A 115,133-nucleotide genomic window follows, 5' to 3' on the forward strand; every position below is an offset into this window, starting at 1 on the left:
AATGCACTGCATAGTACTTTCCTGTATTGCACTTGGCTGCATGCACCGCCTTAAGGTGAATACGGTGTTGCTATCATGGGGCACTGCGTGCCACCTGCCATAGTTAAGGCTGCACAACAGTTTCCATTCTAACCCCTAATTAATCCTAACTACTCCTGTACAGTAGATGTCTTCAGTGAGGGCCCCACAGGTGTCAAGGGGCATTAACTTATATGCTTATAAAGGGAGCAGCAAGTGACGCCCGTTCCTCCTAGCAGAAGGGAGCAGAGAAAGATAGAACATGATCCACTATCTGGAAGCTGAAGCTAGATAAATTCAGATTGCAATTAAGGAATTTATTTTAAAGTGGGAGTAATTAGCCACTGGAACAATTTGCTAAGGGTCGGGGTGGATTCTCCATCACTGACAATTTGTAAATGAAAATTGGATGTTTGTCTAAAATATCTGCTCTAGGGATTATTTTGGGGGAAGATCTGTGTTATATGGGAGGTCAGCATAGCGGGGTGGGATAAGGCAGGCTGCCTGCCTGTCCTAGCACCATGCTGTGCGCGCCCTGGAAGCAGCCAGCAGGTTCGGTTCCTAAGCGGGGGGGTCAGGAGGCTCCACGTGCTGCTCTTGCCCACAGGCACCCTAACCCTACACAATGTGAGAACTAGTCTGTGATCCTGGAAATACAGACCATGCTCTAATGTGGCAGATGCATGGGTGGAGGGGTGGTCAGAGTTAAGGTTACACACTCAACCTTAATGTTGGCATAGCTTTGCCATGTAATGCAGTTTTCTGTACTGGATCCTGTATTACAGGACACTGTCTTGTAGATCAGTGCGTTTGATGGTATATATGGGAAAACATATACACCCTCTGCCCTGGATTAGAACACTAGAATGTGGTGCAATAGAACACATTACTGTGCAACGTATCTTTTCAATGCATTGGCTTGCACTATGCTGCAGTGTATTGCGATGCTTTTGATCATAATCCATTATAATGCAGTACACTAGGCGGTGTTAATGTGTATTGTGGCAGGCTGTAGTGCACTGCATTGTACTGAAATTCTGCTTGCTTCCCCAGCTAGTAAAGGCTGGAAAGGAATGAGATTAGGTTGCTACATCAGGACTGGAAGGATTTTAAACAGCATAGCTACAAGCAGAGGGCTGAGGCTGCACTGGCATATTTCTTACAGCCTCCGCAAGTATCAGGTCAACTGCTGGCTTTTTTACTGCCATGTCCTTCAACCCTTCTTGGGGCAGATAGACACCATGGGGTTAAAGCACTGAGGGATGGGGGAGGGGGAATGGAGCTCACACCTGGCAGAGCAGCAGTGATAGGAGGTTAAGGGTATAATGCCAATCCAGGCTCAGCCTGTGTGAAAGCATAAAAGGGATGTTGCTTTTTCTTAGCTTGGCCTGTAGATGGCAGGAACGGCCGAGGGAATTTCTGACTTTCATGCTTCTTCGGAGAGGCCTTGATCCTAATCCCTTTGAAGTTGATTGGATAGACTCCCATTGAGTTCAATGGGCTTTAGATCAGCCCCTAAATTGCTAACTCCAGGAATGTGCAGTGACATCACCTAGGAGCTGGGGAGGAGGGGACCCCTCCAGGGCAGGGTTAGTTCTGTAGAGTCATGGTAGAGCCAGAGCAATGACAACCAGGGGGTTAACCCTTTGAAGTGCTGAGTGCCCTCAATTCCCACGGAGAGATGGAAGGGCTCAGCAGCCCATGCACCTTACTAGTTTGGACCCTGGAGGTGCTAAGATGATCCATCTGCTGATCAACATGAGAGTCTGGGTCTTCTTATTGTCCATAGTCAGGCGCAGAATCGACCAAGCTTCTGCATGGCACAGCACAGCTATTACACACACTGGCCGGCGGGCGACAGTGAAAGGGGAAACCGCATCCTGTGACGGTTACACAATGACTGGGGAGAGAGGGGGGGCTTTGTGTGTCTATGTGGAGGGAGATAGAGACAAGGTAAAAACTAGCAGTGCAAATTTCATCGTCTCCTAAATTTTCAGTGCATCGCTGGTAAAGGTGACTCTGCTCTCTGATGGCCTATGTAATACCGCACCTATGCTTTGCATTTAATAAAGGGAAAGGTTAGAAATGGATCTGTGTGTTGGCAACGAGTCCTTGTTTGTTGAATTGGGACCCTCTTCTGGTTCCTTGCCATTTAACACTCATTTTGGTATTTCATTTCCGTGGGGTCGGGGGGATGGAATTTGAGGAAAAAGAAAACCATGGTTAAATGCTTGGGAACACGAAGAAGTGGGCTGTAGCCCACGAAAGCTTATGCTCAAATAAATTTGTTAGTCTCTAAGGTGCCACAAGTACTCCTGTTGTTTTTGCAGATACAGACTAACACAGCTGCTACTCTGAAACCAATCAATTTAGTTACAGTCCACCATGAACAAAATCCTTTTGTCCTTAACCATGGTATCCTTAACTCAGGCAACCTTTGCTGTGCACATCCTAGGCCAGATCTCTGGTGATGGCTGAGCTATGCACAGCACTATTGGGTGGAGGGATGAAAAAAGGTGGCTCTAAGCTATCTTTCCGCTCCAGTGATCCTGGGACCAGTTGCTGGTTGTGGGGGGTTGTTTAAGCCCCTTGTGTAGCTTGGAGCAGCATAAGAGCTGCTCTAAATGACACTAGTAAGCAGGGCTGTCCCTATGGGGCTGCGGGGCCCAGGACATAGGTGCCGAGTTTCTATCTGCCGGGGGGGTGCTCCACCTGGCTCCGCCCAGGCCTTGCCCCCACTCCATCCCTTCCCCCAAGTCCCCACCCCCACCCTGCCTCTTCCCCACCCAGTTCCATCCCCTCCCTCGAGTGCACTGTGCCCCTGCTCATCCCCCACCCCCAGCACCTCCATATGCCACAAAACAGCTGATTGGTGGTAGGCGCTGGGAGGGAGGGGGAGGTGCTGATTGATGGGGCCCGCAGGTGGGCAGGAGGCACTAGGGGGAAGGGGAGGCTGGTAGTGAGGCTCCTCCTCACTTCCCCAACTCACCTGCCTGTCTCCCACCTCACCTCTCTGCCTGCCTCCTTACAAAGCATGGGCCCCCACAAAGCACGGGGCCCAGGGCTGTCGCCCTGATTTGCCATACCCTAGGGATGGCTCTGCCAGTAAAAACGGTCCTCTACATGAATCCCTAGCTCCTCCTTTAAGGCAGGTTTCTGGCTTCTTCGCCTTGTCTGAGCAACACAAAGGGCCAGGGATCTGGCTCATAGCATTCCAAACTGCTTTGGATAATGGTGCCACCATAAATCAAAAATCTCCAGTAGGAGTAGTGAGATTATTTCACCTCTGTAGTTGGTACTGTGCAACTGTTGCTGGAATAATGGGTCCAGTTCTGGTGCCCACAATTCAAGATAGATATTGATAAATTGGAGAAGGTGCAGAGACAAGCCACAAGGATCATTAAAAAATTAGAAAACCTGTTTTATAGTGATTGAGCTCGTTGAGTCAATGTATTTAGCTTAACAAAGAGTTAAGGAGTGACTTGATTACAGACTACAAGTATCTACATGGGGAACTAATATTTAATAATGGCCTCTTCAGTCTAGCAGATAAAAGTATAACATGATCCAATGGCTGGAAGCTGAAGCTGAATACATTCAGACTGGAAATAAGATATACATTTTTAACAATTAGAAATTAACCACTGGAACAATTTAGCAAGGGCTGTGGTGGCTTCTCCATCGCTGACAATTTTTAAATCAAAGTGGCATGTTTTTCTAACAGATCTGCTCTAGAAATCATTTTGGGGAACTTCTATAGCCTGTGTTATTCAGGAGGTCAGACTAGATTATCACAATGGTCTTTCCTGGCCTTGGAATCTATGAAAAAGAAAAAGTCCCAAGCAGCTCATCTTTACATTCTCGGAATTTTAAAGCTGCTGATTTCCTTCCAGATTGGATTGTTTTCCTTTCTCCAGTGAGATCTCTAAAGCAAGCCAAGTTTGAAGCTAGAATAAGTCATTTTTTATTTTTCTAGTAGGAACATCTGGGGAAAGTGAATTCCTCCCTTCCTCCCCATCCAGTAATTTAATGACAGCACATTTTTCCAATAGCCTCAAAGAAAATGCCGGCCCCAAGGAAATCAGAGTGTGAATGTTTACAAGCAACTCACTGCTTCCTCTGGGGCAGGGGGCAGAGGGGAGGGGGAATCCAGCCCTGCCCAGCTTCATTTGCATCAATGATATCAGCTTACTTATAATTTCACCTGCTGAATGTTGTTGTTTTTGTTGGAATTTGTCTATGTTTTGATGTGTAAATGTGATAATAGATTACTATCAGTATTGTGCTCTTACCTTCTCCCTGCTTGTTGGCATCTCTTGCAGGCTGCAGGCTCCTGCCCCGGAGCTGTCTCCTCACACAGCTTCTTCCCAGCCAGCTGCTGAGGAGCCTCTTCAAGTCCACTTCCAGCCTCTCCCGCAGCTCGGCTGCACTTCATGCAGTTATGAGCTCTCTCCTTAGATCAAAGTCCCTCCAACCCTCCTGCTAGAGCTGGATTCTCACTGAGGCCAGATGCAGGCCCTCAGCCAGCTTCTCCTCCAGCTGGCCCTTTCGTCAGCCCTTTCCCCTTCAGGCTTGTGAGGTCCAGCACACCACCCATCTCCTGCCAGTGTCTCCCCTGCTGTATAAGGGAAGAGGCAGCATACATGTTGGTCCCCTTCCCAAAGCTCATTCCAATTGGCTGGGAGAGAGGGATGCTATGCCCCGCCCACTCTGAAAGGTCCTGGACCCTTAAAGAAATAGTAACAGGATTTCCTGCTAAAAGGGGTGCCACCTGGCCAGTTTTTGACCAGCTTGGATTTTTTTTCTACTGCCTTAATGGTTTCTGGTTGTGACAGAATGTATCCCTGTGTCCACACCCTACACACTATTGTAACAATATTTGTACAAAGTATGCCTTATGAGGTATCATTTGAAAACTCACAATTTGCTGATCATTATTGTCCTCATAAAATGTGTGGGGCAATATTGTACATGAAGTTATAGTATTCCACTCGATGATGCTCTTAACACATGTTCCAAACTGAGATTGGCAAACAAGCCTGTCTCAAACAGTGTGCTCTGCTTAATTTGTATTTAAGCAGTAAACAGAATAATCAAGCAGGAAGGGAAACAAGACGCTACAACAGGTGAGGAAAAGCAGCAGGGAACATCCTTCCCTATAGACTCTTTGTCTCCTGAAGCTCAGCTGGAAATGTTTTTTAAAGCAGGACAGACACTATAAAAAGGAGGGACAAACACCCCAAGACATCCCTTATCTCTCTTCCTGCCCATTGCATTCATGGCACCAGAAGTGACAAAGAAAGCAGCCATTGAACTGGGGAAGGAGTCCTGAGAAGTTCCTAAGAAGTTTGGTCAGTAAGATGGCTGAGACCATGTGGTAAGAAAACTTTACTTTGAGTTGAACATAATATGTTGCTTTAAGCACTAGTTGTGTTTCATCTTTATTTTTCATGTAACCATTTCTGATTTTGATGCCTCATTACTTGTATTCACTTAAAATCTCTCTTTGTAGTTAATAAACTTGTTTTATTGTTTTATCTACTCCAGTGTGTTTAAATTGAAGTGTTTGGGAAATTCTATTTGCTGTAACAAGATGTAAACTTATATAAACTTGTATTGTCCAGGAGAGGGTTGGGCAGTGCAGGACATATAACTGGGGGGAAATTTAAGACCGGGAATGAGTTGGGGGTCGCCCTGCAGTATAACCCAGGCTGGTAGGAGCCACGGTGTGACTGGCTGGCTTCAGCACACACACAGCCATAGCTGGAGTGACTTGCATGAGGGAGGCTGTTTGTGAGCAGTCCAAGATGGAGGCTACCGCAGCAAAGCATTGTAAAGGGCACTCCAGGCTAGAGGGTAGGGGTAACACCGCAACTTATTAGTCTGGATTGTATCCTGGTATGTCACACTGGTCAAAAGATCTAATGCGCTGGTTTTCTTGCTGAGTGCGTGTGGGCGTGTACTCAGTGGTCTTAACCATTGGCTATGCATGTCATGGTTGGGGGCATGCCCTGGCCCAGCCAGCACCTGGATCTCATTCTGCATGTGTCAGGGCCGCCCAAAGTGTGTGTGGGGGGAAGTGGGGCAATTTGCCCCAGGCCCCACAGGGGCCCCCACGAGAATATAGTATTCTATAGTATTGCCACTTTTTTTTTATGGACGGGGCCCCTGAAATTGCTTTACCCCAGGCCCCCTGAATCCTCTGGGCGGCCCATGTGTGCAGCATGCCAGGCCTCTCGGCATTGGGGATCGGTTGGGAAATGGGACCCAGAGGGCAAGGCTCTCCCTGCTGGTGGAGAGTGTTGTAGAACACAGGGGCTCCTGATAAGGGCTGGTAGGGGGGTTCTCTCAAGGACTGAGGCTCTTGGGAGGGGATGGGTGTAGGGGTTCATGGGCAAGAATGGTCAGACTGCTGGGGGGCAGAGCCTGAGAGGTCAGGCTGGGGAAGTGGGGCAGAGCCAGTGGCCAGTTTTTCTGTGCCTCAGAGGCAACAACCCTGCCTTCCAAACACTACTTTCTCTCTATCACTAGCTCTTAGGTCCTTGTCTACCTTAAACCTCCCAAAATCTTAAAGGGCCACTCTCTATCATGGGGGTGGAGCAACCCCTAGACCCCATTACCCATATCACAAGATGTTTGTCAGCCTTTTTGAGTTTTATTTTTTTAAACTGGCTGACTGTACACTGGAAATGCCGTTTCAACACAAAAAGAGTGAAACGAAACATTTCAACTCATTCAAAAAGAAATTTCCCCAGTCGAAACTCTTAGTTGAATTTGAAGAATAGTTTTGGACCCTGAAAAATGCATGTTTTTGCAGAAAAAAAACCTGTAAAAAACCCCACATCCAATTCTAATTGTGTGGCGCATTGTTGCACACACATTGCTGTACTTCATTCTGAATAGGAGAGATTTAGATCCTGCCCACACATCAGCTGAACATACTCAACCGGTGGACAGCCCCTTTGGCTGACATTCAGCACAAGTCCTACAAGCGAGAGATGTACTGTACGATATCAGTCTAGCCCCATGTGGACACTCCCCTGGAGCCTGGGCTTTCTCTGCTAGGTGACTTGATGTGCAGTTCTGTTGTGAAGCGATGATGTAAAAACGGCACATTCATATTGATGAGATCTACGCCCCATGTGGCAAGATAGCCCATGTTTGTTAAAGCCCCTTTCTCTGGGTCCCCACGTCACATCATTTATACCTGAGGTGAAGTCTCTTCTTACATTTATTTTGCAGAGACTCAACATTGAGAGGAAGGGAGATGGGAGTGAGCTCTGCAAACTGGGTTTGCATCTTGCTTGCAAACTTTCCCCGTTCTAGCAGATCTCTAAAGCTGCATGTCTTGTAGCCTGGATATTGCCTGTGAAGGGATCATTCTTCCCTGAGGATGCTAAAGCAGCAGATCAAATCAGAGAGCTTAGGAAAGGACTTGAACATTTGGCCTCTTTCTCTCTCTCTCTCCAGGGAGAGTTGGCTATACACCCAGGAGGAGTTCAACCGCTGTAGCTCAAACCACTGGGGAGAAATTAACAAGGCCGAGCTGCAATTACCTGAGTTGGCATCTGGCCACCTCTAAGTAAGAGCCGGCAGCTGTTCCCAAGTGGATATCCCTACAATGAGTATAATGATGAGCAGGACTATTTAATCCTTAACTTTGATAAGCCAAGATCTCCCTCTGGCAGAGACAGCATGGCCAACTCCAAGTGTTCAGCACATCATGAGGCAGGCTCCAAAAATAATCACAAGATTGGCTTAAAATCATGAGATCTAAAAAGAAAATATATTAAATGTTGGCTTCTTTTTCTTTGCCTTCTGCTTTCTGAGCCTGTGGGATTCCTCTAAGGTTTTCCCCACACTGATGAGGGCCAGAGACCTACTTTTATTTGTAAAGAAAAGCTGAGACTGTCCCCAAAATCACATGAGACCAGGAGCTTGGAGGAAAACCCACATATTGTGAGACTGAGGCTGAAGTCCTGAGAGCTGGTGACACTAGTGGGACCACCCATGCCTCCATTAGCAGAGAGAAGCTGTGGGATCTGGTGTTTATTCTAAGCTCAGTATTAACCGATGCACTTCAGAATGACCTCGTTGGTATCAGTCACTGCTGGATTTACTGTCAGGCAGGGGGTGATAAGGGAATTGCTTCTTGGGTGAGCTAAAGGGCCTCTTTTAGGATAACAGTCCCTCCTTTTTGTTACTCCCTACAGGCTATTTTTACAGAACAAGCCCTGTTCCCAATGGGAAGTGGATTTAGCCTGGAGTGATTGGATGGCAAACAAGAGCATCTTCCCTGAGGCAGAGCTTACCCGGTCCCAGTCCTCCTCAGACATGGCGCAGCTCAGGAATGAAGGTTACATTCTGCGACCTGGTGTAATGATCTAACAGCCCAATGGAAAGGTGACACAGGCCCAGGGGGCTGACCCAGAGTGCATCTGGGAGGAGCTCCAGGGTCTGGTGCATGGTGAGGCCCCTGGGGTATCACAGGCTGACAGGCAGCCTGGCTACAAATTAGGCTTCTCTCTTTCACAAACACACTAAGGGCCAGATCTTCCACTGGTGGCAATTAACACTGCCCATGTGGGGATCTGGCCCCATGGATTCCAATGGAGAGACCCCGGTTTACACCAGCTGGGATCTGGCCTGGAATTTTACTCTGACCCCCACAGCCACCATTCTTAAAAGCTTAAATAAAGAGATTCTCCTTCCAGCCCCTCTAGTCAAAGCCTTTTAATCTCACAATGGTGCCACCGCACGGGAGAGCGAGGGAACAGCCCTATGCGGCAGTCACATGCTGCTCCACTATTTACATAGTGCTTGTGCTCCCAGATCCTGGAAATACATTCATTATTGCCATCCTTCCATGCAGCTCTCCTCTCCCCCCACCCCACCCCGCCCCCGCTCCAGGACTGAAGGGGAAGGTTCCAATTCAGGGTTCTAGGTCCACGTTGTAGGGAATTGTTAGCTAAATAAAATGCCCCCTGAGCAAACCACAGGAGCAGTGTCCCAGGGGGCTGGAGGAACAAGCATAGGGCTAGGAGCTGCAACTGACTCGGTGGGTGACCTTGATCAAGTCATTTCATCTAGCCGTGCCTCAATTTCCCCCCGTGTAGAATGGAGATCGGAATCCTCAGCCACCTGGCAGGGCAGTGGGGAGGATCAATGAGTGACTGTGGGGAAACTTTACAGTTCCGGCCGCTCGGGGTTCCCCAGTGAAAGCATTCCAGAGCCTCTCATTCTCACTCTTACAGCTGCTCAGAAGTCTCCTGTCAGCATGTTTCTTTTGGTGCAAAAAGGGCTTTACCCCAGCAGAGGCCAGTTCTGTTGAAAGGTTTTGGGGTTTCGTGGGGGGAAAGATAATGATTCTGTTCAATGAAACCCCAGGAGGATCTCAGGGAAAAATGTCAATGAAATATTTTTTTTCCCCGTTTTCACCTACACTTTCCAAGGGAAAAAAAATCCCTGAAAGCCTTAGCCCTCCATAGAAGGTTGGAGCCAGCCTCTTCTCTCCAGTGACAGCTTTGGAGGTGGGTACAGCATGGGCAGCAGCTGTGGATCTGCTGGCACTGCGAGCAGCCCCTTGCTTGGGGGAGAGGGAAGAACCATCCTCCATGGCCTCATCCATCACCCACAGTTCTTCAGATCTCAGGATCTCAACGCCGTTCCATTAATGCAGACTTGCACGGGGCACCATGATCCTCATCTCCAACAGGGAAACTGAGGGACAGGGGAGGTGACTTGGCCGCACTCCAATAGCGAGGTAGCAGCAAGGCTGGGGATGCAACCCAGCCCTCCTGAGTGTCAGGCACTGCCTCAACCACAGGCTGACCTTCCCCTCAAAGCCAGGGGCTTGGATCTCATAGGCAGCTTGGCCTGTGATGTACAGACCCTCCCCCAACAGGAGAGAGCCATTGCTGGAACCCAGCTATGGAACATCCCCTCCTAGCTGCTTCTGCCCAGTGGGGATGAAGCCAGAGGCCTGGGGGAGGAGCTACCCCCTGTGCATTGAATCTGAGCACCCCAGTTCCTGTCTGCAGGCTAATCACTGGGGACTGGTTATTGCCATGGGGAATCTACATACCGAGGATTGAACCCAGCCCCCTAAGTCACTGTTGGAAAGGAAGCCAAGCAGTCTGGCTGCTCCCCTAGGACTTCTGACCTCCAGCTTACCATCCCTAGGGCTCCAGCTAGGTCTCTGTGCTGCTCCCATCACCATGTGTCCAAGCACCTTTCCCAGCTGGGAATAGAGCCCATGGCCCCGGCAGCCATCCTGGAGAGCTTGGCCTGTGTCCTGAGCACTGAGGATGGAGTCCCGGACACACCCCAAACACCAGGGGTTCACTTATGGGCCTGAGTGGTCAGGGCTAGCTGGGCATTAGCGGAGAACGTGGGCTGGGAAGGGGATGTTCTTGGGAAAGTCTCAGTGGATTTCTCAGGGTCAGAGCTGTAAGTTGGTAGAGGAGTGCAGCCCCTTCCAGAGCCAGAGGGTCTGCACTGGGAAATACTGGTCAGTCCAGGGCTGGTTCTGGGACCTGCTGACAAACCTTCCTCCCATGCTTGACCTTGTGCTAATCAAACACATTCAGGGCAGGGACGTGAGGGGTCAGGTATCACCCACTGATTTGCTGTCACTGCGTTGAAGGCAGGAGGGAGGGCTGGAGGCACAGACTTGCAGTGACGACCCTGCCCTAGTACGCCAGGCCTTGGACATCATCGTAATCGCTGCCCTCCGAGTCGTCTCTCCCAGGCTCACAGCTCCCCAACGGCTGAGAGAGAGCCGGCCACTCTGAAATAACGGATCCCATCAACTCCTGTAGTTCATCCCTGCCTCCTTCCATTCCCACGGCCACCTCTCATCCCTGTCTCCCGCCATCCCACAGCCACCTCTCATCCCTCCAGGGCCGGTGCAAGGATGTTTCGCGCCCTAGGCGCAACTTCCACCTTGCGCCCTCCTCTCCCCCGCACTCCCACCCTGAGGCACCCCCCCCACCGCAGCAGCTCCCGCCCTCCGCCCTGAGGCACCCCTCCCCCCTCCCCAGTTCACCTCTGCTCTGTGCACGAGCACCCCAAGCATGCTGTGGCCGCTTCACTTCTCCTGCATCCCAGGCTTGTGGCGCCTAAGCTGACTGGCGCCGCAAGCCTGGGAGGCGGGAGAAGTGAAGCAGCCACGATGTGCTTGGGGAGGAGGCGGGACGGGGTGAGCTGAGGCGGGGAGTTCCCCTGCTTGCCGCCCCCCCCACCTTACTTGCTGCAGGTGGCCCTCCCCATGCTCCTCTGCCCCAGCTCCCTCCGCCTAAATGCCGGCGACGACCAGGGCGGCTGAAGATCCGGCTGCCGCGGTCGCTGCTGAAGAAAATGGCGCCCCCCAAATGCCAGTGCCCTAGGCAACCACCTAGGTTGCCTAAATGGTGGCACCGGCGGGCGGCCCTGCATCCCTCCCTGCCTCTCTCCCTCCCTCCCTACAGCCACCTCTCATTCCTCCCTCCTTCCATCCCCACAGCCACCTCTCATCCCTCCCTCCCTCCACCCCACAGTCACCTCTCATCCCTCCCTGCCTCCCTCCCTCCCCACAGCCACCTCTCATTCCTCCCTCCCTCCATCCCCACAGCCACCTCTCATCCTTCCCTTCCTCCATCCCCACAGCTACCTCTCATCTCTTCCACCCCCACAGACACCTCTCACCCATCCCTCCCTCCACCCTCACAGCCACCTCACATCCCTCCCTTCCTCCATCCCCACAGCCACCTCTCATCCTTCCCTCCCTGCATCCCCACAGCCACCTCTCATCCTTCCCTCCCTGCATCCCCACAGCCACCTCTCATCCTTCCCTCCCTGCATCCCCACAACCACCTCACATCCCTCCCTCCTTCCATCCCCACAGCAACCTCTCAGCCTTCCCTGCCTCCCTACAGCCACCTCTCAGCCTTCCCTGCCTCCCTACAGCCACCTCTCATCCCTCCCTCCACCCCCACAGCCACCTCTCATCCCTCCCTTCCTCCATCCCCACAGCCACCTCTCATCCCTCCCTCCCTCCATCCCCACAGCCACCTCTCATCCCTCCCTTCCTCCATCCCCACAGCCACCTCTCATCCCTCCCTTCCTCCATCCCCACAGCCACCTCTCATCCCTCCCTCCTTCCATCCCCACAACCACCTCTTATCCCTGCCCTCCTCCATCCCCACAGCCTCCTCTCAACTCTCCCTCCCTCCTTCGCTCTCCACAGCTACCTCTCATCCCTCCATCCCTGCATCCCCAGAGCCACCTCTCATCCCTCCCTCCCTCCATCCCTACAGCCTCCTCTCAACCCACCCTCCCTCCTCTCTCCCCACAGCCACCTCTCATCCCTGCCCCTCCATCCCCACAGCCATCTCTCACCCCTTTCTCCCTCCCTCCACTCCCAGTCACTTCTCATCCCTTCTTCCCTCCATCTCCACAGCCACCTCTCATCCCTGCCTCCCTCCCTGCCCACAGCCACCTCTCATCCCTCCCTCCCTCTATCTCCACAGCCACCTCTCAGCCCTGCCTCCCTCCCTGCCCACAGCCACCTCTTATCCCTCCCTCCCTCTATCCCCACAGTTACCTCTGATCCCTCCCTCTCCTCAGCCACCTCTCATCCCTGCCTCCCTCCCTCCATCCCCACAGCCACCTCTCATCACTACCTCCTTCCTGCCCTCCCCACAGCCACCTCTGATCCCTCCCTTCCTTCCTCCCTCCCCACAGCCACCTCTCATCCCTTCCTCCCTCCTCACAGCCACCACTCATCCCTGCCCCCTCCATCCCCACAGCCTCCTCTCATCCCTGCCCCCTCCATCCCCACAGCCATCTCTCATCCCTCCCTCCATCCCCAGTCATCCATCTCTCCCTCCCTTGGTTACTCACTCTCTCTCTTTCTCCATCCCCCACCCCCCATTGATCTCTAGCCATTCCCTTTCCTATTCCCCTTTTGCAGTCTCTTTCTCTGTCTTTCTGAGTGGACTGTAACCTGCTCTGAATCAGGTTATCTCCCATGAGCCCCCATAATTAGGCTCAGCACTGTTGGGAACACAGGGCCACTGCCTGCTCCCCAAGCAGTAGGTCTGCAGCTCCCTCCCCATGCTTCCTCCATTCTCTCCTCTCCTCACCCGGCATGTTCCCCGGCTGGTCTCCCTGGTGCGCTGTGCTGTGGAAGTTTTCATACCATTCTCCAGATGAGGTGCTGGAGCTGTCGGCTCCATCGGGCCCTGCTGGAGACAACCCCGGACATGCTCACCCTTCTGGTGCAGAGGGTGAGGAGCATTTCCAGGCTCCTGTTAGGGGAGATGCAGTGACTATCCATACTGGGAATCCAGCAGGAAGGGGACAGAGGTTGCCTCCCATAAGCATCTCAGTCCAGACCAGTCATCAGCCCTGATATCCCCAGAGATGAGGTTCCCCGCCCGCAGGTCAGGGCGTTGTCAGAGACTTAACGGCCCATGGATGACCTTTCCCTGTCCCACCAATGCACAGAGAAAGGCCTGGAGGGTTCGTGGAGGCCTTTCTCTGTGGAGATTGTGAGGGATGGCCAGGGCCCAGTGCACTTGGAGGCCCTGCTGGGCAGGTTGGGGCAGAATCATTGCTCCTGGGATGATTTTCCCTTCCATAAACACAAGGGGTTGGATTTTCCAGCCTTGGATCTTGGGCCCAGCCCAGACTTCCCTCCCCTTCCCTCTCCTGGGGCAGGAGAGGACGTGCTGGGAGGTTGCTCCTCAATGGCCAATGCTCAGAGATGGTCCCACCGGCCGTCAGAGCCAGCGGGTGCTGGCCCATCTTGCTAACCTTGGAAGGAGAGCTGGGAGCCACTGTTGCCATGGGCAGGAGGTGCTGGCATTAAGAAGCAGCTGGTGGGAGGAGGGGCTGGGTTGCCCCACTGTTGCTGCCTGGTGTTGCCGTTATTGTAGTAGTTGTCCTCTGAGGATGAGCTGGACTCAGCGGGGGGCTCTGCAAGAGAAGTGGCCTCTCCATCAGCGCAGCCTTCTACCGGCCAGTGCTGGCAATGCCCGAGCCTGCCCCACCCACGGGGGCTACAAATCTACAGAGAACCCCTTGGAGCTAGATGGAGGGTTTGCAGCACTGCCTGATCTAGCCCCAGTGCCGGGGGTGTGGGGAGAACTGGGAAATGGCCCACCCTTGCTCTGCCCCAGCGAGGGCCCATCAGCACAAACTCTGCTCCACCCCATGTGCTGGAATAGACAGACGGATGGGGACTGAGGACAGACAGACAGATAGGCGAACACCAGGGGAGCTGGGGCTTTGGGCCCCCGTTCCTGGGACTATGCTTCCCATCTCTGTCACTCGCCCAGTCAGCAGCACCAGCTCTCACCCTCGTAGGGCCTTTGCTCTGGCTGGCCCCAGGGCTCTGGGCCCTCATTCAGCACCTCCTGGCCAGGTGCTGGGGGGAAGCTGTCCGCGGGGAGCGTCTCGTCCGCTGCTCGGTGCCGAAGTGAATCTGCAACCAGAGGCAAAGGGTTCCAGCAAACCTCGCCTGGCCCAGCATCACAGCAGGGTGAGCTGGCAGATCACCACTAACAGTACTCGCTGACATGACCTCCCCCAGTTCCCCTTGACCCCAGCCAACCCCATACCCCCTGATCCCTGGATCCCCTCTGAGCCCAATCAACCCCTGTACCCATTGACCCCGCAATCCTCCTGACTCCAACCAACCCATGTGACCCCCCTACCCACCCACCCCCGGATCCCTCTGACCCCTACCCCCATACATCCCTGTCCCCAATCCCTGTTGGTCAGGATTGAGGGTCTCTGGGGGAGCTGTGGCATGGGGAGCCCAGGGCTGGGACCACAGTGGCTGTGGATCGGGATGGAGGGGCACTGGCAGAGCTGTGGGGTGGGAAGCCCAGGGCTGGGACAGAAGGGCTGTGGGTCAGGATGAAGGGGGCACTGGCAGAGCTGTGGGGTGGGGAGCCCAGGGCTGGGACAGAAGGGCTGCGGGTCAGGATGGAGGGGGCACTGGCAGAGCTGTGGGGTGGGGAGCCCAGGGCTGGGACAGAAGGGGCTGCAGGTCAGGATGGGGAAGCATTGGCAGATCTGGGGGGTGGGGGGGATCCCAGGGCTGGAGCAGCGGTGCCCGCGGGTTGGGATGGGGGGCATTGGCAGAGCTATGTGTGCGGGGGCAGCCCAGTCTGGCGCTGGGCAGTGTGAGGGAAGGCAGGGCCCCGTGGGGAGGCAGAAGCCCCAGGCTGTGAAGAGCCCGCATGGTGCAGGTGGGGGGGTCGCTCACTGTAGAAGGTGGAGAGTGCCACAGGCGGCTTGCTGCTGAAATCATAGTGTTCATAGTCGGAATCGGAGTCCTCGGAGCCAGGAGCGGGCACGGCCAGCGGCTCTGCTAGGGGGGCATGAAGGGAATGGTTACCAGGGGACCTGTCTGGACCAGGGCTTGCCAAGTGTGGGGCAGTGCCTGCCTGCCCTCCCAGAACACCCCCCCCCTGGGGCCACATAGCCATGGCTCCCAGCCCAGAGCCTCAGTGTTTTCGGGTGAAATGGAGCAACTGGGAACAGTGCTGGGGTGGGGCCGGTGCCATGTAAACAGTCGGCTCTCCTAGCCCACCAGCAAGCGCCCCATGGACCAAGGACCGGGAGCCTCTGGGTCGGATACTCAGCCAGGATGGGAGACGGTGGCCAGGAAATAGGGTGACCAGATGTCTGGTTTTCAACCAGGTGACCTTGGTGGCTCTGGTCAGCACTGCTAACTGGGCAGTTAAAAGCCCGGTTGGCGGTGCTAAGGCAGACTAGTCCCTACCTGTTCTGGGGCACTCTGCTGTGTCCCGGAAGCAGCCAGCAAGTCCGGCTCCTAAGCGGGGGGGCTATGGGGCTCCACGCACTGCCCGAGCACCGGCTCCGCACTCCCATTGGCTGGGAACCAGCCAACGGAAGCTGGAGTGGCGGTGCCTGTGGTTGAGAGCAGCGCAAGCCGTGGAGCCTCCTGCTCCGCCCGCCTAGGACCTGGATCTGCTGGTTCCTTCCAGGGCACAATGCAGTGCCCCAAGACAGGTAGGGACTAGCCTGCCTTAGCCCTGCTGTGCCGCTGACCAGGAGCTGCCTGAGGAAAGCCCATGCCGCAATCCTGAGTCCCTCCCAAACCCGGAGTCCCCTCCTGCACCCGAGAGGCTGCACCTCCAGCTCAAAGCCCTCATCCACCCCCGCACCCCAACCCTCTGCCCCAGCCCAGAGCCCCCCCTCACCCTGAACCCCTCATCCCTGGCCCCACCACATAGCCCTCACCCCCTCCTGCACTCCAAACCCCTGCCTCAACCCGCAGCCCCCTCCCACACTCCAAATCCCTTGGCCCCACCCTCCCAGCCTGGAGCCCCCTCCTGCAACCAAACCCCTCATCCTCTGCCTAACCCCAGAGCCAGCACCCCCAGCCCAGAGCCCTCACCCTCCCACACCCCAACTCCCTGCCCCATCCTGGAGCCCCATCCCAGACCCTGAACCCCTCATTTCTGGCTCCACCCCAGGGCCTGCACCCCCATTTATAGCCCTCACCCCCTCCTTCACCCCAACCCCCTGCCCCAGCCCAGTGAAAGTGAGTGACGGTGGGGGAAGCCACCAAGGGAGGGGGAAATGTAATGTGTGGGGGCGGGGCCTCGGGGAAGGGGTGGGGCTAGGGTTAAGGGGACCATTTTTTTCAAATTTAAAACCAGGACACGCCGAGTATTGCCAAGATCCAAGGATGAGAACCGGCGTGTAAAATAAAACTAAAACTAGGATAAATTAATCACATTGATTTAGGCTGGTTTATCAAGGATTGATTTGATGTACTCAATCTTTTGATAAATTAATAATTTTTGATGTTGTAGTCCTAAACTGTACTGGTTACATCTCACGACTAACCAGACCAATGTCCAAAAAACCAGTACTGTACTGGTAAAACCAGTACGTATGGTCACTTTAGCTAGGGTGTTCAGTTTTGTGCAATTAGAAAGTTGACAACCCTACCAGGAAGGGCTGAGAGGCAGGAAGCAGAGAGAGGTGTGGTGTAGGGGAGGGGCAGAGAAAGTCAGGTTGTGGGGGAGAGTCAGGATGTGTGGTAGGCAGGGAGGGGTGTTGGGGGGAGGAGCAGGGAGTGTGGGAGGGGAAGGGGAGGCAGGCAGAGAAGCAGAGGGAGAGGGGCAGAGTGTATGGGAGGGGCTGTGAGGAGAGGGGAAGGTGGGATGGGGGCAGAGAGGTAGGGTATGGGGGAGGTGGGGGCAAAGAGGTTGGGTGTGGGGGAGGGGCAGTGGGAGCAGGCCAAGCAACAGCTGATACCTTCTGCTTTGGGGGGGGCTTTCCTGTAGTCATTAGCACCCCCTGCGGGCGTCTCCGGGCCCTGTGCGCTATGATTCACCAGGACCGGGGTGGCTAATGAGGAAGAGGACACGGCGTGGGCTGCAAACAGAGAGGGAGAGAAAGGAGATGGGTTGCTCCGTGAGGCCGTACAGGGCCTGGCACAGCCAGGCCAGGGCCCACCCCAGGCTGGGAGGGGATCTGCACTAGTCCTGCATGCCCCGCGGGTCCCATTTAGCCCTGTGCTCTGGTGCTGGGCTTTCATGCTGCAGGCTGCCATTGCTCTGGGGAACTGTTCAGCAGAGCATGCGCGGCACCCCGCGAGCTGCCTGTGCATTCAGGGACAGGACAGCAACTACGGCGAAGCAATCCTGAGCCCCTGAGCGGGTAACCGGGGCCAGATCCTGGTGTAGATCAGAGCAGCTCCACTGATTCCAATGGAGCTACAGCCAATTGACACCAGTGCATGGACACCAATGGAGTTACGACCGATTGACACCAACAGGGGATCTGGCCCCGTTTCACGTCACCCCATTGCTAGGTGCTGCCAATGGCCCCACCCTGGACCCGTGCTTTGGCCCACTGCAGCCCCCGTGATGTCACTCCCCCATGCAGAAGGGACTGTCTGACGGCTCTTCACACCAGGCCATGGCTCTGCCTGGCCCCGCAAGTGCCCAATCTCACTCTGGCAAAGCCCTAAGCAGCAAAGCTACCGTGTTTCCTCCTCATCCTCAGAAGGGCGGCGGTGAAGGCCAGCACGGTGACCAAGAGGAGAAGGCCCAGGACGACACAGAGGAGGAGGAGAGTCCAGTTCGAGAGGGCCTTGGCTTCCCAGCACAGTGGCTCAGCTGTGCCTGGCAATGGAGCGGGGGGAGAGGGGGAGGGACAGACAGATGGACAGACAGCAAGTCAGAGAGGCACACGACACAGGGGAACTGTCACTAGGGCCTGGCATAGGGCCCCATCCCTGCTGATGTCAGGGGTGTTCCCAGCACCGTGCAGGCCCCTAGCTCGGAAGCTCTCTGGAGTAGGCCATGGGCTGACTCATGAGCCCCTTCCTGGCCCCCCAAACTTGGCATGGGGGAGGTCACAGGAGGGTGGCAGGGCCAGCTCCCTGAAGCTCTCCCTGCAGCCCTGACCTTGCTGGCTGTGCTGTGGCGGGGGGAGGCCTCAGAGTGCACACCATGTAGGGCTCTGCCCAGGATGGGGGCATTGGGTGGGGCAGAACGCCTAGCGCCCTGACAGCAGGAACACAGGAGGAGCTCAAAGCCAAGTCCCTGGCTCTTGGGGGGGATCCTGTTGAGGGGGGGGGCCTCTTTGGCTGCCCCCTCTGGGGAATGGATGCTGCCAGAGGAGAGCTGCCCATGGTGCAGTGATCCTGGAGAGGTTTGCCCTACAGCAGGGCTGGCAAACATCCCCTCCTGCTCCAGTGGGGGAGGGCTCGTCTCGGATCCAGAGAGAGGCACTGCAAGAGGGCCGGGAGGGTCTGCCCCCCAGACACTCACTTCTCCTGGAGTCTGGAGTCGTCATAGCTGTGGGGAGCACGTCAGACATGTTCAGCAAGCCCAGCGAGCCTGGGGGTGCCACAGACAGAGGGAGAAGAACAGTCAGTGGGGCTGAAGGGACAGACCCATTCTGGGGTGGAGACCCTCCCCTCTCTCACGGTCCCCTGGATCGCCTCCCACGTTCGCCTCCTTCCCTCCCCTCTCCTGCCACCCTGCCCAGGTCCCCAGGATCACCCCCCACATCCGCCTCTTTTGCCCCGTCCTACTGCCCCATCCATCCCCTCTATCACCCCTTATGTCTGCCTTCTTCTCCCTACCCCCAGCTGCGTTGCTGGCATATGTATGGACATGTCTTCTTCTTGGTCTCAAAGATTACAATATGATGTTACTGCCTTGCCCCTAGCTCAAGCCTTAGCAGCGTGTGTTTTTTCTCCTGAGAGTTGCAGGTTTGATCCCTACTTGGGTCTGTCTGGGTGGGGGTTCAGTGTGTGATGAGGCAGCGTTACCGTTGCAGATCACGCCAGCAGCCTGGGACTGGTGGCACAGGTAAAAGTTGTTGTAGTGCCATCGGCACCAGGACAGTGAGGGCTCGGTCCCTGAGCACTGGTAGTTCATCCTGCCCTCTTGTGTGTGGTTGAAGCTCAGCTTCTGGCCAGAGGGGCTGCACCCCAGCCACCGGCACAGCACGCCTATCTCCTCCTTGTACCAGGTCCCGTCGCACACCATGTTCCACACGCCCCGGTAATAAACTTCTACGCGGCCGGCGCAGGCGTCCTTGCCCCCCGACAGGCGCCACTTCTGGTGCTCTGTGCGGGAATGGAGGGGGCAGCAGGTCAGCAAAGAGGGAACAGCCTGGGGTCCCCACTCTGATGCAACACAGACATGAAGGAACTGCTCACGATGGAAGTTTAGACCCTGCTGCACCTGGAGCCTGCTGGAGGCAGGAGGGATTTACCCCTTCCCCAAGCTGCCAGAGTCTAATTTCACTGCCCATCCCAGACAGACAGAGACAGGAACAATCCACCAGACAGATGGACATACAGGAGTGCTCTAGTGGACAGACAGACAGGAGCTCTCCAATGGACACACTGACAGACAGACAGGAGCATTCTACCATACAGACAGACAGACAAGAGCTCGCCAATGGATTGATAGACAGACAGGAGCACTCCTTCAGATGGACATGTGGACAGACCGATGCTCTCCATCAGACAGACAGGAATTCTCCACTGGACAGAGATGGACAGTAACGTTCCACCAGACAGACAGAAGGACAAGTGCACTCTTCCGGATAGAGGAACAGACCTGAGCACACCACACCGGCATCTTCCTTGTGGCCGCAGTCATGGCTCCTCTCAGCTGGACAGTCCCACAGTTGGGATTCGTTCCCAGCACAGCTCACCTCATCCAGGTGGATGGGGCCGGTCCCTTTGTGGAAGGAGGAGGCCACTGGAGCCTGGATAGCCCAGCCGCATTTCAGCTGCTGACATACCACCCCAGCGTCATCCAGGTCCCAGGCGTCGTCACACACTGTGCCCCAGACACCGTCCACCTCGACCTCCACACGGCCCTCACAGCAACTGCCCCCGCCAACCAGGCGCACAGAATGGGAACCTGGCAGAGAGGGCAAAGGGGGAGTGAGCACAGCTCAGAGAGGGGCTCTGGGAATGGCAGCGAGAGAGATAGGCACAGGGAGGGAGAAAGAGAAAGGAGGGATGGATGGATGAAGAGGTGTGTATAGGGGATGGATCTGCTCTCAGTGGATGATAGGTTATGTATGCGGATGGATGGAGGGAGCTGGTGTCAATGAATGGGTGGATGGATCTGGTCTCAGCTCCATCAGCCATGTAATTATTTATCAGGAGTGTAGCATTCAGGGGCACTCACCTGGGATGCTGCGATGGAGCTCACAGGCGGAAGGACCTGCTGGCCCCCTCAATTTTCTAACCTGCAAGGTGTGGAGGGGCAAGACTCCCTCATGGGCCAGAAACAGGCAGCTGGGAGGGCTGGGGTTTGGCCAATGGGCAGGGGCAGAGCCGGACTGGCCTCACTATGGAGTATGGATGGCTGATGGGGATAGAGCAGCAGCAGCGAGAGGAGAGCAGCCAGCATGCATGGATGGTTTCCCATTGGAAGCTGCTGATGGCTAACCGGGGCTCTGCAAGACGCGGGATGGATCTGTTTCTTACCTGCACAGGTGACGCTGGCCAGCTTCCCTTTACAGCACAGCTCTGACACATTGCACTGCTTCCAAGTGCTCTCCAGACCCACACAATGGATGTGCAGGGAAGGGCAGAGGTTCTGAAAGGACGGGGTGGCTTCCTTTGTGGGTGTTGACCTGGGCGGGCACACAGGGCTGGGGGTGGGTTCAGCTGCTGTCTCCTTTGCCTCCCCACAGTGCAGCTGTCTGCAGACCACGTGGGAGGCCTCCTTGTCCCACATTTCCTGGCAGACTGGCATCCACCGCCCATGATGATGGACCTCCACGGCACCACTGCAGCGGCTGCTGCCATTCACCAAACGGACGGATCCCTCTCCTGAGAGGCCTGCAGGGCAGCACACGTTATTTCAGAGATAATCCATGGGATGGGCAAGATGGGTCAGAGCCATATGGGATCCTGCGTGGCGGGGTGGCTGCCTATAAGGTGGCTGGGGGGACAGAGGGCTGGCTGCCCATAAAGGCATGGGGCAGCGCTCGGGAGGGCATAAAGGCTGGGTGTGGGGCAGCGCGGGGGGGATGGGGGGAGCCCATAAGGGCTGGGCATGGGGCCCATAAGGGCCTGGTGTGGGGCAGTGCTGTGGAAGCTGGTGCAGAAATCCCCAGCTCGGGAAGAGGGCGTTGGCTGGGCTAAGCCACGTGACTAACCCCGCGCCCTTTACGAGCGATGCTGAATTCTTTACAGGTGGGATAGGTGCACCACACGCTACCACCCACGCTGCTTCCTTCCTCTTCAACCCAAATGTCACAGATGAGTGTGTGAGCGCCCCACGGTGACCTCAAAAAAACAACTCTGAGCTACGCCTACAGGCCAGCTGGTCTCAGCAGTGAGGAGACCCACCGAGGCACAAGGAGTGCTGGGCGGCTGTCATGCATAACCTGGGCACCCTCACCTCCCCGCTTTCCCTTAATATCAGGGGGTCACTGTGCTACTGCATGTCCTAACCTGTGCACCCCCATCTCCCAGTGCTGCTGGAGCCCCTCACCCATCACAGCTTTTGCTCCATCTCCTTGCTATGATGGAGTCAGCAATCCCTCCCTTGGCAGACCCAGCCTGGGTGCTAGAGATCCAGACTACAGAGTTTTTGTGTCTATCACCTTGAGTAAGGACCCCCCCCTTGTTGTCTGCTGCCCCAAGTCCTGTCCTTTCCATATGGAGAGGGACACACTGAACAAAACGGGGCTTCCCCCAGCCTGCCTGCTGTGTCTTCACCTGGCTCTGCAGATGTGTTCCCGTGTCCGCCATGTGTGATGTTCCAGGGGACGGCAGGAGACGTTGTATTTGCCTGGACTGGAACAAACATGGAACTGTTAGACTGGGCTGGACAGACAGAATCAAGTGCAATAGAGTAGATTGCTGCAAATGTGGAGCCAATCTGAGGGTATACACCACCATAGTGCTTTAGTGTAAACACTCACTACGCCAGTGGGAGGGTTCTCCCGTCACTGTAGTTAATCCAGCTACCGGAGAGGTGGTAGCTGCGTCGATGGAAGAATTCTTCCGTCAATCTAATGCTGTCTAACACTGTCTTAGCTATGTTGATGTATGTTTTCAGAGGCTGGTCGTTTCTTTCTTGTTTGGTGGGAAGGTCCCACGCAACCAAACACATCAAGATCCAATAATACTGTGGGGGAACCCATCAGTCTGATGAGCCCCCGTTAGCTGAAGGTCTTGGAGGACATCTGAAGCCGTCAGATGATCATGGGGATCAGATCACCTGAGGAGCTCCTAAACTCCATAGAACTACGGATAAGCTCCCAAGCTCCACCAGAGCAGAGCTCTCTGAAGCTAATGAAGTCAGCCCTGGGCTATCCTTGAGCTTGGTAATGGGAGTTAGCTTGGTTAGGGCTCACCTCTGTGCATGTGTTGTAGGGAGTTGGTGAAAAAGACAACAAAGCCCAACTGGGGCTCTGAGCTGCTGGGAAAGTCACGGCAGTCGAATGGCACAGGCCGGGGTACAGGGGTAGTGATATGGCAACCAGCTCCCGGAAAAGACTCAGCCACTAAATGTCTGTCGATGTGGCTTCCCTGAGAAATGCTACAGCGAGCCCTGTGCTGACACAGCCCACACATCTACACCTCTGCCTTTGCGCTTCAACGGCACCACACCGGTGTAACTTCACTAGAGCAGTCATGATTCACATTAGGCGAGGACTTGGCATGGCATCCCTTTCCCCTTGTAGCTCCCTCCAGCTGGGATGGCCTCCTCCTTTCCAATGCACCCAGCAGCCGGGCTCGCCTTCAAATCCCCCTTCCCAGTCCTCTCCCTTTGGCCCCATCCTTCACTCACCATCCTCCTCACTCCTCTCATCACCCTTCGACTGAGCTCCCGGTGTGATCTCACCATAAACAAACCTGTTCATGTGAATGGACAATGGGATTCCTCCCTATATCAGCTCTAGCAAACCTCCTGCCAACCCCCACATCTCGGACCAGGCTGTGGTACCCTTTATTCCCACTGAGCCATACCTTGGATGGTCCACTGACAACATGTAGAACCAAGAATAACCCAGTGGGAATAAGGGCATCAGGACCCAACCCTTTGCTTTGATATTCCATCCCTTCATTCCCCCATCCACTCCAACCATTTGAATTTTGTCCATTTCAGTTGTAAGCTCTCTGGAGCTGGGATCATGCCATGTCTGCAAAGGGCCTTGCACAGCAAGAAAGCAATGTGAGGAATAACTGCAACTGTCAATATCTCATCAGCATAACAGCCCACTTTATGACGACGCAATGACAGACAACCTGGTAGAGTCTTTCCTTTTCAGACTATTTCCTGATCTGCAGAGCGTCTCCTTGTATCTGTTTTTGCTGCCCCACCTCTGACAGTGTCCACCGGCTCCTGTTTGTACTGCTTCTATCACAATGGGCACCTGGTCTATGATTAGGGCCCCTATGTGCTAGGGTAACACAAATAATAATCAAAATAACAATAATTATAGCATGGAGGGAGGGGCCTTCTTAATCAGATGTGGGCAAATAATGGATTTTTTGATTTGCTGGAAATTCTGAATAATTGGGTGCAGGGGGTGGAGGGAAGGGAGTTGATTCAATCTGAACCAAAAATAAAAAAATTCTGCAAATCAAAGTGTTCACACAGAACTAATTTTCATAGATTCATAGATTCCAAGGCCAGAGGAGACCACTATGATTATCTAGTCTGACCTGTGTAACGCAGGCCAGAGAACTGCCCTAAAATAATTCCTAGAGCATTTAAAATAAAATAATAATAAAATAATAATAATAATCCAATCTTGATTTACATATTGCCAGTTTGGGGTAGAATGAAATGTCTGCATCATTTAAAAATGGTTTTGATGTTTTTTCAAAAACATAATATTAAAGGAAAGTTGGAAGAAAAAGTCATTTTGAACCAAAAAATTGAAATGTTTCAATTTTCTCTGAATTTTTAAAATGTTTTCCTGACTGAAAACAATTTAGTGAAAATAACATGAACTCATGAAAGGTTTTGGAGTTACAGAATTTTCATTGTATGCCAGAAAAAGTTGCCGATGAATAATTTCACCCAGTTGTGTTCCTGACCCCTGCTGGTCACCAGTGTATGCCCTGGAGCATGAGGATGGAGACCCACTCCTCAAATCATTTCATCCTAGCAAGCAGCACTGCAGATGCTGTTCTGACTCAGACAATCCTTCTGACAAACTGGGGTTAGACTTTAAAGGATGCAAAAGTACCAGGGAGATGAAGTAGTGGGTGAGCTCTGGGGTTTATGGGAAATAACCCATCTTCACATTGACTGGAAATCCAGTCCGTGCCTTCCTGTTTGGCATCTATTGCTATTACCCTCAGTCTTCTGTAAAGGACTTCTCCCTGATTTCTAGCATTTTAATTATGTTCCTCTACCCCTTTCTCCCATCCCAGTGCTCTGGCACCCTGTTTGTTTAAAGATCGGGGCCAAAGTTATCTTCCTTATTTCTAAATTGCATTCACATTGTGTAGCTTCATTTCCCTGCTTGTTCTCTCTGTTCAGGATACCTCACTTTCTTTCCCACAATCTCAGAGTGAGAGCCTTCTCCTTTGCATCTGCTGCCAGCTTTCTTGTAACTCTCCACTGCATCATCTCTTAGCTGAAAGCACTTCCTTCCCCCACCATACTAATGATAAAGGCTCTGGGAAACCAGCGCTCAGGACACTGAAAACCATTCTAAGGAACACTGTTATTAGAGAAGAAAGGATGGAATACGGGGATTAAAACCTTCCTTTCCCCATCTAGTCTGTCAGTTCTTCAGGGCAGGAAGTGTCTCTCACTATGGGTTTGTGGAGCACCTAGCACAATGGGGATACAGAACACAAAAACTAACAGCAACGTATTACACACCTTGGCATCACGCAGTGAGTTTCCTGGCAGCAAGGCACGAACTGCATGCAGTCAACAGCCCTGTATAGAACAAGAATCGTTCCTACACAAATGCAGCCCGAGCGACCCAGGCGGAAATGATCATCTCTGAATCTTTGAGATTCCCGACCTCTCTGAGTTGACTCTGCAGCACGGAACAGAATCTGCTCCTGCCTCCACGGAAAGGCGCTGCACTCAACAGGGGGTCGCGTGCACACGCGGCAAGGGAGAGTGAGCACCAATACATCTTTGAGGATTAAAACAAAAGCAGGGCTCTCCCAGTGCCTCGCCTCGGGGGGAAATGAGGACAAAGACGGCAGCAACTCGGGAAATTGTTCTGATTCTGCTGATGAGGAACTGAGACCTCGCGTTGGCTTAGCCTGTCTGCCCTTTGGGCAGAATTCGGAAATAGAACGCACAGCTATTCTTGGCCTTGTTTTCCTCCGCACGCCAGGCCTGACGATTCATTGCACACACAAGAATTTCCTGAATCCTCATAGCTGGGGATGACTGATCTCTCTTTTCAGCTCCACTTAGCTTATTCTGGGGGTACTGGATCTTTCATTTTCTTTCCCTCCTTGTTATTCCCACCCGTAACAAGATTTTCCCTTGCTAGGACTTTCGTCGCTCAGAGATCTTTAAGAACGCAAATGCATAAAGTCCTCCCACACGCTGGGATGAGTGTCATTATCCCCAGGCAGGAGGCCAGGCACAAGAACATAAACTCACTAATTAACTAACTGGTTAATAATTAAGAGGAGCCATGACTGAGTGGTTAAGGCACTTGATTACAACCCTGAAGGATGTGGGTTCGAGTCTTGCTTGATCTCACTCCGAGAGGCCACCTCCAGTTCACCGAGCTGCAAAATGGGTAGTTGGCCCATTGGGTTAAGGCAGCCAAAGGCAATTAGATGTGATCACTCCTTTGTGTGTGAAATTGACATGCTTTAACTGCGTCAGCCTGATGAGCCATTGGCTGAGGGGAACTTTGACTGTGCCGTGAAGACAAGCCTGGAGAGGTTAAAGGCCTGTTCCAAAGCTCACTAGAGTCAGTGGGAGCCTTTCCATTGACTCCAGCAAGCATGGGACCATCATCCCAAGGCCTAACTGCAAGCAAGCCTGACTCCCAAGCCTGGGCTTTCATTCTGCTTCTCCTTCTGCTGAATGGCGTCCCAGCAGGCTCAGCAGAGTCTGAGGACCGAAGGGGCATTTGCACCAGCTGGGGATCTGGCCCACTGGGCTTACACGGAACTGCAGACAGGTGCTACTCAGCATGAGTAAGTCTATGAGACACTACCTGTTTTCTGTAGCTTAGCAGCACAGCCCAGAGTGGATCCTATTTCCTGCTGACTTCCCTGCCCTCCCCCATATCACCTCAGTTTTCCAAAGCCTTCATCTCTCTGCACCTGCATCTTTGCATAACGGCCCCTCGAGCTCTGTGTGACAGATCAGCTAGGCACAGACAGTGGCTCCTTTTTGAGAGGAATCTACAGGAGCTGGAGCGGGGCCAGGCTTAGAAAAACCACAGCTTGACTTTGACGCATGATCAGAAGTGGGAGGCAGGATGTGGACTAAACCGAGGTCCAGGGAATGGAAAAAAAGGGATCTTAATTCATTAATGTTCATGATGTGCTTGGATCTGATGAGTGCCAGAGAAAAGTCAGTGAAATAAACACACACAGATGAACCATCTGCAGGGTGAACGTGTTTACAGCATATGCCCCATGGAGCTAACAGATCATTATCTGCACGTCTATAACCCTTTTCACTTAAGGCTGTTGTATTGCTTTGAGTTTTTTGTATTATTATGATAATTTATTATTATTATTATTATTATTGCAAACAATTGAAAATTTTCCACCAAAATGTTTTTCAAATGGAAATCTCGGTTTCTGACTGATTAATTTGTGTGTGCGTGGAAAGTCTCTGCTTTTCTTTTTTTTTTTTTTTAATATTTTTTCATCAGAAAACTGTAATTTTTTGGCCGAAACCCATTTTTCCATTTTTTTGACAAAAATCAAAGTTTTCCATGGGAAAATTTCATAGATTCGTAGACTCCAAGGCCAGAAGGGACCAATATGATGGCCTAGTCTGACCTTCTGTGTAACACAGGCCATAGAACTTCCCCAAAATCATTCCTAGAGCAGAGTTTTTAGCAAATCAACCAACCTTGACTAAAGAATTCTCAGTGCTGGAGAATCTACCACGACCCTTGGTAAATTGTTCCAATGGTTAATTACTCTCACTGTTAAAAATTTACACCTTAGTTCTAGTGTCAATTTGCCTAGCTTCAAATTCCAGCCATTGGACTGTGTTCTATCTTTCTCTGCTAGACTGAAGAGCCCGTTATTAAATATTTGTTGTTATAGACTGTGATCAAGTCACCTGTTAACCTTCTCTTTGTTAAGTTAAATAGATTGAGCTCCTTGAATGTATCACTGTAAGGCATGTTTTTTAATCCTTAAATCATTCTCGTGGCTCTTCTCTGAACTGTCTCCAGTTTTTCAACATCCTTCTTGAATTGTGGATACATGAACTGGGCACAGCATTCCAGCAGTGGTCACACCAGTGCTAAGTACAAAGGTAAAATAACCTTTCCACTCCTCCTCATGATTTTTGGCTTATGGTGGCACTATCATCTCAAGCAGTTTGGAATGCTGTGAGCCAGATCCCTGGCTTTTTCTCTGCACTGTTCAGACAAGGCAAAGAAGCCAGAACTTGCCCTAAAGGAGAAGCTAGGAGAGTTATCTAGTGTGCAGGAACCCCCAGTGGCAAAGAACCACCTGCTCCCCAAGTCAGGGGCAAATAGGGGTCTTACTTAGGGTGGGAGGGAGTAGGGTCAGGAGCATCTGTAGAAGTTGACTCTTGTAGGTGGGCACACAGAGGTTCAGAGATTAAATGACTTGCTCAAGGACTCATAGAGAATTAGTGGCAGAGTTCAGAATCAAGAACTCTGGATATCCAGTCCCTGTTTGATATGTCAGACCAGCAACTCTCAATTAATTTTTTTTTGGGAGGTCGGGGTCTGTGACCCACCAAACAGCTGAAAATTCATCCGTGTTTCAAAAGTGATTGTGACTTAGATTTTAACCAAACCATAGGTGCAGCATGGCCAATCCAAGTGCTCAAAAATTAACACCCCACTCCGCATCATGAAATTGGCGTAATAATCATGAGATTTAAAAAAAAAATCCATTTTAGGTTCTTTAGATTTGCTATCTCATTTATGAATTTTTTTGTCACATTTTCAAGCTTTTCTCCTCAACTGTGAGCGTTAGCAACTTATTTTGCAATGAAAGCTGAGATTCTCCCCAAATAACATGACTCTAAGAGCTCAGAGTTGAAGAAAAACAACTAATTTTGCAAGACTGGCAATCAAATCATGAGAATTGACAACCTCACTAGAACCATAGAGTTTAAAGCCAGAAGGGACCACCAGATTATTTAGTCTGGCCTCCTGCAGATCACAAGCCACCATCACCCCCTACCACCTGCACATTAAACCCAGCAACTGGAATTGGACCAAAGTCTTACAGCCCACCGGAGACTAGACTGTTATGTGCCACAGGCAGAGAATAGGAAGGACCGAGGTGCCCCAGTGTCCAAGGCCCCCGCAGTGACAGGGAAATGATTAAGTGAGATACACCCAGATAATCCTGGCAAGTGACCCCACCCACATACTGCAGAAGAAGTTGAAATCTCCACGGTCACTGCCAATCTGACCTGGAGGAAGACTCATTCCCAAACACACAGGTGGTGATCAGTCAGACCCTGAGCACATGAGCAAGCACGAGCCAGCCAAGCACTTGAGGGAGAGAGAATGGTAGGTGCCACACCTCATAGACCTCTGAACCCAATGTTCCATCTCCAGCTATGACCATCCCATATACTTTAGAGGAAGGAGATACAAAACCTCCCAGAACACACTGTGGTGGGATCCTTTCCTGCCCCCTGCAGGCGGCTGGCTGAAACCCTGAAGCATGAGTTTTAGGAGCAAAAGACATAAACCGAAGTGAGACACAGAGCTCTGGAGCCCAGCCCCCCCCACAACCACAGGCAACCCTGTCATACAATCACACTCATACATTAGGCCATCTCTCTCTTAAAATGAATTAAGAGGTTTGCCCCCACAACTCCTACGGGGAGGCTGTTCCAGAACAATACCCCTCTGATGGTCAGAAACCTTCTAAATTCTGGCCTGAATTTATTCATGTCGACGAGGCACATTGGGTCAGATCCTCTGCTGTGGTGTTGAACTGCATAACTCTGTTGAAGTTGGTGAAAACCATCTGAGGATCTGACCTTGCATGTATTCGTTAGGTTGTCAATTCCTTTCACTTAAATGCCACTAGAGATGTTGGAGAAGGGGGAATCCATGGATGACATTCTTCCGTCTTTCATCAAAATGTTGAAAATTTCCAAGCAGGAACAGTGTTTCCATTTTCCAACCAGCACTCATTCATCTTTTGTCAAAATCAGAATTTTCCATCCAGTTCTAGCCACAACCCAGTTAGGATGGACCATGACCCACTTCCGGAGGGTGTCTCACAGGTTGAGAACCTCTGCATCCGGTGATAAGCTGCCCTGGCATACAGATAGCTACACTTGGACCATCACTATATAGACTAGGTTTTGGGGTTCCTTGCATTTTCTCTGCTCTGCTGCCCTGTGTAATCAAAGTGATCAAATAACTGACGTGCCACAGGCCCTGATCCCACAAACACCTAGGTATAGGCTTCACATTAAGCATGGGACAACTCACAAGCTTAAAGTTAAGCGGGTGCTTAAGTGTTTGCAGAATTGGTGCCTGGTTCGTTGTGACTGAATTGCCCTTCATGCTCAGAGTGTGTTTGCCAGGGGGAGGACAAAGAAAACAGGTATTTAGGTTCCTAATTCCCATCAACCTAACTCCCAAGGTATTTAGGGGCCTTATCTTCAGATAGTGTGCATCAGCATTCTTTGGTTTACACCAGCTGCAGCTCTGACCCACGCAGGCAAAGCCACATGGAGGGGCTCCAATAACCCAGCGTGGGGGCTGCACGGATTGCATCCACACAAGGCAATTTGTGCACCAGGCTACAGACACGCTCTGGAACCACACTGGAGCCCCTGCTGGGAAGCAGAGTGAGACTCTCCAGTGTGTTCAGTTTAGTCCTTCTCCTCGGGGAATCACAAGCGCTAACCCAGTGAGTCGCTCATCAGGGAGAGTGGCTACAATAACTCAGTGACACAAACACGTCAGCAAACAATGCAACCTCCTCGTGCCACCGCAGCCAGGGCTGAAGAGTGAACTGGGCAGCCAGGCGCCCCTCATTTAAAGTGCCCTAGGGTGACAGTCCCAAATGGGGGAGTGGCACAGTCCTGTGTAGCCTGGCCCCCCTGTTCAGGGACACTGTCTTAGATACAGGCTAATGACGCGATAAGAGTTTGGAAGGATGGACAAGGGGTCCCATGGATGGGGGACGAGGGAGTGGGAGAGAGTGCTTCCAGAAGTCAGCTGTGCTGAGACAAGGAGTTACGGCCTGCCACTGAGAAAGGAGACATTGCAGCTACGGCTATAAAAGCAAAACAGACTTTAGAATGGTGAGATCAGCTGGGCAGTGGAACTAACCAGCTGCCCAAGCACAGAGGGGGTTACCCCAGTGGCCCACGTCAGTCAGAGACTGCCTAGGTTATCCACTCCCCCCTCCGACTCCTACCCAGCATCAGGTGCAAAGACCCGGCTCTGTCTGCCGACGGGTTTCCAGGAGGAGAGGCATTTCGGACATGGATCCATGGGGGTATAAGCAGTGTCACATTTGCTCCTCTCACAAAAGGACCAGAACCTGTTGCAACAACCTCTGAGCCCTGCAGCAATATTAATGTAGTCGATCACCATGGGACACCCGGGGTTCCCATTCCCTGCCCCCACACAGACAGACATCATGGTCTCTGACCTACATTTCTGGCTGCCCCTCTCCCTGGCTACTCCTGGACTCCGGATCTCTGACCCCCTGCTGCTTGGCTCCATGGATCCCGTCCTGTCACCCAGTTAATTCCCTCTTGTTGGGAGAGCTGCCGAGCAACAGGTAGCTGCTGGCAGGTCCCAGCTGGTCAGGGAGCCAGAAAACAAAATGCCGGGCGTGTGGCTGCAACAAAATGGCCGACAGCACAGAGGAAATGCTGAACTCCAGAATCCCCAAGGCCTGGCTGAGGAGGACGGGGCAGTTCACACCTCGTAGAGCTATTTTTTCAGGCTCTCGGCACACTCAGGTAAAGCCTTCACGTGCCGTTTCTTTTCTCCAGAGCCATCCAGTCTTTAGTTTTGATTTAAGCTGTTGCCAGTAGCCTCAGGTGACGGAGCAGTGGTGGGGGAGTCAATCACCAGCCACAGAGAATCCCACTGAGATACTGTCAAGCAAGGAAACTGACTGGCAAAAGCAGACTGACTAGAAGAACTAAAAAGATACCAGACAGTAATGTCCATCTCTGCAGTAACTGTAGTGAATACGTCACACTGCAAAAAACCCCCAGCGGCCACAAGTCTCAGAGCTCGGGTCAACTGAGTTGGGCTCATGTTAGGGGGCTAAAAATTGCAGTGTAAATGTTCCACCTTGGGCTGCATCCCAGGCTTTGAGAACCTCCCTCCTCTCTGGGTTTCAGAGCCCTATTTTTAGCCCTGAAGCATAATTCCAAATCAGTTGACCATGTAGTGTTGAGCCCTGCGAGTCTGAGTCAGCTGCCTCGGGTCTTTTTTTGCATTGTAGACGTACCCTCAGGCAAGAATTTCTGCACTGGTGACGCTCAGTTCCCATCGTTGGTGTTATTCTCACGACCCGAAGGGTTAGAAACACTCTTCTTTTTAAATGACAGCTGTGATTCTGGAGCAATGGGGTGAATGCCGGGACAGCGGAACCCTGGGATGCAAGCAGGGGCTTTGGTTGTAACCAGGTGAGACGGGACCAAACACAGCAAAGCAAAAGCTAGGCTAGCGAGCAGGAAATTGCCTGCAGCAGGCGAGATCTGTCCGACTTTGCAGTTACCCCTCAAGCAAAGTTCAGTTCATACCAGCTGAGGATCTGGCCCATAGACACAAAATTTCAAAAGCAGCCACTGACACCGAGTGCCCCGTGTGAGGCCGTGTCTTAACGCCACAGGTCCAAGGGTCGTCCGGGCTCAACAGTTCCAAGCAACAGGCCTAAGAGGTGCCCAGCTGGGCGCCCAAAAACAGAGTATGTAGCAGCCACTTTTGCAGCTGTCAGAATCAGAGATGGAAGAGCCCTTGTGTGCCTAATTATTAAATCCACCGATGCCGACAGACTGTGCCCTTAGAAAATGGCAGGTGGATGCCCAGCTGTCTTTTGGTTTGCAGGCAGCTGCTCTAATTCGTGCCCGCGACTGATGGTGCATGAAAAACTGACAGCACAACCAGCAACGCTGGTTTTAAAAAATCAGGTCACTTCATCCATTTCCAGACAGCACAGGACTAGCCCCTGCTTCCTTGAGTGCTCTGTTCACTCCAATTATTCCAAGCAACAGGATTTCCCCTGGGAGGCAATGCCACAGCTTAATAGATCTCATTGTTAACATCGCTTTATTTTAGGCTAAACACTCTTATCTCATTCCCTCTGGGTAAGCTATGCCCCTGGGGCCTTGTATCATTTTAGTTTTGTCTCCTTCACTCTAACCTTGCTGGCTTTCCCAGGATCTTTGTTGATATAACATATACCAACCGAGCATTTTATGAAGGGTTTTTAGCAGGGAGTAGACAGTCTGGCTGAGCTGCAGACTCTCCGCCTGTGAATGCTTTGATGTTTATCACTAGAAATTCTATGCTGTCTGAATTAATTATTCTACTTCCTCACTGCAGGGGATGTAGGCCGGTGGCTAAAGTCAGGGTATTTCCACTGCGACGGGGAGTGAAAGGGTTTTCTTTGGCCAAGGAAAGGACACAACGCAGAAGAATTGCCTGCCCGTGCCCAGTGTCTGAAATGGAATGCACATAGCAAATCTGATCTGATACTTATCCCCTTATTACCACTTCATGTTACCCACGTCAGGATGGCCCAGGGCTTAGGCTACTAGCCTGTGACTTAAGAAACCTTGGTTCAATTTCTTATTCTGCCACAAGCTCCCTCAATAACCTGGAATAGGTCACTTTGACTCTCCATTCCCCTCTACAAAATGGGTACAATAGCACATCCCTACTTCCTGGGGTGTCTGTGGAAATAAATATATTAATGATAGTGAAGTATCCAGATGCTACGGTGATGGAGGCCGTATATACATATTTAATCCACCTTCGCCGTAACTGTCAGTAGGGTGACCAGACAGCAAATGTAAAAAATCGGGACGGGGTGGGGGGTAATAGGAGTCTATATAAGAAAAAGACTCAAAAATTGGGACTGTCCCTATAAAATCGGGACATCTGGTCACCCTAACTGTCAGCCAGAGGAACACATTCAGCATTCCGCGCCTTCTGTATAATATGGCGACATATTTCTGCTCTCGTGCTAAGATGACATCAATGGACAGATCAGAGGGAAGGTTTTCTTAACTCAATCGTCAAGAACAGCAAGCTATTGCATGTAAAGGTCAAAGGAAAACTGGATCCCTGGTATAACTGTTGACTTCAAGAGGTTTCTATAACCTGCTGTTAATTTGAGAGATTGTGCAGAAAATGCGTTATGTACTAGCTGTATTCCAGAATGCATGAGCCTTTCCATATAGACCAATATATATTGAAATATAGCTACATAGTATTGTTTTATAATATGATATTCGTTATTAGTCATTGTTTCTAAGCACATTGAAGAGGATATAATAAGGCTAAGGTCCATGGGAATTAGGTGCTTAAACACCGTAAAAACCTAGCCCTGCATGTTACCAAGTGTTATGTTGTTAGGGATATAAAATGCATTTAAAAGATAGAATTAATCCTTCTCTTGCCAAATATAATACCCAACTCAACAACACCAATTACACAGAAATAGGAGAGGGTAGGTGATTTTTCTACAAATGACTAAAATGGACATCACGCCTGGCATTAATCTCACGGTGTGATATTTAGTTTAATAATGATTTGAGGAAAGAAAGCAAGTATTATTGCTGCTAATTGTTTCCATAGTGCTGGAGTTTTATACGACGAATATCCCTGCCCCGAAGTGCTTATTAATCTGATTGTTGATGTATCGATTTTGTTAAATGAGTGATGCCATGTTTACATCGGGATACCTTCATCGAGTGCGCCAAAGTCAATAGGTCAGACATGGCCAGCAGTTTCTTACTCTGAGATGATTTCATGGAAACGGATGATCAGAAGAAAATAATGAGGGAAGCGTTGCCAGAACTGAGTCCTATTATTATTTCTTAAATATCCGATCATAGCTTTGCTGATACAGTATAATGAGTCTGATCCTTAGCAGGTGTAAATCAACACACTCAATGGAGTGAGATCAGTTTACACCGTAAGACGATTTGGTCCCTTGAGACTTTACTGCATCAATAAAGCCATTGCAGGATAGTTAAGAAATAACAATAAGACTGGATTCTAGCAACAATTTCCCGGATTGTTTTCTTCTGAATGGTCTCCAGTGATTAAGTGATTAAGAATAAAGGACCGAACTCAACAGGCACATGGTGATCTGGGGCGGGGGTTAAAGTTGGGCTATTAATAATAATTAATTCATTGTGAATTTAGTGCTGGAAAAAGGCTCTAAATGGACAGCCCTGGAGACTGAATTCGTCTAGTTATGCAGGTTCAGGAAGGATGGCAGTAGAGACCAGCAATAGGGCTCAGTGCTGATCTTTAGGGCTATGGAAGTCCAGGCTTCTTTCCATCCTAGGTCTCTCTCTACTGAGCGAGGGGGACAACCAGCAGCAGTTGTGATGGGGCAAGAGGGGAGTAGATTGTGAAATGGAAACCGTCTCACTGAGAAGTGAGATGAGACTCTCCCTCTCCCCCACACCATCCAAAATAAATTCATTTCACATAAAATCATCATCAATATTCATTTCCCAGGGCCCCGCCCGCAGATCACTTTAAGAGGAGACTGCTCTAAGAAAAGGCGCCATGCCCCCAATTACACACAGGGCTGCAGCGAGCAGCAAAGAAACCGATTAAGAAATAAACAGGCTGTGGCAGCTGGCACAGTTACACAGGAAACAAACGGTACCACAATAATAGGTCAGTCAATAATAACAGTCAGAACAAGTGGATTTATATGCTGGCTGGGCGGAGATCTGTTTTGTATAAAGTGCCACGCGCATTTGTGGGGCTGGGTGAACAATAAATAATGACGCTGATGCTATATAGTGCTTTGATTAATTTAATTAGGGGCCAGATCCCCAGCTAGAGTAAATGGCCGTGGCGCCAGCTCTTCGATACAGCTATGCTGATTTACATCAGCTGTGCGCCTGGCCCTTCATCTGGAAAACCCTTCATCCTCTCAGCCTGAAGGATGCCCAAAGGGACTGCGGTGTGTGGGGAGCAGGAAGGGCTTCCCTGAAGCAATCAGCTCGGCACTGGGGCCCCCGATAGAAATCGCTCAGGTGCCTTGTCCTCACTGGATTGCACTACGGGGAAGGGGGAGGAGGGGCTGCTGTTCTAAGCTTAGGTGGTGTTTGGAGAAGAAAGGGTGATGGCTGTTCCCGGGGGTGCTCTGATATTGATAGGGAGACCCCACAGCAGAGCATAGCACTAAGGTAACGCCTCTGCACCTTGCCCGACTCCTCTGGAACATGTCCCTCTGCATAAGAACGGCCATTTCTAGAGCCACATCTGTCTGGCAATCCCCACTCCGAGCCTGTCCCTCTGCCCGGGTAACCATCCCCGGGCTCCTAGCCTCGCTGGCATGGCTCTACATTCAGTCTCACCTCCCTCTGTGCCAGACGGATCCCTCCAGTTCCACCTCAGGACCCCATGGCCACTCTTCCCTATCCCAGCTCTGTCTCCAGGAGTGTGGGGGACAGGAGCTTATCTGGACTGGCTGCCCCACACGCGTCAGGGTTAGGTACCACGCTAAGCTGGGCTGGACAGCATTTCTGCAGGCGGGAGAGAACAGGACATCCCTGCCCAGGTCTCTTCCCTCCCACCAGCCCTTGCTGGGGTGTTTGCTGGGAAGGGATGAGGGGGCTGGCTCTGCAGGGTGCCATGTGTCCTGGGAGGGGGTGGAGGGGATGAGGAAGTGGGCGAAGAAGAGGAGATGGGGCCTCGCATATTGCCTACCTGACGGCAGCTTAGAGACCTTCCCCCCACTGTGCCCATGATGTGGGAGAAGGGAAGACTTCAGTCCCCAGACCTACCCCAGCTGAGGGCCTGGTCCAGAGAGCGTGCAGTGCAGAAGGCTGAGAGGAAGGGCCGGATCCTACAACAGTGCTTTGGCCGGAGAGCTCGGCCGAGAGGCTCAACCCATGGGGATCCTGGCCCAGAGAGAAGGGAACGAAGGGGGGATGGAGAGAGGGCTGGGTACCTTGTCTGGGCGCCATCAGGAAAAGAGCCACCAGGGATACCCACAGCACGTCCATCGCTGTCACTGGCACAGGCTGCAGCGTGATTGCATTGTAAGCTGGGAAGGGAGGGCCAAAACCAGGCTCTTTCGCTCTCTCTCTATCTGGTGTGTGGCTCCCACACAAGAGTCTCTCGCTCTTGTTTTCTGGCTTGTGGTTGCAGTCTCCAGGAAGCCAACTCAGCATCTCAGGGGTGGGGAAGGAGCCCCCAGCCTGGTGCTGAAAGGCAGCAGTGGCGGCCGACACCTCTGCAAAGTACAGCAAGCCTGAAAGCAATTGGGCCGGGCAAAAGCAAAACTAGCTAGTGGAAATGGGTTGCAGTCCGCATGTCAGGAGCTGACCCCAGGATTCGCAGGGACCCCATGCCCAGACCACATGTCAGGATCCATCTGGATCCCCAGGGATTCCCCACACAGGCCGTGCACCAAGATTCGCACCAGCATCCCCAAAGACCCATGCCCAGAATTTGAACTAGGATCCCTAAGGACCCTGCACCCAGATTATGTGTCTGGATTGGCCCTGGGATGCCCAGAGACCCCCTTACAGGCTGCGTGTCAGGATTCACCCCAGGATACCCAGGGACCCCGTGCCCAGGCTGCACCTCCGGATTCGTCCCAGGATGCCCAGGGACCCCATACCCAGGCCACATGTCCAGATTTGCCTCAGGATGCCCAGGGTCTAAATTCCCAGACTGTGCATTAGGATTCGCTCCAGGTCCCCAGGGACCCCACTTGCAGGCTGCGTGTCAGGATTCATCTCAGGATCCCCAGGAATCCCACGCCCAGGTTGTGCATCAGGATGTGCCCCGTGATTCCCAGGGACTCCATGTGTAGGCCATGTGTCAGGATTTGCACCTGGATCCCCAGGGACCCCGTGACCAGGAGCAATTACTTTCTGGTCACATGCCCTATCTTGTCTCAAAGCAGTTCTGTCTGCCATGGCCCATTCAGCCTCTAGGGGGATCCTTCCCCGGCACTTGTGTTTGCTGCTCCTGCTATTTCACCACATCAGTGGCTGGGTGGGCATATCGCTCGTGCTGGCGAGGTTCTGGGCGTCCTTCAAGAAGCAGAGCCAGTGCCCTCCTAGGATTGCTGGTCCTGTGGGACTGACCCGAAGGGGCGCTTCTGACAGCTCTTTGATGTGGACGGCCCAGCAGTGAGCCTAGCAGGAGCCCTGTTTGAAACCTGACATTCTCCCACTGGCATTCCTGGCATAGCACTCTTCTTGTTTGAGCTTCGGGCATTCAGCACCATTATAGCCACTTCTCGACCTGCCAGCCACCAAGCTGGGCAGAGATTGGCTCTAGGGCTTCTGAGCCAGCGATCCCAGGGGAGCATCGCAAGGTGCACTGTGCTATTTTGACGATGCTAAGCATGGCTCCTTCCACTCCCCCAGGGCTTTCTGCTATCGAGTTTGTTGCTATTCGCTCTGACGTTCCTGCTCACCCACCTGACTGTGGCTAGCCAGGGCTTGATGTGGGGCAGGGAAGCATCTGTCAAAGGGAACTGCTGAAATGTCACACGCAGGACACCTGGGGCATTGGCGACCCCTCCCCCCGCCGTGCCTCAGATAGCATCAAAACACACGCTCTGTTGAGCTTTACCGGGCTGCCCTCTCAAGGAGGCTCACCGACATGGCACAGAGATGCCAGGGCTGCCCTTCACAGCTGGGAGAGGCGTGGTGCAAGGGGGGAGGGGGGTTCCCCGTGGGCTATTTACCACTGCCCTGTGAAATAAGGAACTCCACCCCAGAAGACAACTCACTGTCCGTCACACCCCCTCGTGGCTGGGTGCAGGATAGCAGGCTCTCTTCCTCTGCCACCCTTTATCCACAGGTCTGCGGTGGCCTGCTTCTCAGGACTCGGCCCTACAGCCGGAGCATGTATAGTCCCTTCTGGGCAGGGCCGGCTCCAGAGCCCAGCGGGGCAAGCACCTGCCTGGGGCGGCCCTTTCCCGGGGGGGGCGGCAGGCTGGGCCGGCGGACCTGCCGCAGTCATGCCTGCGGGAGGTCCACCGGAACCCCGGGAGCAGCGGACCTGCCGCAGGCATGACTGCGGAGGGGACGCTCAGCCGGCGGCTCCAATGGACCTCCCGCTGGCATGACTGCGGACGGTTCGCTGGTCCCGCGGCTCGGCTGGACCTCCCGCAGGCATACCTGCAGCAGCTCAACCGGAGCCGCCGGACCAGCGAACCGCCCGCAGCTGCAGGAGGTCCAGCCGAGCCGCGCGACCAGCGGACCCTCCGCAGTCATGCCCGCGGGAGGTCCGCTGCTCCCACGGCTCGGGGGCGCCTCCTGGGCATGACTGCTTGGGGCGGCCAAATTTGTAGAGCCGCCCCTGCTTCTGGGGTAACAGCGGGTCCTAGAAAACCAACCCCAATGGTCTCACGCCAGGTCTTCCACTGTAGGCTTACCAGTGCTCCTGCCCCTTGTGTCAGGAGGTTTCACACCAGCTTCACCGTAGCCAGTGGGAGAACACCAGGCCCTCCTTCTACTCCAGGTGCCAGCCCAGGGGGCCTGGAGCAAGCAGCTCATGTCTGCTCCCTCAGACCTGCTGGGCTACTTCCTAGCTGAGCCTGTCTCAAGGCCTTTCCCAGCCCTGCTCCTCTGCACCCTCTTCCCAGGCTCTGCAACGTTCTCACCTGCTCTTGACACCTCCCAGGGCTTTCTCCCTGGCGGCCCGTCTCCTGTCTGCCTCTCCCCAGGCTTGCTGTGTGTCCATGTCTCTCTCCCCTGCTGCTCTGAGCCTCTTTGCCTTCCATCAGCCATCCAGCTCCTCCCCAGTGGGCCTGGTAACAGAATTACCCCACCCTCCCTCCAGGTGCAGCCAGGTTGGCTGAGTGCCCATGCTGTCATTAACCCTCTCTCTGCCGTGGGAGACAGCGTACACCCCATCACACCCACAAACAGCCCCTGAGCCAAAGCCCAGGGAAGTAACAGGAACCTGTCCGTTGAGCTTAGTGGACTTTGGACCCAGCCCTGAATACCTGAAGGGTGTGGGTTGCCATTGTGACAGTTACCCTCCTGGTGGGCACACCAGGAATTGAACCGGGGAACCTCTAGAGTGTTTGCAGTAGGCGCTAAAAAGCAAAAGCTCCCTAGCTGAGGCTCTAACAGACTCACAGCGGCTAGCGCTCGGGCACAGGGGGGAATATGTAACTGTGGCAAACCCAGGACAAATAGCTACCAAGGGAGGGGTAGTAATTAGTCCCAGAGGGGTTAAAAGGCCTCTCCCTATCCATTGAAGGGAGATAGCCATGGAGAAATTAGGTTCAGCTGGAACAGGGGTTACCAGGGAACTAATTAGGATCAGCTGGCCCCAATTGCTGGAGACCTTTTTAAACCCTCCCTGGCAGGAAAGCAGTGGGGAAGAGAGAGAGAAGCAGAGAAGCAGGCAGTGAGTAGGTGCAGCAAGACTCTGAACTCTTCCAGCAAGGAAGACTGCACTCTGTCCCCAGAAGGGGAGAAAAACAGCAAGGGACTGACTGAGAAAAGGATCAGCCAGACCCTGTGTGGCCGGGAAGGTCTTTGCTTTGCCCAAGCCTGTGTCTCCAAGGCAAAAAGGGACTGAGCCAGCCAAGGAGAAGCAGGTACTTTGCCACACATGGTGTTAGAAGCGGGATGTCATAGTGAGTGAGGCTCTGTGGCAAGCCACCTCAGGGCAAGGTAAAATCACACACACACACAAAAAAATTTTTTTAAATGGAGCACGTAGTGAAGGCGTTGATACAAGACACTGTGGCCCAACAAGAGGCTACCAGAGTACAGGTGGCGGCCCAGCAAGAATCAGTACATGTCCAACAGGAGACAAACCAGCTGCTGATGAACCAGGTGGCCCAAGATCGAGCCACCCTGAATGAAGTAGTGAACCAGTTGAAAGCCCTGGCCACGCTGACGCACGGGGCCCAGGGGACCCGGCTGCTACAGGCGAGCAACTATTTACAGAAAATGACAACAGATGACGATATAGAGGCATATCTCCTTGCATTTGAGAGGATGGCCCTGCGGGAGGCCTGGCCCCATTCCTGTGTGGGGAGGCCCAGAAAGCCTACTTTGACATGACCACAGAAGCAGCTATGGATTATCCCCAGCTGAAGGCGGAAATCTTGGCGAGGACAGGCGTGACGCCAGCCATAAGGGCCCAGCGCTTCCATGAGTGGAAGTACTGGGATGACAAAGCACCAAAGTCCCAGCTATTTGACTTGATACACCTCGCCCGGAAATGGCTCCGCCACGAGACCCATGGGCCAGAGAAGGTAGTGGAAATCCTGGTATTGGACAGGTACATGAGGGGGTTGCCGCCAGACATACATGGGTGGGTCCGCCAAAATGATCCCTCCTCTTATGATGAACTAGTTGCTCTCGTAGAGAGACACTTAGCAGCCCAAGAACTTTCTCGGACCACTTGGGAAGGAAGGCGCCAGAATCGGAGACCAGTCTCTGCGCCGAGGCCCCGGTTTGCCCTAGCGCCAGGTCAGACAATGGAGGGGAGGAAGGAGGTGGAAGAGCAGTCGGCAGTTCCGGAGAGACTGGAGGACTGGGGGAGAAAGACTTGGGGGATAAATCCCAGCAGCCCGAAAAATAGGGGGCTGCCCCGAGCGGGATACCGATGTTATGCCTGTGGCGAACTGGGGCATATTGCTGCCCAATGCCCAAACCTAGGAGAGCCTATGCAATGTGAACTGGGAGATATAGGGGGACCATGCGATCTGATAAGTCTAGTCAGGGTTGCAATGGTCCCTCATAGATACACTAGACCCGTTAAGATGAACGGTATAGAGACCACAGCATTAATTGACTCGGGAAGTGCAATCATGTTAGTCTCAGGGAAGCTGGTCAGGCCGGGCCAACTATCCCAGGCCAAACACTCGGGAATATTCTGTGTGCATGGGGATGTCAACTATTATCCGATCATCCTCATAAGCTTAGAAGTGCTCGGAAACCCCACTAAGTTGACGGTGGGAGTAGTTCCGAAACTCCCCTACCCTGTCCTTATCGGACGAGACTTCCCGGGGTTTGATGGCCTACTCCCCAGGGACAAGGTAGAAGAAAATAATGACCCTGGGACCCAAGGTGTGGCCCAGATAGGTGACCCTCCCCCCGCCTTCCATGAGTTTAGCCAGAATTTGTTCTCCCCGCCGGGGAAGTCTAGGAAAACTTGGAGGGAACGGAGGGCGGATAAAAGGAGGGGGACGAGGATCCTGACCCAGTACCAGAAGTCTACGCTGGCAGGGGAAAGATGGGGCTCAGCTGACAGCGGGACTGGGTCGGCCATCAACAACCCCATCGTTGGACCTGGTTCCCCAGGGGCTTTCCCCGAGGGGGAGACGGAGGTAGACCCCCCCGAATTTGGACAAATAGGGACCGCACGCAGGAATTTTGGTCAGGATCAGGCCAATGATCCCATATACCACAATATTCATAAGGAAGTAGTCAAGGTAAATGGGGTCCCAGTGGAGGGGCAAGTTAAGGGCCCAGGGCCATATTATATGATTAAGAAGGATCTGCTATATAGAGTAGACCGCGTCCAAGAGCAAGTCATAGAACAACTCTTGGTCCCACGGAAGCATCAGAGAGCGGTAATGGATCTGGCCCACAGTCATCTGTTCGGGGCCCAGCTAGGGGTAGATAAGACCCTCGATCGGATTCTACAGAGATTTTTTTGGCCTGGCATTTATGCGGCCGTCTGGCGATATTGTACCTCCTGTCCGGAATGCCAAATACATGGGCCTCGACCATACTTAAGGGCCCCCTGGTACCTCTGCCAATTATTGAGGTTCCATTTGAGCAAATAGCCATGGACATAGTAGGGCCATTGGAGAAGTCAGTCCAGGGCCATCAGTACATCCTGGTAGTACTAGATTATGCCACCCGATACCCCGAGGCCATTCCCCTATGGAATACCATGTCCAAGACCATAGCCAAAGAATTAGTCCAGATTTTTTCCAGAGTAGGAATACCTAAGGAGATCCTGACGGACCAAGGGACCTCCTTTGTGTCTAAACTGATGAAGGACCTATGCACCATGCTCCACATACGGACCCTTAGAACATCGATCTACCATCCCCAGACCGATGGCCTCATCGAACGTTTTAATAGGACATTGAAAAACATGTTACGGAAGGTGATTAGTCGTGACGGGAAAGACTGGGACGCCCTGCTGCCTTATGTATTGTTTGCCGTACGGGAAGTTCCTCAGGCTTCCACTGGATCCTCCCCCTTCAAGCTGTTATATGGTCGACACCCCAGGGGCATACTGGACCTGGCTAAAGAAGACTGGGAAGAACAGCTGAACCCGGGGAGAAACGTTGTGGAACATGTGCTGCAGATGAAAGACTGAATAGCCCGAGTCACCCCCTTGTGCGCGAACACATGGAGAAGGCCCAAGGGGCACAACGGACGTACTATAATCGTCGAGCAATGACCTGGAAGTTCCAGGTAGGGGACCGGGTGATGGTGCTCATACCCACAGCGGAGAGCAAGCTCCTGGCCAGGTGGCAGGGGCCATATGAGGTAATAGAAGCTATAGGAGAAGTCGACTATAAGGTCTGACAGCCAGGTCGCCGGAAGCTGGAGCAGATCTACCATATAAATCTGCTGAAACCTTGGCAGGATAGAGAAGCTCCAGTGGTTGTGCTGGGGGCATCATCCCCTAAAGGCAATCAGCCCAACCTGGTGGGAATATCTCTGGAGTTGACTCCAGAACAACGATCAGAAGTGATCAGCCTGATTAAATGCAACCAGGATGTGTTCTCGGAAAAGCCAGGCAGGACGACTGAGGTTCACCATCACATCCTCACAGAGCCTGGAGTGAAGGTGAACGTCAAGCCATACCGGATCCCGGAGGCCAAGAGAGAGGAGATTAGGAAAGAGGTCAGAAAGATGCTGGCCTTAGGAGTCATCGAAGAATCTCATAGTCAATGGTCCAGTCCCGTGGTTTTAGTGCCTAAGCCGGATGGCAGTATGAGGTTCTGCAATGACTTCCGCAAGCTGAATGAGGTGTCCCAATTTGATGCATACCCTATACCCAGGATAGATTAGACTGGGAAAGGCATGGTTTATGTCTACCCTTGACATTACTAAGGGCTATTGGCAGATCCCCCTGGCTAAGGCCGACAAGGAGAAGATGGCCTTTGCAACTCCAGAAGGACTATATCAGTACACTGTTCTCCCCTTTGGGTTGCATGGGGCCCCCACTACTTTCCAACGGCTAATGGACAAACTGTTATGACCCCATGGAAAGTACGTGGCTGCCTATCTCGATGAGGTCATCATTTATAGCCCCGACTGGGAGACGCACATGGAGAAGGTAGAAGCAGTCCTAGACACCCTGAGGAAGGCAGGACTGACTGCAAATCCCTCCAAATGTTCGATCAGGTTAGCTGAGGCCAAGTACCTTGGGTATATAGTGGGGAGGGACGTGGTGAAGCCCCAGCTCAACAAGTTAGAAGCTATACAGAAGTGGCCCCGACCACTCCAGAAAAAACAGGTCAGAGTATTCCTGGGACTAGTGGGGTACTATAGACGGTTCATTCCCCACTTTGCCACCAGGGCATGCCCATTAACGGACCTAACCAAAGCTCGGGGCCCAGACATAGTAAAATGGTCTGCTGCAGCCAAAGCCGCTTTTGCAGATCTGCTCTCCTTGCCTCCTAACATAAGAATGAGGGGACACTAGATGAAAGGGGGCAAATTCAATGCCAGTGAAGGGAAATACTTTCCATGCAATACAATGAGCCTGTGTAACTCACTGCCACTGGAAGTTGTTGAGGTTCAGAATTGAACAAGCTTCCAAAAGTGATTGGATGTTTATATGGAGATCAAGAACTTCCAGCATTATCATAATTAGCGATAACAGAAACGTTGGCAGGGTATGTTTCAAGGTTTAAGCCAATCTCTATTAAAGACCAGGATGAGCCCTGCTTGGGGGCAAATTATGCCACCTCTGCCCCCTGCTGGGTTCTTTCACCTTCCCCTGAAGGGACAGGACAGTGGGCATGAAGCACTGGTTTTTGGGCTGAGATCCCTGATAGAGGGGTTTGCCTGCATGTTGTTTGTGGCCACCTCTCTTCAGGGACTGGGGTATACAAGCTGTACTAATAGCCTGCACTCGCCTCATTTGAATGAGCAGCTGAGCTGCAAGGCCCTGAAACCTAGGACTGCTCAGCAGAGAGACAACAAAAACTTTTTCACCGGGCATTCAAAACTGGGCCAAATACCTGCCCTCCTTGAAGCAAATTGGAGGAGACGTCACACGACAGATACTAAATAATTCCATGCTCCATAAGAGGCAGCATCAAAAGGAGAAATCACAACATATATCAACTGGTGATAGAAACTCTGGGGGTGTATTTTTTATAGCAGCTGCTACTGAAATACCAGCACGAGAGATGACAGCTCCGAGGAAGAGCTGTCTGCCAGATGTCAATCCACATGACCATGTTGCCATACAAACCAACCGGGATTAATTTGCAGAGTGAACTTTCCCGAGGCACACTGTCAAAAGGGAATGGATAACTTTGCTGGCATTTTGCTGGCGAGAGGGGGTACCAGCGGCACTATTTACCCATAGGGGGAGGAGGAAATCAGGCAGGATGGGAGAGATTAGAGTTGGAAGGACCTTGAAAAAAAACAAAACACAAGAGCCTGATCCTCAACTGGTGTCAATCAATGTCGCAGCACTGTCTTCAGTGGAGCCATGCTGATGTGAAGCCACAGAAGGTCTGGTCCTGGGCTTGCTGCTTCAGGGCATAAGCCAACCTCTAATGGGGGCTGGGAAGATGGTGGTCCTACAACTATCAGCAGTGAGGGTCTTGGACCTTCTGAAACAGCTGGCACTAGCTGGAGGCAGCACAGATGGCTCCCTGCCCTGATCCAGCATGGTGATTCCGGTCCTCCTGGGGAGTCTCCTGTCCGTTGGCAGAGGAGTTTGGAACGGTGGAGTGCACTGGACTTCCATGAGAGGAAGGAGGTAGGAAAGGCCCTTTCTGAAGAGCCAAAGCTAGGGGCACTGGAGAAACATACAATCTGCAAACCCCATGCGGGCAGAAGGGAGGAAAAGGGTTTTGTGGGAGCAGGAAGGCCAGGCTACACACTGCAAGGCTTTGGGCAACGACACCTACCCTGTGTTCTCACACCAGGATGGGGCCGTGCAGCATTCGGCGCAGAAGCCCCATTGCAAAAGGCTCATCTGCAGCTCCATCACCACCTAGGTGTAATGGACCTGCGGCTGGAGCTGAAGGTCCCCTCTGGGCTGAAAATCTATGGATTGACTTGTCACCTATTCTCTGACCCCTCCCCCAGGGCTCTCCAGAACTCCTCGGAGACAACCGGGAGGGACTCAGGATGGTTATTAGTAAAATCCCTCTCTCTCATCAGGAGCCCATTGTTTGCACACAACTCAGTCTTGGGCAAGAGCTATTAGAACAAACTATTGCTTCCTGTTTGCCTGCATTTCCTTTGCAACAGGAGGGTTTCTTTGTTTTTTTGTAAAAGGAGTTTAAAATCTCCACCGCGATAAGCTATTCATTTCAAGTTTGGGATGGGAGACCCTGTCCTCTCACAGTCTCCCACCAGTGCTTCCACCCCTCTTGGCTTTAAGCAAGCCAGCTGCTCTTGGGGGCAGTGGGGGCTAGTGGAAAGAGCACTGGACTGGGACTAATGAGAGATGGGATCTATTCCCAGCTCTGCCACTGGCCTGCAGGGTGACCTTGGGCAAGTCACTTTGCCCATATGTGCCTCAGTTTCCCTATCTGGTGCTAATGATAGTGAGTGCCTTTGTAAAGAACGTTGAGATCCCCTGATAGAAAGTGCTAGGTATGATTATTAGGCAGAGGGAATCATCTTGGGAGAAGACTGGAGCGGGGAAAAGGAGAGTGAAGGGAAAGTTTGGGGAAGGGCTGGAAAAGCATGAAGAAGGGTGTCACTCATGGGGAGAGGGCAGGGCACCAATTCCCTGAGAAAGGGGAACCCATGGAATGGAAGTTTCATTTCTGGGAAGGGAGATGTCATATGATGTCTCCATTCAGCGGAGAAATGGGGAAGTGGGAGCTGGCCTGAGCGATCGGAGAAAACACGCCCAGGAAGGGTGAGAGAGAGAGAGTCTGCGAGAGCAAGAGACAGAGCAGGGAAGGCAGAAGCAGCCAGAGCTACAGGCAGCCAGAGACTGAGTGTGGAGGACAGACAGACAGAGCGTGGGAGGGGAAGGCTCAGGACAGACGGAGCAGCAAGGGCAGACAGACTGAGAAGGCCAGGGGGAGCAGGAAGACTCGTGCAGTGCCCAGGCAGGGTGGTGCATGGCCCGGGATGGTACCAGAGGGGAGCGCCGGCCCCTGCTGGGGCAGGAAGAGGCCCCGGCCAGGGGCTTATGGGATGCCTTCGAGGGCCGGAAGGCGGCCTGCGCGGCCGTGCTACTGGTGGAGATCCTGGAGCGGGCGGCTTTCTTCGGCATCGTCTCCAATCTTGTCCTCTACTTCAACAGCAGCAACTTCAATTGGGGGGGGTTGCAGGCCTCGCGGGCTGCCCTGCTCTTCCTGGGCGCCTCCTACCTGCTCTCGCCCGTCGGGGGCTGGCTGGCTGACGTCTACCTGGGCCGCTACTGGACCATCACGCTAAGCTTCCTGCTCTACCTGGTGTCGGCCTGCCTGCTGCCCGCCACGGCCTCGTCGGATGGGCGACTCTTTCTGTGCGGGGACATGCCAGTCTACCAGCTACAGCATCCCTGCCAGAACCAGAGTGGGGAGTGCCAGCAGTCAGCACCCGGTCACTACTGCGCCCCTCTGATGTACACTGGCCTGCTGCTGCTGGCACTGGGCATCAGCTCCGTCAAGGCCAACCTCACCCCCTTCGGCGCCGACCAGGTAACAGGCACACCTTTCCCCTCCATCCCCCCAGGGTCAGCAACCTGGAAAGCAATACGTCCAGCACCCAAAGGGTTACACACACACATACCCCCTCCCCCCCAAGAGATTCCCCTGGGCAGGACCCTCGCCCCAGCTAATGCCAAAGGGTTAACGTTGCACACACATCCATGAGCGCGCATGTGCATACACATAGGCAATGCATACCATGTGTGTGCATAATCACCCACAATGCATGAAATGCGCATCTGTGCACACACAGGCAATTCATGCAACACGCACGTGCACATACAGAGGCACTGCATGCAGCACGTGTGCACACACAATGCATGCAAACAGACACACACAAGTTTGCACACATGAATACCCATGCACACAGGCACACACATGAAAATACATCTGGCACACCCCTGCACACACACGGAAGCAAAAGCACATCCACGCAAGCAGCCATGCAGACAAGGGCACACAGCCCACCCATGAGCTTGCACACGTGTGAGAACACATTTACACAAACATGCACAAGCACACGTGCTTACACACACAGGCATGCAAAAGCACACACACATGGAAATGCAGGCACAAACAAGTCTACCTGTGTGCATGCACATATTAACGCTTGCACATGGGGGGTTGAGGGGGCTTTCCCTATCATGTTGTGAGAGAGGGGGCTGTTTCTCTATCCCTCCCCAGCAGATGGTGGGGTAAAGTCTCCTCTCTACCACCTCAGACCCCAGGAACAAGCCAGAGTTTCCAGGCTTGGCTGGGAGCAGGGAGAACGTCCCTCGGGATTAGGGTGACCAGATGTCCCTATTTTATAGGGACAGTCCCGATTTTTGGGTCTTTTCCTTATATAGGCTCCTATTACCCCCCCATCCTCTGTCCCGATTTTTCACATTTGCTGTCTGGTCACCCTACTCGGGATGATCTCGCCTCCCAGAGCACAAGGGTTTAATCCTCCCTGTCTCTCCCCACCCCCATCAGGGGAGGGGAGGGGTCTAACTGGGGGAAGGGGATTGTTTCTCTGATCCATAGGAAAAGGGGGTGGGGAGTTAACCTCTTATGGGCTGTAGGGGGAGAAAGTCTAGACCCCTTTAGAGGGCTGCCTCCCATCTCTCCTTCCCTTTGGGGAGCCAGGCAGAGCCTCGGCCAGACAGGGGGGCCCAGGGGGTATTGTTGCAATGGGGCACCCTGATTGGGTGGGTAGGAGAGAGGATGGGAAGGGCTGGGGAATGGAGGGAGCAGGAGGTCAGGAAATGGGGGAGAGGATAGGAAGGAGGGAGGCTGGGTCAGGGTTAAGGAGTGGGAGGGAGGGGAGATGAGTCCCCACCTCCGTGTTTGTGGCTTAGCTTTGGCCTGGTGCTTCCTGCAGGTGAAAGTCCCTGGGGTGGGCAGGGTGATGGCCTGGCAAGGGGACTCTTACCGAGGGTCTGCCTGGCTCCCCAAAGGGCAGAAGAGATGGGAGGCAGCCCCCGCCAGGGATCTAGAAATTCTCTTCCCACAGCCCATAAAGGGTTAACCCCCCTCATTTCCTTTGGGACCCCCCCTTCCCGCAGTGGGGACAGGGGACGAGGCCCTGACGGGACGCAGCGGAGCGCAGCCTGGCTCACGCCATCTTGCCTTGCGCTCCCTGCAGGTGATGGACCGTGGCCGCGATGCCACACGGCGCTTCTTCAACTGGTTCTACTGGAGCATTAACATTGGGGCGGTGATCTCGCTGCTCGTGGTGGCCTTCATCCAGCAAAATGTCAACTTCCTCATCGGCTACACCATCCCTGCGGCCTGCGTGGCTCTGGCCCTCCTTGTCTTCCTCCTGGCTGCCCCCACCTTCGTCACCAAGCCCCCCGCGGGCAGCCAGGTCTCTGCCATGCTCAGGCTGGCCTTCCGGGGCAGCTGCTGCAGCCGAGTGCGCCGTATCAGGTAGGGTCGGTGCTGGTGGAGCCCAGCTACCCCCATCCCCTTTGGGTCCATGCCCACGCTGGCCTCCTCATGCCATCTGTGCTCTCCCCTTTCGCTGCAGGCCGGGCACTCTCCAATCAGAAGCCCAGGGCACAGATCTTCTCCCTGATGGCAAATCTCAGCCCCGGATTCCTTCGCCTGAGGAGGATCTTGCCAACTTCCAAGTGATGGCCAAGATCCTGCCAGTGCTACTGACTTTCATTCCCTACTGGATGGTCTATTTCCAGGTAGGGAGCTGGCGGAGCGGCAGCACCGGGCTTGCTGATGCATAGAGGGGGTTAGCAGTGGGGTCGGCGTCGAGCCATCCTCATGGAGCTTGGAGCTGAGGATCAATACTATCAATGCTTGTGAGACCCTCAGATCCTAGGGTGGTGGGGGCTGCAAACAGGGGTGCTGCCTCCAGAGTGCCCCCTCGTGGCCAGGGACAGCTCTGCCTCAGTGTCCCTGAAATAATTAACAAAGGCTTCCTCCAAGCTTTTACCCCCACCGCTCCGAGGCTGGCTTCATCACATGAGCAGCTCAGAACAATCCATCAAGTCCATCTGCACAAGAGCTCCTCAGCTCTCGCATCTGCTGCCGATCCCATTGGTCCGAGTCTTCAGCCAGCCGCTATTCCCACCCCTCCCTAGCCCAGAATTGGCGCCAGGACTCTCCCTGAGTTGTCCTCCTCGGGCTCCGAGAGGCCAGCGGCTCATCCGCCTGTCTCAGGAGTGGGCAGATTACAGCTCGGGGGCTGCATCCGGCCCTTCAGATGTTTTAATCCAGCCCTCGAGCCCCTGCTGGGCAGCAGGGTCCAGGGCTTGCCCCACTCTGGCACTCCAGCCAGGGAGCGGGGTCGGGGGCTTGCCCCGCTGTGTGCGTGCTGTGGCTCCACACACCTCCCGGAAGTAGTGGCATGTCCCCTCTCCAGCTCCTACACGTAGGGGCAGCCAGGGAGCTCCGCACGCTGCTCCTGCCCCAAGCGATGCCCCCACATCTCCCATTGGTTGGGAACCAAGGCCAATGGGAGCTGCAGAGACGGTGCCTGCGGACCGGGCAGCGCGCAGAGCTGCTTGGCCATGTCTCCATAGGAGCCAGAGGGGGGACATGCCACTGCTTCCAGGACTTGCTTGAGGTAAGCATTGCCCAAAGCCTGCACCCCTGACCCCCTCCCATGCCCCAACCACCTGCCCCAGCCCTGATCCCCTTCCCACCCTCTGAACACCTCGGTCCCAGCCTCCTGCATTCCCAACCCCTCATTCCCAGCCCCACCCCAGAGCCCACACCCCCAGCTGGAGCCCTCAACCCCCCCCCCCGCACTCCAACCCCCTACTTCAGCCTGGAGCCCCCTCCTGCACCCTGATCTCCTCATTTCTGGCCCCACCCCAGAGCCTGCACCCCCAGCTGGAGCCCTCATCCCCTCCCGCACCCCAACCCCAATTTCGTGAGCATTCATGGCCCTCCATACAATTTCCATACCCAGATGTGGCCCTCTGGCCAAAAAGTTTGCCCCCTCTGCCCTATCTTCTGCTCTCCTGGCCCGCCTCTGTTAGCTCAGCAGCCTTCTCCCTCTCCCCCACCCCCCAGCCCTCTGCCTTGTGACTCCCAGAGGAGTCACATGGCCCAGCTTCACTCTCCCCACCTGAACCATGTCCCAGGTGGGGCTGAGACCCATTTCTCCTTAAAGGGCCAGCCACCTGGAACAGGGGGACCATGTCCATTCCTTCGAAAGATTTCCTCCTGATTTCCTTCCTCTTTGTTTCACCAATGCTAAAGAACGATAGTCACTGGCTGCTGGTAGGACCCATTAACCCTCTATTGGGGGCCACCCCCACACTGCTCCCCCAGTCCTGGCATAGCAGAGTTTCCTGGGGTAGGGTGCTGGGGGTGTGTGTCAGCCCATCCCCTCCCGCTGAGTGTGTCTGTCCTACCTCAGTGGGGTAGGAGCGGGGTTCAGTTCCCATGGGGGCCAGGGCATGCAGTGGGGATGGCAGACAATGACCCCAACTCAAGGGGGCAGAGGAGGGACAATGCCCCTGGCGGGGCGGGGCAGGGCTGAGTGACATCACTGGGGTGGATGATGATGTCCCAAGAGGGGTGACAGGGGAGGGATGGCCCATGGATCTGAGCCCCACATTGATCTCCCCATTATATTCCAGATGCAGTCGACTTACTATCTGCAAGGCCTGCACCTCTTCATCCCCAACATTTTCCAGCACAACAGCACGGGCAGTGGTGCGGGCAGCAGCTACACGGTGAGGGGCTGTGGCATGCAGTGGGGATGGCAGGCAAAGGCATCAACTCAGGGTCTGAGTGACATTGCTGGGGTTGGTGATGACACCCCAAGGGGGGGTGATGGAGAGAGGGCTGGTGCCAGGCCAAAGGAAGAGACCATCTTGAGCAGCACGGGTGAATCTTGCTGCCCATTTGAGTAGGGTGACATCCCCAGCCTGGGCAGGGAGGCGGGTCCAGGATATCACTTGCCCCTGACAGCACAATCCCTCCTTTGTGAGAGGCCCAGCGTGAGCGGCATGTGATGCTGGTTGTGGTCACCGGCCAGGCTGGAGATAGAACAGAAACTGTCCCAGCTGCTTCCGCTTCTCCGCAGGTCCCGGGCAGCTGGAGGGGAGCAGGGTACCAGGAACAATTTGTGTAGTGGGGGTGCAGAAAGCCATTGAACCAAACTGTAAACCCTCTATATGATGGAAACCATTTCCAGCCAGAGGGTGCAGCAGCATCCTCAGCACCCCTAGTTCCAGCACCTATGGCGGGGAGGGGATGGGGAAGCAGGGGGAGAGTCAGGGCTGGGAGAGGTAGGAGATGCAGAATAAGGGTTTTCAGTTGCTGTAGAGTTATTTCTCAAGGGGATGCCTGGTTCTGTTAGCCCAAGGACTGGTTCTGACCCAGTTCTCTCTCCTTAGATCCCCAGTGCCTGGTTCTGTTAGCCCAAGGACTGGTTCTGACCCAGTTCTCTCTCCTTAGATCCCCAGTGCCTGGTTCTGTTAGCCCAGGTGCTGGTTCTGACCCAGTTCTCTCGCCTTAGATCCCCAGTGCCTGGTTCTGTTAGCCCAGGTGCTGGTTCTGACCCAGTTCTCTCGCCTTAGATCCCCAGTGCCTGGTTCTGTTAGCCCAAGGGCTAGATCTGACCCAGTTCTCTCTCCCTAGTTCCCTGATGCCTGGCTCCTGTTAGCCAATGTGGTGGTCCTGCTGGTTCTGGTCCCGCTGAAGGATCGAGTCATTGACCCGTTCCTGGTGAGACGGAAGCTGCTGCCCTCGGCACTGAAGAGGATGGCTCTGGGCATGTTCTTTGGCCTCACCTCTATCATTGTGGCAGGTAATGCCTGATGGCCCTGGCTGGTGGGTGGGAGGCTACTGCCCAACGCCAGGGCTGGAGCTGACCAGCATTGCGGGGGGATCCCAGAAGATGGCTGATAGACTCTCCCTGCCATGAAATCAGGGGCCGATGGGGCCTTGCTCAGATGGGGCTGACCCCTTCTGAGCATGTGTGGGGGAATGTCACATTGATCCATCCTGCCCCTCCTCGGCAGGCGCCCTGGAGACCAAGAGGCTGCAGTATGTGAAGAACAACCAGACCATCTTACAGCACATCGGAGAGGATGTGTACTCTGCCGCCACACTGCCCATCTGGTGGCAGATTCCCCAGTACCTTCTCATCGGCATCAGTGAAATCTTCGCCAGCATTCCAGGTAACCGTGCTGGGTTTGTGCAGCGCCTAGCGCGTTGGGGTCCAGTAACAATAAGGCAGCATGGGTGAGATGTGACGCGCCAGGTGCTGGGGCTAGACTGAGCATGTGCAACAGGTCTGACTAACAGCCCCTAGCACTGTGCTGGGTGGGGCTGAAGAACAGCAAATACAGCTGTATCTAGGAAGGTGGTGATTGCCTCTGATTTCATGAAGCTAAGCAATGCAAGGCTTGGTCTGTAGATAAATGGGTTCAAGGCAAGTGCTTGGGTTGGGGCTGCCAGCTCATCAATCAGCTGGGATGGTAGCAAACAGCATGTTGTTTGATCCCATCCCCTGGTGGCTAGAAGCAGTGTTTGTTTGCCCTAGTATTACTGAGGTCCCTCAGAGCTCTCTGCTCTCCCCTAGGGCTGGAATTTGCCTACTCAGAGGCCCCCAAGTCCATGCAGGGAGCCATCATGGGGCTCTTTTTCTTCATTTCTGGCGTGGGCTCGCTCCTGGGCTCTGGGCTGCTGACTCTCCTCTCAGTGCCGGAGCATGGCTGGATGCACTGCCCCAAGGACTTTGGTGAGTGCGGGGCCCGGGGGTGAATACAAAGCAGAAGGGAGAGAGGCAGCCCCTCAGCAGAGCTGGGGGTGGGAAATGTATCCCTGGGGCCGACAGGGGGTGCTTGAGGCAGGTGGGGAGATAGGTCTGTTCTCCACTCTCAGGCCTCATCATCCCACTGCCAGCAGGGGGAGCTCTCCACAGAGGGGGTTCTGCTGACAGTGCCAAGGGGGACGGGTCCCTGAGGCTGGGAGGGTGGAAGATGGTGTCTACTTGGTGCTGGGTTGAGCTAACTGTGTAGGGAGAAATGTGCCCTGGGCTAGGGTTGCTGCAGGGGGTAGAGGTGGAGGGTCTGCCTGGTACCAGCAGGGGGTGCTCTGACAGCTCACCCCTTGTTCCCCCAGGGAACATTAACAATTGCCACATGGACTATTACTTCTTCCTCCTGGCTGGGATCCAGACTGTGACCTGCGTGCTCTTCTTCTGGATCTCTGGCCGCTACGAGAGGCAGCAGCAGCAGCCCAACTGCCGTGCCTGCGTCGGCCGCGAAGGGGACTGAGGGGACCCTGCCCCCCTCCAGCTGCCCCTTTCTGCTCAGTGACTTGCCTGCTCCCATGCAGGACAGCTGGGTCAGCAAACCTCCCCGGAGAAGGGGTGGGAGGGATGCCCCTAGTAGGGCACCAGGGACTCTCACCCATAAGGCACCCACAGGAGGCAGGGACAGACTCAAGCGGGAGGGGGACACCCTAAGGGGCAGAGCCTCCTCATGGCTCACTTGGGGGCTTGTCGGAGACCCTTGAGAAACATTATCCTGCCTCCTTGGCTACCCCCAGGCTCTAAGATCCACCCTCCAGTCCCCAGAATTCCTAAGGATGCCCTCTCTTGCCTGGGTTTTGCTATCCAGCAGTGTCCTGATATGGCCGATCTCCTGGGACGGGCACCAGTAAGGGGTTAAATCAACAGGCAGAAGGCACTGGAAATGAGGGGTTGGGGGGCTGATTCCCAGAGCCCAGGAGAGGGTGGAAGATTTGCCCCATCCTATGCAAGGGAAAAATCTCCTCCTCAACCCCTGCTAATGTCAGGGCTCAACTGGGCGAAGGCTGGATACAATCTCAAAGAGTGGTAAACCTGCTGGCACCACTGGCGGATGGGACCTCAGAACTGACACGATCCGTGTTACTCTACGTAATGCTAAATGGGCTCTGATGGGGAGAGGCCAGCGGTGGTGGCTTGTTCCTGGCTGTTCTCTGGGGGTTGGTCCAAGTGGAGGTGTTTGTAAAGATGGAATTTTAGAGCGGGGGGGCTTTAATTTATTCTGGGGGGGGGGGTGTTGTTGTTGGATAAAGGTGCTCCAAGCCACCAGCATGCGGTGGAAAAGACAGAGGGGTGAATGCAGTGGCCCTTAAGTGCCCAGCTGGCATCTATGATTTTATGACGAGTGAAAATAATGCAGCGAAAAGCACGGCAGATCTCAAAGCAAAAACATGTTCCTGTAAAAAACAATACTCCAATGAAAAGAGATTTCTGTAAACGAACAAGACTTGCACCTGGAGCCTTGCAACCCAAACACTGCGGGAGAATCTGAAACCAAATGGACTGTTATCAATGATGGGGATTGCATTTCACAGCAAGGGTCCATTTCCAGTCTATAAAGGGTTGATACGTGATGGCTGGCTGTTCTAAGCAGGTTAAAGACATGACCAGTGTGTGCCAGAGCTGCTCATGAGCACATCAGCAGAAGGTACTACAGCTGGTTAAGTGGTTAGTAAGATTATTATGAGTACTGCTGTGTGCCTCCTCACCTCACCTTCATCCAACTCAAAGACAACAGACAGCTGGAGGAACACCAGGAAACAATGAGGCAATATTGCTCAGTGGTCTCAGCGCACCAGTTGGCAAGTTTGTGGTAGGCATCCTGGCAAAGCAGAGTTTGAAAGGAGGATAATGCAGATGGTTATGACGAGTAGCAGCCTCGGAGAGAGCACAAAGGTGCTTGTTTGAAAATTGACAAGTGGGCGATTGCTGCTGGCACCACTGGCAAAGCAGCACGGGACAGAATGGACGAATGATCTATAACAGATTAATAGGGCAGTCAATTAATTGCAATTAACTCAAGCAATTAACTCAAAATAAATTAACTCAATTTAAGAAAATGTGATTCATCACAATTTTAAATCACATTGTTAAATAATAACAGAATACTCGTTTAAATTATAAATATTTTTGGATGTTTTTCTACATTTTCAAATACATTGATTTCAGTTACAACTCAGAATACAAAGTGTACAGTGCTCTTTAGATTTTTTTATCTTTTTTTACTGTGCAAATATTTTAAACAAATAGTATTTTTCAATTCACCTCATACAAGTACTGTAACGCAATCTCTTCATTGTGAAAATGCAGTTTACAAATATAGATTTTTTGTTACATAACTACACTCAAAAACAAAACAATGTAAAACTTTAGCGCCTACAAGTCCACTCAGTCTTACTTCTTGTTCAGTCAATTGTTCAAACAAGTGTGTTTACATTTATGGGAGATAATGCTTCCCTCTTCTTATTTACAGTGTCACCTGAAAATGAGAACAGAAGTTTGCATGGCATTTTTGTACTGACATTGCAAGATATTTATGTGCCAGATCTGCTAAACATTTGTATGCCCCTTCATGCTTTAGCCACTATTCCAGAGGACATGCTTCCAAGACTGACTGGACTTGTAGGCTCTGAAGTTTTACATTGTTTTATTTTTGAGTGCAGTTATGTAAAAAAATAAATAATTCTACATGTGTAAGTTGCACTTTCAAAGAGATTGCACCACAGTACTTGTAGGAGGTGAATTGAAATACAATTTATTTTATCCTTTTTACTGTGCAGATGTAATCAAAAATAATAATCTAAAGTGAGCCCTGTACACTTTGTATTCTGTGTTCAGTGGCAGCACCTTAAAGACTAACAGATTTATTTGGGCATAAGCTTTCATGGGTAAAAAACCCACTTCTTCAGATGCATGGCGTGAAAATGTATCACTCCATGCATCTAAAGAAGTGGGGTGGGATAGCTCAGTGGTTTGAGCACTGGCCTGCTTAAACCCAGGGTTGTGAGTTCAATCCTTGAGGGGGTCATTTAGGGATCTAGGGCAAAAAATCTATCTGGGGATTGGTCCTGCCTTGAGCATGGGGTTGGACTAGATGATCTCCTGAGGTCCCTTCCAACCCTGATATTCTGATTTGGAGATGCTGCCTTTGAGGTGCATGTCATCAAAGGCCTCTGCAATGGCAGGGAATTGAAGTGAGACCTGTAATATCCAGCCAATCCTGCCCACAGACCCCACCAGGAACTGAAACTGCTAGATTTCAAACAGCTCTACTTTCCACCTCACTGACAAGCCTGCTGCTTTCCCAGGGAACCTAAGGTCTCGACAATCTAACCTCTCGGCTGAGTCAAGCAGAGGGGTTACAGGAAGAGGAAGGCGAAAAGCTCCCAAGGTCTCTGCCAAGCTGAGTGAGGAGCAAATTCCTGCCTGTGAAGAGAAGTTTTCAGATCCTTATTTTACAGATGGTGATCTGGGGCACAGAGATTAAACTCCCCCCCACCTCGAACATTTATGCATAGGGTGCACAAAATTAAACATGGGCATTTGCATGAGTGGGACTTTCCCAAGGTCAATGCTGGAGCAAGACACCTCTTCTGCAGGCTCAGCAAGGGAGCCATGCGGTTGCTTTCCTTAGCAATGGAAAATCTAATTCTAATCAGATGGTCTGTGGGCCGGGCTGTCAAACAGGCTGAAGCTGCTGGCAGTGGGGAGGGCAGGCTGGGACAGCAGGGAGAGGGGAGCCCTGCTGCCTGGCTCAGGCCCCAAGGGAAACTTTCCCTTTTAGATAAGGCTGCTCTTAAGAGGCCCGTTCTCACCATGCGGCTGTGTGGGGTATGAATCAAGTGCACATATGTTCCTGCTGACCTCACACGCAGCATGTTACTCTTCATGGAGACATCTCTTTGAGCCTCCAGCACGGGGCTGGCGTTAAGCCACTGTCATGCTCCCTGTATTCTTGGGCTGTGCCTGGCCCTGGGATAGGTTAGAGCAGCCCCAGGGCTGCTCTGATTCATGAGCTGCTTCCTGTGGCAAGCAGGTAACAGCCACAGTGAATGCAATTCAGCTACGCCCACGATCCACCTCATTTACTGGGGGCTGGTAGCTAGGCCCTTCTCCCAATTCTTTACCAGCTGGGAAGGCCCCTCAGTGCAGGGGGGGTATTCTCAAGGGGCCATCCCCCATTCCCCTCTACAGTCCAGTGGAAGAATGGCCTACGGTGGCAGATGGGGCCTGAGAATGAGGCCGAGTGACTGGAGAAGTTCGATAGCAGAGGGAGCCTGCAGCTGCTCATCTCCTCCTTCCACCCAGGGGGTGCTCTGAGTATAAAGGCAGGGAAGGATGGAAAGGTTCCCCCTGCCCCATCCGCACAGGGGCTGGGTATTTGTTTTTAAATACTTTATTTTTGTAACAACATAAGAATTAAAAATCTTCCATAAATAAAGGACCTGTCATGGCAGCCTCCTGACGCTACAGGTATAAAATGCCAGAGATCGTACAAAACGAACGCAGGGCCGGGGTGAAGGGGGCCGGATGGCACCCCCGTGGAGGGGGCCCACCCTTGCAAGATGGGCGGGGGGGGGGGGAGAATATCCCGAGGGTCAGACCACAGGAAGGACATTCGCCATGAAAACCATCACAATCAACACAACATTGCAATGAGAGCCAAAGCAAAATGGGAATCCGGCACTGGCTTGCCCCTTGGTGGGTTGGAGACCAGTGGGGAAAGCACCCCCAGAACCTGTGCGATAACCAGGATGCCTGGGTTCCAAATCCAGGAGGTCAAACTCCCTCCAGTGAGAGGGAAAGAGGGGCCTCAGCTGGGATCAAGGTAGCAACGGAGGGGGCCCAGGCTGGATCTCCGGGACAGAGACAGAGTCACTATAGAACGCAGCCCTGTGTCCCAGTGATCCAAGGGCGTACGACTCGTCCCTAGTGGGTAGAGCCCTGACCCCTGGCAGCAACACCAGGGGGCAGTGCTCTCCTCCGAACACTGACTGGGAGGGAGCAGGTTTGGGCAGAGAATGCCCAGTGGATCCCAGTGCAGATCCCTGGGAAGGTGGCCAATGGGAGCGGGGGCTGGTCCCTTACTGCTTTGCCCTGCACGGTATCAGTGGGGTGCGGGGGGCCGAGGTCAGGAGCTGCCTCGGATCCTCTCCATGTAGCTCCTCAGCTCGTCAGGGTCCCGCAGCCCCATGTCCTCGCAGACCCAGCGGATGTCGTCCTCGCTGGCCACCAGGATGGACTGAATGGTGGGGGCGGAGGAGGGCGGGGGAGACGCGGCGCCCTCAGGGGCCCGGGGCGAGGCAAAGGTCACAAACTCCACCCGCTTACGCCTGCCCCCCGGTGCAGCCACCTCTTTCCGGGACAAGGTGCTGGAGGGGGCCGGGCTCCCCAGAACCGCAGGGAGGAAAGCGCTGGTGGAGACCCCCCCGTCAGGCCCCGTGACCTCAGGGGCCCCAGCCTCCCCTCTACCTCCCTCCGTGCCCGGGGGAGTCCCGCAGCAGCAGCAGCCACCATCTTTGGCAGCGGTGGAGGGGTCGGGGGTGGGATTGGGGCTGAGCTCTTGGTGCTGGCTGCAGCGATCCAGCTGGCGGCTCAGCTCCTCCTGGTCGGTGCCCAGCCACACCCAGTTGTGGGGCTGCTGGGTGGAGGGGGCCGGGCCCGGCCCGGCATCAGGGGGCTCCTTGCGCTGATAGCGCAGCACAAAGACAATGCAGTTGACGAGGAAGATGAAGATGGCCAGGCAGAAGACGCCCAGGAGAACATACATCCCGATCTCCAGGTCTGTCACCCGCTCGGGGGCCTTCACCATCTCATCCTCCTCCTCCTCCCCAGGCCCGTCATCCTCGGAAGAGGTGCCGCCCTGGGGCCCCTCAAACTTGGTCAGGTCGGGTCCCACCCCGGCTGGGGCCCATTTCTGGGGCCCCACCATGGGCTCCGTAGCTGCTGCTGTCACCGCCTCCCCCGACATGGCCCCCTCGGCCCGCTGGAAGGGGGACTCCGGGCGGGGATCGCGGGGCCGTGAGCCACCAGGGGTTGGGAGCCGCCGGCTGACGCCCACCTCCAGCCAGGTGGTGCCAGCAGCCAGCGGTGCCCGGTGCTTGCCTTTGCGGCAGGAGTCCGCGGTGTGCAGGCCCAGCTGCAGGAGGGGCCCCTGGCCCGGCCCCTCGGCCACGATCAGCGGGCGAGCTAGCTCCTCGTCTGGCCGCACCCAGGCCACGCCAGGGTCCAGGGAGGAGACGGAGAGCGCCACGTCCCGCCAGCCATAGAGCTCCACGGGGGCCAGCGTGTGGTCAGTGAATGCCAGCCAGACACTGAGTGCGGCTTCCTGGAGGGGGGATCAGGCAACAGGCGTGTAGTGTTGGGGGAGAGGGACGACACACAGACGGGCAGGGGGTGGGGGCAAACAGAAGGTGTGAGAAGAGAGACACCCGTGAGCCCTGCGCTGCTGCCCTCCCCCGCTTTGTGTGGGGGCCAGAGCTGCACCAGGCCCCACTCCACAACTCCCCACAGCAACATGCACTTGACTCCCTCCTCCCACCCCTGGTGCAGCAGGGAGAGACTCTGTGCAAGGCCCAACCCCACGGGTTCTAGGGCCCTGCCGAACGCTGGGGTCCCCGCCCTCACCTGCCACCAGAGAGGTCTGGATCTCATGTCAAGGCCCAGCACTGGAAGGGCAGAAGCTGCAGCTTTAAAGGGCCAATACGGCCAAGCTCGCTAAGCCCCAGGGGCCTGGGACATCTCTAGGAATCACCCGGCTACACCCCATGTCCCCAGCCCTGCGCTCTGCCTCCCAGGCCTCACGGAGCTCCCCTCTCACCTGCTTTGGGGAGTGCAGGGCTGAGAGTGCCTGGCAGGTGGCGGTGAGGACGTCGGGGTGTCCCGGCTCTGTGCTCAGCGCCAGCGAGAGGCCTGACACCAGCTGGGCCTGCAGCTCCGACACGGCCACCTTCTCGTCCGACACCACCAGGGTCTGCTCGCCCAGGATGGAGTCTGAGACGGGGGAGCGCACCTGCACCGGGGAGAGAGTTGGGGACACAGGCACTTGCCCAGAGCCTCCCTCCATGTCCCACGCTTCCCTCTGTCCCCCCCAGCCTCCACACTCCCCCCCCATGTTCCTCATCTCCCATGCTTCCCCCGTGCTCCCCAGTCCGCCCATGTCACCCATCTCCTACGCTTCCCTCTCCCCCAGCCACCCCGCATCTCCCACACTTTCCCCTCCCCCCAGTCTCCACACTCCTCCCCTTGTCCCCCATCTCACATGCTTCCCCTTTGCCCCCCAGCCTTTCCCCCATGTCGCCCATCTCCCACACTCCTCCCCAGCCAACCCCCATCTCCACGCTTCTCCCTGTGCCCCCCCAGCCTCCACACTCCCCCCCATGTTCCCCATCTCCCACGCTTCCCCCTGTGCCCCCCAGTCCGCCCATGTCACCCATCTCCTACACTTCCCCCTCCCCCAACCACCCCCATCTCCCACACTTTCCCGTCCCCCGCAGCCTCCACACTCCCCATGTCCCCCATCTCACACGCTTCCCCCTGTGCCCCCAGCCTTCCCCCCATGTCACCCATCTCCCATGCTTCTCCCTCCTCCCCATCTCCCATGCATCCCCCGTGCCATCCCAGCCCCCACACTCCTCTTGTACCCTCATCTTCCATGCATCCTCCTGTGCCCCCCCAGCCTCCTCCCATCTCCCACGCTTTCCCCTCCCCCCAGCCACCTCCACACCCATCCTCTGTGCCTCCCCCTCAACCTCCCTGGTCCCCTACTCCATCCCTCTGCTCAGCTGTCCCCCCACACCATTCCCTGCTACTACATGCATCCCCCAGCTCACCCCACCCCAACCCCCATGCCCCTCCCCCTGCTCACCCTCCTGGCTTCCACCTCCCAGGCACCCCCCAGTACCCCAGCCCCTACCTCCACTGACGTCACTCCCGGCTCGTGGCCAATCACCACGCTCCCGCCCTCCAGCGTGGCCACACGGGGGTCCTGCACCTTGGCTTGCCCACCCACTAGGTGGGAAACATCCAGGAGCCAGTCGGGGCTTGGCATGTAGGTCAGGTGCCGTCCACCGTCCAGTGGGTGAGCCACAAAGTGCGCCAGGAAGCGGACGCCGGCACGCTGGTACTGGAGCCGGCAGCCACGAGCTCGCCTCTCCGCCTCTTCCCCAGCCTCCTCGGGCTCCGCCAGGCCACTGCTTGCAGAGGAGGGCGCCACGGTCTCAGCAGGGAACGCCCAGGCATGGGGCTCTAACCCCATGTGGTGCATGCAGCCAAGAGCCATCCCATCCTGGTGCTATGGCCTCCAGGACTCCGCCCTGCCAGCCTCTGCACTGACACGGAGAGCCTGTCCTCTGTTCATTTGCCCCATCAGAGACACTGGGACCCCCAATCTGGCCTCTGCCCCATCAGAGACTCTGGGACTCCCTGTTATGAAATGGGAATTTTTTGTATGAAGACTGGGTTTGCCTCAATTTTTGCCGTGTTACCTAGGGAGTGGAAAAGGGCTGTTTGCTCTCAGGGCAGGTGAAGAGACGTAAATATGGGTGTCACCTAGCTGTCTTGATCTTGGTCCCCATATCAGTGGAGCCTCTGATGGTATGCTCACACTGCAGTCAGACGCCCGTGTCTGGCCCATGCCAGCTGACTCGGGTTTGCGGGGCTGTTTAATTGCAGCGTGGACGGTTGGGCTCAGGCTGCAGCCCGGGCTCTGGGACTCTCCCACCTCGTAGGGTCCTAGCGCCCAGCCGAAGGAGGCCAGATGGACGAGACACAGAGCTTGAACCCTGGGGGTCACTACAGCTTAGCTGGGCTACCCAGAATGGACGCTGCTTTAACCTTCATTCCTCTGTGCTAACCTAAGGCCTTCCTATGCTGCATTCTCACTGACTAATAAACCCAGCTGTTCTGACAACACCGTCTGGTGTCACAGCAAATGCGGGGTGAGGTGCATTAATCCCTGAAGGTGGACAAGTCTCTGCCAGGAGTCTGTCTGTGTGGGACTCGCTGAACAGAGCTCACCGTGAAGCAGGAGTGCGGAAAGCCCAGAGGTTCAGTCTGAGGAGGCGTGTGGCTTGCCCTGGAGGAAAAGCGAGACCCCTCGGGGGTCTGGCCCACTGAGGGGTTCCTCCTAGAGACTGTTCCAAAGCTGACGCATAGCACTGATCCTGTGGATCTGTGACACCCCTCCGCTGGCCACTGCCCCATCAGAGAGTCTAGGTCCCCCTTCCCCATCACAGAGACTCCAGCTCCTCCCCTCCAGCGTCTGGCCCCCCACCTCCACAACTGCCTGTGCCCCAAGTGCAGAACCTTTCACTCAACCAGCCACTAGAGACTCTGGGCTCCTCACTCTACCGACCTGCCTGCTCCAACGGGACGTCTCCCCTGGGCCCTCTCTCCGTTATAGTCCCATCACTGTGGCATCTGAGCTGCCCCAAAGCATACACTGGAGTCTGGACATGGCCCCGGTGCCAGCCCTGCCTGCTTCCTTCATGCACCCAGCTCCCGGCGCTAGCCCCCACCTCCCCATCTCCAACACATCCTTCCCATGCACCAGGCCCCAGTGCCCTCTCTGCCTGCCAGGCCCTGCCCACCCTCCCACTGGACAGGCCCTGGCATCCTCCCAACACACCATGCCCTGGCACTCTGCCTGCCCACCCAGCAGCCCCGATCCCTGCTCCAGGGAGGAAGCCAGAGGGACTGACCTGTCTGGAGCGGCGCCGGGCACCCTCCAGCCGCGCACCTGCTCCAGTGTGGTGTCGGTCAGCTCGACGCGCAGTGGCAGCAGCGGCACCCAGACGGTGAAGAGCAGCGAGGCATGGAGCCGGCGGAACCAGAAATCCACCCGTGCCCCACGGGCGCCCCGGCTCTCCTTGCCCCCCACGTAGACGGAGTCGCACGCGTCCGTCACCTGGGGGCCAGGAGGGCGTGAAGGACAGCACATGTGGACAAATGTCCAGACACCTTCACCCTTGTCCCACCCCCCAAGCCTGCCACTCGGGATACTCCATGGACCCAGGGAAAGGGTGTGGTGAGTAGCTTGAAAAGAGGAAACAGAGTAGAAGGGAACCAGTGCCCCCTGGCTACTGAGTGAGAGGCAGTGAAGATGGGGACCAAATAGGGGCTGAACCCCAAGTGGTAGGAGGGGACCAAGGATATGTGGCTATGGAGCCAGAGGTGGAGCCATTGGCGATGGGGGGGCGGGGGTGGGTCGCACAGGAGGTGGATGTCAGAGATGTTGAGTTGTGGAATGGGGGTGAGGGGAACCGGGGTCGGGGGGGGGAAGAGCCTGAAGGGGGAATAGTGGGGAAGCCCAGACCTTCCAGATGGAAGAGGAGGTCCCAGTACCGTCCCACTGGCTGACTGGGCTGAACTATGACCTGAGGAGTGGTCACACCGGATCTGCTCCCATGTAAACTCTGCTCCTGCCCCAGCCTGAGGGGTCAGAGGAGACTTGGCATTGCAGAGGGTAAGGACAGGGGTGATGCTGAAGGAGGGCACCTGAGAATGGTGAGAGGGGAGATGGTGTCTCAGAGGGCGAGGACAGGGGTTGATGGCCCAGGAGGGCATCTGAGGGTGGTGAGAGGGGAGCTGGCATCTCTGAGGGTAAGGACGGGGGTGACGCTGCAGGAGGGCACCTGAGGGTGGTGGTGGGGGAGTTGGTGTCTCAGAGGGCAGAGCTAGGGGATGATGCTCTGGGAGGCATCTGACAGTGAGAGGGGAGAAATCTGGGTCTCAGAGGGCCAGGATGGGGGATGATGGCCCTGGAGGGCACCTCTCTGTGGGTCAGTGGGTGGTTCGTTTGTTTCTCACCTTCAGGACCTGTTTGTTGGCAGACTCACACCCCATCTGCTCGGTGACCTCGAACACAGCTCCCCCCATCTCCACAGCAACCAGCTTCACCGGCACCGCCTGGGGGATCCCTGTCAGCGGGGCTGTGTTCACGATCTCTTGCTCCTGGGGAAACCAAGAGGGGACACAGATTGAGACCCTGCCTCTGGGGAGCTGCCCGGTGCAGGGACAGAACTGCAAGACCTTACCTTCACCAGCGGGACCAGCGCCCGGACGTCACGTTCCGACACCTGGATCTCCCACACCATCTTGTCCTTCTCGGCTTCAGGGTCCTGGCCAGGGTACTCCACCTGCCAGGTGACAGGGCGCGTGGAGGCCAGGCCGCTTGTGCCGTTCTCCACCGCCAAATCCAGGTAGAGGAACTCGGGGAAATCCGCTGCCCTAGATGGAGGCAGGAGGGAGCCAGGGGGCAGTGAAGCAGAGGACGGATACAGCACCCACAGGGGCTGTGGCATCTCACCCCTGCTCCACTGCGAACCATGCAAATTCCACCTCCAAGCACAACTGGGAGGTGACCAGAGAGAGGAACCATCCTGTTCAGTGGCCCATGGCTCCCTCCCTCCAATCTGATTGTTCAATATGTGGGGGAGTAGCAACAGCCATCCCATCCCCAGGCCAATGGCATCAGACCTACAGTCTGATTGGCTGGGTCCTGGGAGAACAGCTACATCATCACTGCTCTCCTGAGTCACATGGCCTCCGGTCCCCACTGGCTGATGCCCAGGAGAATACAGGTATCAGCCCAGCGCCCGCAGGAGTCACATGGTTCCCTACATCCTGCCCAATTGGCTGATGCCCCAGAGAATAAGCGTGTCAGCCCTATCCCATCCAGGAGTCAAGTGGTTTCTACCTCCAGTCCAACTGGCCAGCATCCAGCCGGCGACAAGTGACCAGAGCGGTGTGATGCTTGGAGCCCTTGAACTTGTCCAGCTTGGCCGTCCAGGCCTCGGGGACGGCGGGACGGGCAGCTAGGACCTGCAGCCCCTTCTTCACCTTGATCCTGAAAGAAGCACGGCTCAGAATCAGAGCATGGACTCCAGAGGAGACGTCATCCAAAGCAGAGAGCCTCTGAACCCAAGAGAGTCCTTGGCTGGTTTCCTGGGACCCCCTGAATCTCACCTGAGGGTCAGCAGCTTGGAGTAAGGTCCCTGTGTCTCAGGGTGGATCCCTGGGTCCCCTTGGATATAACCTGAGGGTCAGCAGGTTGGGGTAGAGTTCCCCATGTCTCAGAATGGGCCCCTGGATCTCACCTGAGGGTCAGCAGATCAGGGTAGGGTTCCTGTGCCTCAGGCTGTGTCTCTGGTTCCCCCTGGATCTCACCTCAGGGTCAGCAGGTCGGCGGTGAAGTTCTGCTGGAGAATCAGGGTGGCCGTGAAGAGCTGCCCTGGCCGCAGTGCCATGTCGGGGACCCGGATGAGCACGTTGTCATCCAGCCGCACTTCCTGACGCCGAGGCGGATCCGTGGCTCGCAGCTCCACAGCGCCAACATAGTGCAGTCTCTCCTTGGTACCCTCAGCGCCCGGCCGGGGCCTCTCCCGGGGCCCCGCATGGCTACACTCTGCAGACGTTTCCCCAGTTCCCAGGCTGTAGTACAGCTCGGCTCGCTCAGGGGGCTGGGCGGGCTCCGCAGCTCTGCGACGGCTGTGTGAGGAGGGGTGTGTGGCAGAGAACCAGCGTGGGGGGAACTCCAGCTCCACCACGCACACTCCCAGGGGTGCCTAAGTAGGAAGAGCAGGGAGCGGGCTCAGAGAGAATGGGCCTAGCCCCAACTTCATTGACCTCCCACCTCTAGGATGGGCCCTGAAGTCTCCATCACCCACCACAGGGGGAAATCAACTCCTGCAGCCCGACCAACACTGCATTGCTGTCCCCACCCAGTACAGAGCACCCCTCTTTCCCCCAGTCCAAGATCACTTACACCTCCAAGCTTACCCCCTGGAGAAGAGCTAGCCTTGTCCCAGGGAGCCCCTCAACCCCAGCTGCCCCTGCAGCCTTGGTATGGGGGACACGCAACCTTCATCTTCTCCATGGCAACCCCTGACACACCAGAATCTGGTGCTAGGAAGGGGCACTGGCCCCACCCCTCCTCCAAGCATGTCTGGGTGCTGGGCCCTCCATCTCCTGGGAGGGCAGGTGGGGGTGGGGTCACGTACTGACCTGGAGGCGACAGGCTCCATGCACAGCCCACGTCTGGTGGAAAGCATGCAGGGAGACGCAGGGCAGGTTGTGCCGTCCCGGCAGCCAGTCCTGCCCCTTGAGGTGGAAGAGGACCCTGGCATACGGCTCAGCTGGAGAAACTGTGCCCTCAATGGACACGGCTCGGATGTCCCAGGCCGCGGAGCCGTACCTGTGGTGGGGATCGGCTGCCGGCACCGCCTAGAGAGAGAGACACAGGTTGAGACCAGGAGAGGTGGGTCAGACGGGACCGAGAGCCCAGAGCGGAGGCACCACTGGATGGGCAGGGTTACCTGTTGGGCAGTGAAGGGCAGGTAGGTGGCTTGGACAAGAGGCTTTGCCATGGGCTGGCGATGGAGGAGGAGGTAAGTCTCAGAGCGGGAGCCCAGGGAAGCATTTCCCGGCAGGTACCGATCCACCCGCTGCAGCCGGAAATGGTCTGGAATGTCCAACACCTTGAGTTCGGCTGGCAGGTACACGAGGTCGGGGGGGTCCGATTCTCCGCTCACTGCGAGGAGAAGAAAAACCAGGTCTGCTGCCAGTAGTCAGGTGTCCTCTACCCCACACACTTACCAGGGCACGTGTCCTCCCCCACACCCAACCCCTCCTGAGAGGAGGAGATGCCAGTACAGGATGTCAGCTGGAGTGGAGTGTCACTGTTCCTAAGCTATTCAAGGGGGTGGATCAAGCCTGCCCCCATTGGAGAAAAGGGAGCTAAATTGTTTGTATTACAGCAGCATCTAGAGGTTCCGGCTGAGATCAGGGCCCCATTGTGCCAGGCGCTGCCCAGACACACAGTAAGAGACAGGCCCTGCCCCAGATGAGATCAGGGCCCCGTTGTGCCAGGTGCTGCACAGACACACAGTGAGAGACAGGCCCTGCCCCAGCTGAGATCAGGGCCCCATAGTGCCAGGCGCTGCCTAGACACACAGTGATAAAGGCCGAACCACAAAGAGTTCACAGTCTACATAAAATTATTATTACTCACATTTTACAGGTGGGAAACTGAGGCACCAATTTTTTTTAAGTGACTCCCCAGGGAGTCTGTGGCACAAGTGGGGTTTGAACCCAGACCTCCAGAGTCTCTGTCCAGTGCTTTACTCAAAAGACCAGCCTTTCTCACAACCAAGGCTCAAAAAAGAAAAGGGGGGGGCGGGAGCACACAAAAACAACCCAAAAATCTGACAGGGATAGTACTTGGTCCTGTTAGTGATGGCAGGGGGCTGGACTCAATGACCTTTCAAGGTCCCTTCCAGTTCTATGAGATAGGTATATCACCATATATTTATTGATTTAGTTGGGAATTGGTCCTGCTCTGAGCAGGGGGTTAGACTAGATACCTCCTGAGGTCCCTTCCAACCCTGATATTCTGTGATTCTCTGATGCAGATCAGACAGGATGAGAACAATGGGCCCTTCTGGAGGTACAGTCTGGGTGAAATCCTGGCTTCACTGAAGTCAGTGGAAAATTTGACATGGGCTTCAGCAGGGTCAGGATTTCACCCTTTGAATCTAAGCAAACCTTTGGCAAGTCACTTATGGCCAGATTGTTGCTGAGCCGTAGACAAAGCTTATGTTCAATCTGCCAGAGTTCAGCTCTCATTCAGCATCCAAATCAGAGTTGGGTTATCAAAAGTGCTCAGCAGAGGGTTGAGCTCTTGAAAACACTGGCCTAAGCAACCTGTTCCTCAGTTCTCCATTTGGCAAATGCTTCCCCCCTGGCCTTTGTCTATTGAGCTTGCTAGCTCTGCCAGGCAGGGACTGTCTCCTCCGTGAACAGGTGCAGCACCTAGCACAACGGAGTCCCACTATCTCCATTGCGGGGAGTAGGTGCAATTGTAATACGAACAGGCTTGTGCTTGCTTGCTTCTTTGTGATGTACAGAGCCAGATGTTGTTTCCCCAGGATTTCCACAGACACTTGGAGATTCAGTGGGACTTTGACACGACAAGAGGCAGGAGGGCCAAAGGTGAGTGACTGAGAGAGGAAGGGGCCATTAGCCTGACTGTTAATCACGTGCTGGTCTTTGCTTCTGCTAACATGTGAACTTAGTGGGTTCAAAAACATCTCTATGAAACCTAAGCACACCAATGCCACAACTGAACACACAACGACATGCCAGTCGAGTGCAGCTGATTCATTTTTTCTTTTTATAAAAAAGAAAAAAAAAAGATTCCCTCACCACAAAAAAAACCCTCTAACCCCACAAAAATTATGAAATTCTTTCAGATTTTTCACCCACTGGGTTTCCGATAACAAAAAGGGTCAATACCATTTTCAATAAAAAAAAACACCAATTCCCCCCCCCCGCATAATTAAAAAACAATAGAAAACCGATTCCAACATGGTTTGCAAAAATGGTTATTTTATTCTTCACCCAGCCCTAGAGTTGACACAGTTTGTCAAAGAAGAGCCAATACGTTGATGAAAATGGAACCAGCCATTTGGGAGATCTCAGAAATCAGTTGATTTCAACGTTTTTAAGAGTCTTGGGCGAGCTGGTAACTTTACTCTAGAATTTCCCTGCCTCTCAGACAGCAGTTCAGAAAATAATAACCCAATCTGCTCCGACCGCAGAAATGGGGTGATCTTTACTTAACAACCGCAACTCAATGTTAGCACCATCTCAACCTGCAAATAGGCTGCAGAGGGGGTCACTGCATGGAGCTTGAAAGCCACTTCCCCTACTTGGCCAGGATTATCAGGAATGTCGCCTGGGCTAGCGGCTTTCAGCTTGCACAGGAGCCATTTTCCAAAATGAGGAGTCTTTAGCCCTCAAAGGAGACTCTGGAGTTGACTCGCACGGCACCAACGCTGTAATGTCTGCCTGAGTCTGCAGAGACACAACTGCAGTGCTGAGCCCAGTGTGGAGAGAGGAGGGATGGCTACTAGAAAAGTGCGGGGGAGGTTGAGGGGCGAGGCTGCCATTGTTAAGGGGAAGGGGCTTTGAGTGTGAGGGCCACAACCCCCACCTCCTGAAGAAGGAGTGTGTGTGTGTGGGGGGGGGGGTAGCTGTCCAGCAGACATGTTTGTGTGTGCAGGGGGCTCCCACGATGCTATCCCACAAGCCCTGAAGAAGTCTCCTGCCATCTCAGCAGAGGATTCTGGGACCGTGCCCCCATTGTCCTGCCAGCCCAGTGTGGGGACCTCCCCCTGCCCCCAACCCGCTGCTTAATGGGTTCTCGGCCTTCCCTGAAGACTCCTCAACTGGGGTGCCAGGCTGGGGGCCCAGTCACCGCCTCCCTGCTCCTTGTTGTGTGATGGCCTGGGGTTTGGTCCAGGAAGGGGGAAGCCTCAGCCCCATGATGTTCCAGCAGAAGGTGCTGTGTGTAGAGCCAGCATAATCCAATTAACTGGGAGGAAAGAGGCTGCCTGGCACTGATTGGTGTGAAGTGTATGGCGGAGGGGGGACTCAGAGTCTGTCCCTTTGGACCCAGCAGTGAGGCAACCCCACCAGCAGGAGGGGCTGCGGCTCAAGGCCCTGATATATTTTGGCCTAGGTCCGTGTCTCAAGCCATGCTGCTATGTACATTAGCCCACGGGCAGGTGTGTGGTGCAAGTTCCCCATCTGTGCCCGATCTACAGAGGATTTGCATCTGTTACAGCCCCAGGGGTAGCAGCTCCTGCTTTTTAGCTCTGGAGGTCCCAGGTTCAATCCCCAGTGTCACCCAAGATCAGAGCAGGGGCCTAAACACTACACAATTGCTTAAGGCCCCAAGCAGCTCAAGGGGGACCCCATTAATTATTAGTATGTGCTGGGAAGGGGCAAAAATATTCCTGTTTAGGGCTCTAATGGGCTAGCCTCAGCACTGGCCAAGATGGTACCCGTGACAGACCGTGGGAGTGGGGAAGCCACACATATGGGGTAAGACGCTCTATGACGGTTCTTCCAGACAAGCCAGCTCCTTCCACACAGAGGGGTGGAAATCACCAAACCTTCCTCCCCAGCATGTCCAGGGCTATGAACCCCTCCCCACCCCCATCAGCCAGCCCATTAAATGCTGCTTTCCCCGCTGCAGTGATCCCTTATCACGCCTGCCCCAGTCCCTGTCCCCCAGTGAGGGAGCAGGTGGCTGAGAGATACTGTGACACCCCCTCTACCCTCCAGGTCTCTACATCCCAAGATCCAGGGGGTGGGAGTTGGGGGGAAGAAACAGGTGGGTTCTTCACAAGCCTGGTATCTGCCTCCCACAGGCAGTGACCTCTGCCATCTCCCCTCCCCCTGCTTGGTTGGCCAGCTAATTACATTGCACTCTCATCTATTTCCCCTCATCATCCTGACAGCTCCAGCCTAGCTCCCTGCCTCTCATATCGCCCCCTCTCCTGCTGTGGGACTGGCTCCCTGCCTTCCTTCCCAGTGCCCTCTCAAAACCCTCCTGCTCAGCCCAGGGACCCTTCTCTCCCATATGGCCCAAGCCTTTCCCCGTTTGTCCCCACCGAGGTCAGGATTCACCATGAAACGTCACAGTCCCACCACAGGCACCAGCCCAATGGAAACCGCCCCCCCCCAGAGATAGCTTGCTCTGAACCACAGCTCTGGTGGTGCCTGGGGATTCCAGAAGCTCCCCATTGCGTGTGGGACCTGAAGGACCCAGGAATGGACCCAGATGGGGAAACTGACACACTTGCTCCATCAGGTCCAACCCATCCCATCCCAACATGTGGGGCCACCAAGCCCTGCACAGTTCTGCTCCCATTGCACCTAGAGCACTGGGGGCTAAACATCTCAGAGCAGGAAAGAGTTTGGGGGGAGGTGGCAGAAAGAATGGGTGGGGGCAGGAGGGAGTGACTAGAGGTGAGAACAGTCAGCATACCCAGGAGGGAGAAGGCCCCTTCAGGCTAACAGACAGCGGCAGAGACAGAAGGGGTAAGGACTGGTACAGCTGGGAGCGTTTGCTAACAGAGATGCTTTAGCCTGGGGAGCAGCTTCCCAAGGGGTGGGGGTCAGCCCCATGGCTTGAGACCTTCACAGCTAGACTGCCCTGGGGAGTGCCTGCGAGGGCCCGACCTGCCCTGCCCTCAGAGCTAGCTGCATCAGAAGCATTGCACACCCCAGGGAAGATTGATTGGCCTCTTTCTAGAGGGAATCCTGCTGTCCGGTGAGCTCCAGCCTGGGCTGTGTCCTGAGCAGGGGACCCAGGGAGGTGCGGATACCACGGCTCAGGAACTGATCAGAGGAGCTGGGGAGAGCTCTGGGGACCTTGTTAGCTCCTGAGGAGGGCCTGGGGTTCCACCAGGATCAGACCCTAAAGGGGATGTGAGGAAGCCCCTGGGGACCTGAGAGGAAAGACAAGGGCCCTGCTGGCTCTGGACCACAGGGGGTGGGGGAAACCACAGGGGTGGGATGTTGGCTCTTATGGATATTAGGAGAGGGCACAAGTTCTGTGGGGTCCAAAGGGGCTCAGAGCCAGGGCCCAGGGGCAGAAGTTGCCACTAGATCCCCTGGTGGGCGGGGAGGTACATGAGTCCTGCAGGATCCAATGGGGCTCAGAGCTGGATCATTGGGTCAGGGTACACATTGGATCCCGGGGGCGGGGGAGCACATGGGTCCAGTGGGGCTCAGAGCCAGGTACTGGGGCAGGGGTCCCCACTGGATCCGATCGGGGGTGTTGCACGGGTCCTATGGGGCTCAGAACTGGGTCACTGGGACAGGGGTCCCCACTGGGGGTGGGGGGCTCACGGGTCCAATGGGGCTTAGTCAGACCTAGGTGATTGGGTCCGGGGCCGCACAGGTCTTATGTGGCTCAGAGCCGGGTCATTAGGACTGGGGTCCCCGCTGGATCCCCCCGGAGGGCGCACGGCTCCTGCGGGGTCTGACGGGCCGGGGGAAGCCCGGGGGTCCCAGCGGCGCTGCCGGGGTGTCCGTGGGGCGCCGAGCGAGGGCGCGCCCCGAGCTCCCGCACTCACCTCTCGCCGTCTCCAGGGCCAGCAGCGCGGCCAGCAGGACAAGGCAGCCGCGGCCGGAGCCCGGGGGGACCATCCCTGCCCGTCCCGGGGCCATGGGGCTGGCGCGGGGCTCAGATCCCCCCGCCCGTGCCCTGCGCCCGCAACATGCCCCGGCCCCCGAGCGCCGCACCAGCTCTGCCCGTGCGCCCCTGCCGCGCCTCCGTCTGCAGCCGGCAGCTCGGGGCTGCTGCTCCCAGACAATAGAGGGATGGGGAGGGAGGGAGCACATGGGCTGCTCGCCTGCCGCCACGGCCGGGTCCTAAACCCGTCTCTTCCCAGCCGGCATCCTAGCACCGCCCCCGGTACAGCGCCCAGCACAGAACGGGGCCTGGGAAAGCGGGTACGGTAATGCGAATCCCAGAGTAACAGCAACATGCGGTGCCTAGGGTGGAGCCAGAGTCAGGAAGGAAGGAGCCAGAGAGGGAGAGAAAGAGGCCGAGAAGGAAGGAACAACACAGGGAGCAATAGAGGGGGACTGAGGATGAGGGAGAGAGCGAGGGAGGGTGATAATGGCAGGAAATGAACAAGAGAAGGTGTGAGGGAGGGGAGGAGTGAGAAGCTATGGAAAGAGGGAGAGACAAATGGAATGACAGCGAGCGCTGGAGACGGCTGAGCGAGGGGCAGAAGGAGCCAAGGATGGACAGAGCAAGGCAGTGAGGGGGGAAGGGACAGGGTGTGTGAGCTGGAGGCAGGATTGGTGCTTCCCTATGCATGGGAGATTGGAAGCTGCTTGGGGCAGGGGCTGGCTCCCTCGCTGTGCGTACAGAGCCTGGCGCCATGGCTCCTGGAACACCGACTGGGGCTTGGGCTCCAGTATCATACAGGCTATAACAGGGACGGGACAGAACAAGGGAGCAACAGGAGAGAAAGTACAAAGGAGAGAGAAAGTGAGCAGGAGAGCAAAACAGGCAGAAGGAGAGAGCAAAAGAGAGCAAGAGGCGGCAAGGAAGAGTGGTAGGAGACAGAGCGAGGGAAGGTGAAAGGTGGATGGCCAGAGAACCACAGGGACAGACAGGTAGACAGTGAGAGATCCACAGGAAGGGACAGTCAGGCAGACAGCAAGGGAGCCGCAGGGACAGATTGGAAATGCAGCCTTGCGTCTGCCTGCCTATTAGGCACAGTAGGCACGTGCCTAGGGGCACCAGCATTCTAGGGGTGCCTTATCTCTCTCAAACTGTGTGTAACACGAAGATCAGCAGGGGGGTGGGGGCACTGAAGATGTCAATCCAGCCCTGGGCAGACAGCGAGAGAGCCACAAAGACAGACAGAAGTGGGGACAGCTCAGCCCCCTGGTGACTGGTGCTTTGTACATAACCAGACAGCCGGGTCAGAGCGAGTGGATTCTTGAGTGTGCCATAAGCCTGTTGCCCTACGGCTCCCCCAGCCCAGCTGCACCAGGGCATGTCTCTCGCAGCCTGACAGAGCCCCTGGGCACCAGAGGAGTGCTGAGGGCCATGGAGAGCTCCCGCCCAGACTTGCTCTGACATGCCTCCCTCCACCGAGAGCAGCCAGCCAGCCAGCAGCAGGGAGCCGCAGCTGGTCGGCTCTGCCCTCAGACTCTGGGAGAGCGCGGGCTGCCATGGACCCTACTTCACCCGCACCCTGCCAGGGCAGAAATAAACCTGCCCAGGCACTGAAGGGTTAAACAGGCCAGAAAGCAACAGCTTGGAGCCTTCAGCCTGTATCATATAACAGCTGGATGATCATGGGGGAGACCCAGACAAGGGCATGGGGAGGAATTGGGAGCTTGATACAGGGATAGAGGGGATAAGCAAACAAGGGGCATGGGAGAGAGGTGGGATGAGGGCAATACTGAGCCCACACATAGCTGCTTTCAGATCAGGAGCAGCCTAGCCAGACGCAGCCGCCGGGACCCCACCCCTTTCTGCTCTGTGACTATACAGTGCCTAGCGTAATGGGGCCCTGGGCCATGAGTGGGGCTGCAAGAGTCCTGGAGTTTAAGGCCACAAAGGTCCATCAGGTCAGCTAGCCTGACCTCCTGCACACCACAGGCCACACCACCACCCAGCACCCACCCACTAAACCCAACCACCTGGCCAGTGTGTGCCAGAGGCAGACACCAGGAGAGAGCGAGGTGCGCCAATGCCCGAGACCCCTGGAGCAGCAGGGAATTGATTGAGAGGTACTGATCAACCTGCAGGGGCAAGGGGATGGGGCCCCACCCAGCTGCTGGGCTGTCCCAGTGCTCCATTCGCATCCAAAGAGAGGGAGAGCTCTGGGGCTCCATCCCCTTCTCGCTGCATCCCTGATGAATGATATCCCAGCTCCCCCCTGGCAAGTCCTGAACTCCCAGCCCCTGGAGGACCCCACGGGGCAACTGGCCCTTCTCCTACTGAGCGGGGTGAGGGATGGCAGCACAACTCCTCTCCCCTGTCCCGCTACACACCCCTGTTCAACCCTGGGGTTTCTGGGGGCTCCAGGTGGTGAGGAATGAGCACAGACAGCTTTGTGGACGTTAATCTCCCCCCGCCCCCCAAGACACCAGGGCTTGTTGCCTAAGACGCCAGACTGTAATATAAGAAGTGCTGGGAATCCCTATCCTGACAGCTGGGCACAGAGAGGAGAGGCAATGGCTTAGCCAGGGTGTTGGCAAGGACTCCCTCCCCCAAGGCTCGCAGCAGCTGTCCTTGCCTAGCAGCACCCTCACCATCCATCCCCCAGCAGCCAGGGCACCACTCTCTACTGCTCTATTTCCCCCAGCGCTCCTGCCCCACTCCCTGCTGGCAGAGGCTGGGACCATTGTTCACCCCACAGCCAGCGCTCCTGTGCTCTAGTCCTCCAGCTGGGAAAGACTGGGACTGGGGGGGATCTGTCATTCCCTGCAGCGCCACCTGCTGGGAAGGGCGGAAGAAAGAAACCCAAACTTGCCCATGGGCTGGACAGAGTGTGGTTAAATAGATTTTATTTGGAACCTGGTAACAAAATGGCCTGTTCATTTAAAATAGACAGAACTTTCAAAGCACAGATTGGCAACCTCCACCCAACAACACATGCCCAGTCCAAGCCCTGGCCCCACTGGCCTCCTCTCCAGCCCCTAGCTGTGAATCCCTACAGTTCAGAGATGCTCATCCTAGCTCTCATGGAGCTAGCACAGTAAAAACAGCAGCGTAGTTGGGGTAGCATGAACTGCGGAGAGTGATGGAAGGTGCTAGCTGTACCGAGTCTGCACCCACGGGATTCAGGAGTGTTTGTACTCGGCCAGGCTGTCTACACTACTGTTTTCAACATGCTCATGGGAAAGAGAGCTAGTGTAAGTATCTACGCGAGCTGGGAATCGCACCCCTTGCTCCAAGTGTAGACGTTCCCTAGGGGCAGCAGGAGGATGAACAGGAGTTGCTACGTACCCCTCCTTTCGGATCAATTGTGGCCCGCTCCGCCACGATCCGGGGGCAGATTAACACAAAGGCCACCTGCCATGCTTGAGGTGGCACCAAGAGACAACTCCCACCCCAGCTGTGACAAACGGAGGAAGAACTTCCCTGTGCCCGCTCCCATGTGCTGTGTGTCTTTGGCTTGGATGGTGTTGGGGGGGAGGTTCTTAAAAAGGACCTGTAAACATTTTCCCCATATACACTTATCCCAGTTTCCCCTCCCGCCCCGCAACAAACACCATCCACTTTTAGCTTAAGAAGGCACCATTGGCTTGGATGAAGGCACTTGGGGAAACCCTTCCCCTGTACACACCCTCCCTGATCAGAGATCCTCCAGGGGTACACTGCCCCCTCCTGAAATGGGATACAATGCCCCTGCCCCCAGTTTATCTATCCAGCATCTGACTTCTAGAAGCACTGACCAACCCTCAACTCCAGCTGAAGTCAATGGGAGCGACAAGAGCTCAGCACCTCTGTGCATCAAGCCCTTAGGACCCAGCCTTCTTAGCGAGACCAGTCCGGGGCTAGGTGAGGGGATGGGCGAAGGATGGGGTGACGGTGGGGAAAGGATCAGGCAGAGGTAGAGGGTGGAGGGAAAGGCCAGGAGCCCCGGCGCCAGCTGTAGGGCAGCATGGGAAGGGGACAAGAGGGAGACAGCAGGAAAAGAAGAAGGGGCGGAATTCAGCATCTTAGCACCTGAGACCAAACCCCCACTTGGTCCCAGACTTCACCAACATCAAAGCAGCCCTTTTAAGCCCCAGTGTGATGAGCCCCATGGCAGCAACTCTATGGGAGATGGCAGGGGTGGGGGCAGGCAGCTGAGGGAGCACCTCCCATCCTCTGCCCACGAGACCAGGGCAGGCTGGGGAAAATCACACCATCTCCCACGGGTTCATCCCTCCACTCCAGAGAGCTCCCTTTGGGCTTCGCTTGTCCCTGGGGTGGGTGTGGGGACAGCCTGCAAGTGCCATGGGGAATGGGGGTGGGGCCTGCGAGTCCCTGAGGCGGGTAGCATCTGTCAGTTTGTACAATGAGGAGGGGCCTGTGAGTGTGCAGAGAGGAGGAGCCTGAGAAGAGCCACAGGGTGGAGAGGCCCCCATGAGCATGTGCAGAGAACCAGGATAGTAGTGAATTGTGGTGTGAGAGTCCGTAGTGTGCTGGGAGGGGCCACCTCCCGCTCCTCACTCATCCTGCTCCAGGTTCCTGGGGGATATCCGCCTCTGCCGGCACCGCAGCTCCTCCACCTGCCACTCCAGGTTGCGCACCTTGGCCTCCAGTTGGCTCCCAGAGTGGCGCGCCCCGCTCAGCCTCCCCAGCAGGGCATACAGGGTGAGCAGGCACAGCAGCAGCAAGGCCTGCACCGAGGGGTTGGGCACCGCCGAGACGATCAGCAGGAAGCAGCCCAGGAAGAACGCCACCTTCAGCCCCCACACGACGTGTCCCAGGATGGACAGCAACAGGCCCAGCAGCTGTGAGAGCAGCCAATAGCCCACCACAGCGGCCAGGCCCCACAGCAGCAGGGTCTGTACCTGGGCAGGGCCCAGCTTAAGGGGCTGCACCACGTGATCTCCTGGAAAGGGAAGGAGGAGGAAAGTGGTTAGCCACATGTGAGACGTGATGCTGTGCTGACCCCCTGTGGGACTGGGGTAACCCCCATGTGCAGGCAGGAGGATCCCCACTCTAGTGGGGCTGGGACAGGCTGCTCCTGGAGAGAAGGACATGATGGGAAAAGAGGTGATGGTTGCAGGAGTAACCCCTCCTGTCCTGGAAGGAGAAACCATGTTGTCTTCTAATCTCCCCACACAGGCTGGAGCATCCTGGGGTGAGGTACTAGGGGCTGCATGTGTGAAATAACCCTCCTGCACTGGAAGAAGAGATCCCCTTGAAAGACACAAACCTTCACCACCAGACTGAGAGGCCTCTCTTTCCTTGGGGGAAGGACCATTTTTAACCCATCAAGTGCTGGAAGGGAAGAAGCACCCCGTAGTGATACAGGCACCGAGTGTCAGGTTGGGACACACACCTCTTTGCTGTGGAGGGTGGGACTGGGTCCCTCATGCTCCAGTTAGAAACAGTGAAACGGATCCTCCTTGCCAGGTAGGTGAATGAGAAACACCCGCTCTCCTCCACGGCATGCAGGTGAGGAACGTGCCCTGATGGCTCAGAAAGGCAGTGTCAAACAGGGGATCAGACACTGAACCGGGACTCAGGAGAACTGGGTTTTATTCCCAGCTCTGTCACTGGCCTGCTGGGTAATCTTGGCCATCTTCCTCACACTCTTTGTGCCTCAGTTCCCCCTCCCACCCTTTGTCTATTTGGTCTGTTTAGACTGTAAACTCTTTGGGGCAGGGGTTCTCTCACACTGCGTGTCTGTGCAGCATTTGGCACAATGGAACCCTGCTCTCAGCAGGGCCTCTCTCTCCCTGTGGGTCTGGTCAGCGCCTGGCACAATGAGGACCTGATCTCAGCTGGGGTCTCTAGGTGACACTGGTAAATAACAAACAACTTACCATTCACTCCGAAGGCGCTTATGATCTGCCCTGCGATTCCGGACAGAGTGATCAGACCTGCCGAGATGCCAGAGGACACAATCCAGAACACGGCAGAGACGTTCTGCAGGGAAGAGAGAGTGAGAGCGCTTTTCTCAGTTGGCTTAGAGATACCCGAGAGAGTGACTAGGGAGGAAAATAAGGGGAGAGTCGGGGAGCACCCCACTCCTTCATGTCTGCTAAAGGCACTGGGCCAGAGCCTCCTCCCTGACTTGGGCCAAGCTCCAATTCACTGGCTGGGCAGGTGAATTCACATGAGAGTTCCACCAGGAGCTTGTGCCTGGCTGGGTGAGTACAGCCTTCCCTGCCAGTAAGGGGAGCAGCACCTGATGTGGGAGATTTGTCCAAGCTGCCTCCTACAGGAAGCCCTGTGCCCCTGCTGCACCCCCCTCTGCTCCGGGATGAAAGGGAGACCTTGCCAGGGCTAGCAGAGAAACTCCAGCAGGTCCCTCTCCCCAGCTGCAAAGCAAGGAAGGATGTGGTTAAAGTGCTGGCTTAGGACTTATTTTTGGCTCCACCATAGACCCCCTGTGTGACCTGCAAGTCACTGCATCTCCGCAGAGCTCTGCTGCCCAGCTGTAAGAGGGAGAGAACAAAGGCTATTCCTCCACACTGGCTTTGGGCCTGTCTGGAGACATTGCTGCCTTTCAGATCTACCACTCCCTTGCCTTCAAGATCATATAAATGTAGGGCTGGAAGGGACCTGGGGGATTCCCCTGGCACGGGGAGAGTCTCTGGAGAGCCTAAAGCGAGCTCTAACTACACTGGGAGCTGTTGGTGGACAGTGCTACGGTTTTCCTTGGGGAAGGGGTGGCATGGCCTGAGTGCCATTGTGCTCTGGCTATTTCTGACAGTGAGGGTAGCCTCTTGGGGCCTTGGGCACCCCCTGAAGCTGTTCTAACTTTACCAGCAGCTGAGACAGCCTCATCATAGGAAAACCACAAAGGTGGTGTGGAGTCTGTTTTCCCACCACCCCTTAGGCCTGGTGCCAAGCTGAGCTGGGCTGCAATCAGCGTGGATTGATTTAAACCAAGGTGATTTACATCAGTGATTTAGATCACCAAGTGGACAGCCTCCATTTTAAAACGATTTTAATTACTGGTTCCATTTATACTTCAGTTATTTTCTAAAGAAAAAAGTGTTCTCATTGGTTGATCTAATCTTAGAACATGCTAATTTACAACTAAATAGAGCCTTGACACTAGATTTGGTACATCTTTTTGCTCCCTAGTGATAAGACACATGGTAGTGGCTCCTAGAGTCAGAGGTCAGATCCTAATGCCCATCTTGACTAGATCAGTCTCTTCCATCTTTAAAAAAGAGAAGAAGGAAGATCCAGGGAACTACAGGCCAGTCAGTCTCACCTCAGTCCCTGGAAAAATCATGGAACAGGTCCTCAAGGAATCAATCCTGAACCACTTAAAGGAGGGGAAAGTGATCAGGAACAGTCAGCATGGATTCACCAAGGGCAAGTCAAGCCTGACTAACCTAATTGCCTTCTATGACGAGATAACCGGCTCTGTGGATGAGGGGAAAGCAGTGGATGTACTATTTCTGGACTTTAGCAAAGCTTTTGATACAGTCTCCCACAGTATTCTTGCCAGCAAGTTAAAGAAGTCTGGGCTGGATGAATGGACGGTAAGGTGGATAGAAAACTGGCTAGATGGTCGGGCTCAATGGGTAGTGATCAATGGTTCCATGTCTAGTTGGCAGCCGGTATCAAGTGGAGTGCCCCAAGGGTCGGTGCTGGGGCCGGTTTTCTTCAATATCTTCATTAACGATCTGGAGGATGGTGTGGACTGCACCCTTAGCAAGTTTGCAGATGACACTAAACTGGGAGGAGTGGTTGATACGCTGGAGGGTAGGGATAGGATACAGAGGGACCTAGACAAATTAGAGGATTGGGCCAAAAGAAATATGTTGTCCTTCAACAAGGACAAGTGCAGAGTCCTGCACTTAGGACGGAAGAATCCCATGCACTGCTACAGACTAGGGACCGAATGGCTGGGCAGCAGTTCTGCAGAAAAGGACCTAGGGGTTACGGTGGACGAAAAGCTGAATATGAGTCAACAGTGTGCCCTTGTTGCCAAGAAGGCTAATGGCATTTTGGGTTGTATAAGTAGGGGCATTTCCAGCAGATCGAGGGATGTGATCATTCCCCTCTACTCAGCACTGGTGAGGCCTCATTTGGAGTACTGTGTCCAGTTTTGGGCCCCACACTACAAGAAGGATGTGGATAAATTGGGGAGAGTCCAGCGGAGGGCAACAAAAATTATTAGGGGACTGGAGCACATGACTTATGAGGAGAGGCTGAGGGAACTGGGATTGTTTAGTCTCCAGAAGAGAAGAATGAGGGGGGATTTGATAGCTGCTTTCAACTACCTGAAAGGGGGTTCCAAAGAGGATGGATCTAGACTGTTCTCAGTGGTAGAAGATGACAGAACAAGGAGTAATGGTCTCAAGTTGCAGAGGGGGAGGTTTAGGTTGGATATTAGGAAAAACTTTTTCACTAGTAGGGTGGTGAAGAACTGGAATGGGTTACCTAGGGAGGTGGTGGAATCTCCTTCCTTAGAGGTTTTTAAGGTCAGGCTTGACAAAGCCCTGGCTGGGATGATTTAGTTGGGTTTGGTCCTGCTTTGAGCAGGGGGTTGGACTAGATGACCTCCTGAGGTCCCTTCCAACCCTGAGATTCTATGATTCTATGATCCAGTAGCCCAGCCCCCGTGTCCCCCCTTAATACAGGACATGACCTGTTGTGCCATATATAGAAAGCATGACCTCAAAAGTGAGATGTTTTACCCCTTATTCTTTATCTTGTAAAGCAGACTTTAGCTCACAGTTTTTGATAGAGGCTCAGGGATTTGGCTTATTGATTTTTTTATTTAAATGTTCTAAGATATTACAATAAATGTAGGCCTGAACATATTTTGACTAAATTCAGGATTTCATTTTAAACAGGTTTATTTTTTTTTAAAAGAAACTGATTTAAATAATTTTTTAAAAATCCAATTTAAAAACCAAACAAAAATACCCACAAATTTTTATCCGTCCTGGCTGCAATCCAGCCCAGAGCAGAGACTCCACTCAGTTTCTGCATACAAGAGAACGCATACAAGAGGCACAAGTATTTAGGGAACGGATCCCAAACCTTCAGCTAATCGGGTGCCAACGCTGCTATTTTCAAAGCCGGCTGGCTGGTTCCCCTGGTTAGAGAGAGACAGCCAGTGTCCCCAACATATAAGTCAGCCTGGGTGCTGGAATCTCACTCACTTAATAAGCCTTAATATGCTCTGAAGTGCTGTTGAACCAGCCAGCTGGCTCCACCACCCCAGATGAAAAAAAAACAAAGGCTCCTTCTCTCTAACACACTTTTACAGCCCCCTTTACCATAGTATCTGAGCACTTCACAATCTTTAACATATTTAGCCTCATAGCACGGACAGGGAAGGGCTGTTGTCCCACTTTTACAGCTGGGAAGCTGAGACACCGAGAGGCTATGGCCACGGCTACACTTGCAAATTTGCAGCGCTGCAGCAGGGTGTGAAAACACACCCTCTCCAGCGCTGCAAATTGCGGCGCTGCAAAGCGCCAGTGTGGTCAAACCCCCAGCGCTGAGAGTGCGGCTCCCAGCGCTGTACGTTATTCCCCACAGGGAGGTGGAGTACGGACAGTGCTGGGAGAGCTCTCTCCCAGCGCTGGCGCTTTGACTACACGCAGCGCTTTGAAGTGCAAGTGTAGCCATAGCCTATCAGACTTGACCAGGAAAGCTGTTCCTGGGGCGGAGGAGGAAATTAAATCCAGGTCCCCCAGTCTCAGGCTAGTGCCCTAACCACGGGACCATCCTTCTGCTCTTACCATTTCTGTGCACTTAATGATCCTTAATAAACCAAGGCCTACATTGGGAGCCAACTGTCACTTGACAGATCAGGTAAGAGGTTGCAGGAGGCTTCCACCAGAAGAGCTAGGAATAGAACCTATGTCTCTAATGACAGTCCCAAGACTTCGGCACACCCTGCCTTCTGTCAGAGCAGATGGCTGAGTTAATAGAAACTTCTCTGGTCTGAAATCCCTGGGGGGACATACCAAGCTTCTGGAAATGGGTAAGCTGGGATTGCCAATAGCGGCTGCACTGGAAATGTATTGTACCAGACTTCCTAGCGTATCACAAAGTGCTTCAGGTGGCACATGACCAGGATTTATCACTGAATTTGGTTCACTGGTTGGCTCATTAGCTTCCCCAGCTCAGGCTGGGTATTGACAGGGGAATGTGATGTAAGCGCTGAGCCATCCCCCCTGTACCAGATATTTTGCCTAATGTAGATAATAAAATAATACTACCACCACCTCGTTCTTATCTATCACTTGTCACCAGTAGATCTCAAAATACTTTACAGTAGCTTTTGCTTCATTTTATACATGGGGAAGCTGATGCATGGGGGCCCCTTACCCAAGGTCACCTTGCCCAGCTGGGAATGGAACCCTGATCTGCTGAGTCCCAGTGGCTGCTCAATCCACTAGACTATGCTGCCTCCCTCCATAGGTCGCTTCTGACAGCTCTGGCAATGCTTATAAAGTTATTTCAACAGAACTGACAGAGGAGGTGAACCTTGATCCTAGCGAGCATGGAGCCCCCACCCTTTTCCTGACTCAGCTAGGATTCCTGCCTTACCTCTGTCACTAGCTGAAGTGTGTCCCGGCCAATCCACTCCTCCAGGGTCTCCCTCATGCCCTGAGCCAGCTGGGACAGGAAGTCAGCATGGACAGCCGCCTCTCTCCAGGCTTCCCCGCGATAGTGCTGAGTGCTGGCCACAGCTACATGAAGGAAAGCGACTGACATCAGGATAGCCACGGCTGGTCGGAGCGGGGCTTGGCGACAGCACCAGAGCTTAGGATCCCACCCAGTCATCTCTCCAGCTCTCCTCTCAGTCCCAGGAATCTCTGCCGAGAGAAAGGAGAGAAATGGCTAAAGGCACAGATCATAATGAGGTTATAGGATCCCTGCGATACTGCTGGCCCCAGGCCAGCACCGTAATGTCAGGAATGCCGAGTAGGCGAATAACATCCCAGCAACCCCAGGGCAATTGCAATCTTCCCTTTCAGTTGAGAATCAGCCACTTACCAGTCCTCACTTATACGCTTTGTGACCGCTCCCCAGCCCCCCACTCACTCCCCTGTGAGCTGCATAGCCCCATGGAAAAGGAAAATGAAGGGGTGACTCATGTCTCAGCCTGTGAGCTGTGATTATGCAGACTGACAGGGCACCAAGCCAGTCAGAGGGAGACATTCGACACCCAAGTCCCTCCCTCTGGACCCCAAGCATTCACAGCATGTGGTGGGAGTGAGGTCAAAGGTCAAGCCTGCACCCATCTTAGGCAGTGATCGCATCACACAGCCCCCGCTGAGCAAGTTCACAGTAGCTCAGTACTTGGCTGGGAGAGATTGAAAGAACAGCTGGGTGCTGCAGGCTGTCTGACTGGAAAGGAGGCTCTCTGGCTGCAATGGGGCCAGCAATGACTCGGCAGCCAGAGGTGCCATCTTTGGGAAGAATCATCTAAGGCAGATCTAGGACCACTCCTGACCCGCTGCCCAGGCCCCACGTAGCAGCATGTTGCAAAGCCCCAGCGTGGCACACAACAGAAGGAAAGCAGCGAGGGCAGCCCAGGCGCTGCTGGCAGGTGGCCAAGCTCCCCTGTGTCATTGTGAGCCCCCCGTGTCCCCTATTAAGTCAGCTGCCAGCCCAGAACAGGTGCCTTCCAGGAGCCAGCAACGCACGTGGGAAGCTGCGACACGGGGGCAAGTCGCCCGGCCCCAGCGGGAGCAACGAGCATCCTGGATGCTCCAGGCTTCGCACGTCACCGCCAGCTGCCAGGCCCGTGCAACCCCGGAAACGGCCCAGCAACGCGCCTGGGGCGGGGCGGGGCGGGGCGGGCTGGCGCCGCGCAGGGAGGGACGGGGCAGGGGGCTGCCCGGCTGTTGGCAGGAGCGCGGCTATAACGCTGCTGCTGGGTGTGAAATTCAAATCCGGCTCTAGGCCCGGGGCCGCTGGGAATTGTAGTCATGGGGGCGGGCCGGGGAGTGTCCGCCCAGTGCATTCTGGGAATTGCAGTCTCCAGAAGAGGTGCATGCCGGGAGCAGTCGTTCCAGCCAGGCAGTGCCCCCCCCTCCGGAAACGCCCGAGCGGTAGCCGGAAGTGCCCGATCTATGCGGCGTGCCGGCCCGGGGCATGCCGGGAAGAGCAAAGTTCCGTTTCCGGCGAGGGCGGGACTCCGGAGTCTCCCGCGCGCGCTGGGGCCCCGCGTGAGCGACTGGACGGGGAACGGGACCGGCCTCGGTTGGGACACGGAGAGGGGACTCCCAGCCCCTCCCCCGGAAGCAGAACCCGTGACCCGGAAGCAGAACCGGAACCCGTAGGGGAGACGTCGCTATGTCCCTCATATGCTCGAGTGAGTGACGGGCTGGGCGCTTGCGGGGGGGCGTCCCGAGCCGGCCCTGGGGAGCTGACACCCCCCAGCACGCGGGCCCTGGTGTCTCCCCAGCGCGAGGAGCCCAACGAGGAGACTCTAAAACCAGCCCCCCACGTGCCCGGCTCCTCTGCACAGCCAGTGACCCCGCCCCCTCCCCACGCAGGACCCCGAGTCTGCACCTGCATCCCCCCCTCTGCATGGCCGCAGCGCCCCATCGCTCCCCCGCCGGCGTCGTGTGGTTCCTGAGAAAGGAGCAGTGTCTGGGTTGAGAAGGCTCAAGGACAGACAAACAGATCCCTGCCCCCCGTGCTGAGGTGTTAGGGCAAGGAAGTTTCATAGCCAACACAGCGATGGGGCCGGCATCACCCGCCTTTGGCTGCCCGAGGGATCAGGTACCCATTTTGCAGCTGGGTGAATTGAAGGTGGCCTTCCAGAGTGAGATCCAGTGTGACTCCAACCCACAACCTCCAGGATTGTGGTGGAGCATCGTAACCCTTTGGCTACTGTGCCACTAAATAAATAAGGGTGGGGAGAATCAGTGGAGCTAAAATATCAGGAAAAACACTAGCATGCATAGAAAAAGAATAGGGTAAATGTGGAGATAATGCTACACATGTAGAGGCTGTAGGAAAGATTGGTCTGTGTCTTGTTACCTTTGTCTTGGGCTTCTCTGTCCTCTGGTAAGCATGGGGTATGGGTGGGGATTTAGGCTCTGTTTGTCCATTTGTCACCCCTGCAGTCTCTGTCTCTTTGCAGTCTCCAATGAGGTGCCAGAGCACCCCTGCGTGTCTCCTGTCTCAAACCACGTCTATGAGCGAAGACTGATTGAAAAGTACATCGCGGAGAATGGGACTGACCCAGTGAATAACCAGCCGCTGTCTGAAGAGCAACTGATCGACATCAAAGGTATCAAGCAGAGGGGAGCGGAGCTACAGGTGTGAACTGGTGGATTCTCACCAGCTCCAGGGAGTTGGGCAGACCATCATTACTACCCTGATGGCCTGAGCTCCCACAACTCACCAAGCAATTGCCTGGTGGACCAGGTTGGTCTGACCATCACAGAAAAGGTTGGGGAAGGAAGGACACCAAAAGAATGTAGGAACCCTTATAAAAGGGGTGAATCAGGATTCATTTTATCGTCACCTACACCCAAAATCTTTAGGATTTCTCCATAGTTCTCTTAGGCAAGTCCAAAGTTTCCTGGGGAGGCAGGCCCACTTTCACCAAACTCTGTACCTTTTTCCCAGGGAGTTTGGCTCTCCTCTGGCTCCTTTCTGGAGATGTTTTTTTTCTTGACATGCATTCAGCTTTTTTGAATGCTGCCTCTTCCTTCTCTCCCCTGTTGGAATGAGCTGGGTTTGGCTTGTATAGGCCCAGAGTTCTCCCACTCGCAACAGCCTCTAAGAGGACTGGTTAAATGGAGTCAGCTGCTTAGGGATTTCTGTTCCTCTCCCTCCCGTTGACAGTTCACACTATCAGAAGAGTTGCATCACTAGGGTTTGGGGGTCTCTACTGTACCTGATACTGGCCACCATCCTAGGTAGGCTACTGAGCTGGCTGGGTCACTAGCCTGATCTGCTGTGGTAGTAGGTCAGACACCAACTTAGATGCTGTGACCCAGTATGCTGACTGCAGAGATACTTTAACAACCTCATTTTCTAATGGGATTCTTCCACCAGCAGCTGATGTAGGCATACAGTAGAGGATGAAGTGAGGGTGCAAATGGATCTGGATAAAGGGGTGGATGAGCGGGTGTGTTTGAGGATGGGCTTTGGGGATGGAGAAAAAGTAGAGATGCAGGAGACAGGGAAAGGGATTAATCCTTGCTGCTGAGGCTAACACACCCCTGTGTGTCTCATTCACAGTTGCCCACCCAATCCGGCCCAAGCCACCCTCGGCCACCAGCATCCCGGCCATTCTGAAAGCCCTTCAGGATGAGTGGGTAAGTGCTGTCATGGGGACAGTGTTGGGTGTCATTGAAGTGGGCAGATGATGGGAGGGGTGCCGGGGCAGCAGAAAGAACAGGATTCTGCTCTGATTGGGTGGGAGGACCCACCCTTGTTGCTTGCTGAGGCTGGGTGGAGCCATCCACTCTGCTTACCTAGGTGGGCGGAGCATTGAGCCCTGGCTGGCTCCCTCACATTGTGAGTCCTTCCATAGGACGCCGTCATGCTGCACAGCTTCACACTCCGCCAGCAGCTGCAGACCACCCGCCAGGAGCTGTCGCACGCACTGTACCAGCATGATGCTGCCTGCCGCGTCATTGCTCGTCTCACCAAAGAGGTCACCGCTGCCAGAGAAGGTAAATCGGTGGGAGCAGGAGGTCTGACTGAGGACAAGGCTGCAGCACCATGGAGAGAGTCAGTCCAGGGAGGGATTCTGACTCTAATGCCCTGGGAGCAGTCAGGGGAGGAGCTTGTGCCTCTGGAGCAAGCAGGGGGCAGTACTGATGGGAAAAAGTAGCTGTAACAAAACCTCTGTGGCACTCCTGTGAGCCTGCAGTTGGCTCCCATTTTAACCCATTGAACTACTGTTTGTGTCTCCGCAGCGTTGGCGACTCTGAAACCCCAGGCTGGCCTCATAGTCCCCCAGGCTGTGCCGTCTTCCCAGCCCAACATCACGGTGAGTCCCTCCTGCACAGCTCTCTCCTTGTGTCTCCTGACTCTGCTCTCTCTTCTGCTGGACTCATGGTCCTCTTCTTTCCCCAATCCAGGGTGCTGGCGAGCCAATGGATCTGGGAGAGCTGGCAGGCATGACCCCCGAGATCATCCAGAAGGTAAAGAGTCATCTGTTCCAGATTCACCCTGTGCTCTGCTGCAGGAGCGAGACTCATTCCTGCTTCCCATGCAGTCGCTCCTTTTCCATCTCCCTTCCCCATCTGTTGTGCCCTGGTGCCTGCATGGCGCAGGCAGTCAGAGAGCTGCCCTCCTGTGCCAGCCTTCTGGCTGTTAGCATCACAATTCCTGAGTTCACTCTTCTGTTTTCCAGCTTCAAGACAAAGCCACGGTGCTGACCACGGAGCGTAAGAAGGTGAGAGCCTGCTCCCTGGATCCACTTCCTTCCCTAGGGTGGGGGGCAGGATCTGGGGGGGTCTGAGTTGGGAGGGGGCTCTCCATTGGAGCAGAGGTAAAGAAGCAGGGAGGTGAGCTCAGCGGTTTTGGAGCTCTCTATTGAGAGAATCTGTCCTGTGAGGAGGAGGAGGATCTCTCTGCTCCCTGGGTGGGGTTGGCCGGGTGGGGGAAAGGCAGGGGACTGGGTACTCTCCCAGGAGCATGGTCATTTCCCTTTGGGTGCTCTTCCTTCTGCAGAGAGGCAAGACAGTTCCAGAGGAGCTGGTGAAGCCAGAGGAGCTCAGCAAGTATCGACAGGTGGCCTCACATGTGGTGAGTTCTCTGATGCAGATGGTCAAAGGTTAACTTTTAGGGTCTCAAACCTTGCCCATGGCATCAAATGCCTTCCCCAGATGCAACTACAGAGGGCTGTGCTGCCTTTCAGAACCCAGGCACATTTTTGTCCCCACCCTGCTGTGGCAGCAGGGGGCACTGTGTTGCTAGGGGACAGTTGCTGCTTCTTCCTCTTGGTCCACTGAGGCTCTGGAGTCTCCTCTCAGCAGGTGGGCTGTTAGCCCTGGTGCATCTCTTGGCACCTGGACCCTGAGCTGTGTCCTGCTTGCTTCTCCCATCTGAGCCGAAGAGGTGCTGTCTCGCAAGCACTGGGAGGAGAGGGGCGAATATAGCAGGGTGCGGAGCAGATCTGGGTGGGAACAAAGAGCCTTGGTTATGGAGTCTGTACCCAGAGCTCTTTGCTAGGGTCCCTCCCTGCCTCGAGGGGTTCTTCGTGCTTGGCAGTGGTTCCGTCTGACCCCCTTTTTTTTGTACAGGGCTTGCATAGCGCTAGCATCCCAGGGATCCTCGCTCTGGACCTCTGTCCTTCCGACACCAACAAGATCCTCACTGGTAAGACAGCCTCCTCGGTGCCAGCTTCTTCCACCGGGCTGGTGGGGATTGTGGCCTCTGGAACCCGCTGCTGATGTTTGCCAGAGGGTGGGGATATGGGTCAAAAGTCTCCCTGTTTCCTGGGCACACTTCTTCCGGCTACGGGCTGATCGGGATGAGGTAGAGGGCAGTAAGGACCTTTGCTGGGGATTGTGGGATGTTGAGGGGAGACGGGTCTGCACAGCTCTGGGCCCCATCCCTCTCTATTTGTGTTCCAGGCGGGGCGGATAAAAATGTCATCGTCTTTGACAAGAGCTCGGAGCAGATCCTGGCGACTCTCAAAGGGCACGCCAAGAAGGTCACCAGCGTAGTGTTCCATCCGTCCCAGGTAAGGGCCAGGGCCAACTCCCCATCTCCTTTGGCCATGCCATGCTGAGGGAGGGATTCTGGGGCCACCTCTTGGGGGTCTCTAGGCCCATATCACAGTCTGGTCCCCTCCTACAATGTGCCTTGCTATTAACCTCTTCTTGCCCCTCCTAATGTTGGTGCTCTAACTCCTGTGCATGTTCTTTCCCCACACACCTAGGAGCTGGTGTTCTCTGCTTCTCCCGATGCCACTATCCGGATCTGGTCGGTCCCAAGCGCCACTTGTGTGCAGGTTGTCCGGGCCCATGAGAGCGCCGTGACAGGGCTGAGTTTGCATGCCACGGGCGACTATCTCCTGAGCTCCTCTGATGACCAGGTGAGACCCAGGTCGCCCCGATCCCTCCTTCCTCCCCATGTTGTTGGAGCTCACCTCGATCAGTGAGCTGGTGTGGGCAGGAGGCAGTGGAGGGCTGGCGGCTGTGGGATGCATTCACTCCTTGTTCCTCTCTTTCAGTACTGGGCTTTCTCTGATATCCAGACGGGCCGTGTGCTCACCAAGGTCACAGATGAGACCTCTGGCTGCGGTAAGGGTTGGATATCAGGGACCCCTGGCTCGCAGGGCCATTGTGCCCCATTTCATTTTAGCTGGATGATTTTCTAGAGCGTAAGATGAGGAGCTTGTTAAGGACATGTTTCAGAAATAGACTGTAGAACATGGTCACTGTTAACCTTCAATTACATGTTTTCACTCCCTGCATGTTAATCTAGTGTACAGTTTAAGTGGAGTCCAACATCAAATCAGATAAAGTTGCTTTCTGTAGCATTTTTACTAGATCCTTTTAAAGAAACTATTTTATATGTTAGAATAATGTTTTCTCCTAGATAATCTTTCCGTATTCTTGCTGGGGAAGAGGCTGCAGGAAGGGCTGTGTTCTGTGTCACACGAGTCCTTGAGAACCCTGTGATGGGGAAGGCTGGGAGAGGGCTTTGCTTTCTGCTGTGTCCTTTTGTTATCCAAGTGAGACTTCCCCCTGGCAGTCCCTGAATCTCTCTGTCTCTCTCTCTGTCTCTGCAGCTCTCACCTGTGCTCAGTTCCACCCTGATGGGCTCATTTTTGGGACGGGGACTATGGACTCTCAAATCAAGATCTGGGACTTGAAGGTAGGGCTGGCTGGCTGTGCCTGACTGCTGCGGAGCCTGGTGCTGGAGGATGTTGGCATGTTGGCAGCTCCAGCCTCATGGCTAGGAGCGCACTCAGAGCCAGGCCTGGTCCCTGTATACTTTCTAAAGCATGGGGCTGTCAGGCCAACTATGGCCTTCTCCCTGGCACACTAGGATCTCTGCTTTCATTAAAAGAAAGATGCCTCTAGCTCTTACTTTGTTACGACAATTCCCCACGTGACTGGTGTGCGAGTGATGCAGCAGTGGCTGAGTTTGCAGACAGCCTGAACCAGTGGGGGCAAAGTGCTCCATTCAGCTCAGTGACGTTAGCTCTGCAATGTAACAATGCTGTACATTAGCATTGACAGTGTTCAGTGCTGGTTGAAGCATACAGGAAAAGAGAGGTATGGTCTTACTATGGAGAGCTGGCCATGAGTAGGCGGAGCTTCGGTGGTGGGTGGAGCTTGGCTATCATGGATGTCTTCCACTCTGGCCCCTGTTGGATAGTGTGCACAGATGTCCTAGCTGGGTGCTTTCCCCAGGGAAAGAGTTGCTCTGTAGCCGGAGTCTGGTTGTGGGGGATGAGACTCTATCACAGCACAAAAGTCTGCGGAGAAGGCTCCTGTCCCCTGGACCAAGCTCTCTTCATGGGAAGGGAAGATCCAGCCTCCCTGCTGCACCCATCTTTTCCCAGCTGGCCCAGGCTCGACTCAGTGCCTGCCTTTCAGCAATGGGCGACTAACTGTCTGTCTGTTTCAGGAACGCACCAATGTGGCCAACTTCCCAGGGCACTCCGGTCCCATCACCAGCATCGCGTTCTCAGAGAACGGCTACTACCTGGCCACGGCCGCTGACGACTCCTCCGTCAAACTCTGGGATCTGCGCAAGCTCAAGAACTTCAAGACGCTGCAGCTGGACAATAACTTTGAGGTGTGTGACACCCTCCTGCTCTGTCAAGCCCTGTCCCTGCTCCCACAACCTCTCCCCGATATGAGCCAGCTGAGGGGTGTGACCTGGCAGCTTTTCCTCCATGTCCTTGTGCATCCTAGTTTGACTGGGCTTCTCCCTGCATCAGGGAGCCAGTGCCTGGTATGGGATGTGTGCACGTGTATTGGGGGTTCTCCCTCTCCCCAGGTGCCCAAGGTGGGTATATGGGGAGAGGTCCCCTCTGGGAGCCAGGTGTATGGTAGGAATAGGTGAGTGTGTGGGGGAGGGGGTTGCTTAGTATGTGTGTGTGTGGGGGTGAGTACCTGGCAGCCTGGTACAGGAGGGAGAGCAGCACCCTGGGTCTGACTCAGAGTTGTGCCTGGGGCTCAGATCTCTCTCTTATCTGTAGGTGAAGTCCCTCATATTTGACCAGAGCGGTACCTACTTGGCCTTGGGCGGCACGGACGTCCAGATCTACATCTGCAAGCAGTGGACGGAGATCCTCCACTTCACAGGTGAGATGCTCAGCCGGGAGAGTCATGTGCCTGTGCTGGGTTCATCAAGTGGATGAGCGAGCTGTGCCTTTCACTGTGTCCCTGAGATCCCATCCTCATGGAGTGTGCTGCATGAGGTGGTCCTGGGATGGAGGAGAAGGTCTAGTAGGATGAATTGCAAATTAACCATATGGTGTCTCTCCCCTAACCACCTCTCGTGTCTCCCCACAGAACACAGTGGCCTGACTACAGGTGTGGCCTTCGGCCACCATGCTAAATTCATCGCTTCCACGGGCATGGACAGGAGCCTGAAGTTCTACAGCCTGTAGCCTCTTTTCCTAGGATCTGGGGGGATGGGCTGTGTCCTTTACTGTAGTGTTGGGATTACTGGGGGGAGGTAACATGGGTGGGTGGGGTTATCATTGCTTTACTTTGAGGTATCAGGGGGAGGCCAGCCTAGCGCACCCCCTTCCCTGTGCTCAAAGGCTTTGTTTTTCCAGTTTTGTGTTTGTCTTTCCAGCTTAGATTCTGTTCTGTGATTGTAACAAACGAAATGGAACCAAACCCCTCCACTGACAGACAGCTGTGAATGAGAGGCTGGGTGGGGGAAAGAGTGGGGTGGCATAGGAATGGGAGAGAAGGGGGGGGATGGGGAATTGTGCGTTTTTTTTGTAAGCAGCTATCTACTTTCATTAAAAAAAATAAAGAATGTTGAACCCTCATGGGGTGTGGGAGTTGTGTGTACCTCCTACCTGATGAGCTGTGAGCATGCAGGGGAAAGAGCCCCTAGACCTTGGGCAAGGGGATCTAAGGATAAGAGATACTATCCACGTCATCTGAATCCCTTCTAAGTGCTCCCAGTGCTGTTTGAATAGTGATGACTGGAAGAGAGGTGGGAGCCTGCATAGGGTTACTATGCCCTGGCCCCATCTTGCTGCAGTTCTCAGCTGATGAGTAAAGTCTTGGTACCTGGATGAGCTGTGAAATTAGCAACCTCCTTTGAGTTTGTGGGATAGCACTGGACTTGCTGTAACTTCTTGTACAAACAGGCTCTTGCTGTTTCTCATGTACCCCTCAGCTAGTGATCTCCAAACACCTTTAAGAATATGAATCCTCCCCAGTCCTCTGCAAAATAGGTACAGAATGTATCACAATCCCATGTTACAGCAAGGGCAGAAAACATGGCAGAAGTCGTGTAGCAGGGCTGGGAGTACCAGGCTGCAGGCCTGAAGCCCTAGCCCTTGGTCTAACCACCAGATCAAGCCCCCACAGCAATTCACAGAATTTAGTTTTGATGCGGTTTGAACACTAAAGATGAAATGGGTCATTTTAGTGGGGTTTGAAAGGGATTTGTCAAAGGGTGGCCCTGCTGGAGCCCAGGACTAGTACCCCTGCCTCTGTTTCCCCAGAAGTAGTACTTAAAGACTTTCCAAATGTTTATAACCCTTGCAGGGTTAATTTATTACAAGAAACCACCACAGGAGTCCAGAATTCCCCCACACAGTCCAAATTGTATCTGCAACACACCAAGTACGGTGCTGGTCTTTCACCCTGCTCAGACTCTCCAGGACAGCTCTGGTGTCTCATCACACCTCACACCCAGCTTTCAGCCTCACCTGGCTCTGAGTGTGACCAGCTTACCCTGTTGCTGCCTTCAGCCTCCTCTGGTGGAGGAAGGGCAGCAGGGCCAGCCCCTCCATTGGCTTCCTGACACTTTCTCCAAGGAGGGTCTGCAGTGAGCATTCCCTGGAGATCTCTTGCCCATTTCCTGATTGAGTCTCTTCTCAGGCCTGCCCCCATTTATATAGCCTAGGGGGCCCTCTCTTAAAACCTGCTTAGGAAGCAGCTCATTAGCCACAGGTGCGCTGGCTTCTCCCATCAAAGGAGTCATTGGTACCATTTCAGCAGCTGCCTTTTCCTTAGAGTGGATCTGCTCAGCACCACTATGTGTGAAAGCCAGTGAGATCCTTGCCCTGGTGGTAGCTGCAGGCATGGTTGAAGGAGCCCTATTCAAACACCCATCTAGCTATCACAGCAGCATCTCAAGCAGCTGTTAGGGCTAGATCCTGCTGTGTGGCAAGAATCAGTCCTACCCTCCATCTTATTCAGCATTGGTATGAAGCCAACTGGGGTGCTGGCAAGATTCTAATCTTCCCAGCAGCTGTAAACAGCACCATTTTGCAGGGCTCAGCAAACTGACACTGAAAGCCAGAGGGATGAAAAGTCCTTTGAACCCATTTTGAAGGCAGCTGCCCTCTAACTAGACACCCATAAGGTTATGCTCCTCTGTGAAATGGCAGCAGTAGGGGCTGAGTGAAGGAACCTTTGGCTCTTAACACATGAGCATCTCCTGCATCAGCCAGCAGAGTTATCTCTGTTAGCCCTGGCTGTAGCAGGCTCCCTATAGCCAGTTACCACTAGAGGGCCAGGGAGCTATGCTGAGTGGGAATAAGTTACATACACAAGGTGTTGGACTTTCCAGGTCCTTTAGATCCCCCACCCACCTCCCATGTATGATTGGCCAGAAAACATGTACCCCACCCTCACAGTTCTGGCCTCAGTGATTCATGCATCTGTGACCTTCATGTTCAGTCACTGCAGTTCATAGCTAGCAGTGACCTGTAAGTGCCTAAGGGAGCTTGAACTGATGCAGAACTCATCTGCACCTTGCTGTGTACACATCACATGGATGCCATTCTCTGCACATGACTTCCCACTGAGTCAAGGGCTCTCAATTTCCAAAATCCAGCAGGGGAAGCGGGCCTCAGCCACCTGCGATCACTTTTCCTGCTGTGAGCTCTTGTGTGCCATCAAAAACTGTGGATTAGTGATAAGTAGTGTAGTCAACTGCTGGACCACACCTTGGTTATTGGGTCTCTTGTATACATTTCATACAAAACCAAGGTCATGCAGGTTTATTGCTAAAAGTCTATAACAGTACACGAAAAGGTTCAGTGGGCTACCAGTTTCTGGGAAGCCATCTCATGAAGCATTGTTTAATTCACCTTACCCAGGTATGTCACTGGAATGATACATTTCAGCTAGGAGTATTTTCCGAGTTACAAAACTCTTTACACATCACTGACAAACACTTTCCTAATTTGTTCCTTGTCTTCCTCATCTTTGTTTTAGATACTAGTATTCCACCTACTGGTCTGGGAAGGTATCACCCCAGCTCATACTGGGGTAGAACATTAATGCATTTTGTTTTTAACACTTACATTTGCATGCAAAAGCTGACTTCAGCGTTACAGTGTTACAGGATACTTGACAATGGTGAATAGAATGGACATGGAAAGAGTATAATACATTTGGTTAACTGCCCAACACCCCCTATATTTATTAATACCATGTACTTAATACCTATTAACACTCCATAGGGGAGGCTCACAGGAGACAGAACCTTCCCTGGAGCCAGCTTGAGAATATGGAACTTGCTGGGACCTGAAATTATTTGTACTTGCATTACAGTAGCACATCAAGGCTCCCACTGATCAGGGCCACATTGTGTGAGTCTGTGCCATGCTCAGCAAGAGACCCTCCAACTGAAGCCTGGAATTCCCAGAAGGGCATGAGATTGTTGGGTGCCTAAGGCCCAGGGAGAGTCAATGCAGTGCCCTAGAAAACCCCAGTCTAATTCAACAAGCCAGGTAGTGCAAGAAATGCAGCATCATTCCCCATTGGTAAAATGAGGATCAGAGGAACAGACACACTTGCCCAAGCTCACATGGTGCTAAAGATGGGCAATTGACCCCATATCTCTTGCCTTCCACAGCTGCCTCTTACCCACAGGACTCATCTCTCTAACTTTGCCAGGAAAGCTCTGCATGCTTTTTTTTTTTTAAAAAAAAACCTCCAGAATTGGCAGGTTGTGTTTCAACCTCCACTTTCTGGAGGATTCTCTGCAGCTTGAGGTCTTCAAACCGCAATTTGGGGACTTCGATAACTCAGACATAGGCTAGGGGTTTGTTATAGAAGTGGATGGGTGGGATTCTGTGGCCTGCATTGTGCAGGAGGTCAGACTAGATGATCATAATGGTCCCTTCTGACCTTAAAGTCTATGAGTCTAAAATCCCAGCCCCGTTGCTCTGTGACAACACCCTACCTCACACATCCCCTGGAACTGCCCCTGCCCTGTACTGTTCCTTTGTTTAGGAGGCCATCATAAACCCTGCCCTGCTCACGTGGACACCTAGTTATCCTCAAGTGCAAAGCCAGGCCTAGTTGTTTACAAGCACACCATCAGCTAAGCTTTCATGATAGGTCTGCAGGAAGGTTGGTAGAACAAGGCTGACCCCATTTTAAAAGCATTTCTCACAGACCTCTTTCTTGGACAGATGATGGCATCTGACCTGTTTATTAATAAATCATAGATCACTGTGATACTTGCACTGAGGTGGCTGTTTTCAGATATGGTGCCCCAACTGTGGAGGGCAGCGTTGCTACATCAGAGCTAATAGTTAGCTCTAGGGAACTGTGAGTGGCTAACCTTTGACCAGCCTCTATGGTAGCCTGGTGGAAGAGTTGTATTAGCAGCACGGTTGTGGGTGGGTGTAGAGTGAGTGGAAGACAGCCCCTCTCACCATTTCTTCGGGAAGTTTTTTTATGGTTGTTTCCCTACAACCTTGACCAGCAGTTTCAGCTCTGGGGATTGCACTCCCTATCCTCTATAAAACCATCATTGCATTCTAGTAGTTCTAGCATACATAGAATTAAAGGCCAGAATTAAAGCTAGTCTGACCTCCTGTGTGTGTCAGACCATTAAATGTCACCTAGTTACCTCTAGATGTAAAGCCCTGTGTGCATAAAAATTTTGTATCACATCCAATCCACAAAAATGGCCTGCAAGTATCTATCCTATGGAGCCCAATAACTTGCTTCACTAAAGTCTAACTTCTAGAAAGAAGTTCATCTAGTCTTGAGATGAAGACAGAGGGATGCTGTAGTATCAGCCAATGTTTCCTTCTAGGCCCCTTGAGTTGGAAAGCAGAATTAGAGTTCATTTGAGGCAGACCATGGAGAATAAGGAGACTGGGAGGGATGGGGTCCAAAATATCCACCCCCCCTATCTCTTGTCCTGGAAAAAGGCTGTTCTGAAGTTCCTCATTGGAGCTGGGAGATGAAGGTGGCTCTTCCTACTATCTCCAGTTTCCTCCCCACGTTTGCAACCTAGCCTGGGCATGGACAGTATTGCTAACTACCTTAGCACAACCATAGGAAGTTGTGACACCCAGGAAAATGAGCAATGCTGCAGCCTACCTACCATGACATTTGCTAGGTCAGAGCACTGAAGGTGGGAGTGTACCCTACAACATACCACCACAAGTGAGATGCAACATGACTTTGTCTTATTTCACAACTCCACTACAAAAAAGTTTGAGCCTTCTCAGTTGACCATCTCTTCCAGGTCAAGCTCACAGTAACAATAACCGAGGCCACAATGTTAAGTGAGAAAAGTGCCAGGACCACAGAGTGCAGAAGCATAGGGTTCAAGTCTTCTCTGGAGCCAGGATTGGGGGAGGGGGAGAAGGGAGGAGAGAGAAGAGTGAGATGGAGACAGACTTGCAGAGGGTAGAAAGATCCCTGGTGCCCCCTGCCATATAATAGGAAGTCATTACTCCCATTTGAGATCCTAGTTGGGACACTTAGGATTCTCTCTCTCTCAGCTTTACAGGGACACTGTACGAGTCCCTTCATCCTAATTCTCTCCACTCCTGTCAAGAAGCAAGTTAGATACCCCTTGGAATAATGAACTTCATCCTAACCCCTCACTCCTGGGTACAGCAACTTATAGCTTCTGAGCTCTAATGCACCTGCAGTTACAGCCACCCTCCAAGAAGCTGTCTGGCCTAGTGCCACCAGCTTTCAGGCTCCCTCAGTTACTCAGGGTTACCATGCCAGCAGGACACTATTAATTGGTGTTAACTCACTTTTGTCTTTGCCATCTTGCCCAGCAGGCTGCTGAGATAACTTCACCCACCCACAAGCACTCACCAAGTCCAAGGGTTCTGTTCCACTTTGGATGCCAGGGAACCAGTGACTTCCTGAGAAAGAAGAGTGTTGGAGAGGGTCTTACATTTCTCTGGAAGCCCTGGTGAACAGTGTGAAAAGTGTACCCAGCAAATGGGGCAGAACCCCCCTTAGGGCCCAGTCACAGAATGCCAACTGCTGCCCCAGTAAGGAGTAGAAACAGAATCCATGGGTCCTCATGTGAGTGACCCTGGATGTATGGAGGAGACAAGAGCACCAGTATGCGTGACCCCTTTTCAGCTCCAGGCATTGTGCTATCTTGGATCAGTAGTCATGCAAGGCTATTGTTGCATTTGGGTGGCAGCCTAGCTCCAGTAGTGACTTTTACCAGATGCCTTTGACACAGGCAAGGTAGCCCATAATGCATGTAGCCAGATGCACTGTATTTTGAAGGTTATACAGAAATGGCTGACATGAAGGTCTTCTGCTGAGGAGAAGTAAGGCTATGCTTGTGTTAGGAGATCTTCATATGGTAAGTAGGATGCACCCTCTTCAGTATTTAGGTCCACAGAGATTGAGTGATCTGGTGCTGGTAAAACAGTGCCTCACATCCGCTCTACAGATAAAACAGATCAGACTTACTTGTAACAGCCCCTGGTGGACAAGTGGTCCTGCAGGCCTCCAACTGAGAGGGGTGACAGGCAGATGCACTACAGAAAATATACACCTGAAACCCACAAGTTAGGAGCTAGTTAGATCTGGCCAGGGCTGCTCAATGCACTGAGCCAGCTGCTGGGAGGTCCTATTTTCTAGGGGAAGCCTCTTATGTAGCGTGGTTGGGGAAGGAGATAAGGAGAGTTTACCTAGGACTTATCTGCAGGGTTAGAAAGGCCCCTAGCACTGAGCTTGATGAGTTTCCATCACTGTGTTTATCAGGGTTTAGGAGATCCTTCCCATGGACCATCCTACACCATCTGGAGGAACAAGTACGCTGGTGGACACCAGATCTACTCCAATAGAGGCCAGAGAAGTTGGAGCGTGTTACCCATAATGTTCCTGTTCAGAGGAACCAGCCTGAGTGGTGACAAGAGGAGCCATGCTGCACTGAGAGGGCACAAGGAGACCCTTACTCAGGTTAGCCATCTGTTGGCATCCAACAGCCAGGTGCCACACTAGAGCATGCAGCAGGGGTGTGGGGGAGAAAGAAGAAACATTGATTCAGGTAGCTAGTTTACCTTCCCTGCCTGCAGGGAGACCCCTGGTGTCCCCATGATAGAGGAGGAAGTTGTTCCATCCCAACATCTACCCTCTGCCACTCCACAAATGAGTTCCAGCAGAGTAGATCATGCCTAGAGCCAGGGCTGCTCAGGAGGAGTCAATCCCAGCCTGGAGCATGGTAAGAATGACTCCCCTAGTTAGATTTCTAGCCCCTCCCTTACCAGTCCATCAAGCACCACCTGGGAGGCAGAGTCCACAAAGCAGCTGCTGGTTCTAGCCTCCCTCCAGACAAAAGTGCACCACAAGCCACTAGTGCAGTTCAGCAGTTTTTATTTTCCACCCTTGTTTGACAGTGAGCCACTACGGAGGCTTTGGGATCTTGTCATCCAGCCCTTTCTTCTACAGAGCAGGGTCACAACAATGAGGGAGGCCAGAGCCACCAGAGAGAGTACAGCCAGAAGCACAGGAGTCAGGTCCAGTCTGGAGACAGGGTCTGTGGGAGGAGGAAAAGAGGGTGTTAAGGCAATACTGGGTGTGTGCGCGCGCACGCATGTGCAAATGCAGATAAGACTAGGCACCCTTGCCCCAGTGATGCTGTTACTACCCATTAACAGTGCGTAGGCCTTCATCACAGCCATTTGAGGTTACACCTGATTAACTCAGGTGTACCAGGCAAGCATCTGCATTAAGTCACCACCCATCTCTTCCTAGCAGGGGAGACTTCTATTCCTTGCAGGCTCCAGTCAGTCAAAGAAAGTTCCTGGGGATAGATTCCATCCAGTGGCAGTCAGTGCTGATACCAGCCCAGTGCATTGTAGGCACAGTCTCCCTGGCTTGCAAGTCACCATCAAGGGGTTATTCAAGGAGTAATGGTCTCAAGTTGCAGTGGGGGAGGTTTAGGTTGGATATTGGGGAGGGGTGGGGGGAACTTTCACTAGGAGGGTGGAATGGGTTACCTAGGGAGGTGGTGAAATCTCCTTCCTTAGGAGGTTTTTAAGGTCAGGCTTGACAGAGCCCTGGCTGGGATGATTTAGCTGGGAATTGGTCCTGCTTTGAGCAGGGGGTTGGACTAGATGACCTCCTGAGATCCCTTCCAACCCTGATATTCTATGAGTCTGTCCCACTGGGGTCTGCCTTGCTTTGAAAGATGGGTTGGTTGTCCTTCACCACAGCAGGAGGAAGTGTTATTCTACTCCTGGGAGTCATACTATGGCAATCAACATAAGCTTATATATTAAGATGATCACTTCTTGCTCATCCATGTGTGGCCCCAGGAACATTTAGCACACATGGAGTAGTACCCACATTAGAGGCAACATTGACTTAACTAGTCTCTTGCATAGTAGCCTGAGACTTGCAACCATAATGGCAGGACAACTCACCTGTGTTCTCATAGACTTGCTCTGTGTGTGGCCCAGGACTTGCCTGGAAGATCACAGGTCCATGAGAACTCACTAGGTCCTGGGGCTCTCTTGTCCCATTTCCAATATGCAGAAACCGGCGGCCTCCTGGAAGATGGAAAGGGGAGAGTTAAGGAGTGGTCTTCAGAGAGCTCTCCAGTGCTGTCTAAGATTAGGTGGAGAGTGCAGTATTTGAGGATGCAGAGGCCAATGTAGACCCACCTGCACAGATGAGTGGCTTCTGCTCAGTATGTCCTCCTGAGTTGGTCATTGGGGGTTTGGATCAGGTGGGAAGAGGCAATTTTAGCAGGAGTAGCCCATATTAGAAATCTGTTCTGGGGATCCCAGTGGCCTATTTCAGTTCCTATATAGGAAGGGTGCAGTTACAGTGTAGACCATAGTACCATCTAGCCAGGGTACTTGCCTCCAAATTCACAATGCACCTAGCTAGTTGGCAGGTCACATGTAGGGGAATCCAGCTGAGTTCACATTGCAGTGACTATATAATGGAACAGTTAGAGTTCTAGCTGTTATGCCCCGGGATCTCCTCAAATATTTGTTTGAAGCAGTGGGGCTGGGTACACAGTGGAAGCCACAGAGGACTTACTTATGGCAGCCCCTGATAGGCACATGGTCCTGCAGAGCTCCAGCCGGGAGGGACGGCAGGCAGAGGCACTACAGAAGAGGTACACCTGAAATCCACACAAATGGAAATGGAGTTAGAGTAGCTCTGACCCAACAGGTAGCAACTCTTGTGACAAGCTTCCCTGCACATAGGCAGCACCAAGGAGGGAATTTGGGCCCTTCAGCTCCAGCACTAGCTGCTATCACATGGCCTAAATGGAGGACTTATTTAGCTGCAGTAGGGGCTTATCTTTGCTGGACTCTGGTCATTGAAAAGATGCTTACCAGAACAGATTCCATCCAGCAGAGGGCAGTACCAGCCCCAGTACATTACATGACAAGGAGGTTCTGTTGGACTAAGCCCCATGAAAACCCAGGTTATGTATCTTGAGGTATAGCAATGCCATGGAGGCTGTTGACACTGGATGCTGGTAAGTGGATATTCTCTCCAAATGAGAGAAATCCTGGGGAGCATTATCCACTAGCCAGATGGAGCTAGGACATTGAACATCTGAGATGCAGAGACTCCCAGCTGGTCACTGTTCATATACAACCTGGGTCACATGTAGTTCAGGGGACTGTGTTCCTAAAGCAGCTGCTATGATGCTGTGCCCATTTTGGGGGTAATGGCTGTAAGTGCACACTCAACAAGGTGTTAAAATTAGGAGCATCATAGGCCAATGAGATCAAGGGAACCAATTTCTCCAGCTTGATGCTGGGGCGGGAGTGGGAGAGAAGAGAAAGAGGTATTTAAAGCCACACCCTCCCACTTGGCCATGGCCTCATCTAGAGGCAAGCTTCACAAAAAGGTAAAGAGCAATGTCCCCACAAGAGGAGTGTAGGAGGATGCAGGTCCTTGCCTGACCAGGAAAGGACCGTTCCCCCCACCTCGAGTAGATTCAGGCCATCCTTACCTCTCCATCAAGTGCTATCTGGGAGGCTGAGTCCACAAAGGCAAAGGTGGAGAGGACAAAGCGCTGGTGGTGAGTTGGGAAGGGCAGCTCAGATCCTATGGGCACAAGCTGGGTTCTGTAGTTGTCTCCCAAGAATGGGCACCTGAGAGCAGAGGGACACTGTTCAATTTTGACCAAGCACTATTCTTTCCTCCACTAATAGCCCTAGGATGCCTGCACCTCACTCACCCGTCCACCAGGATGGGCCACTGTGGCTGCTGCAGGGGGTTAGTGCTTGGGGTAGCCCAACACTGGTGCAGAACCAGAACCAGGGATGGGTCTGTTCTCTGCAGGATGCGAACCTCCACGTAGATAGGGTCCCTGAGTACCTTCACCACTGGGTAGTCTCTCTCCGTGAGATAGGATCCGTAGCTCAGGTCTGTGTGGGGAGAGGGCAGGAGGAGAGCAGAGCTGAGACGCCTATATCCCTTCAGGGGATGGGATCTCTGTGCTGGAGTCAAAGGGGCTGCCTACCTGTGGCAATGCGCAGCTCAAGACGGAGGGGTCCTGCCTGGGTGACTGGAGCAGGTGTGGGGGGCAAGAAGACCTCCACCTGGACTGGCAGGAAGTCACTGGCATTGTAGATGCAGCGAGCATGGAGGCTGCACAGGAGAGAGCAGAGGGAGGAGATGGGGGTGGTGGTGTTGGGCTGATGCTCAGTGAATTCAGATTGAGCTAATACTGCTTCTGGCAGTCACCTTATTAGCACTTCAGACAAGCAGGGTCAGGCCCTATCAGTACTTGGATGGAACACATCCAAGGATGCCAGTGCATCAACCCTGCCAGCAACTCAGGTGTTCTTCCCTACAGCTCAGGGACTAAGCAGGAGTGCCTGAGCATGGCCACATGGGGGCCTTCTCAGATGGGAGAGAAGCACCTGCTCACTTGTAGTCAAATCTCATTCCTGGCATACCAAGTGCCATGAACAGAGGGTACTTTGGGGCTTATCTAGGGACACTGATCATTACAGCAGTTGTTTCTATATGCTGTTAGGTAGATGGTGCACTGCACCTCAGAAAAGGGTCAGCCACCTTCTGAAGTGAGCTTAGTCTGCAAGATGCTAGGGAAACCTTCTGGACAGGAGAGGCTATTGAAGTGGGGAATGGAGGGATCACAGTATCTCACTAGTCAGTGAAGCAGCCTATTCCCATCCCCTTGGGATATGGGAAGGTTGGAGTTACTTCTCCAACACCAGCTCTTCAAGCACGGAGCAGGCCAACTTACATGAAGGTGCTGTCCCGGGTGATGGAGCCATCTGGCCCAGTCTGGACATCAATGCCAGAGATCAGCTGGTTCTCATAGATCAGTTTCTCCCCAATCACCTGACAGATTTGAGACATAGGGTGGGTTAGTCCCTCAAGACCCTGAGCAGAGCACTCTCGCTGGCTTCCACAGGGAGTGTCCTCACCTGGACAGTGGTGCCACACTGCATGACAGGGAAGCAGAAGATCACAAAAGCCTCTGTCATTCTGATGGGATCACATCCTGTTTGGGCATAGGCTAGCTGGACACTGTCCAGGATGATAGGGTGATCAGACATGTCCCTGGAGACCACCAGAATGAAGTGACCATCCACAAGGCACTGTACAGTGACTGCAACACAAAGGAGCAGGTTAAGTACAGAGGACAGAGTAATAGATTTGGAACATGATTGGTCAGGAGTCCTGGATCCCCCCCTAGTTTATATAGTCATTGTTAAGAGAGACATCAGGATTTCATATTCCTTGTAGGGCAGCTGCTTGTATCGGTCAAGAATCTAGAGAGCTCTGGAAACAGGTTCCAGGCCATACTAACCCACAATGCAACCCCATGGAGCTAGAAAATTGGGTTCCTCTGCTAGTCAGGTAGCAGTAGAATGTGTGTTGTGTAGGATCTATGCACACACCGGCTGTTTCTCACTCTCAAATCTGCGGATGCCAGGCTGTGCTCCCTTGCTGCTCTCTTTTGCCACACATTTGGTGGTGTTAGTCTTGCTTTACTCAAGACAGATCAGCAAAACCATGCTCTGGGAAGTAACTCAGTCTGCATGTGGCTGGCACTCACTGCAGCCCTGAGTAAGGGGTACATGGCAGTAGTTTCCACTTGAGACAGCAGTCCTAGAGCAGCAGCCGAATTCCAGCCTATCAACTGAGAGCATATGGCCAGGCTTCCCAGGACAGAGAAGTTGGATCCAAGTCTAGTTCAGCATGCTAGTAGGTGGTGACCCAACTCATCTGAGAAGGATGGTGTCTCACCAAGCTTCCCAGGATAGAGATGGCAAAGGGCTCCATAAGCTGACAAGAGGGCAGGTCTCCTACCTGTGTTGCCATAGTAGCAGGGGGTAGTAGGATCAGTCTCATCATAACAGCAGCCAGCCTGGATGCAAGCAGCTTGGCCTGGGGTGTCTGCACAGGGGATCTTCCCAGCCACTATGCGGCACTGCTCCTGTGTGAGATGGGCACCTAAAACAGCAGGGTGTGGATTTAGGAGAGCTGGAGATCCTCTGAAGGGATCACAGTTGGCCCTCCCTAAAACCCTTCAGATGATCCAAACTTAGCCCTTTGTGTGCTTCATTACTCCTGCTGCCAAGTCACCAGATACTCTCCCCACTCCTTCAAATAGCCTTTTACTCCAGATCCCCAGTCATTCCAGTATCCTCACACCACTATGTGTACAGAGCCCCATGCCAGGCCTCACAGGTACAAGATGTGGCCTGTCATCAAGCAGGCACCAGTGACAATTTCCTGTGTGATCTCATGTTCCTTTCCTACTGTTGTGGGAGGAATGAGCCACATCACTCAACCTTCTTTCCCCTGAGACATGACCACGATCAATTCTAACAACATAGCAGTTGTGAGGAGGAGACAAGGAACAGTTCCAGTGAAGGCCATCACACAAGATGACATACCAATGTTCCTTGGTGGAGGATAGATGTAGGGCACCGGGCGCACCAGGCCCGGCTGCGGCTGGGGCACCGGGCGCACCAGGCCCGGCTGCGGCTGGGGCACCGGGCGCACCAGGCCCGGCTGCGGCTGGGGCACCGGGCGCACCAGGCCCGGCTGCGGCTGGGGCACCGGGCGCACCAGGCCCGGCTGCGGCTGGGGCACCGGGCGCACCAGGCCCGGCTGCGGCACGTAGCGCATGGTCTCCTCTGGGGTTAAGTCATGTTCAGTGGGCTTGGGGCAGGTCATGTTCACATCATAGGTGGCAGCAATGGCCCCGGTGCTCAGTAGTTCCTCCACTCGGACCTGTAGATGGTTACGCCCGTCCTGCAATGAAGAGGTGCCAGTCAGTCAGTGTTGTGTCATAACAGACTGACTGTAGGTGCTAAGCACAGCCTCCACCCCTCCAAATCTTCACAGGCTGCTGGGGCAGCAGGTATGGACCATCTACAGCTTCTGTAGTTGCTCAGGTACATGTGCAACACCTGCCCCCACCTCACCTTTTTCTGAGCATGGCAGCCATTGTAGCCAGCCGAGAAGATCATCACTCCTTGCTCTCCAGATGTGACCCAATGGAGACAAATGGAGCAGTTGGTAACTTCAAAGGGTGTCCCAAACTCATCTGTAGAGAGAGTCATACACGTCATGGGTAAGGAAGAGTTAAAGCCCATGATGAAGCTTTGCCAAGTAGCCATGTTTGGAACAGCAACTGTTGTTTGTCACATCCTTCAGTTTAGTGGAGCTTTAGCATGGTGGTAAGCAGCTCAAAAGGTAAAGGACAGCCCTCATTTACCAAGCCTGGAGTGCCAGTAATGGCCAGACCCAGCCATCCCATCCCACACTTGTGCATGATAACAGGGAGGGGATAGCCCATGGAGGACACGGGATTCAGGTGTCTTGAACTCAGATGTCTGAGTTACACCAGAGCTTGGGATACCTAGCCACATTTTGTTATGTCCTTCTACAGTTTTCCCCCAGCATGGTTCCCTCTGTGACCCCAATAAATAGAGGGTAAAATCAGCAGGCTGTTGGATTCAACTGTTTGGGCTAAGTCTTTCCTCCCAACTAGGTAACACCAGTCTTTTCCAGGGCCACCTGGTAGGGGTGGGGGGCAAGTGGGGCAATTTGCCCCAGGCCCTGGGCCCCACAGGGGCCCCCCCATGAGAATATAGCATTCTATAGTATTGCAACTTTTTGTTATGGAAGGGGCCCCCAAAATTTCTTTGCCCCAGGCCCCCTGAATCCTCTGGGTGGCCCTGGTCTTTTCTCCAAGGGACAGAAGTCACAGACTCTTACTTCAGGAGACCAGGTTACTCAAGATTTGAGGGCAACAGCCACCAAGAAACTCACTAGAGTAGGAACTTTAGGAAGGGAAGGAAAAAAAAAAAAAAGGGATCTCATTACATACTATATAAGTAAGAGGTTTTCACAGGAGACCCATAAAACCCTCCTGCATGTCTAAGAAAACAGGAGGCTTCTTAGCTTTCTTAAGAAGCAACCAGGCAGCTACTTACCCACAACTTTGAAGCGGACAGTGTGGCCCTGACTGGGAAAGACCAGTAGCTGCATCCCATAGTCTCCACAATCATACTCATATCCATGTTGCAAGACAGAGAAACTGACCCTGCGGAAGTCCCCCTGCCCAAGGGCAGTCCCCACAGACCAGAGCAGCACTAAGCCCACAAAATACCTACAGCCCAACCCCATGGCTGAAGGTGCTAAGGAAGAAGCCCTGCCCAGCAGTCACTTCTCATAAGTGGGGAAGCTGTGGGACTGGGGCTTTCTAGGGTGAGGGGAGGGTGTGGGGTGTGAATCAGATGAGCAGAAAAGCAGCACCTGGGGAGCTGTCTGCTGCTGGGGAGGGGCCAGGTAAAAAGTGCAAAACTCAAGGTGAAAGGGAAACAAAACCATCGAACCCTTCAGCCCTAAGACCCCTCTCCCATTGAATCCTCCTTTTATGCTCCCTTTTCAGTGTTGCGAGCTCTCAGCATTTTATTGCAAGTCTCATGGTAACTGATGTTTTATTCCAAGCCCCATCTCCTGGAAACAAGGGACTAGCTGAGAATCTCAGTGTGCATTCAAAATAAAAGTAAATTTCTTGCCTTCACAGTTGCAGAGAAAAACTTGAAAACAGGGCTCAAGTGCACCCCAAGTGCTCCCAAAATCAGTAGGCCAAGTTGTCTGGATAACAGCTGGTGAAACAGAGACACTTGTTCTCAGGGGTATAAGTCTGAGACCCCGCATTGAGGGCATGGCTGTCCCAGGCACCTGAATAGCTCACCTGGGAGAGAATCAGCCTTGTAATCTGAGGGGTCTAGTCAGTGTATCTATGGGGGTCTGGGAAGTGGATGGGCACAAGGTCTAGTCAGTGTGTGTATGGCCATGGTATTGAATGAGGTCTTTTTCTTTCTTGTTCGGTGTGATTGGGTTATTGAAAAACTGGAGTGGGTACAGAGAACACTTGTCACAAATGCAATTTGCCAGATGGATAAAGTGCCGGATAGCAAGAGACTTACAGAGCTCAGTCAGTTTAGCTTATCAAAAAGGAGATCAAGAAGTGGCTCAATTACATTGCACAAGTACATTCATTGAGAGAAAAGATTGGCTATCTTAAAGGGCTCTTTAATCCAGTGGAGAACGGTGGAACAAGGTCCACTGGTTGGAAGTTGGAGCCAGCCAAATCCATGGGTGGCACATAAAATAGCCTGGGAAGGCTATACCTCTGCAGACAGCCCCGCATGGTCCTGCCCAAGCTCGGCCCCCTCCTTCTGCTAGTTGGCCGCAGCCCAGGCAAGCCGGCTGCTCCTCTTCCAGGAAGCCTGCTGGGTTGGGCTGGGGCTACGATGGCCAGATGTCCTGATTTTATAGGGACAGTCCTGATTTTTTGGTCATTTTTTTTTATACAGGCTCCTATTATCCTCCACCCCCTGTCCCAATTTTTCACATTTGCTGTCTGGTCACCCTAGCTGGGGTGGCTAGGACTTTGGGTGGCTGGGGCCGTGCCACCCAGCGTTCCAGGGCTGGAGGCTGGAAGGGAAGTCTGCCTGATGCCTGCCCAGTGGTCTGGTGCTGGGGAAGGGGACAGCCCACCCACCCAGTGCTCTGGGGGCAGCCAGTCTGGTGCTCCGTGTGTGTGTGCACGCCCTGGTGCTTTAGGGCTGGTGGAGCTCGGGCAATCCGGGATTGGGAGGGAGGGGGGCTGGCAACCGGGAGGCCTCAGGCTGAAAGGGTGGGCCAGGCTGGGGGCTAGCCTCCCTAAGCCCGTGGTTCACCCACCATCCATGGCAAGGTAGACATAAGGCACACATTTTTAACAGGTTGGGTGATTAACCCTTGGAACAGACTGACAGTGGAAGTGGTGGATTCTCGATTAGGCTATGTCTGCACTAGAAACACTACAGCTGCAGTCATGCCCTGTAGTGCTGACACTTACTACACTAAATCCAGTGCTATGAGAGGTGGCAGCTAGGATGATGGAAGAGTTCTTCCAGTGAGCTCATGGCATCTACACTGGGACATAGGTTGGATTAAGTACGTCTCTCAGGAGGGTGAATTTTTCACAGCCTTGAGGGACACACCTAGGTCAACCTAACTTTCTAGTGTAGACCAGCCTGCAGGTGGTCTGCCTGGAAGATGCTTTACTCAGACACAAGTTATCGGGCTCAATGCAGAGGTAACGGGGTAACATTCTTTAGTCTGTGCTGTGCTGGAGGTCAGACTGGTTGATCTGAGGGTCTTTTCTGGCCTTAAAATCCATGAACCTATGAAAAAACCCCAAAGTGTATTTTTTGAAAAATCTCATGATTTTTGCCTATTTGGGATTGGGACTCTCCATCTCATCTCCCTCGCTCTTTCTACCCTTCTCACTGCCTAGAGTATCGCCAGCCCTGAGCACTCAAAAATCATGAGACCCCCAAAACTCATGAACTTTTAAAAATAACAAATTTGTGGCTATTTTAAAATGCTTTTCTGGCTTTTAAATCTGCGGAGGTCATGCTTTCAAGCTTCTCTCAACCATTATTATTTGAATGAGTTTTACATACCTCCACCGATGCCTCCCCAGTGTTTACAACACAACAGCGAAGCGGGGAAGAAGCAGAGACAGAGGCTACGTCTACACTACCTGCCGTATCGGCGGGTAGCGATCGATTTTTCAGGGATCGATATATCGCATCTCATCTAGACGCGATATATCGATCCCCGAACGCGCTTATATCGATTCCGGAACTCCACCACCGCGAACGGCGGTGGCGGCGGCGATATGGAGAGCCCCGGAGATCGATCCCGCGCCGTGAGGACGGGTAAGTTATCGATATAAGATACTTCGACTTCAGCTACGTTATTCACGTAGCTGAAGTTGCGTATCTTATATCGATTTTTCCCCTTAGTGTAGACCAGCCCAGAGTTGCCAACTCTCATCATGTTATTGTGAGTGATGCAATACTTTGTGCTTTTCTTAAAGCTCCAGATCCTGGAGTCATGTAAACATACCAGAACATCAGCTTTCCTTTTTAAAAAGGGGTTTCTAGCCCTTGTCTTTTTGTTTAATGTTTGTATGGTGCCTGGCACAATGGGGTCCTGCGGCAGGTAAGGCGTGTAGAGAAACTGCTCCTGTGACTGGGGAATTGAGGATGGGGCCCTGAGGCTGATGCTAGCAGCTGCCAAAGAAGCTTCCCCCACAGCTCTGCTAGTACCCTTAACGCTCACCTACAACACATGCTGCTAGTCTGGTCTTCTGGTCCCACTGCTCTGCACCCCATTGCCCTGTATGTCAATCTCTGGCTTGCAATTTTAACTGCCCCTGCTTGGGCACATGCTGAAATTTAAACTCCATGATCTTCAGAGCAAAAACCAGTAATTTCTGAGCTAAGGGACTGTGAAAGTAGAATAAATTATATTGTAAAAATAAGAATGGATTAAAGAAATGTTGTATGTACCTTTAAGCAGAAATAAGAAATGTTGAAATACAGGTGCCAGGAAAAGAAACATTAGGCATAAACAATGGTGCTAATGGCAAAACATTAACAGAAGATGGGTAGTAGTCAGTAAGGGAATAAAATATGCATGCCTAACCCAGGTAAACTTATCTGATTCTGCTCCCTTTGTTATCTTGTTAAGTTCTCATCCTTTTATCTGTATAAATAAGATAGTTTGTGTCTTGCATGGGGCTCACATTATCTGGGTGTTATTAGCAGAAGCGCTGTGCTAATAAAACAGAGTGGTCTGACAAACTGTGAGTCCTGAGTCTAACTTTGACAATTTGGAGGTCCCACCGAGATGGCAACCGTCTTCACTGGGGCTGTGTGATTCCTGACTGTTTTTGTAGGACGACCGTGGAAGCCGGCACCTGGGCATTTGGCCCGAGCGGTCCTCCACCAGAACGGAAAGGTGCACGACCACAGTGAAGTCTACGCCATTGAACCTGTTGGTTCCCACTCTGTTCTGGTAGGGATCCCGGGATCTGACATCAGGAATCTGGTCAGGTAATTATTTCTGTGTTTTGTCCGGACTGAGGACTGTTCTGTCTCTGTGTCTATCCGTCTTCCTGTGGAGTGTTTGAGTCTGGGTGCCATCTCCGTCCGGGGATCGGCCAACCAAGGGGTTCCTGTCCCTGCGGTCTGAGTGAGTGGAATCTGCACAATTGCAGCCGCACCACACTTTGGGTAAATCCCTGGGTGTGAAAGCAAGGGCAATTGAGGCAGTAGCCTGTGGGCTCCTTTTGTGTGTTGCACTGGGCATTGCTCTGACAAACCCGAATTTCCTTCTTGTGCGATTGGTGTGTGAAGTCCTCCTGTATGGGTAACCAGACGTCTAAGTAGGGACAGTTCCCTAAACGAACGCCGGCTCATTTTATGTATTTAGGATGGGTCCAGACTCCTGTAAGAAGGGTCCGGACTCCTGTAAATTTCTGGAAAAATGGTCTAGGCTAACTCAGGGGGATCCCAAAACTCAGTGGCCACTGTTAAAATCTTGGAACAAAGACCGAGTGGACATCTTAAAGGACAAACTCGGCCAACCTAAAACTAAATTGGCTAAAGAAGAGGTTAATTGTTTCATTCAGTGGTGGGAAGAGGCTGGACAAAATCAAAAACTCGCCTCTCTCAAATATTCAAATAATAAGTTGAAAGCTTTATTAAAAGCCTCCTCTCCCACCACCAGACCGAGCGCTCCCCTTTACCCCGTTCTCAGAAAACCCACCCCGGATCGATCCAACCCCCTTAATACTCCCATCTCATTGTAAAAAGGACAAAAAGCAGGATCGGGCCCAGAAAAGCAGGCAAGCAACAGATAAAAAAAAACAACTGAAAAACAGGTTGGAAGCCCTAAGGGCATAGTGTAAGGAGTAAGAAAAGCAGTAAGTGCAGGCATGAACCCCTGGAACAATACTTAAAATGGTGAAATCTGAGGTGATAAAGGTGTTATTTTGGGAGATAAACGAGTGATTTAAGGAAAGAGAGTGAAAAGTTAACTCTACAAAGGCTGGAGAGAATTAAGCAGTTAAACTTTGTGAAAATGTTAAAAAGGACCATGTTAAAGAGAGAGAATTCTTGGTTTCTTTGCAGCCATTCTGAAGGGAAAATGGGCCCTTTTCCAAAAGAATGCCTGTAAATAATCCAAATATATAGAGCTATGTAAAAACAAAGCAGTGCAAAGGAATGTTAAGGAAAAGAAAATGTGTATGTATCTAGTTTTCTGTGAAAATATGTAAAGTTCTAAGAATCTAAACCAGATCTGGTTTGTAAAACTCCTGTTTTGTAGGTGTAAGATAAATTAGTTTTGTTTTTGTTTTTAATGCCACTAAAAATTCATTTGACTCTTAATTCAAAGTTGCAAAACTGACAAACCTTTTTGCAAGACACAGGTAATTAGTGTTGTTTGGCTTTGGGATTTAGCATTTAACCCTTAAGGGGTAACTTGATTCTTTATAAAATTTAAAATGTTTTTTAAATAAAAACCAAGTCATGGCTGCAATAGGGCAGTCAAAATCAGGAGAATAGGGAGAGATTCTGGAGTCTTTTTGTTTGGTTGGTTGTTGTTTTTTTTGGTAACAATAGCAGATAAGAGCTGTAGTGAAAGAATTAAAAAAAAATATTTTAACAGTGCCCCTCTGAAGCAACAGCAGAGGTGAGGTGCACAAAACAAAAAGAAGCAATGTTAAAAACACTGAGCCTTAAAATGGCTCTGTGTAATCAGACTGTCACTTTTGATAAGGGTACATGAAAACTCTGTAAGAAAAAAGAAACAGTTACATCGTATGTAAAAATTGATATGGCTAATGTTTAAAAAAAAAAAAAGTTGTAATATAGAAGGAATGTGCTTTTTCCCTAGGACATGTGCAGTGTATATTGTAAAAAGGGGTAAAAGAAATACAAATGAAATATGCTACTGAATTAAAATCCTATTAGGGCTCCAAAAAGAGCCGCAATAGACTGTTTTCTTTTTCAGATCTCTGTGTGTTTTGTAAGCAGGAGTTGAAAGTGGAAAGAAATTAAAACTCTGGTGGAAGTTAATTGTGTCCCTTTTAAGACAAAGTCTCTGAGCTCTGCTAATGGCTTTGAATCCACAAGCCAAGCCTGTGTTAATGCAAATTACCTAACTGATAAAGGAAGGTAAAAACTGCCAGCACAAAAGAAATTGCCTAAATAAAAGACATGGTATAACAAGATCCCTTTAAGAGATTTGATGCTAAATGTTATTGTTAATATTAAACATTGAAATAAATTTAATGTTAGTAAGTACCCCTGTAACAACGTATAGTGTGTATGATTTTTGGAAAAAAGCTTGAAGGTAATATGGTAATAATGCTTCTCAGCTATTACCTGTGAATAAACTTAAAGCTTAACACAGCAGGAAAAACATTACAAACTTGGTCTGCTATATAAGAAGAAAAACTTTAGTTATTAAATTCATGAGGTGGTATACCTCAACAGTGGAATAATTTCCCCATAACTCTTAAAAAGTAGAACCCATTAAAACCTGGCCTGCCTATAGAACAAAAAAAAACAACAGGAAAATATGGGGGTAATTCCTCTGTTTTGCCTGCAATCAGCAAGGGTATTTGTAAAAGAAAGGAATATTTTAAGCAACAATCAATGCCACCCTGAAAGGGGTAGAAAAATGTTATTTTTGTCTTTCAGAAAATCAGAAAAAGCTAATACCAGCTACAGAACAACCTATTACAAAAACAAATAAGTTAAAAAAAAACATACTGCAATAGCTATGAAATGTACTAAAATGCAGATAATTAGAACATAAGATGTTTTGGGTAATATCAGAAAATATTAAGGTTTTGATGCATCTGTTAAATCAAAGGAAAAGATTATTGTTTAATACCTATCAATATAACTGGATGCAGTATGTCTCCAGTACGGTAAGACAAAATTTGTTAAGTGAAGAAATTGTTGTTAAAATTGCACACCAACAGGCTCTGGAAGCAAAAAAAATGAAAAGTTAGCCCACTCCACAGATTGCACCTGGGATCCTTCTGGCTACCTCAAACCTCAAGCCAGTGGGCTGGGGAGGAAGGGAAACTATTGGACACTAGAGGTTGTACCAAGTGAACTCCTCAAAAGTGGGTATGCTTATCCATGCCTGTTGCTCCAAAGCTCTGTAGTAAAGACACCTCACTAGGATCCTGTATGTGGGATAAAATTAATAATTAGGCCAAAGTATTGTATAACGGGCAATGTGTGTGTTAATTCTTGGAAAGAAGTGTTTTAAAAGAATAAAAGTGTTAGCAACCCACCAGTAGACAAATGTACATGTAATGTAAGTACTGTGTTTACCAATAATCACATTTACTATTTGCCACAACCAAAAAGTCTCAGCTTACTGTAAGCACTGATTTAGCTGAGTTCTCTATCAGTCTTGGCATTAAATGGCAAACAGTTACCCATTATCTGTTTAAAAAGGTAACAAAACAATGTTATCTGGATGGTCTCCCACAACTACTGGCATACTAATGTTACTACCCCTAATTGTTTTTGGTTTTAAATTGTATGTGTTTAATTAAAATGTTTAAAATATGCTGGTAAATAAAACAAATGTATGCACAGCTAAAGCCACAGGCCCAAATCACCTCCCAGTATTTTACTACATAAGAAGTGACACTGGCGATTGATAATCTTAGTGTCAAAAGGGGGATATGTAGGAGCTGGACTTTATAATGTATAATTTGATTTCATCCTACCAGCCACCCTTTTTGAATAGCAGAAAGAAATGACCCTCTGGGACTATAAGATTCTGTTTTCCCATATGCATTACAAATTGGGCCCTCTCTAACTCTTTGTTTTAAGATTTAGGTAGTAAGAGACAGGATTCTCTATTGTGTCTATGTTAAGTAAATTAGAGAAACATTGAAGGCCTGGGTCTCAATGTAAATTGTCTTGGTTAATTGTAAAACTTAGCAAGGTTTAATTTGCAATGGCTTTTTGCTCAATATAAAATACTACTGTTTGTATTCTCAATCTGTTTGTGTGAATGAGGAATGAATGCATCAGGAAAAGATAAGGTGTGAAGGCCATTGTTATAGCCAGAGTCAAGAAAAGAAGCAAAAAGACTTAAAGAGTATCAAAGAATCATCAGGCACTGCTTACTACCCAAACTGCTGTTAAACTGTCTGGCATCCGCAGCATGAATACATGCTTTGCCGTGTAAGAATGCACCACCCCAGCGAACCAATCATCACCTCAGGACCACGCAGAGTCAATTTTGACTCCAGAAGATGACGTAGAGGAACAGCCTGCAATACCTTACAATCTACGT

At 53.3% G+C, this 115,133-nt stretch overlaps 6 protein-coding genes across 13 annotated transcripts; 2 read left to right on the plus strand and 4 right to left on the minus strand.

The window, feature by feature from the left end:
* Positions 1-8,770: 8,770 nt before the first annotated feature.
* CD6 (CD6 molecule) lies at positions 8,771-36,983 on the minus strand. 4 transcript variants are annotated; one of them, XM_045013164.1, is made up of 13 exons: positions 36,854-36,983; positions 22,256-22,333; positions 21,014-21,370; positions 20,130-20,438; positions 19,331-19,630; positions 18,825-18,893; positions 18,033-18,173; positions 17,302-17,421; positions 15,275-15,379; positions 14,360-14,485; positions 13,816-13,977; positions 13,143-13,244; positions 8,771-10,807 (listed from the first exon to the last, which is right to left on the minus strand). In XM_045013164.1, exons 1-13 carry the CDS (start codon positions 36,906-36,908, stop codon positions 10,710-10,712), a joined length of 2,022 nt encoding a protein of 673 aa, XP_044869099.1. In that variant the 5' UTR covers positions 36,909-36,983; the 3' UTR covers positions 8,771-10,709. The 4 variants fall into 4 exon arrangements, with proteins under 4 accessions (XP_044869099.1, XP_044869098.1, XP_044869097.1 ...); XM_045013163.1 differs by lacking the exon at positions 36,854-36,983 and adding an exon at positions 31,344-31,467 and having other exon boundaries at positions 15,275-15,376; XM_045013162.1 differs by lacking the exon at positions 36,854-36,983 and adding an exon at positions 31,344-31,467 and having other exon boundaries at positions 13,143-13,241.
* Positions 36,984-47,030: 10,047 nt separating this feature from the next.
* SLC15A3 (solute carrier family 15 member 3) lies at positions 47,031-55,284 on the plus strand. The gene is made up of 8 exons (XM_045016555.1): positions 47,031-47,746; positions 49,383-49,666; positions 49,767-49,932; positions 51,844-51,939; positions 52,850-53,018; positions 53,233-53,391; positions 53,796-53,954; positions 54,338-55,284. Exons 1-8 carry the CDS (start codon positions 47,183-47,185, stop codon positions 54,490-54,492), a joined length of 1,752 nt encoding a protein of 583 aa, XP_044872490.1. The 5' UTR covers positions 47,031-47,182; the 3' UTR covers positions 54,493-55,284.
* Positions 55,285-55,421: 137 nt separating this feature from the next.
* TMEM132A (transmembrane protein 132A) lies at positions 55,422-73,177 on the minus strand. Of its 2 annotated transcripts, XM_045016554.1 has the most exons (13): positions 72,956-73,176; positions 67,343-67,557; positions 67,032-67,250; positions 66,195-66,592; positions 65,725-65,874; positions 65,063-65,255; positions 64,836-64,979; positions 63,728-63,933; positions 61,942-62,221; positions 60,847-61,038; positions 60,088-60,354; positions 57,361-57,452; positions 55,422-56,003 (listed from the first exon to the last, which is right to left on the minus strand). In XM_045016554.1, the coding sequence occupies exons 1-13, from the start codon at positions 73,047-73,049 to the stop codon at positions 55,814-55,816; spliced, it is 2,640 nt and encodes an 879-aa protein (XP_044872489.1). In that variant the 5' UTR covers positions 73,050-73,176; the 3' UTR covers positions 55,422-55,813. The 2 variants fall into 2 exon arrangements, with proteins under 2 accessions (XP_044872489.1, XP_044872488.1); XM_045016553.1 differs by lacking the exon at positions 55,422-56,003 and having other exon boundaries at positions 57,350-60,354; positions 72,956-73,177.
* Positions 73,178-75,906: 2,729 nt separating this feature from the next.
* TMEM109 (transmembrane protein 109) lies at positions 75,907-84,930 on the minus strand. 2 transcript variants are annotated; one of them, XM_045015242.1, is made up of 4 exons: positions 84,708-84,930; positions 83,605-83,873; positions 78,897-78,999; positions 75,907-77,956 (listed from the first exon to the last, which is right to left on the minus strand). In XM_045015242.1, exons 2-4 carry the CDS (start codon positions 83,839-83,841, stop codon positions 77,568-77,570), a joined length of 729 nt encoding a protein of 242 aa, XP_044871177.1. In that variant the 5' UTR covers positions 83,842-83,873; positions 84,708-84,930; the 3' UTR covers positions 75,907-77,567. The 2 variants fall into 2 exon arrangements, with proteins under 2 accessions (XP_044871177.1, XP_044871176.1); XM_045015241.1 differs by lacking the exon at positions 84,708-84,930 and adding an exon at positions 84,055-84,567.
* Positions 84,931-85,116: 186 nt separating this feature from the next.
* On the plus strand, positions 85,117-92,978 carry PRPF19 (pre-mRNA processing factor 19). Of its 2 annotated transcripts, none has more exons than XM_045015239.1 (16): positions 85,117-85,378; positions 86,156-86,305; positions 87,265-87,341; positions 87,560-87,701; positions 87,948-88,021; positions 88,113-88,175; positions 88,388-88,429; positions 88,708-88,782; positions 89,280-89,355; positions 89,613-89,722; positions 89,921-90,076; positions 90,215-90,284; positions 90,776-90,861; positions 91,621-91,791; positions 92,198-92,303; positions 92,514-92,976. In XM_045015239.1, exons 1-16 carry the CDS (start codon positions 85,360-85,362, stop codon positions 92,609-92,611), a joined length of 1,515 nt encoding a protein of 504 aa, XP_044871174.1. In that variant the 5' UTR covers positions 85,117-85,359; the 3' UTR covers positions 92,612-92,976. The 2 variants fall into 2 exon arrangements, with proteins under 2 accessions (XP_044871174.1, XP_044871175.1); XM_045015240.1 differs by lacking the exon at positions 85,117-85,378 and adding an exon at positions 85,418-85,791 and having other exon boundaries at positions 92,514-92,978.
* A 6,796-nt stretch (positions 92,979-99,774) lies between these two features.
* Positions 99,775-107,127, minus strand: ZP1 (zona pellucida glycoprotein 1). 2 transcript variants are annotated; one of them, XM_045015039.1, is made up of 13 exons: positions 106,883-107,127; positions 105,869-105,990; positions 105,543-105,695; positions 105,335-105,443; positions 104,745-104,888; positions 103,856-104,040; positions 103,672-103,769; positions 102,922-103,049; positions 102,637-102,826; positions 102,409-102,550; positions 101,478-101,562; positions 100,853-100,978; positions 99,775-99,963 (listed from the first exon to the last, which is right to left on the minus strand). In XM_045015039.1, the coding sequence occupies exons 1-13, from the start codon at positions 107,073-107,075 to the stop codon at positions 99,800-99,802; spliced, it is 1,839 nt and encodes a 612-aa protein (XP_044870974.1). In that variant the 5' UTR covers positions 107,076-107,127; the 3' UTR covers positions 99,775-99,799. The 2 variants fall into 2 exon arrangements, with proteins under 2 accessions (XP_044870974.1, XP_044870973.1); XM_045015038.1 differs by having other exon boundaries at positions 105,335-105,695.
* Between the last annotated feature and the right edge of the window lie 8,006 nt (positions 107,128-115,133).

Source organism: Mauremys mutica, chromosome 4, assembly GCF_020497125.1.
Source record: "Mauremys mutica isolate MM-2020 ecotype Southern chromosome 4, ASM2049712v1, whole genome shotgun sequence".
NCBI classification, from domain to species: domain Eukaryota; kingdom Metazoa; phylum Chordata; order Testudines; family Geoemydidae; genus Mauremys; species Mauremys mutica.

What these genes read in the sequence shown, in the direction of transcription:
- CD6 (XM_045013161.1), bottom strand. Translation starts at nt 31,413, where the DNA reads ATGGAGCCAAGCAGCAGGGGGTCAGAGATCCGGAGTCCAGGAGTAGCC. An exon ending in GACTCCAGACTCCAGGAGAA is followed by an intron (nt 18,174 to 18,824) that starts GTGAGTGTCTGG and finishes CTCCATTGCCAG; the next exon opens with GCACAGCTGAGCCACTGTGC. An exon ending in AGCCCCCCCCAAAGCAGAAG is followed by an intron (nt 15,380 to 17,301) that starts GTATCAGCTGTT and finishes ATGCCCCCCTAG; the next exon opens with CAGAGCCGCTGGCCGTGCCC.
- SLC15A3 (XM_045016555.1), top strand. Translation starts at nt 47,183, where the DNA reads ATGGCCCGGGATGGTACCAGAGGGGAGCGCCGGCCCCTGCTGGGGCAG. An exon ending in ACTGGATGGTCTATTTCCAG is followed by an intron (nt 49,933 to 51,843) that starts GTAGGGAGCTGG and finishes ATTATATTCCAG; the next exon opens with ATGCAGTCGACTTACTATCT. An exon ending in CACCTCTATCATTGTGGCAG is followed by an intron (nt 53,019 to 53,232) that starts GTAATGCCTGAT and finishes CCTCCTCGGCAG; the next exon opens with GCGCCCTGGAGACCAAGAGG.
- TMEM132A (XM_045016553.1), bottom strand. Translation starts at nt 73,049, where the DNA reads ATGGCCCCGGGACGGGCAGGGATGGTCCCCCCGGGCTCCGGCCGCGGC. An exon ending in CGCTGGTCCCGCTGGTGAAG is followed by an intron (nt 64,980 to 65,062) that starts GTAAGGTCTTGC and finishes TGGTTTCCCCAG; the next exon opens with GAGCAAGAGATCGTGAACAC. An exon ending in CCAACAAACAGGTCCTGAAG is followed by an intron (nt 63,934 to 64,835) that starts GTGAGAAACAAA and finishes CCTGGCCCCCAG; the next exon opens with GTGACGGACGCGTGCGACTC.
- TMEM109 (XM_045015242.1), bottom strand. Translation starts at nt 83,841, where the DNA reads ATGACTGGGTGGGATCCTAAGCTCTGGTGCTGTCGCCAAGCCCCGCTC. An exon ending in CACTTCAGCTAGTGACAGAG is followed by an intron (nt 79,000 to 83,604) that starts GTAAGGCAGGAA and finishes TCTTCCCTGCAG; the next exon opens with AACGTCTCTGCCGTGTTCTG. An exon ending in AAGCGCCTTCGGAGTGAATG is followed by an intron (nt 77,957 to 78,896) that starts GTAAGTTGTTTG and finishes TTCCCTTTCCAG; the next exon opens with GAGATCACGTGGTGCAGCCC.
- PRPF19 (XM_045015239.1), top strand. An exon ending in GGTCACCGCTGCCAGAGAAG is followed by an intron (nt 87,702 to 87,947) that starts GTAAATCGGTGG and finishes GTGTCTCCGCAG; the next exon opens with CGTTGGCGACTCTGAAACCC. An exon ending in AGATGAGACCTCTGGCTGCG is followed by an intron (nt 90,285 to 90,775) that starts GTAAGGGTTGGA and finishes CTGTCTCTGCAG; the next exon opens with CTCTCACCTGTGCTCAGTTC.
- ZP1 (XM_045015038.1), bottom strand. Translation starts at nt 107,075, where the DNA reads ATGGGGTTGGGCTGTAGGTATTTTGTGGGCTTAGTGCTGCTCTGGTCT. An exon ending in AGTGTGGCACCACTGTCCAG is followed by an intron (nt 103,770 to 103,855) that starts GTGAGGACACTC and finishes CAAATCTGTCAG; the next exon opens with GTGATTGGGGAGAAACTGAT. An exon ending in TGGCCCATCCTGGTGGACGG is followed by an intron (nt 102,551 to 102,636) that starts GTGAGTGAGGTG and finishes CTCTGCTCTCAG; the next exon opens with GTGCCCATTCTTGGGAGACA.